This window comes from Myripristis murdjan, chromosome 11, assembly GCF_902150065.1.
Source record: "Myripristis murdjan chromosome 11, fMyrMur1.1, whole genome shotgun sequence".
Classification (NCBI taxonomy): Eukaryota; Metazoa; Chordata; class Actinopteri; order Holocentriformes; family Holocentridae; genus Myripristis; species Myripristis murdjan.
Window position 1 is genome coordinate 4,428,405 of NC_043990.1, and position 143,337 is coordinate 4,571,741.

General features: G+C 41.5%; 7 protein-coding genes across 12 annotated transcripts in view; 4 read left to right on the forward strand and 3 right to left on the reverse strand.

Moving 5' to 3' along the window:
- Positions 1-8,797: 8,797 nt before the first annotated feature.
- atf6b (activating transcription factor 6 beta) lies at positions 8,798-37,715 on the reverse strand. 2 transcript variants are annotated; one of them, XM_030063071.1, is made up of 17 exons: positions 37,384-37,715; positions 30,406-30,485; positions 29,182-29,263; positions 27,088-27,147; positions 26,876-26,955; positions 25,951-26,140; positions 23,740-23,904; positions 20,346-20,515; positions 19,825-20,004; positions 17,720-17,805; positions 16,742-16,942; positions 15,683-15,790; positions 14,858-14,957; positions 14,381-14,448; positions 14,167-14,266; positions 13,291-13,375; positions 8,798-12,388 (listed from the first exon to the last, which is right to left on the reverse strand). In XM_030063071.1, the coding sequence occupies exons 1-17, from the start codon at positions 37,454-37,456 to the stop codon at positions 12,021-12,023; spliced, it is 2,196 nt and encodes a 731-aa protein (XP_029918931.1). In that variant the 5' UTR covers positions 37,457-37,715; the 3' UTR covers positions 8,798-12,020. The 2 variants fall into 2 exon arrangements, with proteins under 2 accessions (XP_029918931.1, XP_029918930.1); XM_030063070.1 differs by having other exon boundaries at positions 14,381-14,451.
- A 2,651-nt stretch (positions 37,716-40,366) lies between these two features.
- Positions 40,367-45,487, reverse strand: LOC115367379 (zinc finger protein OZF-like). The gene is made up of 2 exons (XM_030063082.1): positions 44,995-45,487; positions 40,367-43,056 (listed from the first exon to the last, which is right to left on the reverse strand). The coding sequence occupies exons 1-2, from the start codon at positions 45,170-45,172 to the stop codon at positions 41,798-41,800; spliced, it is 1,437 nt and encodes a 478-aa protein (XP_029918942.1). The 5' UTR covers positions 45,173-45,487; the 3' UTR covers positions 40,367-41,797.
- Positions 45,488-48,009: 2,522 nt separating this feature from the next.
- On the forward strand, positions 48,010-84,078 carry LOC115367374 (zinc finger and SCAN domain-containing protein 2-like). 2 transcript variants are annotated; one of them, XM_030063068.1, is made up of 8 exons: positions 48,010-48,274; positions 52,064-52,581; positions 62,458-62,554; positions 68,040-68,383; positions 76,169-76,265; positions 78,401-78,838; positions 79,885-80,256; positions 82,415-84,078. In XM_030063068.1, exons 1-8 carry the CDS (start codon positions 48,082-48,084, stop codon positions 83,290-83,292), a joined length of 2,937 nt encoding a protein of 978 aa, XP_029918928.1. In that variant the 5' UTR covers positions 48,010-48,081; the 3' UTR covers positions 83,293-84,078. The 2 variants fall into 2 exon arrangements, with proteins under 2 accessions (XP_029918928.1, XP_029918929.1); XM_030063069.1 differs by lacking the exons at positions 62,458-62,554; positions 68,040-68,383; positions 76,169-76,265; ... (1 more) ...; positions 79,885-80,256; positions 82,415-84,078 and adding exons at positions 56,032-56,403; positions 57,474-59,604 and having other exon boundaries at positions 52,064-52,675.
- Positions 84,079-85,827: 1,749 nt separating this feature from the next.
- LOC115367380 (uncharacterized) lies at positions 85,828-97,584 on the forward strand. Of its 4 annotated transcripts, none has more exons than XM_030063083.1 (8): positions 85,828-86,188; positions 93,276-93,527; positions 94,268-94,543; positions 94,998-95,066; positions 95,572-95,613; positions 95,742-95,855; positions 96,340-96,441; positions 96,890-97,584. In XM_030063083.1, the coding sequence occupies exons 1-8, from the start codon at positions 85,912-85,914 to the stop codon at positions 97,048-97,050; spliced, it is 1,293 nt and encodes a 430-aa protein (XP_029918943.1). In that variant the 5' UTR covers positions 85,828-85,911; the 3' UTR covers positions 97,051-97,584. The 4 variants fall into 4 exon arrangements, with proteins under 4 accessions (XP_029918943.1, XP_029918944.1, XP_029918945.1 ...); XM_030063084.1 differs by having other exon boundaries at positions 96,340-96,429; XM_030063085.1 differs by having other exon boundaries at positions 96,340-96,417.
- A 2,068-nt stretch (positions 97,585-99,652) lies between these two features.
- Positions 99,653-103,419, forward strand: LOC115367385 (uncharacterized). Its single transcript, XM_030063092.1, has 2 exons — positions 99,653-100,264; positions 102,468-103,419. Exons 1-2 carry the CDS (start codon positions 99,935-99,937, stop codon positions 102,975-102,977), a joined length of 840 nt encoding a protein of 279 aa, XP_029918952.1. The 5' UTR covers positions 99,653-99,934; the 3' UTR covers positions 102,978-103,419.
- A 4,811-nt stretch (positions 103,420-108,230) lies between these two features.
- Positions 108,231-124,727, forward strand: igldcp (Ig-like domain-containing protein). The gene is made up of 7 exons (XM_030063095.1): positions 108,231-108,294; positions 116,034-116,077; positions 119,123-119,434; positions 120,382-120,472; positions 121,731-121,909; positions 123,363-123,416; positions 123,546-124,727. Exons 1-7 carry the CDS (start codon positions 108,272-108,274, stop codon positions 123,626-123,628), a joined length of 786 nt encoding a protein of 261 aa, XP_029918955.1. The 5' UTR covers positions 108,231-108,271; the 3' UTR covers positions 123,629-124,727.
- A 44-nt stretch (positions 124,728-124,771) lies between these two features.
- Positions 124,772-143,337, reverse strand: part of vps52 (VPS52 subunit of GARP complex) — a 20,625-nt gene continuing 2,059 nt past the window's right edge. The window contains exons 2-20 of the mRNA XM_030063072.1: positions 141,253-141,334; positions 140,867-140,919; positions 140,122-140,197; positions 139,307-139,374; positions 138,118-138,293; positions 137,140-137,290; positions 136,862-136,962; positions 136,302-136,434; positions 135,052-135,109; positions 134,526-134,659; positions 133,346-133,501; positions 132,424-132,542; positions 131,905-132,028; positions 131,622-131,717; positions 130,634-130,741; positions 129,663-129,728; positions 129,267-129,378; positions 127,305-127,423; positions 124,772-126,054 (exon numbers count right to left, since the gene is read on the reverse strand). Of these exons, the coding sequence (XP_029918932.1) occupies positions 125,908-126,054; positions 127,305-127,423; positions 129,267-129,378; positions 129,663-129,728; positions 130,634-130,741; positions 131,622-131,717; positions 131,905-132,028; positions 132,424-132,542; positions 133,346-133,501; positions 134,526-134,659; positions 135,052-135,109; positions 136,302-136,434; positions 136,862-136,962; positions 137,140-137,290; positions 138,118-138,293; positions 139,307-139,374; positions 140,122-140,197; positions 140,867-140,919; positions 141,253-141,334 (2,079 nt within the window). The 3' untranslated portion in view covers positions 124,772-125,907. The remainder of the gene's footprint in view (positions 126,055-127,304; positions 127,424-129,266; positions 129,379-129,662; positions 129,729-130,633; positions 130,742-131,621; positions 131,718-131,904; positions 132,029-132,423; positions 132,543-133,345; positions 133,502-134,525; positions 134,660-135,051; positions 135,110-136,301; positions 136,435-136,861; positions 136,963-137,139; positions 137,291-138,117; positions 138,294-139,306; positions 139,375-140,121; positions 140,198-140,866; positions 140,920-141,252; positions 141,335-143,337) is intronic.

The window sequence follows — 143,337 nt, forward strand, 5'->3', positions numbered from 1 at the left end:
ATGGGGCTTAGTAATCAACTGATTGATGAGTTTCCCTGGCAGAGTTTCCCTGTGTGTGTGTGTGTGTGTGTATGTGTGTGTGTGTGTGTGTTTCTTTCCTCCCTGTTTCTCTCTTTGTCTCTCCGTCTGTAGTTTTCAATATTAATTAGCACAAATGAATTATTGTGTCAGCTTTAAAGACGCCTCAGTGTTACAGTGATGCTTTATGGGTCCCTGGTCGGGAACTCTGGGGTCAAAGGTCGGCGGCTCAGCAGTTTTTTTTTTTTGGCTCCGTGAACGAACCCAGGAGGCCTCGAGTCTCCACTGCGCTCGCTGGCGGCACCAAGTGGCTGCAGGAGGAACTGCTGGACTCAGACTGAAGCGTCCACTGAATCAATCAATCAATCAATTTCAGTGCATAAATACACTTTATAATTAAAAAGAATACATAGGACAAAATATACAGCAAACACACAATGATAAAAGTGAAAACTGAAAATAAATAAGATTTAAAAAATAAAATAAAATAAAATAAAAAGCCCAGACATGCAGCCTTCTTTCAGTTTTCTTTCTGCAGGACACAGTTGGTGGTTATTATGTTTTTCTCCTTTTCCCCAAATAATTTCTGCTCAGTTCATTTCAGGAGTTTTGGCAAACTGCAGCGGTGACAAATGTTGAAAGTGAAAGTGAAGACGACACACGCAAATGTTAAGTGCAAGTTGCTGTTTATAGCATGACCCGGATTAACGTCGAATAAATGCAATGCAAGACAAAGTGTTGCAAAAATCTATAACATTTTTCCTTGATTCTGAATTTAATTTCCCAGAGTTTGCACCTTTGCATCCATCCTCCTCATAGACTTCAGCTCAGCCTTCAATACAATCCAACGCCACCAGATGATCAGGAAGCTCCGTCACCTTAACATCCCCCCACTCCTCATCCGTTGGATTCACAACTTCCTCACCGACAGACCACAGGCTGTAAGGATAGGCACAGTGACATCACCAACCATCATCACCAACACCGGAGCCCCGCAGGGTTGTGTCCTCAGCCCTTTTCTCTACACCCTCTACACAAATGACTGCATCAGCCCCTCACCAATCACCACATACTACAAATATTCAGATGACACCGCCATCCTAGGTCTGCTCAGCGACAATAACTCTATTACAGCCTACCAACTATCCATCTCTCACTTCACTCAGTGGTGCACAGATAACTTCCTAGAACTGAACGTGGCAAAAACAAAAGAAATGGTCATCTACACTTCACGCACACCCCCCTCTGGACTGGCCCCCACCTCCATCCACAACCAAACAGTTGAACAGGTCAGCCATTTCAAATACCTTGGACTCACTATAGACAATAAACTGACATTTGATCAACACATCACCAACATACACAAAAAGACCCAACAGAGACTACACGTCATCCGGAAACTCCGTGCCCTCTCTGTTGCCCCCCACCTCCTGTCACTACTGTACACCAGCATCATTCAACCCATCCTCCTGTACTGTTCACCCTGCTTCTATAACATGCTGTCCACCACTAACAGGAACAAACTGGTTAAAATCACACACACCGTCTCCAAGATCATCAGCCATCCCACACCCAACCTCACTGAGCTCAACCACAGAGCAGTCACACGCCTCGCACGAACAATAACCACCGCCCCCGATCACCCTCTCCACCCAAGAGCTTAGCAAGAGCTTTGTCCCGTCTGCCATCTCAGTACTTAACAATTAAGCGGTATTGGCCCAGCCCCTCTTGAGCGTTGTGACTGTTCAATGTCGGGTGGTGTTTGTGCTTTATTCATATGTTGTTTGGGTGCCTGGTGATGTTGCTTATTTGTGCATTGTGTGTTGTTAATGTTGGTTTCTGTGACAGGTTGTGAAAAAGAATTTCCCTTTGGGACAATAAAGGCTATCTATCTATCTATCTAGTTTACTCCAGTAATTTCAAAATGGCATTGACGATTAAAAGCTTTGAAATTTCAGTTACATCCGTCTTGTGAACATCAACATATATTGTTGTGGAGTGACATTAAACAGCTGTTTCCGTTCCACTTTCCTAGCAAGACGGTTTCCCTCTGAGGAACCCCACATTTGTGGACCGTGTGTTTAAAAAGGATGCAGCCCCTGAACCGGAACGCAGCAAATCCCTTTATTCCTGACAGCCTGCGCCACCCTGAAATGCATTTTGGCCAAGCTGAGCAGAAGATGCCACGCTATTTGTCTTATGGATCATTATTCTGAAACCCCAATAGTCTGGAAAATGTCCCATTGGACCTAAGGCCTATTTGTCTGATGGCCCGTTGTACCAAAAACAAACGCTCATTGCTCCCAAAACACACACTCTGCAGTTGTTGGAGTTCAGCGGCTGCCGGTGTTATGCCGAGTTTTGCATCCCTGCTGAGAAATACATTTATCTCTGTTTATCCTCTAACTCTAACACGAGGAAACCCCTGCCCCAACTGAGCCAAATTTACAGCATGGACATTTTTCAGACTGTTGGGGTTTTGGAATAATGGCTATTTGTTTTTTGGGATGACAGGATGTTGGACTAACGGGCTGGACCAGTGGGACATTTGATGGACGGTTGGGGTTTTTGGACTAATGCGCTTTCGAATCAACAGGCAATCCTGGGGCAAAGCACAGATTCTGTGACGCACTTGCAAAATACAACCTCCCTGAACATTTGTGCAGGATTGAGTGACAACATCTCTCCAATAGAGGTGAGAAGGTTCAACTGCTGAGAAACTGAGGGAATAATTGATTCAAGCATTCATGTTGCCTAGAGCAGAGGTTCTCAACCAGGGGTCCTTGAGTGGGGCCCAGGGCGTCCCCAGAAGTATGGGGAATATTTCGATATCACTATTATTTCATTGACTATTAGTTAGCCCAGTGAGAGAATGCATAAGAATGACTGCTATGTTCATAGGTTTCACACTCAGGTTCACAGGATCAGGCCTGGTTCTCTGCTGGAAAAACCTCTGAGCTTGACCTCTGAGCTGGGAATGAATTACTGCCGGGGGTCGGGGCAGTGGCAGCAGTTGTGTGGTTGCTGTATCGGACCGTCGTGGTGAAGAAGTAGCTGAGCCAGAAGGCAAAGCTCTTGATTTACCGGTCGATCTTTGTTTGAACCCTCACCTGTGGTCACAAGCTCTGGGTGGTGACTGAAAGAATGAGATCATCATGGCTAGATATGGTTGGATAATAGGGACGGTGTCAGGAGCTCGGAGTAGAGCCGCTGCTCCTCCACATTGAAAGGAGCCGGCTGAGGTGGTTCAGGCATCAGGTCAGGACACAGTTCTGGGCAAAACCACCTGGAAGGAGACTGGGGACAGACCCAGGACATGCTGGGGGCGGGAGGGTTATGTACCCTGGCTGACCTGGGAATGCCTTGGGATCCCCCAGGAGGAGCTGGTGGATGTGGCCCTGGAAAAAGCCGTCTGGGCCGAGCTCCTCAGCCTGTTGCCACCACGACCCGATCTCAGATACGCACCCAGAAGTGAAGATAGAGATGCAGGTTTCACACTCCTCACTGTTAATCTGCCTATCTACAGTACAGACTGAGACTACATCGTATTAAATACAGGTCTGCGGCCTGATTCTTGTGGGTCCCCGACACCAAAAAGGCTGAGAACCACCGGACTGGAGGATGAAATCTGGCAGATTTGTTGAACATATTATGACCTTCCCACTAACACCATCAGACCCTGCAGGGCATCTGCACTGGAACTTCATACAGGCTGTATTTTATTATTATTTTTTACTGTTTATATACTTCCGTGCCGATCTGTAAAGCACCTTGAACTACATGTGTATGAAATGTGCTTTATTCATGAACTTGACTTGGCTTGACCCGGGTTCATATCATCATCCCCTAATTTAAGCTGATAAGACAGCATTGTTTCATTAAATTCTCGACTAGTGCAGGTACTATCTGTTTATCACGATGAGATGATGCTTGGAGCAGCAACTTAATTTTGTCTCACAGTGACTATTAGATATTTATTTCACCTCTGTCCCTCCCTCTCTTTCCCCCAGATGAGTCACTCACTCTTTCCCTCCATCACTCAGCAGACGCCTCCATGAGAAAAGACTCACAGTAATCTTAAAATACATTTTGGGAAGATATTACCGCAGAACTATAAGTCACTGCAGGAAGTATACAGTGATTTTATATGAGATTATTCAGTGGAAATGTATTTTACTCTCTCTAAACTGGGTTTTCACCACTAGAGGGCATTAGTGCATGGTGAGAGAATGATCATGCTGTGTTTGTGTGTGTGTGTGTGTGTGTGTGTGTGTGGTGTCATTACTGGCTCCACACCTCGTCCTGAGGGGGGAAAGCTGACATTCCCCCCTCACATTAACAGAGTTACAGCCGGGCGTTCTCCTCCCTCTGCCCCTGAGGGGAAAACTCCACATTTTGACCCGGGAAACAAACCAGAAGTTTCACGTGTTGCGTCTCAAACTGGACATGAGCGCACAGCAGGGACTCACACTCTGTCTGTGAGGAGCTGAAGTGATAATCATGATTATTTTGGCTGCGGTCATTTCACTTCTGGCGTCTTCTCAGCTTCACTGCTCCTACAGGAGTTGTGTTAAAATAGGCGTTTTTGGTTGTGAATGCTGTGTCAGTGTGTAAAAACTGCAATAAATGATCATTTGAAATTAAATGTGCAGCCCTATGTCGGCAAATAAAGTCAAATCTTTAATTTCAAAGGACATTTTTCTGTGACTTCCACTCCTCTCTTCCCTGTTAATTTAACTGAGAATGCAAAAAGAGCATGTTAAGTGTTTCTATCACTCCTATCAGAGTGAATTTAACACTTTTAGCAGTTTTAGGAAGTTTTGAACAACCACATCAGAGTCAAATCAGCTCTTCAGTTGTTCAAAACTTTGCATTAATACAGGAAAGAGAAATATGACCAAACAACGGCCTCACCTGTCAAAATACTTGTTTATCTGCCTCTACTGCTGAGCTGCATCACTTTGTTTGGTTTATTCCTCCTCCTCCTCCTCCTCCTCCTCCTCCTCCTCCTCCTCCTTCTCCTCATCATCAGCAGAGACAGTCAGATCTGGTCTCTCTACATGAGGCTCTGCTGCCACCTAGCTGCCGACAGCCTCAACACAGCATGAGAGAAACATGGAGACTTTAAAGGAGAAATCCACTTAAAACACTTCAAACACTAGCCTGATGTTTCATTCTCTTTGTGCAGTTTATTTGTGGCACTTTTTCCAATGTATTTAAAGTGTGTAATGTTTCCTGAGTTTCTCCTCCAGTGAACAGGTGAGGTGGGTCTCTGCTGACACTAAAGCAGTTTCCTCCGTCTGATTTCAGAGGACAGTTTCGTGTCCAATTTAACGTCTAAACTCTGCGCTGGAAGAGGAGGCTGCACTTCAACATGGCTCTCAATGGAGACCTAAACCCTGAGTCCAAAAGGCATGTTCAAAATAATGGAGAATGTATAGCACATCCCAAAGTCAAGGAGGACAAGAGTTTCACATCCCAGCTGTTTATTTGGCTCGCGGCGCTCTAGAAAAACACTTGTAAGGCCTTCATCAGAGCGTTTGAAGTCAATCAACTAATAAATGAATCCACTATTTGCTTTTGTCCACAGCATTTAAAACACTCTAAAATGAATTTGTCCCTTTACTTGAAAATTTGGGATGTGCTATACCTTTTCACATTTTCTGAATATGGTCTAAATTCTGCTTCAGAGACAAAAATGGAAATATTTTAGGAGATGGGCTTCAGTTGTTGGCAGTTTTACAAGCAGCAGGTCGAACACCACTGCACAGTGAGGAGTTTACGTTTTCCAGTCATTTATTTTCAAAAACCTCTTTCCCCTACAATGTTGACTTTCGAGGAACAAAGAAAAACAGCAGTGCGCTTCTCTGTTCATATAAATAAGTTTCATGAATCCAAGAGTTGTTGAATTTTTTCACGAGGAGCATGTTAGCGCTGAATTTAAGTACAAAGATTAAAAAAAAAAAAAAAGCAGACTGTGATGATGACATGCTGAAGGGATGAAACCTCGAACCGCAGCATTATCAGCTTCTCTTATCAGTTTCCTGCAGCAACATGTGACGTTTACGACACGGCGGCTCTTATCTCGCCGTGGCTTTACGGCGGGACGGTCCCACAGAGAGGAGAGGGACTCACGTGTCTGACCGCTGAACTGCTGACCGTGTTTTTTCCCCACAATTCATAAGAAAATGTAGTCTGACATTACGTGTGCATGCTTATTTACCGGGTGTAGCTGAAATGTTTGGCTTTAAGTCCTGAACTGAGTCACTGACATAAAGGAATAGTCCAGCGTTTTGGACAGAATCCCCCAAGATGTGTATTTTAAATCCACGATACGTCTGTGTAAAGACAGCTTCTGTGCTGCTGTGAGGTTTATTATTTCACCTTGACTCAGCCAGGCTAATGACTCCTATAGATTTCAAGTCTTTATGCTAAGCTAACAGGAAATGCTACCCATAGGAACTGAACCGCTGGACGCACAGAGGAGAAGATGGTGTCATTAATCATTAAAATGGTGTCATTGTCATTATGGTGTTTTTCCCAAAATGTTGTAGTATTCCTTTAAACTGTGGTTTACAAGCTCCTGACAAATTATTGACAGGAGCTTAATTATTATGTGAGTCGTGAATGGATGTGAATCTATAGTCACAGTTTTTGGTTTCAGTGCAAAATCATAACTTGATTTTCTTTAAAATCTGCACATAAAATCCACCCTCATCTCTGAGTTCCTGTTTGTTTTTCCTCGAGGTGAACCAACATGGAGCGCTGCAGCTCTTTGTGATTCTCCATCAAACTCGACTCCGTGTCGGGTTTGCATGAGTTTTGCCTTCATGCAAATCTCTGCTCACCAGGCCGGAGCGCCGCAGCCGAGACGCTTCATCTGCCGCCGGCCGCTGGTGGAGCCTCTCTGATGAGAGAGTTTATTTAAAAAAAAAAAAGTTATCATCAGCTCTATGAGAATTTTTTTTTTTTTTGTATTTTTTTTTTCTGAACTGTGACTCTTGCTCATGTGATTTAAAATACAACCACCCTTGAAAAAGTTTTTAACAATTTATCAACAATTTTAATTTCTGCATGATGGTTGGCTGAGCATTTCTTTTGATTATTGAATAAATACAAAATAAATTAATTAATTTTTAAAACTGTGGTGATTCGATATTAAAGATGTGGCTATTCTTTGTAGACTCTGATATTTTTCTCTGATAAATGTGGCAGCAAATCTCCTGATGCCTGCAGTCCAAAATGCTTCAAAAAAAAAAAAAAAAAAAAAAAAAAAATTAAAGAAGCAAGAAATAATAAATGTCTTCTGTACTGTAACATTCACTCAATCTCTTATCTTTCATTTTTAATTTACCAAGACATTTTGAAGACACTTGATAACACACCTAAACTTGCCTTGTGTTAATTGTAAGCGACCTATTTTTCTTTTAACTTAATTTTATCGTTTTACTGTTTTTGCATTGTAATTTTATATTCTACTTTTTATTTTTTTGTTCTGTAAAGCACCTTGAACTGCACATCCTGTATGAGCGGGTCTTCATATAAAATAAATTTGGAGTTCATTATTATTGTTGATTATTTTCCTGTTTGCCTCTTGGAAGCCCCTGTCCTCTCTGACTACTGATAGATTATAAATTCCAAAATAAAAGCTTCTTCACTCCGAGATGTGACGCTCTTTGTTTTTTTCCTGATGGGACTTGAACGCAGCATCAGGCTCTAACACCCCATCATATCTACAGTTTCCAGTTGATGTGAAAATTCCCAGCAGAGGTCTGACGTTGTTTTAAAGACTTCACACCGAGCACGAGTTGGTTTACGTCTTTATTTAACAAAAGGTTCATTTTCTACAAACATAAAAGGCAGCAGTTTAAACGTCTGGTTTCATTGGGGAGGGATGGAATTAGAAAGATGTACATACATATTTATGTTTTTTTTTTTTTCCATTTAAATAAGAAAACATAAAAAAAAGGACAAGGCATATTTACATCGCTACCGTCGTCACCACAGGCTGCATGCGTCAACATGTTAAAGTTAGAGAGGTTAGGCTTGCTGTTTGTTTTATGCTGCCTGGAGCACCAGATGGGTGGGGCTTACACACCGACGAGTTACCTGGCTCCACCCATCTGGGACTCTAGGTAGAGTGAAACAAACACAAGAAAACACAGGTATAACTGAGTGTGTGTGTGTGTGTGTGTGTGCTTGCATTCACGAGCTGGAAGTCTGACTGAGGGAGTATGTACAGGTGAGAGAAAGTGTGTGAAGTGTGTGTGTGTGTGTGTGAGAGAGACAGTGAATGGCTGTGTTAAAGGGAATGTCTCAGCTAAGGTCGGTGGTTCTCAGCTGGTTTGGAAAAATATAGAAAACATGACACTTTCTTCTTCCCTGGGGTCACTTCCTGTCCAACCTGAAAAAACAAATATGTAAAAAAATAAATAAAACAATTTTTAAAAAAAAAGAAAAAAAAAAGAAAAGAAAAACTAAAAAATGAAAATAAAAAAGATATAAAAAGAAAAAAGAAAAATAAATAAAAGTAAAAATAAAATTGAAACATAAAAATAAAAAACCTTTCCCTTTAAAATAAAATAAAATAAAATAAAATGAAATCCCCCATCATTTATTTTTTTGATTTTTAAAGTGAAAAACCCGTCAGAAAAGTCCCACCAGCTGAGAAGCACCGTGTCATTGATCATCCTCAGTGGGACAGCGGCGTCCATTCCCAACTTTTGACAGCTCGTGCTGTAGCTTCATATCCACTGTTCTCTCCTCATCTTTTCACTTCTTTACACAAGACACATCTGTTCATATGAGATTAAAACAAACAAACAAAAAAAACAAAAAAACAAAGAAAGAAAAAGAAAAAAGGGGGTGATGTGTCCCCAACTCAGATGCATCGGCTGGGAGGAAAAACACAACAGTGACAAAAAAGAAAGAGCAGAAAGGAAAAGGAAAGAGAGAGAAAGCTTGACTGGTGCAGTTTTCACCGGCAGCCACGTTCACAGTCCTGATCCAGGAGATTTTTTTTTTTTTTTTTTTTTTTGGCCTCTCTGCATATGGATGCTCATGTTTTAGTCATTACTTTATGTCATTTCTTTGTAGAACGGCGGCACAAACAAGGCGCCCATAAGACAAGCCGGCCAGATGCTGTGAGTGGCACTGGGACAGAAAAAAAAAAAGAAAGAAAAAACACAACTTTCAGTCTCTGGATTAATAAACCAAATTCAGAAACCAGTTTTGGTGAGAAGAAAAAGGACCTGGGCCTGAGAGGAAGAAACGCTTCACAACGTTGATTTCCAAGATGAGAAAAATCAGTGAAAAATCCCTTCAACGGCTGAGCTGACCTTCTCCTTCTGGGGCTGTTTTGCTGTTATTGCTGAAAACACACTTGCTTTTATTCTGAAAATATGGTGACAAGGGGTTAATAGCTTTCTGTGAGTTGTCAATGTAAATTCTACATAAGTGTGTGTGTGTGTGTGTGTGTGTGTGTGTCTGCGGTCTGCTCAGACAACGTGGAGACAAACGTAGAAATTAAAATCTGTCCATCTGTCCACAATGAATTTTTTTTTCCTTTTTTTTTTTTGTTACTTTGTACTTTTTGTCGTCCAAAGACTTGGGGAGAGGAGGGAGAGAAAAAGATTTAAAAAAGAGAGAAGAAGAATAAAAAAGGGTCACATGTGGTAATAAACAAACAAAAATATCTACAGAGTGAACACTGATTATTTACAGCTATTAAATAATTCCTATTCAAAACGTGAATGTGGATTTCTATCAAAAAAAAAAAAAAAAAAAAAAAAAAAAAAAGAATTTGATGGATGCAGCATGAAGTAAGATTTGTGTCAGCCCGTTTGGAGGCAGTTTTTTACTTTTCTTTTGTCACGCTGACTCCACGGGAAACTGGTCATGTGTTGGTTTATGATGATTAATAATGATGCAGATTCTTGTTTGCATTTTTAAAAGCATTTGCACCTGGCCTGTCCTTTTAAACTAAAGACCCTGATAGTTTTCTGTTCTTAATGATTTGAGCTGTTCTAAGTGGGAAAAGGGTCACAAAACTGCCAGTTTTGTAATCGGCCACATATCGACAGTAAAGGTAAAACAACATGTTGCTTTGTAAAGCTGGTATCAGTCGATACTGTTGGTGCATCCCTGAAAATGAGGGGAAGACGTTCCTGGTGAGGAGCTTTCCTGCCTCAGATCTCTGCTTCTGCTGACTGTTAAAGCTGGAAAAGCAGAAATAAATCGAACATGTTAAAGACCTGCAGCTCCTCCAAGAGGTTTGAATCAAAAAGAACTGAAGGAATGGAAAAATTCAGCTGCAGAGCGCCTCTGCTTTAACATTAAAAACAAACTTATTTCAAATGTAACGGAGTTTCCCAGCTGATACACTTTAATTTCCAGGATTAAAGCTTCATCAGTTAATCCCGCTGATTTTCTTCCACTGTGCCAACATCATAATCTTACTTCATGGAGCAGCCGCTCTGGCCCCTCTGAGTGTCCCACCACAACACAAATATACAAACACAAACTGCACAAAAACCACGTTTCCCAGTGGGAGGATCAGTAGTGTAGTCGAGGGTTTTTTACGATGGATAAATGATGAGACTGTTTTCTGTTCAACAGGCAAACCCCTGCACAGTCAGCCGGGTTTAACTGTAATTGTAAATCGCAATATCAGTGCTCGACAATTTTTTAAAAATCGCATGACGCCGGCATCTCACAGTTTTCAAGACTTTCACTCGCGCTTGCTGTGGCTGAAATGGGTGAAAATGTTGATCTAAAATGCAGAAAGTGCAGTAAAATGATTTTTATTCCTCAAAATAAGATTAGCAAAATTGTGATCCTGACGTGAGATTTTCATTTTTGCTGGAGCTGTGCGACCTTACAGACAAGTTAGCACCGACACCCAGTCAGTGCAGAGGAAACTGGGACAGCGAGCTGCAGTTTGGGGTCGTTTCTGCTGGCATCCGTTTCCATACAAAGAACACATAAAAAAAAAAAAAAAATGCAAAATGGACCAAAAACCAGCTGGGGATAAATTCCTTGAACACAAAACTAAGAAACCATCGATTTTCTGTGCAAATTCATTTGTTTGCATTAAATTTTCCCATCTTTTGTACCAAGTGGTCGGCCAGGATGTACACAAACTACATCTTCACTCTGTCGCCAGTCCAATTCCCCCCTCCTGCACGTCTTTTCACGAGCAGTAACGTCATAAAGACACCAAAGCACCGTACAGTACCACGTTTGGCTCCGATGGTCCCGCTGGGAATCCATGATCAATCACAAACGGGACCACAAACCCACGTTACGCCGAGGAAGACTTCAGCTCTCTGTCCCGGGACGTCCTGCCGACAGTCCTCGCCCGCCCCTGCTAAGAACGCGTGGACTCTACACTTCATATAAACAGTACATTTCACAATTAAATATTAAAACGCAGCACGATTTGTAAGTGCGATGTGCTGCTGTGTCTGCAACTCACTAGACTCTTTTCATTTTATTTATTTATTTTTTTTTAGAAATATATATTTATGTATATATTAGCACATTATCTACTAAGGAGACATTGATTTAAATTTTCCACCCTGAACCTGACAGATCACACCGAGTCCCAGCTGTACTGCGGCTGTGACGGCGGTGCTGACGAGGGTTTCAACTATTATTATGGGTAAAAAAAGGTCTTCTAATTCAAATTAGTTAACAATTTTCCCACAAAGGAGAGAGGTGTATTTGCCGTAGAGGAGCTGGGATGATATTTTGGTGCTGTGTCACTGACCCGGCATTAGGATAATCTGGTTTTTTATGCCTCTTCGCATGAGATTAAGAGATACGAGTCTCAAGGTTTCCAGGTTTTTCCCTGACTTTCACCTCCTGCTGTCCTCTTTAAACCTTTAAACTTTCCTCTCCTCCTAAAACCTTCCAGCTAATCTGTTTCCATCACCGCCTCCGTCCCTCCTCCCTCTCTCCTTTTTTAAATCCCGTCTCCTAGCGATCACCATGGCGACGCCTCAGACGCCTTCCGACTGGCTGATGAAATACTCCGCTGTCTGTCGGTGGGCCGGTAAGGGTTGCCGTGGAGACGAGGAGGGAGAGGACGAGGACGAGGAGGAGGGGGAGGAGGCAGAGGAGGAGGCGGAGGAGGAGGAGGAGGAGGGGGAGGAGGGGTGGTGGTGATGCTGGTGGCGGCCTCGGAGCGACGTGTGGTTGCCGTGGTGATGGTGGCCGTGGTGGTGGTGGGCAGAGGGAGGAGGGGGCGGGGGGTCGCGCAGGGACGGCGGCACGGCGGAGGACTTGATGGGGACGATGCGCGTGTCCATGACCTCGCAGTCCACCTGCATCATCATCTCATAACCCTGAGAGGAGTTATACAGACTCTCTGCAGGGAGAGGAGGAGGAGGAGGAGGAGGAGGAGGAGGAGGAGGAGGAGGAGGAGGAGGGAGGGAGGAAGAAAAAAAAGTTAACAGTGGATCGAAACTTCAAGGGCAATGCAGCTGAGTTTGCATTTCTTTCTATTTATTATTAAACCTGACACGCTTCTAGAAAGCTCCAAAACCCCCAGGATCATTCATGAAGAAAAAAAAAAAATCATTTTAACAGCCAAAGCATTTAAAGAGATTTAATCTGATTATGAATTTAGTTTTGTTTTATTGATGCTTTCCATGCTCATTTTCATTTTGTTTTGCTGCAGTAACTCCAGGCCAACCCTCAGTGTGTTTACATGCAGCTTCTACTGGCTAACAACTGAAACTGTAAGGCTGTGACTAATGATTATTTTCAATGTAATATATCGACTGATGTTTTGACTAATCATTTAGTTAAAATAATAATAAAAAAAAAAAAAAAGCAGAAAAATAAAGCCAAATTCTGATGGGGAGTGATCAGAGCAGCCAAATAAAACCCAAAGTATTAATTTTATAAAGATTTAACAAAGAAAATGAAGATGATCACAGCATGTTAGTGATGTTAGTGAAGCTGGAATCAGACAATGTTTGGCTTTTTTGCTTGATAAATGAATAAAGCCCATTAAAGACTAATCAATGATCAAAATCACTTGATTTTCTGTGGATTGATTAAATTAGTTAGCTCACTAATTTTTTCAGCACTAACAAGAATACTGCAATGGTGATCATGAAAATCAAGAGTTTAAGTGCTAGACAAATCTCAGCATTACTAGATTTTATTTCTACATTACAATATAGAATGATGTCAAATTAGGAGTGTTTTTTCCAGATGGCACCTTTTCTGACAACGGCAAAGAGAAAAACTAATCGGACTCACCATTGACGGACATGGCCGGCATGACCAGCGACATCTTGGGCCGGCTCGTCTTGTTGTGGCTGATGGCCGGCAGCAGCAGGTGATCCTGTGGGGAGACACGGAGCACAGACCGGTCATGTTTCTGTTACGGGGTTACAGTCGGAGGATTACCACACGCTCTAGCTTTTCAGAATAAAATCTGTTCCAGTGTCAAACTTTGCTGTGGTTTTCCAACAGCGGCTGACAGGATGTGCTCTCGTGTCTGATTCACAGCTCATTTGCAGGGAGTTCAATTTCATGTTCTTTAAGACATATTCATTAACATTTAACCAAGTTTGAGACATATTTTGGGAAGATTCTTCATTTTGTTACTGCAATGAGCACTGCAGCAAAGTGTAAAGGTAAACACTGTACAATCAGTCTTGTGTTGAGGTCAATTACCAACTACACTAACAGACCCTTTTAGCTTAGATAGTGAGCTGCAGCTGGAGAAAATCTAACCAGGATTTTTCTTCCTTGCACAGAATTTGGGACAGTTTTGGGACAGATTTTTGTGGATTTTCTTTGCAGGTGCTTCAGGAAATAGTGTGGTTTCTTGTGTGCATGTAAATGTAGACCAAGAGTACTTTAGTGAGTTTGGTTAATCATTTTCCTGAAAGGTGAAGTGAAGCACGTCAGTGTAAAGAACGTACTGAGCTCAGCCATAGGTTTAGAGTGAATCAGTACAGCTTGACCAGTTTTGACAAGGAGAAATTAAAAGATGGATAAATGAAACTTGATAAAATGTCTGGAGATGAAGACCTCATAAATTCAAATTTAAGAGCATTTAATGACTTTTGATATTTATAAAATCAAACGTAAGAGCCGCAGACACCCTTGGTTTGTGCTGCTGCCTACCCGTCTGAAGGAGACAACGTAGAAAGTGTCTTCCCGGCGGTCGATGGCGTCGAGGAAGTCGCTGTAGGTGACCTCTGGACCAGGAAGCACCTGCAGCTGACTGCAGCCACAAGCAGGAAGCAGAGACAGAAACCAGGAAGACACAGAAGAAGAACAGTCAGAGGCCGGGCAGCAGAAAGCAGACAGTGCAGGCATGTGGCAGAGTTTTCTGTACCTTTCTAAGGAGCGGTGAGCCTGGATGGGCAGATATCTGGAGAAATTGGTCTTCCTCAGCTGTGCTTTCTGCAGAGGAAGGAAGTGAGTGGGACAATCACTTTAAACTCTACCCAGCATGCATCCTGTTTCATTTAGATGGCACTTTAATGACCCCAAGGAGGAAAACTGGTCATGTTTGCACACACATTTGATGCATTTGATCAGCTTCTTGCACAAAACTTGATATCCAAAAATATAATCTTTTCATCAGATGCACAGAGAAGCTGATTTCATTTTTCATATCCATACATTTTTGATTTTTTACACTCCAGTAACCACTGGCTTCGCTTTTTCCTTCATGTCACAAAATGAAACGGACAAAACTTGAGATTTAAAGTGTCTGTGCAGCCCCAACATGACTTCCTACGCTGTACTAAAACACGCAGACGACTGAAACTGAACAGAAACAGAGAAGCAGCAGCAGCAGGTACACCACCTGGGCGATCTTGGCCTTCTTGGCGATCTTTGGTTTTCCTCCAGACTTCTTCCTGTCAATCTGGTGGCGGTGGACCCAGCCTCTCAGCTCATCTGCCAGCCTGAAGATCACAAACACACACAGACAGCTCCTCTTAGAGAGATCAGACTAGGAGAAGAAAAACCCGTGCACCCGACACCCGAGATACACGTCCTTTTGTTTGCTTATTTCAGTGCAACAAAATTAAATCAAGAGGGAGCAGAGGTCACATTTGTGCCCTCATCGTTTGACTAAGTCACACATAATGTCAAACAACAAGGCTGGTTAATAACAAGAAAATAAAGATAGTATGATAAAAGTAATATCTATATGTACAGATAAAGATATAGATATATAAAAAATAGATCGTAAATTTCAGCGAATTTAAGAAAAGCCTCGGTTGCAAAATGTAGATCTATAAATACATATTACTTCACTGCCTTTTTATTGGGCGACAACATGAAGTTACTGTGTTCACCCTGAGCTCTAAAACCTGCCACAGCCGCACAGCGCTCAGTGTTTACAGAAAATATTTCTTATGAATGTAGGAAGGACTGTGAAGGATCAGCAGAGGAAACAACACTCACAGCTCATTAACACATTAAATCTGAGACATTATTTTAACCAAAAGGAGACCGTCAGTGACCAGCCTGCCGGTCTCTCTCAGCCTCTCCTCCTCGCAGCTGCCATTCTCTTCTGCAAAACAGGAAGAGGGCGCTGTTCTTCCAGAGCAAATGGAGCTAACGCTTCAGGGATGATGGGAAATGTAGTCCTGCACCCCTGCTGCAGGGAGAGAGAGGGGCTGACCTGAGCGACTCGGAGCGGTTGAACTGCCTGCAGTCAGACGAGGTGAAGTAACGGTCGATGTCCTGAAGAACCAGGTCCTTCATGTCACTGAACACATCGCTCAGGTTCCTGGAGAACACACACACACACACACACACACACATGAATACACACATACTGTTAACATGATGACAAGTAATAAGACTGTAGGGGGAACTAGGTTCTTTAAATCACTGCAGACAGCATGCAGGCAGATTCACACACACACACAGAAAAACACAATGTGCACACACACACTCACACAAAAAGTTATTCCACTTTCACTTCAATGTCTTCCTCCTCCTCCTCAGGTCCCGGTCGCCCGCCCGCTCCTCTAACTGAGTCATCTAATTACACAATGCCTTCACACCGTCCCCAACTCAGCAGCCCGGCTTTCTAACTGGCATTTCCCTGCAGCAGCCTGAAGCTCATACAGATTATTAGACTGCACACGTTCCAGAGGAGCAACAGGATTCACTCCTTCACCGACTCTGACCTGAGACCTGACACCGGAAACATCAGACTGTCTCCTGAAAAAGATTTGCTACCAGGACACAAAGGCCGCTAAAACACAACTACACATTTTCCACCTAGGTGGATAAACCCAGCATTTGCCTGCTGAAATGTTGTAGTGATATAAAATACCATATTTTGACTGCTACTGTTACTAGTCTTGATTTGAGGAAGAAAATGTGCAACACTTTCAGTATCTTACATCATCTTCCCTATTTTTATGATATCGTTTATCACAGACATTCAAAATGAACTGAAACATTTCAACAGTCACATTGTTTCGACATCATGTGCAGGTGTTTGCCCAAACTAATAATCATATTTTAAAAGTAAATTTTCATTTGAGGTTTAAAAGCAGTGACTCTTTCTATTCTCAGACAGCCTATTCCATTAACTGGGGTCCTGCTCCATAATTGTGCAGCTATGACAGTTTTTTTTTTTTATTCAATAAGTATGTTTTCGATTTATTTAAAGTTTGTTTCCCATCAGTCATGATTTTGCTGCAGGAGGTTGACATGTCTCCCCCACCTGAAGTGGTAAGCCTCTGTGGCGTCTCTCTCCACGTCTCTCTTCCACCTGTCCTCTCCGGCGTCCTCCTCCGTCTCCGTCTTGTCCTCCTCCCGGCTGGGAGGCGGCGGAGGCCGATGCTGCTGCTGCTGCTGTTCGATCTCCAGCAGCCGCCTTCCTGTGTACGACACCACGCCGTCGTGCAGCTTCCTGTCCGTGATGCTGCACAAACGACGACCGATGGGACTTTCGGTTAGAGAGCAAGCTACTGACGATGCGATTCCCAAAATGAAGTCTTTTCTTAATTCTTTGGGGCTTAAAAAAGCCAGAATCACAGCTTTTTAAGACCCTATAGAAGCTGAACTCTGATGATGTGATGGCTGCTGCAGTTTCTACCAAACAAACATGTTCTTTTGTTACGTCTGTAATAGAGTAAAACTGTAAAACTGAACTGTAAAAAAATTAACCGTACACTACACAAACACATCCACTATACAACCACACACTGAGCTGATGATTTAATGAATAAACTGCAAGTGTGTTTATGTCTGTTTTAATTGGTCTTACTAGACTTTTGCCTTTGAGACAATATTTGTTGATTTCATGTTGTTATACCAATTTTTGCAAATACAACAAAATACAGAGAACACTGAAAATAGTAGGTTTTTTTTTCTCTCTAATGTACAAAAATAACCAAACTGAAACTGAAAACCACAGTGCAAACCAAACTGTGGGTTTATTGAACCGTTACACCCCCAGTCTGTAATACAATTTGTAGGCCAAACTGCACATGCCGTGTTTTTAGTTCTGTCCAGTTTCCAAATATTTTGTGATTAGCATTTCTCCACTCGATTTTAACTCCTAAACTGACCCCTGATCTGCATGTTGATTATTTTTGTCACTATGAGCTGGCTGAGTGTTGACGCTGCAGTATTCAGGGGGCTGACAGCATCTGTGTGTGTTCCTCAGTGTAGAAAGAGTGTGTGGCGTGCAGATTACCTGACGGGCCCGAAGCTGAAGGTCATGAAGAGCAGCACGGCCATGACACACACCGCTCTCTTGTTGTTGGCTGCCGAGTCGCCGCCCTGCAGCCGAGAGGAGGAACAGGATTTTATTTCAAGTAAAAACTAAAAAAAAAAGGCCAACCTACACTCTCTCTGGTGCTATGATTACATTCTACTTCGATAAAAAGAAGATTCACACATTTTGATTATTTGTCTTGATTCGCCCTTTATTGCCATTCGACCTCTGCACCAATTAACAAACTGTTTACTAATCTGTGAGCATAAACATCGATGTGTCTCTTCCGTCTTCCTGAACAGGTTTTACAGGCTTCTCTCCTCTGAGGTATTTTATTTTTCTGTGCCTCTGTCTCTGGTTTCCTGCTTCTCTCTAACAAACTTCATCTGATTCATTCCGCTCTTGCTGCTTGAAAGCTCAAATCGGTGGCAGCTGCATTATGAAGTCCTCTGTGTATTAAATGAGCTGACTGAGTCTCCAGGGCTGCAGTCAGTCTGCAGCAAAACCAGCTGAGTGTTGCTGTAATTAGACTTCAGGGAAAACTGTGTGGCTTGTTTGGTCTTCATTCAGTCGTCTGCCCCCTGTCTTCAGTGTTCCCACTCTGCATTTTTAACTGCTATTTCAACATCAATTAGTTTATTAGTGTATTGGTTTTGAGATGTTAGTATAATTACGGTAAATAAACAAGAACATTCCCAAAAAAAAGACTGTCTGACGGTCTATCTCAGCCTCCCCTCTGCATCCTCCACTTCGTCAGCAGGTGGGATTAGGGAGGAAATCGACACAAAACAGGAATTAGGGGGGGCGCTGTTCTTCCAGAGCAAACAGAGCTAAAGCTTTTTAAAGTGTGTCTGGCAGCTTCTGACAGATGGTGAACGGAGTGAAAGTCTGATGGAAATAAAATCACTTTGGACGTGTTGATCCTCTTCAGGAAAGAGGTTGGCTAACTGATTAACTGACTGATTGTTTCAGCATCTGCAGGGTGAAAGCACGATGTCTCCGGGTGTCTTTTTAAGGCATTTAAGGCTGTTTTTGGACAAGTAATTGTTTCCTCATTTAACCCTCTGAACCCCAAGCAGTTTTGGGCGTTTTCTGCTCACCTCACATTTTGGCTCACTGTGGGCTTGTTTTTCTGCTGCACCTCTATGGAAACAGCACAGCTGTGGCTATCACCTGAAGCCATTCAAAAATGTCTCTCACACAGTATGAAAGAGTTATAGTGCCATAAATAATAAAAAAATAAAAAGGGCAAACTGATTTTTTTGGATAATTTATTTTACAAAAATCGAGAAAAACTGGAATAAATGTACAGAACACAAGTGTCACTGATCCAGAAAAAAAAAAGAGTAGGGCTTCACATGATTTATTTCCTGAAATATAAACATTTTTCCAACCTGTATAAACTTAGGCGTTTTTACTGCCTTGTGCCCTTCCATGTTACTACCGTTGCCAACACACTGAAATTCAGTGAATTTTTGTCACACGACTGTTGGGCTCACCTGAATCAATCAAGATGTCTCAGATCCGCTGAAGACCACAGAATTTTCTGTTTTTTGAATGATCTGGATTGAGTAAATGACTATTTTTTGGCGAATTGTTGAATGAAGCATGTATAATAAAACGATTTGAATGAAAATCGCATTTTTAGCCTTAGTTTCGTCCTTTTTTCTACCGCTAAACCGAGGTCGGACATGTTGCATTCAGGGACCGTCGGAAAATTCAAATTCCAACGAAAAAATAGGTTTTTAAAGCTTCCAGCTATGATGAACAGTTGAATTTTGGCGATTTTTTAAAAAATACATGTCTTTCTATCCCGCCCGTGGGTTTGGGGTTCAGGGGGTTAAATAAACATTTCAGGTAAGTAAAGATGAGTACTTTTTTTTGGTCAAGGGCAGAGGTACAATCTAGGTAGAATTTCTTAGTAATGTTAGAAATGTTGAACTTGACTAAAAGAAAGTGATAGATTAATGAAATCAGGAAAAAATGTTGAAATTAAATTTGACTTTTAAGGTATAATATCTATAAAAATTGAATTTAAGACATTGTAAAACTTAATAATGACACTGTGTTAAAGACGTCCTCACCTCCTTCCCTGCCAGTCTCTCCCGCAGCGCCTGGTTCTCCCTGCGGAGCCGCTCGTTCTCCTGCTGCGCCTCCCTCAGCTGGGCCTCCAGGTTCTGCAGGTACTCCTTCTTCTTCTTCCTCGACTGGCAGGCCGACTCCCGGTTCTTTATCATCCGCTGCTGGCGCTTCAGCACCTTCATCTGAGGAGGAAGGAGGAGGAGGAGTGAGCAGAGGATTTTGCTCATGCACTACATTCATCTGACGGTTGCGGTTACTCGTTACTTTGCATAAGAAGCTTTTCCATGCAAAACATCAGATCTGCTGCTGTTAGAGAGTAAACCAGCCAACAGGATATGCAGTTTCAACATTAAAATACTTCTTACATATTAATAAATCAATAATTTAACTCTCTGAACTCCATTTTAAAGAGCATATCTCTAGACTTTTAAAGGACTAAAGATTTGGCTACTTTTAAAGGACTTTTTCCACCACATGTTTATTCCAGCTGAACCATGCCTGAAAAACTCCAGGGCCCACTCACATCGATGTCATTGCAGTTGTTGCCAGGCAACGTGGTGGTTGCCGGGACGATGGGTTTGCTGGCGGGTGGGACCGCGGGGCTGGAGCAGTGCTGGGCGATGCTGGGAGAGACGGGCTCCATCTTGACGATGGCCGGAGCCGAGCCCAGACAAACCGACGGAGACAGGACGACTGCAGGAGAGACAGCAGAGCGTCAGCGCCGGCACAGTCACACGCTTAGTTACCTGTGCAGGTGTGTGTGTGGCCGCAGCAAGGCACTGGTGCTGCACTATTATAGCATTATGATAATCCAGATTATTTTAACAAATAATGTGATCATGCATATTAGCTGAAGCTAGACGTCTTATATACATCACGTTTTCCCTTTTTTGTGGCAATGCTGTATGTATCGCCCCTGTCAAATAAATATTAAAATAAATAAAAAATAAATATAGTGCATAACAACTTGTCTTGAGTTGAAGAAGGAAAATGATCGTGTTGCACTTTTGTACCTTTTCAATGACTTTTAGGGACCAGGGTTGGGGCATTGTCTTCTCTAATATGAGGCCGCTTTTCTTTTTCCAAAGTTTTCTCTTGTTCTTTCCAACTGGAGCTGCCTGCTTCTTAATTTTATATTTGGCTAGGATTGTTCATGCTTAACAGAATTGCCTGATACACCACACAGGGACTCTTGAGCATAATTAACACTTCACTTTCACAAAATTAGACAATTATTATAGCTGGCAACAAAACCGCCATGAACAGTTTATCTATGATTCACTGTGCAGAACCTGCTAGCGAGGTAACAGCTTCCCACGGGGGTCTCCGAGCTAAGAGTTAAACTAAAATTAAAAACGGTACTATGAGGCACTCTGCATCCACAAAATGGCAAACAGTAGGAAAACAACAGAAAAACAACTCAGGTCCCGATGGGTGAGAGTAAATTAAATAGAGGAGGTGGAAACCTCGTAATGATCAAAACAGAAATGTTTAATTTGCTGAGATCAGTGCCTGAAACTAAACAGCACCTCAAAGCAAAAAAAAAGACACAGAAAACAGGCTTGATGATGCAGCTAGGATGACAGTAGCTGTGGTTACCAGTGCTAATCAGTTTTGATATTATATTTGTCTATCTGTATTATTATTGAATTAATACTTTGGGTTTCTTAGGCTGCTGGTCACACTTTAGGAAGACACTTAAAGACATCTGTTTGGACCCTGAAAACCTCCCACTGGCATTTTTTTTTTCACACTATATAAATGAAATGATTAATCAAAACCATGATTGGTGGATGATGAAAATTTGGTGAGTCTCTCTGTATTTGTCCACTGCCTCCCTGCACAGTTAAGTGCACTGTGTCTCCTGAGAGCAGCCGTATAAACTCACACAGCCGCTAAGTGGGCGAGAGCCGCGGAAAGGGAATGGGAGGAATGTGGCGATGTTTTTCTGCAGGAGGTGAGGGTTATTATCGGCTAAATGGCAGCAGGGCAGCGCTGATAGACACAACTCACTGTCTGCAACGCGACAAAGAGCCAGGCTGCTGTGTTTTCTGCCGTCAGACAAAAACACTGACATGATTTACACTGAGGCTTGAAGCTCTGCCTTTGTAATGTCTGATATGGGATTATCCTTGAGAAACTTTTCAGATACGGTGACAAAGGACTGGGACTAAACAATTAACCTCGCACAGCTGTACATCACAGTTTGATTATTATTGAACTTGGCAGCATTTTCATTTCGTCTCCTTTCGAGAACGCCCACTGGAGTTCGAGGAAGAAGTGTGAAAGAGCTTTATGTAACATGCAACAAGTTCGATAATGCCTTTTTGTTCTCCAAAACCTCAGAAGCAAGTGCTATAATTGTGATATCTGGTGAAATAATGGTTAGCTATGACTGTGCATCCCTAACAAGAGCACAGAGGATAAAGTCAGTCATTTGCATTGGATACGCCTGGCAGTTGTGCAATATGTTCAAAAAAGACAAAACAAGCTGGAAACCTGATTCGCCTACGACATAACCTCATGTCACACAGTGTAGGTTTGAATTTTGCCTGCAGTGTTTTGAATCACCATCATGAACCCCCCTCATTCCTACCATTCAAAAGACATAAAAAAAAAAAATCTGCCTGCCCACTTCCCCTTGTGCAAAAAAAGAGAAAAAGAGAAAGAAATATGACTGTGGCGTTGCATAACTCGCAGTTATATAATATGGCCTTCTTCTTGCCAGACATGCAGAAACTCCAAAATACAGGAGAGGAGGATCCTCCATGTAAACATGTGGTCTGAACTTTGTGAGCACTTGGCAAACAAAGACGAACGGCTTCTCTGCTGCTGCACGTTTGGCTTCAGTCTCAAAGTTTTTACCGTATTCGACTCTTCCCCAGAATGTTAGACTTGTCAGGGCAGAAAAGCCTCAGAGTCATTTCAGTATTAAGATCATCACAAGACGCCAAAACTCTTCACTGACCAAACTGATGAAAACATTTTACTGTTTACTTTAAGGCAGAGTGACCCACCTCACCTTGATTTAATGAGCGCTTAACTGCCTCAGCGTATTTTTAACCTCCTCTCTCTTTTGTATTTTATTATTTGAGTGTTTTTCATCATCTAAACTGTTATTTTGAACTTTTTGTTGCTTCTGATCTCTTGTATTGATAGAGCACTGTGTCCACGACAAATTTCTCTATGGGACAATAAAGTATATGCCATTGTATCGTATCAAAGAACATTTCACACTGCAAAAACGCAAAATCTTACCAAGATTATTTGTCTTATTTCAAGTCAAAAATGCCTTATTTCTAGTCAAAATATCTCATTACACTTAAAATAAGACATGATCACCTCAGAAGTAAATTGTTTTTAGACAATTTAAAATTCGCTTGTTTCATTGGCAAAATTTGCCAGTGGAAAAAGTGAAAATTCACTTGAAGTAAGTGAAAATTAGCTAGAAACAAGAAACGAATTTTGCCAATGAAGCAAGCAAATTTTCACTTGTTTCAAGCAAATTTTCACTTGAAACAAGAGACAATTGTCTAAAAACAAGTTACTTCTGAGGTGATCATGTCTTATTTTAAGTGTAATGAGATATTTTGACTACGAATAAGACATTTTTGACTTGAAATAAGACAAATAATCTTGGTAAGATTTTGAGTTTTTGCAGTGCATGTCCGGGTTTAAGACTGTTTTTCTCTTTCTGTGGTCAGAAGGAAGCTCCATCCTATCAGAGGTGGACGGCACTGATCAGCTGATATCTGGTATTAAATAAAACACTCAATATCAGCACCATACGCCAGGAAACCAACATCAGTTCAGCCCCACTGCACACACATATTAACAAAAGCAGTGTAAAATAAAAGAAAATAAAAATAACATGAGCACGTGGAAAACGCAGCCCTCCCTCCCCCCCGTCCGCTCACCTGGTCGGGTCTGGTCCATGGTGGGGAGGCCCTGCAGGATGAGGGTCTTGGCCGGGGCGGGGCTCTGCGGGACGGGGAGAGAGGCGACACACACCGGCCGCGGCTGGATGGGCGGCTTGGCGCTCAGGATGGTGCTGGCCTTCAGGGAGGTGGAGCTCGGCAGCACTGGAGGAAGACGCGTTTTAGCCGTCAGGTTCACGTTCTTATCACATTCAGATCGGCAAATTGGTTGAGAAACCGAGCTCTTCACACAAAATCGATGTTCCTTTATACAGGGTGACCCAAAAAAACGGGAATTTTTGAAGTGCGTATTGGCAGACATGAGCAAGTGGCAGCACAATTTTTAAAAAATGAAAATTCCATCATTGTTTCTTAAATGGCATGTTTTAAGGTTTCAATTACTATGAATAAAATATTTTTCTTCCATCACTCTTGGTTTTATTGGATTGTTAAAAAGTTCCCGTTTTTTTGGGTCACCCTGTATATTAATTTATAGGCAAAGAGCTGACAAGACATATAATTAAGGTATCATCATCTGGCCATTTGTTTAAATTAGAAAACTGAGATTTTGGTCCAACAGACAAGAGATTACTTTTTCAGATTTTTTACTGTGTACAAACAGATCTACAAGATTTCCACACCAGATGGAGAAAAAAAAACAGATGCACCATGTGTGTGTCAGGCGGAGGCGGCGCTCAAGTCAAGTCAGTGTGTTTAGACAGCACATTTAAAAACAAACAGTGTGATGAAAATAATTAAGACAAAAAAACATACATACACCACTAAAAACACATACACTCGGCTGACTCTCTTCTACACTCAGTGCCTCGTATCGATGCAGCTCTACAGCATCTTCAAATACCCACATCACTGACATTACAGATAATCAATACTCATGGATCAATCCAGGGTCAAGGTCAGTGCTCACAAGACACCGAGCCTGCAGGTTGTCATTATCCTGCTCTGAGCTGCTAGAAACTGTGAGAACTGAGACGCAGAGACAAACTGGCTGGAACTGGAAACCACTGAGTGGATCAGAGCCAGAGCTGTGGCTTGGGAGGAGCAGAGAGAGAGAGAGAGAGAGAGAGAGAGAGAGACATCGAGGAATCTAAACTTGTTTAAAGCTGCTGCTGTTAAAACTGTCAGCTCATTGACCCAAAAAAAACCATGTAAACGACAAAGAGAGGCATTTTTAGTGAGAGTATATCGGGTATTTAAGTAACAATCCTCTTTCCTTTGTCTGTTCAGCCGTGGTGGCTGTCACTGCTCAGGCTACCCACCCACTTCTTCTGTTTTATTCCTAACAAACCATGAATGTAAAACACATCACTTCCTGTGCAGCAGGAAAGAGCCACCAGACACCAAGTGTGGAGAAGAGACGATGGAAGAGATTCATGGACTGGATACTGAACTACTGTATCATTCAGTGATGGAAAGTAGCCAATCGGACATTTATTAATAGGGCAATATCACGGATTATGACTTTAATACCCCCAGTCTGGAGCTTTAAACTCCTTCTGTTTTCTCAAATGTATACATGGGGAAATCTATCTGACAGCACATAGGTATTTATGTTTTTAATATAATGTTATTGCTTATACTTTGACCTGCCAGTACCTATTCTTGAAATCCACTGATACAGCAGTCCTTATGTACACACTCATCTTATCAAAGTGTACTCAAACTACAACCATGTGCATACACAAACAGAACCTCTATACTGTATGTGTGTGTGTGTGTGTGTGTGTGTGTGTGTGTGTGTTGCCTGAACTTGGATGTGTCAGCTGCTTTGCTGCTGTGAACACACACCCAGTTAGCAAACCTCGCAGGAATGACATCTGTGTTAGTGTTCGATCAGCACAGATGTCTGAGGGCCAGCAGACACACTCATATTTTTAGACTCATATTCAGCAGCTCTCAATCTGATCGACTTCATGCCAAGAAATAATGAGGATTTAGTGTTTCACTCGTGGAAAAAAAAATCACAATCAGCTAAAAACTGGCAGCAAATATACAATGGGACTGAGACTGGTGTTGTTTTTTAAAGCAGATACCAGCCGACGCTCAATGTCTTCTGTCATGTTGATGCATCCATCATTAGATTCAATGGACAGCCGCTGTATAACTGGCCAATATGTAATCAGATCCATGTAATCAGAAGTGGCCGATCATGTAATAATGATGTAATAATTATAATGTTAAACTCGGTACCTGCAGTCTGCGTCTCTATCCCGCTGATGACGGCTGGGATCTGCGTCTGGCTCACCGCGGGTATCTGCGTCTGCGGCTGGGGCGCCGTTGTCGTCGTTGCCACGGTGACCTCCATGGAGCCCAGCGGAGGCGACAGCACGTCTCCGTACATGTAGGGAGGCGTCGGAGGGTTTTCCCCCTTCACTGTGATCTGGGCCGATGAAGCAGAGACAGAGCAGATGTGAACATGCTGCGTGTGTTCTGCTGCTGCTGTTTCTATCATCTTCACCTGGTTGAGCGCTGCTGTCATGAACACTGTTATTCAATCATGCACCATTTTTGCTTGTCATCTCAACTGTGTGTGTATGTGTGTGTGTGTGTGTGTTTTTTTTTTTAACAGGCTTCCCTTTCTTTGTTTTGAAGCGACCATTTATACTTTATTCCAATCTCACCTGCATTAACATTTCATTTTCTTCTCTTTTATGGTTTTTCCAACATGGTGGTGGCAATTTTTTTTTTTTACATATTACACAAAATCAAAATGAGGTTTTTTTTTCTGTGATGCACCTTAATAATAGGCAGGTTCTGTGTACTCATGTGTTGCTTCATTCATAATGCTTTTTGTCACGAGCACTTCACAGGTATCATGGTGTGTGTGTGTGTGTGTGTGTGTGTGCACTGTTTACGCTGCAGAGTCAGTCACTTTGGTGCAGACAAGAGGGGATTTTAAAGTCGACTGAAGCCAGTAAAGTGAGGCAGCGTTCTTCAGCAGGATGTCATGTGACTTTTTTTCTGACCATCTGAACCTGGAAATCTACTCCATAAACAGCTTTTTCTTCTTTTTTCTTCTATTTTTCTTTGTTTGTGACACTTAACTGGCTTATTATTCTCAATTCTCCTTTTTCCCACGTCTCTCTCTCTCACACACACACACACACACACACACCTGTGGGTCTGGTGATGATGCGGAGCAGTCTGACTCGAGGGATGACGCAGGGGAGGGAGGTTCTGCTTTCACCTGAAACACTTCAGAGACACAGACACACACACACACACACACAGGACACAGTAAAAACACTAGAAACTGAAGAGCACATTCTCCTTCTTTGTCCAACAGTTTAGTTACATGTGACACACAAAAATAACAGAAGAACGTACACATTTCGACAGGCAGGGGCTGAGTTATCGTCATTTCGTCTTTCAGCACAGGACTGTCGCCTGGAGAGAGAGAGAAAGAGAGAGAGAGAGAGGGGTTACTTGAGGGCAGCTTGGCAGGCTGCTGGCTAAATGTACCCCTCACTGATAAGCTCAAAGCTTGTCAAAAACACGTTTCCCATTTCAAAACACACTGAACGAAGCTCTCTGACAGAATTTCATTGCTTCTGTCACCTCAGCAGCCAAAGATCAGAACGAGCCGGAGCTTTGTGAGAACATGAAGCTTCACGTGTTTTCAACCGAGCAAACGACAGCCGGTGCTTCCCCCTGTAACAGGCGGAGCGGAGGAGGGGGGTTTTCTTTTGTTTTGCTTTGTTTTGCTTCCACATCTGTCTCAGATTTGGTTCTGCACAGGCAGCGTCGCTGAAACTACACCTGAAACTACACCTTTACTGTATTTTGATCCCATGTCTGTTTGTGCTGAGCCAAATTATCACGTAGGGTTAATATTGTGCTCATTTGTCTAAGCACTGAAATTAAAAGCAGCATTTTCAGTATTATCTGTTACTAGGGTAACGGAAATGAGCTTTTGAAAGACAATACTGAAACCTACAGTTTTAGATGAAAACTCCTGCCAGCTGATATCTTTAAATTTGAATATTTTACGGGAAAAAGGCCAAAATATTTCAAGCATTCAGCATCACCCCAAATTTTATTCTTGCCCTCAATTATCATGGGACACTCTCCTACAAACACTGATACTGATGCTACAGAATGAATGAACAAATTTCTTAGTTTCACGTATTTCTGTCATTATGGCTCTTTTAATGACAACATAAACAATCAATAGTGTTGATGTAATTAAAACTGCACACACTTTCAAACAAGAATTAACTTAAATTACTTGCATAATCTTACAAAATCAAACCTTCAAATGATTATCATCATACACTGTCATGCATAATCTGATCCAAAAAAAAAAAATCACACTGCGGTTAATTTGAGTGCACGGCTTCACATCAGTGTAGTGCTGATAAATCATTTAATAAATAAGCAACCAGACAAACTGCATCACATTTATCTGAACGGAGGTGGTCAGCAATAACAGGCGGATTATTTTTTATTAAAAAAGGAATCGAGGACAGTGTCATCACGGCTGTAACACATTAAAAAGTAGGCTGCTGGGTAACCGGGTCATGTTATCACTGTTTTTACTGTTATCACTGATATCACTGTTATCTGAGCCATTCAGAGGCCAGGGCAGCGGGTATTTAACAACACTGGAAAGAGCTGCTACATTCATCAGTATGTATAATAAAATATATCTGAATAATAATAATAATAATAAACTACATTTTCAGTAAATTAATAATAAAAAAAAAAAAATCTTAAGTGACAATGAAAATAATCGTTAGTTGCAGCCCTGCCATAATCAGTTCCCTGAAACACACTAAAGGCCTCAGGCTGAAGGGAGATTTGTCGTCTAAATGTTCTCATCAAGGCAAACACAGTTTACCGCAACAGGCTGCAAAACTTCACGACTGCCTGCTCTGGCAAACAGACGGTGCAGGGAAACTGAGGGGAAAGCTCTGACTGCTCATCGATTTTTCTGCACTCAGCTCCGTCATGAAAAGGAGGATTCTTACACCTCGAGACAACGGAGACGCTGACTGAGCTAAAAGGGGAAGCCACTCAATATTTGAGAGGCACTCAGGGATATTTTCAATTCTGTTTTTTTTTTTTTTTTTTTTAAACTGAGGCAGGAGCACATTAAGGTTCAAAAAGGTTTCTCTCTCCTGCCTCTTTACCAAGATTTTCTAAATCAAACACGATTAATCCCAGGGCAAACAAGCATTTACAGCATGTTTTGTTTTGTTGAGGCACTTGTTGGTACAGGAACTGAAGCGTATTCTACTGTAAACTCACTGTGGACATGAGCATCACCTGCAGGCCTAAAAAAAACACTTAGGAGTAAATCTTTCCACAGGCCAGGACAGGAAGTATTTCATGTTTCAGCAGTGCGAGGCAAAACGCTGACTGAGCCGGTTTTTTAACGTTCCCAGAGTCTCACTGTTGTCACGGTCGGCGGCCCTGTACCTGTGAGGAGGTTGTCGTCAAGGTGTCGCCATGGTGATGTGGGGTTGTCGGGATCGAGGGTCAGCACGAGGTCATTGTCGAACTGCAAGGGGTTGGCAGAGACGGGGGGAGGGGAGAAGAGAGGCGAGGAAGGAAAAGTTAAGAAGGAAATCAGGTCAAACTACTTCTGGATTAGTCAGTGGGTCAACTGGCAAGAAGCCTGTGTGTGTGTGTGTGTGTGTGTGTGTGTGTGTGTGTGCCAGCTCAACTGAGATAACCCACGGACAGATAATTACCCCAATTACCACATGAGTCATCTACTCTCTCTAGCTTCGAATCAGGATTGCTCTGCTGCCTGTAAATTATCTGTAAGTATCTGGGTCAGATTAGAGTTTTTAATTTTATTTATGGTAATGCATTTCACAAACAAACATGCTAACATGCTTAGCAAGTATCCCAAATACCGATTCAACATGTTTAGTTTTCCAAATCACGTCTTTCGTCTACATGTCTCATGTTTGGAGTGACTGGACTCATGAGGATTTGGCATGAAAACATCTATCCAGCAGCATCTGTTTGGATCGTTATATTAATGTTATTAGCACTGAAAACCTCCCGTCTCACTGCTAAAGGTGAAGAGAAACGCTACAATGAGGAGGCATGATGAGGTTTGATGTAATGTTCAAACGATTAGTCGATCAATCAACCAATTAATTGTTTCTGTCACGCAGAAAAAAGGGAGACTGGTTGATCAATATGACCAAAATGAAGATCATAAATGTGTCGGGTGCCCTTGGAAACAGGCAAAACAGAGTGCCAGTGATTGTTTTTATCATTTATGAAGTAAACGTGACAAGCATTTGCTGATTCAAACTTCACTAAGATGCTACGATCGTCCTCCTTTCCTCCATTCATAACTTTATAAAATGATCACTTTGTTTTTTTGGCTGCTGGTCAGACTGAGGAAGACATCTGACAGCATCCCTTTGGGCTCTGATCACTTCCCCATCAGGCTTTGGCTTTATTTTTCCAAACTTAACAGATGATGAATCGATTAAATTATTTATCGTAAATCAAAACAACAACAGACAATGAGAATAATCATTAGTTGCATGTCAAGATAAAGAGTTTTGTACACTAAAGCAGCCACCGTTACACAGGCAACTTTGTGCCATGATTGGACAACACACATCTGCACATCTTGGCACCATGTTGGAAATAAGTGTTTTTGCTTTGCCTCCGTACCGCTGTGTTGTATTTCAGCCCTCTGCTGAAGTCGCCGTCCTCGCCCTCCTCCATACTCTCACACTGGAACAGGCAGGCATCTGAGGGCAGACACAGACACATGAGCTGAGAGCAGATGCACATTTGACATATGCTGTGACAAGAGGAAAAACAAAAATAATAAGAGGAGAGCCGGCGAGGGGATGACGGCTCCTGGAAAGATGAAAAGATTCATGCTCCTCTCATGAACAGACTCTGCAACATGAGACTAGAAACTGCTGTAATAAAAACACTCGGCCAAACTTCTACGAGTCTAATGTGTTTTTATTTTTATTTGAAAATCAAATCACCCAAATTACCTGCTTGAAAATGATCTCTTTCTACCTTTTATTGAACAAGGAAGTGTAAATAATAATTCAAACTAATAAAACACCAAAGCCTCTTGAACAAACCCATCCCTTCCATCAAATAAAACTTCCTTTCCCATTGATCCTCCATTGTTTTTTCAATGCTCCCTCCTGATAATTATAGCAACCAGACATATTGATCAGTATGGAAATTCAAATCATTTTGTGTATTATTAATATATCATTGATTCAGGCATTCAGGCGTTCAGGCAGCAGATGATATAAACTGTTTCAACGACGACGAGCACCTTGACACCTCGACCCTGTCCACCATTATTTCTCCCATCATGCCCTATTTGTTCTGCTGAAGTGACTGTGGACTTTGAGCTAAAACAACCAGGGAAAACTTCAGCAGTTTATCCGGGTCATTTCCTGTCACAGAACGCTATGAATCATAAACATGTTCCACTGGAGAGCACGGCTTCACACCAGCTGATGATTTTTCATGTCAACATAACGAGCAGATCAGGAAAACTGACTTCATTCCCACTTTGTCACCCGTTTTAAAACGTATGTACTGCACCAAATAACATGACATAGCCTAATCCCCAAAGAGCATCAAAAGCAAATCCTCTTTTGTCAACTCCTTCGGGATCTTTTTAACCCCTAGAACCAAAAGCCGTTGAGACAGAAGAAATATAAGAAGCGAGGCGGAAGCTTCTGAGATGAAACAGGGTGGATTTAAATCCCCGAGGACAAACAGCGTCAACAGCAGAGATCGTATATCTGCCCTATTCTTATATATCCTATTGTATGGAACCAGCCGACGGCGGCGTCTCTGTGGGCTTCAAGACAAAAAAGATCCAGATAGAGCTAACCAGGATGGGAAACAAACCAACAACATGCTGGTAAATTTTGGCTAAATCAGTCGGTAAAATAGCAAAATAAAATAAATTTTAGAATGTTTTAATTGCTTAATCGATTACTCGATCAACACAAAATTAACGGATTATCATTGTTTCAGTCGCTTATCAAGTAAAAATAAACAGTATCTGGTTGCAGCTTCACAAATGCAAAGATATATTTGCTTTTCTCAGTTTCATATCACTACACAGTGCAAATGAACAACTTGTGCACACCTGAGTCATCTTTAAGCAGATGGAGCCAAAATAGACCAAACGTGAGCTTCCCGCACATTGCCTCCTGATTTTATTCACAAAAGAAACGCAAAGTTTCGGTCAGAGCCTCCGGCAGGCATTCATGAAACAAGGTTGACACGCTGATATACGAAACCTGGAATAATCGATCAAATGATCAGAAAGTGACACGTGACAGCAGGACTTTTACCACGTCATTTGCGTGGTGACACGTTTCTTTAGTGGTTTTGCATTTCCAGCAGTGTGCGGGATCACCTCTTTTCTACACATCAACACAACAAAAACCAGCAACTGTTCAGACTAAAGACGAAATTTGAGGACATCGCTTTGGGCTCTGGGAACTTATGATTGACACGATTGAAACTATTTCTCTCATATCGTCATGATATTTTTAATTACCTGTGTTATTATGCAGATAAAACATATTTAAATCTATTGTGAGAGCTTCCTCTGGGAGAAAACTCAAAACAAGTGGATGTGAAAAACACTGTGAGGTTTCATTTTGTTGTTAAAAATACACTTTTAACTGAAACTGAAAACTACATTTAGTACTCACTCGACAACACATCCACGTGGCTTTCCCACGGCAGAGTGATGAAACAGATCACATAATCCTCACACCCGGGGCCAGAACTTTGGATCATACAAGGTGATTTACTGGATTTGTTTGATCCGAGCACTGCTGAGTGTCTGTTGGTTTTGTGTGTGATGAAAAAGGAAACCGTGGCCTCGAGTGCTGTCATCAACCGGCTGCCTCTTCCAACACGGCAGATTTTCTATGAGTAACTTCTCCTCAAGATGCAGATAAATTTATCTTGAGGCTGTTCAGGGAGGATGATCGCCTTATCTGCCAGTTTATGTCATTCTGAACGTAACTGCATTATCCGCACTGCTGGTAAACATGAATAAGGCTCGTTGATAAAGGCAGACAAACAGCAGGGATGAGTCTTGTTATGCGGTGCCTGCTTGACTCAAGTCACTTGTTATAGTAAGTGAATTATGCGACGTCACTGTACAATGATAAACGTCATGCACAAATACTTTTAGTGTTACGAGAAAGTGGACAAATGTGTCATCCTGAAGGGGCAGTCAGTAAGATTTTTACTGGTTCATAGCACAAAATGATATTTCTGATTTCATATCTTATTAGGGTTGTTGATTAGTACCAGTGACTGAGAGCAGAATTGACCTTTGGGGTGTGTGTGTGTGTGTGTGTGTGTGTGTGTGTGTGTGTGTTGTCTAGTTCCCTTGGTGTGAGTGTGAGTCCACATGGTGGTGAAATGTCCTCATTCGCTGCTAATCCTCAACAGTATTTGCATCTCTTCCATTCATTTCAATAGCAAAGCAGCTTCCGAAATAACACCTCTGTTTGTTGTTGCTCAACAAAAATTTAGGGTGAACCATCCCTTTAAGCAACAGGGAAAGCACATAAGGCAACATTTTTTTGAGGGATTATTTCCTGGAAGAGACATTCATTTCTTTCTGTGGCTGTCAGCTGACACACACAAAAACACTGGGCTCAAAATTCATGATGAAATGCAAAAGCAACACAGTTGGTTCAGCTTCAGCGTGATGGACCGCCTCGCTCGGTGGAAGTTTCCGAAGCCGCTTGTTTCCAGTCATTCTTGTGCAGTGAGAAAAGGAAAACTACAGTGACTCCTGTGTGCAGAAAACAAAGAGGAACCTGCACCATTTGCATCTTTGTGGCCCTTTGACGGCTCCTGAGCCACTAAGCCAGCAGCGGGAATATGTTTTGATCCCGGGTTTATGTGACATTTCTTGTTTGGAGCGCAGGCTGAATGGTTTTAAAAGGAGGCATCAAGTGACTCTCACCAACGTACCCTCAGGCGGTGCTTTAGGCCGCTCTGTGTGACTCACGCTCCACACCCAAACAAAGAGCACTGTCACTCGATTTAATCATTTTCTAAATTATCTTTCTGCTGTTGCGTTCTGTCAGTAGCTCCGGATTTGTCCTATGGCTGCAACTAAGGATTATTTTCATTGTCGAGTTAGCTCCTGGTTATTTTTTGATTAACTGATTGATCATCAAGTGTCAAAAATGATAAAAAAAAAAAAAAAAAAAAAAAAAAAAAAAACTCTCATAGGAAGCCGGCAGAGCCCAAACTGATGTCTTGAAATTGCTTCCTTAGTCCAACCAGCACCCAAAATCCCACAGTAGTAATTTTCTAATGATATAAACAGAAAGCTGGAATCAGACAATGTTTGGTATTTTTCCCTGATAAACAACTAAAACCCACTGATTTATTATAGAAATGATCATCACTTAGGCTTAATGGGCCTCTTGATTAATCGACTGACTGTTTCCACAGTTTGTTCTCTTCAATACTTTATTCACGGCTGCTGCAGTGACCTTATTTTCTCAAAGGGATTATTAAAGTTTCATTAAATCTAATCTAACAAGGTTTACTGCCAGACTGCAAAAGCCTAATGACAGGACAGTAATTTAATCTTTTTTGTACCAGCCAAAAATGGAAGTGAATCCAAAATATTCACCGCCTACTCTCACCGGTTTGCCTGCCAGTTTTACTTTCAGAGCACAATACGAGCGCTAAATGATGGCTGGTTACCTGCCAAGGTGACTGATAGTGGAGCAACACATTTAGCAGCATTTGGCTGGTAGCTGAGGTTAATTTCACACTTCTGCCTGTCTGCTCGGTTCCCACATGACAAGAATAGTAATGTTTTCGTTTATCACGGCCCCAAGGTGATGCTGAATGTTTTCACTTCAGACCCAGACTGAATAAGTGACACCGCCTCTGGACTGACTCGCCTGCTGTAGAGGACATGGCTTGGAGCTATGTTTCACACTTAACTGCCTATCCAACCAGGGCAGGACACTTTTATGGGCCCTCCAGCTAAACTGGCTGTTACAGCCAAAAAAAAAAAAAAAAAAAAAAAGCATCACCATTCACCTTGTTCCCTAGTTTATCAACAATAAAAATTATGATGAAAATGATTACCTTTACTTGTAGAGCACCTTGCATATAACAGATGTATCTCAAAGTGCTTTAAAATTAAATGAAATCATGAAATAAACTGCTTTATGAGGAAACAAATAGGCCTGACAAATTGTGTGCAGACAAACTAAAACAAGCAGAAATAGAAAAGACAGTACAACTAGAAATAAATGGGTAAGAGATAGTAAGAAGTAAAACAATATTAATTAAAAATAAAGTTAAATTCATTGAGCCTGCATCTTTTACAGCCCTAGGTAGGCTGTTAGGTAATTTTGGGGCATACTTTAAAAAATGCTGCACTGCCTATTTCCCGATGTGGAGGATTGTTTGTAAAATCAGCAACAGGAGGTCTAAGAACTTGTGAAGGATTATAAACTGACAGAGAGTCTACAACTCTATCCAGTCCCAAACCATGAAGAGCTTTGTAAAAAAGTAAAAGGGCCTTAAAATCTATTCCAAGAGAAACAGGGAGCCGATAGAGGGAAGCTAAAACAAGGGTGATACGCTCTCTGCTCCTTGTTTTGGTTAAAAGTCAGGTGGCACAGTCCGAAATAAAGTTGTAATTTCTCAATAGGCTGTTTTGGAAAGCCAGTAAAAAAGTTGCAGAATTTTATCTATTTGGAATAAAAGCATGAATACGTTTTCCAGCGTCTTCTAGGATAGGAATGACAGTACTTTGGCTGTATTTGTTATTTACTTTCCATTTAGGTCCTTTAAAAGATGAGAATAGGACCTCCCAATCTTTGCAAAATGTTTGGGAAACTTGATGATTAACGGCCATAAAACTGTCTGATATTTGGCTCAAGGCTGCTGTTCATCTCCTGCACGCCCAGTATTGATAATCAGTTCTTGGTTAATGCTGCTCAGGGCCGAAGAAAAGCTGACTGTGTTTCTGTCCGTGTGGTGCAGACTTGAGAGGTTACAGCGCCCATTGAATCAAGAACCACAGATGACCCGACAGATGGTCCAATCAATTGCACCCCAAGGAGAAACGCTGTGTTGTGAGGCTGCACAGCTACATCATCGCAACCAAAGTCAGAAAATGAACTGCTTCAGTTTCCAAATCGCAAGGGGCTGCAACTCTTTTATCAGAGTAATGAGCACCATTTCTGGCCTATAATTGAAATTGGCACATTTGAAAAAAAAAAATCACTGAATCCACACAGTGTTAAGTCACAGCATCTCTCCAACTATTCACCTCGACAGACCCTGAGTTTTTAATCAACCGTGTGTTTGAGCTTTGAGTCTTCTTATTGCTGCCCCTATGAGACTTTAACACTCCACTACCCAGCACCTTAAAGTGTTTGTTTATTTATTATCCACTACTCAGCACCTTACTTACTTGTTTAGTTTATTTTATTTTATTATCCATCACTCAGCACCTTAACTGTTATTTATTAGAAGTGGTGATTCCATGGGACCAAATCAAGTCGGATAGTCGCCGAATCCCAGTACCGGGCGTCGGGTTCTGCCACTTGGTTTCCTGGTACCATGGTGTCAAACTTACCCTGTGCCATACCATCTACTATCTGTATTTTTCACTTTTCATATTTATTATTTTCATCAGTATATCTTACATTTCTTACATTTCAACAATTCTCAGGCCACTTTATTGTATATACTTAGCCCTTATTGTATTTAGTGTATATATTTCACATTTTTAGTCTCTATTGTATATACTTTTAATTTTAATTTTTAATTTAATTTTTTGTTTTTATTGATGATGCTGCTGTAACGTGTGAATTTCCCAGTCTGGGATCAATAAAGTATACCTATCTATCTATCTATCTATCTATCTATCTATCTATCTATGTCTGCACAGTGTTTTCGTCTGCACTGCATACTCCTACTGTAAACAGGTTAATAATAATAAAACTGCATGCATCAGTCAAACTGAAGCACAATGTATGCTGTATTCAGGTATTCAACAAAATTAATCGAATCGGCACCCAGGTATCGTGGTGGTACCGAATCGGGATATCGTCCCAGCCCTGGAGAATTTATAATCGTTTACATCCTTGGCTTTAACATCAAATTAGAGATAATATTCCAGTATGTGATCATGACAGAGTTTACATGGTCAAAAAATAGAAAAATAGTCAAAAATAGAGAATAAAGGGGGGGAAATACAAGTCGCAATGATGTAGATCACGCTTCCACCCATGGTGCAAGATAACACTGACACATGAGGGTCTGCTAACCACGGAAACACACACACACACACACACACACACACACACACACACACACACACACACACACAGCTAGCTATATCCGCATGTCAATGTGGCCCAACGGTCATCTCCAACCACAATTTAGCTTCCTCTCTTTTCAAATTAAAGACATTTAAAGCTCATATAATGAACTTTAATGGTGGAAAGAAATCATCCGTTGACGCCTCGACACGGCAGATAGTTTTGATTTTTCGGTGATTTCTTTGCTGTTATCGTCACCGGGATGAGCTGCTCTTTTGAATATTTCCGTTACAGACTTTTTTTTTTTAAATAGTTGACTTACCCCAATCTTCGCTCGTTAGGAGATTATCAGCGAAGAAGCGGCTGTCCAGGTCCGACAGGAGATCCGCAGTCATCGCCACAGAGGCGTGTTTGGAGGAAAAGGGGGTCGCAATTAGCAGAAGATAGCGAGGTAATGATAACAGCTAGCTAAACAAACACAACGTGAACGGGCCCCTGCGACTCGTATTAAAGTACGTGGTGGCTTTTATCCGCAAATGCCATTGATAGATGAAGCTACTGAGGTGTTTCCCAGTCGGATAAACAATATTTTTTATCCGGTTGCTCTCATAACAATCTGCCGATGTCCGCTTCAGTCTCGCATATGACAGACAAGGAAACGTATTTTCCGGAAAGATACCGCCCAGTGGCGGCGGAGCAGCCAATGAGAGCGGAGGAAACTCGATTGACATCGCAATCGACCAATCACTTGTCTCAAATAGTATGATTGGGCACGAGCCAACCTATTGTTAAGGGCGTTAAAGAGAAGGGGGTTTAAAGGTGATCTGGCCCAATTGGACGTGCTGTATTTTGATTGACGGGACAATGAACCAATAAGCGCTATTATTTTCCGGGTCTACTTAAATTGACAAGCGCGCTGCCCAATTATGTTTTACCCGACCAAAAAAAAACTTTTTTTTTTTGGTTCCACAGTGCAGGTCACGCCTGATTCAGCAGTGATCTCTGTGAAAATATCGTTGAGATTGAGTTATGCATGACAAATAATAAATTTCAGTTCATGCAGTCAGTCCGGATGATGGTTCTATGCATTAATGGGTCATAATGTACCTGCTAGAATAATATACACTATTATTATTTAATTTGGGCGTCACTACATAACATTCTAAGGGTCAAGCAGGAAGGCTATAAGCACTCAGTTTCAGTAGTAGCATTGTAGTCGCTAAATAATAATTTAATAATGACTAAATGAAGGATGTGTGGGAGTGGAGCAGGTGTTTCTAACTACAGAGACCACAGACATGGAAGTAGAGGAGGACACACCTCGGGCTTCAGGCCTCCTGTGGATGTGGAGGCTGAGTGATAGCAGGGCGCCCTCTAGTGACACATTTAGTCACCTGTGTTACTAAATAAGTGTGTCTGGAAATGACATCTGTAGTTCTCCATGAGTTACTACAGTAAAACTTATTTATAAACTTAAGAAAAAACTTTAAAAGGTTCCCCTTTCCATCTCACACCGATCTATCCAAATCGTCACCCCCGTGTATGTTTACCCATCACAAAACTTTGAAAGCAAATTAATTTTTATGCAACATGACACCTAAGGTCTCCTAGAGAGTGCTATATGTCAGTTTAGGAAAACAAGCTACCTCACATTCAATGCCTAGTATTTAAACATACATAAGTCTATACAAAAAACAATTCTGAAATTTGGCGAATGAATGACCTGAGATATATTACTGTAAAACTTGAAGAATATTCCACATTCGGATATTCTTGAAGAGTATCCCATTCCTTTCTCTCTCTTTAAAAGACATTTAATTACGAGCTTATTCCACAGACGATGTCAGTCGAGTCCAAACGGAGAGAGAAACGGTGGAACTCAAACGTTGTGTTAGGAATGTAGAACTACACAGATGAATAACATGGACGACACGATGCTGAACATAGGGTATGGTTAATTTTGTGACTGCGGCATGTTTCCTTTTTCTGCAAACTACATCCTGCAGTGGACAGAGCTTGGTGTTGACCACGTCTTTATGGAGCTGCTCTGTGCACTGGACTCTTTTACGCACTATGAGCCTCGGCGCTCGGTGACCCCGCTCTGTAACGTTACGTGGTGCCGCCCCCTGGTGGCCGAGTCGCTGTGGTTCCTAAAGGCTTCCACTCTGCAATAATCCCACTTCCAGCTGATGGTGGAATATCTAGGAGGGAAGAAAGTTGAGCAGCTGACTTGTTGCAGCGGTGGCTTCCTGTTCCATCACTATTCCAGCAGCACCTGGAGCTCAGTGAGCTCTTTAGAACCAGACGCTCTGTCACTGATGTTGGTGAAGGCAGACTGCATGGCTGCTGCTGGAGGTTACACACCTGTGGGGACGGGACTGAATCAAACACCTGAACTCACTGATTAAGAGCTGTGGCCCAGTACTATTATCCATACAGTGTATATGTAGCTGCACCTTTACCTGTCTTTTAGCTCTCTTACCTTTCTAATGTCTCATCTTGGGTCCAGCTACATATCTGACTTACACAAAATGATCCTGAGATTTCTTCACTCATCAGGGACCAGTTTAACCAACAGTCCCTGAGGTCTGAACAAAACATTCAGTCATCTTTCAGTTACAAAACAGATCTGGAACAACCTCCTCGATGACCAGAACCGCTCCAACCTTGTTTTTAAAAATCAGCTAAAGATTTTAGTTTAAATCTTCCTATTGCATTTTCACCATTGTGTGTTATGAAACTTTGTATACACCTCAATGTCTCTGGCCTTTTTATCTGCATGTTATGGCACTTTGTATTCTTGCAATGTGCTATATAATCTTGCCTTGAGCAATGTTGCCAACACGTCTGTTTTAGACCTATATGAAGAGCATGGGACAATACACGGCTGTCACGTGGGCTAAAGGTAAAACGAGATTATTTGCAACAACCCATTTTGCCAGTCATGCAGGGGTAGCTAAGATTTCACAACATATGATCAAAATCTCTCCATTTTCAAATTGTAATTTATGGTTGAAGCAGCTGCGTTATAATGTTCTGCTTCTGCGGCTAACAAAGGCCTCAACACTCAGAAACCACAGAACCGATAATCGGCTGAGGAAAGCAAAACGTTTCCCCCCGGGACTATTTTCCCAGGCGGAGGGACTGTTTCACTCTGTCCCAAATTTCAAGTCACAACAGTAGCAGTAGCAGAAACATCAAAAATATACATTTTGTGGATATTAGGCTAAATATGAACAATAACTCGTATGGTCCTTCATTTCTGCATTTCCATGGTGATCTCAATTAAATCATCCACTTTAGTGTTTGGTATTGTCACACTTTTTATTGCAAAAATTGCAACAAGATTATGAAACATGAAAACTCGGCACTGACACCCAAACTAATGAGATTGTTTCAGGACAACAGATCTTAAGGAAAGGGAGACGCCAACCTCTCGAATCAAAGCAGAATTACACTTTGGCAGATTTGTTGTGTCTCCTGGGTGTGATTCGAGTCCACGTGGCGGTGAAATCTCCTCGTTAGCTGCCTGTCCACAACACTGGACTTGTATCTTTATATCAGTCACTTCCATGGCAAACCAGCTCCTAAAATAACACTTTCAGCACAAAAGTTATAGCTGAAGAAGTGAAACTTGGCAATATAAAAAAACTACCTACTAGAGCTACTTTCCAATTCAAATAGGAAAATAACAAGAACTGTTTAATAATTATAATTTAAAAAAGTTTTAAAAAAAATTCTAAGTTACCGGGTTTTGTTGTTTTATACTGGTATAATTGGCTTTGTACATGAAGGTTTAGGTAGTAAAAATGTTATTCTGGGAACTGTTTTGCTTTGGAAATGAATGGCGAGATACTAATACCATATAGTGGACCGGGTGACTAATGCTGTTATTTCACCATCATGTGGACTCGTGTAACACACCCAGGGAACAAGACAACACACACACACACTCTACCAAAGTTTGATTTTGCTTTCACAATCATTACATTTCAAATATAATTCAAATTAAAGTAAACAATGTTTTACATGAGTCCACAGAATATGCTGAACCAAGGAAGACAGATATTTCCATATGGCAAAGATAAATGAAACAAAGACAGTTTGTGTCTGACAATTTAGAAGAGTGATATTGTGAAACACTTTCAAATACGCTTCTCCCATCTGAGTGACCTCTGCACAGGGGTTTTAAGTACAGTGCAACTTGCTTAAATAGTGTATGAAAGAAAAACAACCTGCCTGTAGTGATTATGAATCCTTGTTGGCAGTTAAAGGGCTTCAACTTTTCAAGTCAATTCACTTTGTAGCATTTAATGAACAAAGAGAGCCCAAAGGGACCCAAGACAACAGCAAACTGCCTGAGCACATGCAGCACCGACTGACCGACTGACTTAGAACAACTTATTTATAACTGTCACTGACAAAATTAACAGTTTCTCCATGTAATGAAATACATTTATGAGCAGTAATCAGATGTGGCTGCACACATCAGAGTTGAGGTGTTTGGGTTTCCTCCTGAATGATGGACGTGTCTCTGGTTTGTTTGGTTCCTGCTGAGCTCCTCGGCTCAACCAGCAGCTCTGCAGCTTCACCTGCTGCTGCTCTCGCCGACACACTTGTGTTTTTTCACATGTGAACGCTTGCTGAAAGTTTCCTCACACACACTGCAGCTGAGCGGTTTCTCTCTTGTGAAGGTGGTCAAGTGTACTTTCAAATATTTGTCTTAACTAACAGTTTTACCACATGTTGGTAACTGGTTTCTCTGTTGCGTGGACTCTCATGTGTTTAACCATTTGTCCACTCTGCATAAATTTTTTGTTACAGAACGAGCAACTAAAAGGTTTTTCTCCTGTATGGGTTCTCATGTGTGTTTTTAGGGATCCTTTCTGTGTAAAAGCCCTACCACAGACTGAGCAGCTGAAGGGTTTCTCCCCTGTGTGGATCATCATGTGTTTTTTCAAGTCTCCTTTCTGAGTTGAACTTTTGCCGCACACTGAGCAGCTGTATGGTTTCTCTCCCGTGTGAATCCTCGTGTGTCTGATGAAGGTTCCTTTATGTGTGAAGGTTTTGCCGCAGACGGAGCAGCTGCACAGTTTCTCACCCGTGTGGAGTCTCGTGTGCAGCTGCATAGTTTTTTTGCTGCCAAAGCTTCGCCCGCAGACCGAGCAGCTGAATGGTTTTTCTCCCGTGTGCGACCTCATGTGTGCGGTCACTGCTTTACCGTGCTTGAATCGTTGGCCACAAACTTTGCAGCTGAATTGTTTTTCATACTTGTGACTTCGAATGTGTCTCTTTACATGTTTATGTAGACTAAATCTCTTGTTGCAGATCGTACAACTAAACGGTTTCTCACCTGTGTGGGATCTGATGTGGTTGTCAACATGTTCTCGACACATGTTTTTCCCACATACTGAGCAATTAAGTGGTTTCTTCTCTGCATGGCTCTTCATGTGTCTGCTGAAAACCCCTTTATGGAAAAAGCTTTTATCACAGACTGAGCAACTAAATGGTTTCTCTCTTGTGTGCATCATCATGTGTCTCTTGATGTTTCCTTGATGTTTAAAGCTTTTACCACAGACGGAGCATCTCCAAAGTTTGACTCCTATGGGGGCTGTTACACAGCAGGGGGAAAGTTTCTCCTCGATATCAAATTTGTCACGACTGAAAAGGAGCTCGCTCAGTGGGTTTGAACCTGACGGAGGTCCTCTGGTCTCCTTCCAGTCATCGTCACTGTCTTCCGTCTTACATGCGGGCTCTGCCTCTCTGCTCTCCTCAGTTTGGCCCTGATGAAGCTGCGAGGTCTGAGCTCTCTCTTCATCATCCTCACTCTTCACAGGGAACTCGGTGATATCAGCCTCCTGCAGGCCTTGGAGCTGCTCTGCCTCCTGATTGGTCCACAGCTCCTCCTGCTCCTCTTTAATGTGCGGGGGCTCTGGCTCCTCCTGCTGCTCAGGGGGAACCTCGTCTTCACTGCCCAACAGCTGCTCAGGCAACACTGAAACACACACACACACACACACACACATTAAGGAATACTGTGCTTGCACATGCACTGAGCTTGCCATGTCTTCTGTTGATGAGACTGTCCCCATAGTGTGAAATTAGTACCAGGTGTACTTTTTCTGGTAATACCTATACTGTACTTGCTCAATTATTGTTATATAGAAGGTATCAACTGTTATATAGATCTGGTCCAATGTTAATCTACATGTAATTCTGGTGTACTGTATGTTCATCAATAGTAATTCGCACAGTTCATGAATGGTTCCTGCATGCAGCCAACACTATGGTGGTCTGACATTTAATCGATGTAAACAGCCTGCAAAATTAATACAAAGCTCCCAAAACACAACCATATAGCGCATTATCAAACAAGAGGTCACATGCTGTTTTTGTTGGTTGGGCCATACGCATTCACATTAGTTGTCTTCCAAAAAATGTATACTATTATTACAGTAAGTCTCTCTTATCATATGAAACCAGACGACCTGAGGACCCTTGACCTCTGACCTCCAGATGTGTGAATGAAAATGGGTTCTCTGGGCAGCCACGGCTCTCCCCTTTGCAGACACGCCCACCTTCTGCTAATCCCATGCAGTTTGGGCCCCAAAGCCTGCAGTCCACATGTGTTCTTGTGGCCTGTTGTAAAATGGTGTGTGTGTGCAGACTGGGGCCTAAACAGTCTTGGAGCTGCATCAGTTGGCTTTGACTGGAAAGCTGAGACTCTTGTGGATTCAATGAGCCACATTTGATTCCTGTGTGATGATGTTGGCCCCCATAGCAGCCATTTCACTGCGGGCAGAGCATTTTGTCAAAGTGGACGTCGCTGGAGAAAATGACCTCTTGTGACCTTAAGGAGAATCACAGCCTCAGACACAAACTAGAGAAGGATTCAAAAGGTAAAAATTGCAATAAGTTGAAATATCAACCCGGCACCAGGGTAATATCATAGCATCGAATCGGGAGATAAACATATCATCTCAGCCCTGATATACTGTATTTTAGACTGCGCTTTATTGGTAACAGGAACATGAATAGGAATTTATTTATCTGAAACAAGGACAATGCACAAATAAACATTAATCTTGTAGGACAAGAAAAGATGTCTTGGGCCAGGTTATAGCAACAGTTGCAAATTTCCACCTGGAGTCCCTGGGCAGGTACGACAATATAAAATTCAGGTGCATTTCTGACATTAAAATATACACTAACTCACAAAAAGTTAGGGATATTCGGCGTTCGGGTGAAATTTCAGGATAAACCTAAAATGCATTATAACCTTTACAGGTGAACTTAATGTGACCTTCTGTAAACTTTTGAATGCACATGTCCAACTGTTCAATGTTTCAGTACTTTTTGCACAAGTTGCTGTTCTCTAACAAGGAGTTTAACGGCAAAATTCACATCAGGTGTTTGATGCTCCAGCTCATCGAGGTCGTATCATTAGGGAACGGCTGCTGGAGACTGGGGTACCTCAGATGGAGTGGCCTGCACTTTCTCCAGACCTGAATCCCATAGAAAACCTATGGGATCAGCTGAGTCGCCGTGTAGAGGCTCGGAGCTCTGTACCCCAGAACCTCAATGTCCTGAGGGCCGCCCTTCAAGAAGAGTGGGATGCCATGCCTCAGCAGACAATAAGTCGACTTGTGAACAGCATGAGACGTCGTTGTCAAGCTGTAATTGATGCTCAAGGGCACATGACAAGTTATTGACACTGACATTTTTTGTTGTGGTATATCCACCACTGTTGTTGGCTTTTGTTTCAAGACATTGTTTGAGATGAGGAAATCACCAGTGTATGCTTCTACTTAAATGCCCTACTTTCATGATATAATATCACTGTAGCGTGAACTTTTTACATTTTCCATAGATTTCACCCAAAAGCCAAATATCCCTAACTTTGTGTGAGTAGTGTAATGTGGATGTGACTGACCTGCTGTGGGTTTTAAAGCGGCCTCCAGCAGCCTCCGGTGCCGCTCGGTCTCCAGTTTGGATCGAGAAACTTCATCCTGATACTCGGCGATGGTTTTCTCAAACAGCCCGAAGATCTCCTCCGCAGCCGCGCTCAGCCGCTGCTGCACGAAACAGCGCAGCTCCTGCACTTTAGACATCCTCACCCGGATACTAACTTTTCCTCTTCATCTTGTTTTTGTTTTGTTTTTTTTTTGGCCACTTTAGCAAGCTAGCGTTGTTTTTACTAGTTAGCCGGCTGATGCTAACCGCAGCAAGGCTTTGTGGAGGAAAACAGCGACGAAGCGCCTAAAGCCTCCTCATGTCCGCTTGGCGCTGATTGGAGAGTCTTCCGCAAGTTGATCCATTACAGCTGGAATCGATATTTTTCAGAATAAAACGTTAAACTTGGCTAAAAACGACGCCACGATTCCACGTCGCAGAGATTCCACCGAGTGTTTCTTCTTCTTCTACTACTTTTTTCTTGTTTTTCTTCTTCTTCTTCTTCTTCTTTGGGTTTTATTGGCGGATTGCAATCTTACCTTGAAGGTGCATACCGCCACCTACTGAACCGGAGTATGTAGAATGTATGCTCATTTATATTACTTCATGTCTATTTTTTAATTAAAAAAAACAAAACAAAACAAAATAAAACACTATATTCTACAAAATAAACCTGTGTTATATAAATAAGCTATTACCTCTCTTTGTACCTCCCGCACCTTATCTCCCTGTGTTCCCAATATCCCTAACATAGTCCATTCCCTTCCTGCCTCTCTAACTCTTTTTTTTAATCTAACCCTTTCTTCGTAATATCTATTGCAGTGCATTAAAATATGTTCTACATTTTCAGTTGTATTACAAACTGAGCAATTTTGTGATTCCACTTTTCCCAATTTCTTGTTTTTGTTTGTTCTTCTTCTTCTTCTTTTGTTTTACCGGCGGGTGGCACCTAGCGCTAAGGTGCATTATCGCCCCCTACTATAATGGAGTGTGGACCAGAGTCATCTACCCATTTACCATAAAATAAATAAATGGAAATAAATAAATAAATACAGCTTATGCCATATCCTAAATTCTACTGATCAGCCCTGTGTCTGCTAAAAACTGGAAAAAACATCTTGATCCCTCAATTGCATTTTTAAGATTAAGCTGCTCCATACCAAGTCTCCTCATCTTCCTTTTTAATATCTCTCGTTCATGATTGTATTTTTGACAGTGGATAAAAACATGTTTAACTGACTCTTCTTCTTGGCAGTAGTCACATAATCCTGCAGGATGCTTCTTTATCAGCTTCATTGTTTTGTTCAGTCTGGTATGTCCTACCCTCAGTCTTGTTAAGATGTTTTCTTCTTTGGTGCTCCTTTTGGTTATTCTCCCTGTTCCCACCTGCTGCTGAACTGCACAGAGATGTCTTCCTGTTTTTCCTGTGTCCCATATGTTTTGCCATTCTTTGAAGATGTTTCTTTTAATTATTGCCTTTGCCTCAGATTTACTTAAAGGAATGTTCATAACTTCTTCTTGTTTGTTTTTGTTTGGGGGCTCGTAAACCAACTTAAGGGTGCATACCTCCACCTACTGTGTCGGAGTGCACAGCTTCATGGTGTTATTTACAATATACATGGCCCCCAAGACGATCTAGCTGCAGTGACAGTTCCTAGTCATAATGTAGGTATAAGTAAGAGGACATCAAGCTCCCTTAGTGTATGTACAGTTGGGGGGCTGGTTGCAGGGCACTCGTGAGGTCGGTGCTGGATTATTGCTGCCTGGTGTATGGGTCGGCGGCCCAGACTCAACTCCGGAAGCTGGATGTACTTCAGGCCCAAGCTCTAAAAATTTGCAGTGGGGCATTTCGGTCATCGCCAGTGCCTGCTTTACAGGTGGCGATGAGTGAGATGCCTCTGGACTTAAGGAGGGATCAGCTGATGACTAATTACTGGGTTAGCTTGCAGGGACATGGAGACTCTCACCCTACGATTGGGGTGCTTAGGTATTGCTGAGATAATGGAAAAGGTAAAAAGAAGAACTTTGGCCGTATAAGAAATGAAATAGCAGAAGATTTTGGAGTGGGGAGTCTTAGTTTTTGCCCCTCAGTTGTGTATCCAACTGTGGGTCCTTGGATGTTAATGTGGCCAGCTGTGGATTGGCAGCTGCTGGAGGAGAGAAGGGCTGGAAGAGGAGTGAAAGCGGTGATGGCCTTTAAGGGTCTTACTCAGACTTTCTATAAGGATTTTACTCCATTATTCATGGATGGATCAAAGGACATGGAGACTGGGGTGAAGAGGCCGACGCACTGGCAAAGAGGGCTTTAAAGAAGGAGAGGGTAGATATGCATGCTAAGATTAGTAAGGCAGAGGCCAAGGGGATAATATGGGAAAAGGCCAATCAGTTGTGGCAGGCGAGATGGGATGGGGAGGAGAAGGGTCGGCACTTGTACCAGATACAGCGCAATGTCAGAGGGAGTAGGGTCAGCAGAGGCAGGAGGAGAGAGGAGGTAGTTTTGATGAGACTGAGGATGGGACATTGTGCACTGAATAAATCACTGAAGCTGGTAGGGAGACATCAATCGGGGTTATGCGAGGGATGTGGGGAGGAGGAGGAGTCAGTGGGACATGTATTGCCGGGGTGCAGGATGTGTGAAGATCAAAGAAGAGATGAGGGACAAGTTGAGGCGTCTGGGGGTCCAAGGATTTGAGCTGAAGGATATATAATTACTGAGGATGGTGCGGCTAAATCGAGGGTGGTGGTGGAATTTATAGAGTATAGAAGTATATAAAAGAATATGAGGGAAGAATATGAGGGAAGGGATAAACAACTTTTATTTCATTTATCTTATTCTATTTACTTCGGATCAACAAGGGTAGTTGGACTATAGGATGGGATATAGGAGCCTGATCCACACCCCGGATCAGTAGGTGGCGGTAATGCCCCTTCGCAAATGTGGCCAGCCGCCGTTAAACACCATAAAGAAGAGAAGAAGAAGCGGAGGAGGAAGAAGAAGACTGCGAAGGTTTAGCGGTGAAACTCCGGAGCTGTGACCGACACAGCATCACTTTCTCCCGGCGGGACAATGCCTAACGTCCGGGAGCTGAGGTCGTCGGTCATGCGGAGACTAACAGCGGCTCTGGAGAAGATATTTGGTCAGTTTGAGAGAAGGATGGCAGAGTACGAGGAGGAAGTTTCTCGGTCCAAACTGGAGATTGAGCGGCAGAGAAAACTGCTGGAGGCTGTTTCCAAACCCGAGGAGCAAACACTCACAGCAGGTCAGGCAGCCTCACATGCCTTCACTGTTTAAACTCTATAAATACACAGTTAACATCATTTTTGCGTCATATCCCAGCAGTTTTCCTAATTTTATGGGCACAAGTGAGTAAACATGAAATGAACATGGTGGTGTTTTCAGTACACCAGTAATATTAGTACATTTAAAAGTAATAGGAGGCTTAACCCTTACGAAACAAAAATATATTGCAGTATACTGGAAAATATCATGTGATATATTAGATAATACATTTCCATATATGGGAACTAGTCTTTATATTTTACAATATATTGAAATATATGCATAGACCATACATGTCTATATATTGATACATATAAAAAAAAATATATTGCAATCAAGACCAAAAACGGCACTATATTTTTACATGCAATAGTTTGTCTTTATATGTTCAAATATACTGCAATATATGCATATACCATATATGTATATATATCGCAACATAATATATAAAAGAATATATTGGGATTTTTCTTAACATTGCATATTTTCCAATAAACAACCATAACATATGCATGGACCACGCATGGCATATATTTAGGGTCCGGGCAGCTAGGACACCGGACACTATTGTATTTCCAGGTCTTCTTTCTTTCTTTCTTTCTTTCTTCTTCTTTCTTCCAAGGAAATCATACTTCCCATGGGTGAAAACTGACCAAACTTTGCACAAAGGTCCAGTCCCATGCCAGATTACCTCAGCTGCAAACTCAAGCCAGTAGTCTTGATGGTGGCGCTATAGCAAGCCTCTAAAGTTCAAAACTTTGAAAATTCATAACAAATCAACCATATGTGCTACAGCTTCACAACTTTCATCAAACTGTAGCCTCAATATAGAAGAAACTTTTGTACATTTAAACCTATTGAAAATTATGAAGCCATCACTCTGTTTTTTTTTTCAAAAACTGTAAAACTTCTTAAACCTATCTCCTCCCACAATTTTTGCTCAAATGTCACCAAACCTGCTACAGAGCATCTTCAGACTGTTCTACACAAACGATGTTCACAGATTTTTGATTTATCAAAAATTAAGCCTACAGTGCATCAAAATGTTTTACTGTAAATGCTACTGTAAACATATACCTGCAAAGTCTTGCTAAATAAATCTTCAATGTTCATGAAAAAAATGACAAAATTCTGGAGTCATGGTCGATGATGTGTGGCAAATTTCAGAATTGTATCTCAAAAACTGAATTTTTGACAGCATTTTGAATTTTGCTCTCATGTGAACAATTGGAGTCAATGTAAAATTTCATTTTTAAACATCAATTTTTCACTTATGGAGCCAATCAATCATTGTTAAAAACAAATTAACATCATCTCCCTGTTGTCTAGATCAGTGTGTCTCAAATGGGGGTACGCGTACGCCTGGGGTAGGCTACTTAGAGGAACTCCAGGGGGTACTTGAGATTTTTTAAAATTATAACACGAGACTACGGTGCGTAGATCTGACCGAACAATCTGTCAAATGTCTATAAGACTACCTGACAAACACCAGGCAAACAGCTGATTTCTCAACTTAAGTAAACAAGAGCTAAACAAGATCCTCCGTGAATTTTAATTTCTATAATTAAGTGCCTCAGTGGAGTCAGCACCACGGACAGTAGGCTACCTGTAAGATTTTCCACGGAGATGTGCGGCTATATATTGTTATCAGTTATTAATTAGCCTAATCATATTCATTATTCATTTGTTTAGTCTTTATGAGTTTCCTGGGCCATTTATTTAATTAATTTGTCAGTTTGTTTGCGTCTGTACATTGAAATGAACTTTTAATAAATCAACACATCTGTGAAAACTGTTGTCTTTATTTCAGAGGTAAATTGATAACAGCCTGAAAAGGTGATTCTATAACTCTGTTCAGCCTTAATGTGGCTGCTTACTGTCCTTACTTTTGCTACATAGCCACATTAATCGGAGCTGATGTTAAATTGGAATGACACACCCCCAGCTGAAATGAAACATCTGCCAGTTAAAAATGACTGAGAAGTCGGTAGAAGTATAATTATCAGTCCATGAAAAAAAAAAATTTTTTTTTCCCAGCAGATATTCTAGTTACAACATGATTGAGCAAGCAGAGCAATTTTATTTTGCTATGTTTGGTATCTATTCAGTTTCAGGAAAACACGATGTAACCACTGGCTTAGTCAAATTATCAAGCTGCTATTGAGCTGCTACTTGCCAATTAGCTCAGAGAGGTAAGTGACTGTCTTTGGCTCCAGAGGTTGCAGGTTCAAACCTCGACTGGTGCAGAATCCACATTGTAATGTGAACATCTTAATCATGTGCTCGAAACTGCGTGAGTATGACTGATCACTGAGCAGCATCTTCCTAAAAATGCCTGGACCCCATCACTGCGCAGCAGCTGAAATTTTACGTATATTTCCAATACATGTTCCCATATAATTGGAATGTCATAGATCATGTATTTATAAATATATTAACCCAGTGTTCATCACATAAATGTAAATACATTATGGAGGACTTTTATACATATAAAAGTCAATATATGAACACATATATTATATATTTATTGCAATATATGGCAAATATATGAAATGCGCAATTGTTGCTGTATTTTTCCATATATTAACATATATTGCAATATATTGATGCAATATATAAATATATGCCACATATATGATTCACCTATATATTACACCATTTATTTCTGAGACATTTTCAAATATATAATATATTTCTATATATTGTTGTTCATATATTAAATGTAATATATTCTAATACATTACAATACATTGCATTTCATATATTGGTAAATATATTTTCTTTCCGTAAGGGAAGCCAGCGGTCATCAGCTACATTTGTCCATGGGCCAGAGTTTTTGTAAGCAGACACTGTGGGAGCCAGACATGAACAAAATTAATTGCTTTTGCCATTATTATGCAGTTTTACATGTTAAAGTGTTGGTATTTCAGTATCTTAAGAAAACAGCAACTGTCATCCCTACAGTATCGTCTCAACATCGATATTGAGTTATTTGGTCATAAAGGCATATTGTCATATTTGACTTTGTCGTTATTGCCCAGCAGCAGGCAGATAACAGCAGGCAGCCGCGGCCAGAAGCCAAGAAAAAGACAATAAGTGTATATCTCATCCGCTCTCAGGAATAATTCAGCAGTATGGAAATATTTTGGATTTCAGAGAAAAGATGAGTCAACTGACAGATAACGTGTCGTATGCAAACAATGCCGGGAGGAAACAAAATTCCCAGGAGACATGAGGAGCCTGGCAGAGCAGCTACAACAGAAACATGTTGTGATGAAACTGAGTGTGTTAAACAGACACAATGATGTCGTCTCATTTCACTCAATGGCTCCTGAACCAAATCAAAATCATATTGTGTTGTGACTTTGTGATATCGGCAAATATCATATCATTATCTAAAGAACGGATTTAATATATCATGTAGAAACTTGTGATGTACTCCCCTATCACCCAGCCCAGTATGGACTAATTTCATGGGAAACATGTTGTGGACCAGAAATACTTAACAGCTGCTACCTTATGTAACACAGTAATTGTCCTAGTAAATGGCAGGTATTATTATAGAAAAGTACATGGGGTACTAATTTAAAGCTGTAAGGACAGACGGTGTCGCTTTTAAAGTGCAAATGAAGAGCCAGATGCTATTGCAGTTTGTCTTTACAGAAGAATTTACTTTGTAAAACCTGAGAGTCTCATCACACAGAAGACATGGCACGCTGAATCAAACATACTCACAGATTTCCTTAATGTGTGTGTGTGTGTGTTTCAGTGTTACCTGTGGTGCTGCTGGTGAGTGAAGATGAGGTTCTGTCTGAGCAGCAGGAGCCAGAGCCTCCACACATAAAAGAGGAGCAGGAGGAGCTGTGGACCAGTCAGGAGGGAGAGCAGCTTCAAGGCGTCACCAAGTTCACTTCTGTCCCTGTGAAGGATGAGGATGACGAAGAGAAAGCTCCTTCCTTGCAGCTTCATCAGAGCCAGACTGAGCCGATGGAAACTAAAGCTGACGGAGAGGACTGTGGAGGAGCAGAACCAGGCAGGAACTGGGATCCCGCTGCTGCTTTTTTACAACCAGCTGGTGACGGCCAGCTCCTCTGCTCACACTCTGCTGTATGTAAGACTGAAGACGGAGAAGACGACTACAAGGAGACCAGAGAGCCTCAGTCAGGTCTCGACTCTTTTTCTGTCAGCAGCCAGCGTAAGACAAGTTTTCTGTCTGAGTCGGTCAACCGGAAACTGAGTGCATATGTTGAGGAGATACTGGGGCTGTTTGAAAGAACGATAGCAGAGTTTGAGGAGGAAATTTCTCGATCGAGAAAGAACGACCTTCAACACAAGCTGCTCGACGCTGCTTTTCAACCTGAAGTACGGCTACACAAAGCAGGTTTGTTGCGCTCTCAGATTTTGTACCATTTAGGTTTATTTAAAGTATTGGAACAGTGAGGCCAATTCCTTTATTTTTGTTATAAACTAAAAACATTTGGGTTTGACATCAAAAGATGAATATGAGACAAGAGACCAACATTTCAGCTTTTATTTCCAGGTATTTACATCTGGATCTGATACACAACTTAGAAGATAGCACCTTTTGTTTGAGGCCACGTATTTTTCATGTGAGCAAAAGTATTGGAACATGTGACAGACAGGTGTGTTTTGTTGCCCAGGGGTGTCCCATTACATTAACTATTCAAACAATAAATAGCACTGAATGTCTATGCTCAGTCTCAGATCTGGGTTTTGCCTGTACAGACTGCATTTATAGTTAGAGGTGTAACCAACATGAAAACCAGAGAGCCGTCTATGGGTGAAAAACAAGCAATTGTGAAGCTGAGAGAAGATGGAAAATCAATCAAAGCCATTGCACAAACATTGGCCATAGCCAGTACAACTATTTGGAATGTCCTGAAGAAGGAAGAAACCACTGGTGTAAGTAAGTAACACCAGATGTAACAGATGTCAAAGTAACAGATGTCGAACAGGTAGACCAAGGAAAACAGCAGCAGTTGATGACAGAAACATTGTGAGAGATGTAAAGAAAGACCCTAAAACAACTCTTAGTGAAATCAGCAACAACCTCCAGATGGCAGGAGTGAGGGTATCACAATCTGCTGTTCGCAGAAGACTTCATGAACAAAAGTACAGAGAGTACACCAGAAGATGCAAGCCACTCGTTAGCAAGAAGAATAGGAAGGCCAGGCTGCAATTTGCCAAAAAGTACAGAGATGAGCCTCAAAAATTCTGGGATGAAGTTTTATGGACTGATGAGACAAAGATGAATCTTTACCAAAGTGATGGAAAGGCTAAAGTTTGGAGAAAGAAAGGATCTGCTCATGATCCCAAACATATAAGCTCATCCGTGAAACACAGTGGAGGTAATGTCATGGCTTTGGCTTGCATGGCTTCTTCTTCATGTAACACATGGTGGCAGCAGCAAAATGACCTCAGAAGTCTACAGAAACATTTTGTCTGCCAATTTAAAGAAAGATGCAGCCAAACTGATTGGGAGATCCTTCATCATGCAGCAAGATAATGACTCAAAACACAGTGCCAAAACAACAAAGGAGTTCATCAAGGACAAGAATTAGACAGTTTTAGACTGGCCAAGTCAATCTCCAGACTTAAACCTAATGGAGTGTTTTACCTGCTAAAGAAGAGACTGAAGGGAGTAACCCCCCAAAACAAACAACATCTGAAAGAGGCTGTGGTGAAAGCCTGGAAAAGCATCACAAAAGAAGGATGCAAAAGTTTGGTGATGTCAATGGGTCACAGGCTTCATGCAGTTATTGCAAGCAAAGGATTTGCAACTAAATATTAAGTCTTATTCACTTTAATCCATTTTAAGCCTATCTGTTCCAATACTTTTGCTCACCTAAAAATGTGGTGTTCTGTTACAAATAATGCTATCTTCTAATCTTCTTGATAGAGGAGGAGAACATTGTCATAGACATACACTACTCACAAAAAGTTAGGGATATTGGGCTTTCGGGTGAAATTTCAAGATGAACCTAAAATGCATTATAACCTTTACAGGTGAACTTAATGTGACCTTCTGTAAACTTTTGAATGCACATGTCCAACTGTTCAATGTTTCAGTACTTTTTGCACAAGTTGCTGTTCTCTAACAAGGAGTTTAACGGCAAAATTCACATCAGGTGTTTGATGCTCCAGCTCATCGAGGTCGTATCATTAGGGAACGGCTGCTGGAGACTGGGGTACCTCAAATGGAGTGGCCTGCACTTTCTCAGACCTGAATCCCATAGAAAACCTATGGGATCAGCTGAGTCGCCGTGTAGAGGCTCGGAGCTCTGTACCCCAGAACCTCAATGTCCTGAGGGCCGCCCTTCAAGAAGAGTGGGATGCCATGCCTCAGCAGACAATAAGTCGACTTGTGAACAACATGAGACGTCGTTGTCAAGCTGTAATTGATGCTCAAGGGCACATGACAAGTTATTGACACTGACATTTTTTGTTGTGGTATATCCAGCACTGTTGTTGGCTTTTGTTTCAAGAAATTGTTTGAGATGAGGAAATCACCAGTGTATGCTTCTACTTAAATGCCCTACTTTCATGATATAATATCACTGTAGTGTGAACTTTTTATATTTTCCATAAATTTCACCCAAAAGCCAAATATCCCTAACTTTTTGTGAGTAGTGTATAATCTTTCAACAAGCAGGAGATAAGATAAGTTAGTTAAGTAGCCTGATGCTTCATAATGCTGTCGATGTAATTGACTCTTTTAATTGACTTTTTTACGGTATATTGTTGGATCTTAACTCAGAAACAGTGATGTATACAAAAAGTTATAGGTCAGTGGTTAGAAATGAAGGGAAAAAAACAAGTAGAGCTACAACAGTTAGTCAAATAATTGATTAGTTGCCAACCATTAAATGAATTTCCAAATTTTCTGATTTCAGCTTCTCACATGTGAATATTTTCTTGTTTCTTTAGACGTCTCTGACCATAAACTAAATAGCTTTGGCTTGGGTTCTGTTGGTTGGGACAAAACAAGACATCTCAGGACGTCACCATGGGCTGGGCAGTTTAACTGAGAAAATAATCAACAGGTTAATTGATAATTGGGAGGGCATTTGGAAGAGCATGGTATCCAACACACAGCCAGTGGGGGAATAATAAAAGAAGCCTGAAGCACCTTCTGTTCTTCACGGTTGGTTCTTCCTGCCGTGGAAAGGAAACTAAAGGCAGAACCTAAACTTCCCAGGTTCAGGAAAGTTCCAGGTTCAAACTTTATATTTTAAAAGGACCATAAGACCATTTTCCAAGATGGAAGATACCGATGTCTATATATCAGGGCCAAAAAACCCATCAGATTTTCTTATACAAAAATTATTCGTGGAATAAGAGTCACCAGAAATGAATCAGATAACAAAATTCAGTGGCTTGAAGCTGTGCTAAGTGATTTCTGACCACTAGATGGTGGTGGTAGCAGCTCAAAACTCCATTTGTTTGAATGGATGGTTGTTGATTGAGACCAGTGTCTTCCAGGTCCTGAAAATCCTTAGATAGACCTGAGAGTATGAGTCACTAGTAAGATCAGGGGAGAGGAGGAGGAGGAGGGGGTGGTAAACCTCATTTTCCATCTCGACACCTGCACATTTTGGTGAGAATGTAAAGGAAAAAGGAATGATCTGAGCTGGTGGTGATTTTATCTCTACATTTATCTGAAGTTGGGATTCATTTTGACTCACAGGTTTGGTCGTCTGTGTGTCTGTATTCCAGTTTTACCTCTGCAGTTCCCACTCACTCCTGTCATTGTGAAGGCTGAAGATGAAGAGAAAGCTCCATCCTCACAGCTTCATCAGAGCCACACTGAGCAGAGCGGAGAGGCAGAGTCTCCAACCAGCAGCTCCACTGAGCCGATGGAAACCGAAACTGATGGAGAGGACGGCGGAGGACCAGAACCAGGCAGGAACTTGGATCCAGCTGCTGCTTTACATCCAACTAGAGACGGCCAGCTCCTCTCCTCACACCTTTCTGAACCTGAGACTGAAGACGGAGAAGAAGACTGCAAGGAGACCAGAGAACCACCTAGAAAGAAACACTTTCAACCCAAGATGCTCAGTTTTTTTAAAGTACAGTTACACAGAGCAGGTTTGTACACTCAAAGTGTCGCTCTCACACACACATTGTGGCATTTATGCCCATATCTGTTATTAATGAACACCTCAGTTAGCATCATTTTAGCCAATGATGTGGCTTGCTTAATGTACACTAAGAGAGCTTTTCCATTACGTGGTAGTACCTGGTAGCAGGTCCCAATTTAGGTACTACTCAGCCAGGGTTCCAAGCGAGCTGAGTCGAGCCGAAAATGTGATGTAAACGCCGTTCAGGCAACTGATTGGACAGGGAGTGACAAGAGCAACTCCTGCACGAAAACAAAACCCGGCATTTAAAAAAAAACGGCAACAGCGACCGTGCGCATTGATCATCACTGAAGTTGGCAAAGACAGAAAATGGCAAGTAAACCGGTACCGTGGTCAAATGAAGAGGTGGAGACATTTCTGAGCTTGGTGGTGGCCCAAAGAATCCAGAGGGAGCTGGACGGTGCGCCGCCTTGCAATGACGACTCCACCCACGGCGAGGTGGGACTCAATTGTAATGGAAAACCACCCAAACCGTGTCGAGGCGTGTAGGCTCTAGTGGAAAATTGCCATAACTGAACTATAACTTTAAACCAGAAACACCGCCCAGCGTCACACAGGCAGGAGTCAATGCCAGTAATGCCTTGATGTGAGGTCACTCTTACAGTATCAAAATGGATTAATTATGGGTTGTCATGGCTCAGAAGGTAAGGCTGGAGTTCCTGGTTTGATCCCAGGCCGCTCCAGAAAGATGTCAAGCTGTTGTTGAGCAAGACACTGAGCCCTTACCTGCTCCTGATGGGCAGCTCGGCACCTTACATGGCACCTTCTGTCACCAGCGTGTGAATGGGTGAATTAGAGGCTGACATTGTAAAGTGCTGCTGAAAAGAACTGAATTTACCAAAAATGCCATGGCCCTCAGTTCTTCATTTCCCAACTTGATGCTCACACATTTTGGTGACCATAACACATTTTTCTACGAAAGGAATTAGTTGTTGTTGGTTTTTATCAGTCTATTCATAGCTCAAGGTTGGGGTAATTTTGACTGCCAGTTTTGATGTGTCTGTGTCTTCATTTCAGTCATGCCTCAGCCGTTCCTGTTGACTTCTGTTCCTGTGAGGAGTGAAGATGACGAAGAGAGAGCTCAGTCCTCACAGCCCGATCAGAGCCAAACTGAGGAGAACGCAGAGCCTCGAGCCAGCAGCTCCACTGAACACATGGAAACTGAAGCTGATGGAGCGCCAGCTAGCCCTGGCCAGGTCCTCTCTTCACACTCCTCAGACCCTGAGACTGAAGACAGTGAAGACGACGGGAAGGAGACTGGACAACCTCAGTCAGGGTTATGCTCAACAAATGAAGTCCTTTTCAGTCAGGGGAAATTTGACGTCGAGGAGAAACTTTCTTCATGCTCTTTCAAAACCGCCACAGGAAAGAAACAGTGGAGATGCTCAGTGTGCGGTCGAGTCTTTAAATTTAAAGGAAGCCTCAGAGCTCACATAATGATGCACAAGGGAGACAGAGAATTTAGTTGCTCAGTGTGTGGTAAATCATTTATCCTCAAAGGAAATTTGAAGCAACACATGCTAATCCACACAGGAGAGAAATCACATAGTTGCTCAGTTTGCGGTAAAGGATTTGCACATGGCGGGGACCTTAACAGACACATGATGACGCATACAGAGAAGAAACCATTTAATTGTTCAGATTGCCATAAGGGCTTCGTGCGTAGAAGCGATTACGACAACCACATGAGATCCCACACAGGTGAGAAACCGTTTAGTTGTGCAATCTGCAACAAAAGATTTAGGCTACCTGGAAATATGAAGAGGCATCTTCTCAGTCATATGGATGAAAAACCATTTAGCTGCAAAGTTTGTGGTCGAGGATTCAAGCTCAGCAAAGCATTAACGACACACATGCGGTTCCACACAGGAGAGAAACCATTTAGTTGCTCAGTCTGCAATAGAAAGTTTGGTAACAAAGGCACTATGAAGCAACACATGAAACTCCACACAAGTGATAAATTACCTAGCTGCTCTATCTGTGGTAAAACTTTTCCACACAAAGCAAATGTGGATATACACATGAGAATCCACACAGGAGAGAGACCATACAGCTGTCAAGTGTGTGGGAAAGGTTGTAAACAGACAGGAGACTTGGATAAACACATGCTGACTCACACAGGAGCGAGACCATTCAGCTGTGAAGTCTGCGGGAAGGGTTTAACAACCAAAGGATCATACAACATACACATGAGAACCCACACGGGAGAGAAACCATTTAGCTGCTCTGTTTGCAGCAAAACATTTAGCCAGAGCGGACATTTACAAGCGCACATGATAAGTCATTCAGACGAGAAACCATTCAGCTGCGAAGTCTGCGGTCTAAAATTCAAGCAAAAACATGGAATGGTCAAACACGTGAGAGCCCACGCAGCACAGAAACCGGTTAGCTGCTCCATCTGCGGTAAAACTTTTAATAAAGAAAGATATTTGAAAGTCCATCTGACAGCCCACGCCAGAGAGAAGACGCTCAGTTGCAGTGTGTGCGGGGAAACGTTCAGCAAGCGTTCACATGTGAAAAAACACAAGTGTGTTGGCGAGGGCAGCAGCAGGTGAAGCTGCAGAGCTGCTGGTTGAGCCGAGGAGCTCAGCAGGAACCAAACAAACCAGAGACACGTCCATCATTCAGGAGGAAACCCGAACACCTCAACTCTGATGTGTGCAGCCACATCTGATTACTGCTCTTAAATGTATTTCACTAGGTGGAGAAATTATTTGTAAAAAAGCGTCTTCATTTGACAAATTTTTAAGGAAACTATTAGCCTTAGGTTGAATTTAGAACATTGTTTTCTTTTATCTGAATGATGATTTAAATGTAATGATTTTGACGTTAAAATACTGATAGTTTAAACAAAATTGAACTCTGGTAAAGTGTTGGGTTGTCTGGGTCACTGTCTGTGATATGAGGCCATGTGGGGCTTAAATAACCTCCACGCTTTCCTGGGCTGCTAATTCACAATTCTGTATTTACATCTCTCTTTTCATTTCCACATAACATCTTGGAAAATATTAAGAAAAGAGCAGAGCAAATTGTACCATTATAAGAAAAAAAAAAACAATCCACCTTGTATGTGTTTAAATCTTGAGGATGTTATTTTTGAGGCCTGTTGTGCTGCACTATGGGAGCAAATAAAGTGAATAGTCCATCATTCAGGAGGAAACCCAAACTCTTCTAGCAAAGGTTGTGGTTGGAGATGCAGCCACATCTGAGTATTGCTTGTACACTGATCCAATCGCCAAAAAAAAATGTGCCATTTCTGTAAAGATTCTTACAGAAATCTCCAAATGTCAATCAAAGCATGATTTTTTTTTTTTTTTTTTTTTTTTTTAAATGTTTTAAATCCTCAAAGTCTTGGCATCCTAATGTGGTGTCTTGGAAGGAATAATGACTATGTTTATCTATTGATTTATTCATGATTGATCAAAAATGGCCAAAACTTGCACCAACTTGGCTGAGGAGAACAAAGAATTTGCCCCACAAGTGTGAACTGTGTGGTGCCTTCTGACTCTAAGGGTTTTTGTACTGTGTTGATCTGCCTGGCCTTGTCTCGATGCGTCTGGTGTGCCTTAGCTTTTGGCCTCAGCATCTTATCAGTGCAGCTGCTCACAGTGTCGGCACAGACAACAGAAACCAGAGGCCAGAAGGCGTCCTAACGGTGACGTCCAGCACCTGACCCTGACCACTTAAAGACTCTTTACAGACGAAATCTGTCAGGGAAAATTCCTCCACACATGGATCTGGGTTGAAGGGTTTTAAATATCCCCTGTTGATAAGAAACCTTCAGAATTAGGTGGCATTACATTGTGGCTGCTCTTGTAAAACTTGGTTCTTCTTTCTCGAGCTTTTAAATAAAAGTTTCAGGTCTCCTGAGCCCATTTCAGCTCTGAGTTAAACCAGTTCTCCATACTTTCCCTCCCCCCTGCAACTAAAGTGCTGTTACATAAGTTTAAATTTGACATTGATGTGAAAAGTGGTTATAGGAAGGTGAGGGGGACGTTTGACCCGATAGTATGGTTAGAGGATGAAATTAGGAAGGCCCAAGATAATAAAGAAACAGTAGCAGCTGTATTTTTTGATGTTGAGAAAGCATATGATATGCTATGGAGGGAAGGGCTACTAATAAAGTTACACAAAATGGGTGTGGGGGGCAATACATTTAATTGGGTGATGGATTTCTTGAACAAAAGTATTCAAGTAAAGATAGGAGGTGAAATGTCCAGTAAATATGAGGTGGAAAATGTTACACCACAGGGGAGCGTTGTGAGTTCTTTGCTTTTCTCATTAATGATTAATGACGTATTTGCAAATGTGCCTTCAGACTTGGGGAGGTCGCTGTTTGCAGATGATGGGGCATTATGGAAGAGAGGGAGAAACTGGAACCATGTTGTTCAAAAGGTACAAGAGGGAATAAATCAAGTTGAGATGTGGGGGAGGAAGTGGGCATTTAAGTTTTCAGTTGACAAGACAAAAGCAATGTTTTTTTTTTTTTTTACAAGAAAGATAAATGGAGGCAATTCAGATCTTAAAATGTATGGAAATAAGTTAGAAATCATTCATTCAGGTTCCTTGGTGTGCAATTTGATACTAGACTTACATGGAAAGAACACATAACAGTATAGTTGAGAAATGGAAAAAAGTTATTAATGTAATGAGATGTGTAGTCGGACGGGAATGGGGGGCAGATGTGTCAGCGTTAAAGTATATATATGTAGCTCTCATCAGATCTAGGCTGGATTATGGGAGTGTAGTGTATGGTTCTGCTGCAAAATCCACATTACAGGCATTACATGTGATTCAGAATAGGTCCCTCAGGATCTGCATAGGTGCAACAAAAACATCAGTGTGTGCTGTACAAGTTGAGGCAGCAGAAATGCCACTTTGTATGCGCAGGAAACTCCTTAGTGTAAACTATTGGATGAATTTGGCAGGACATGGTGATAACCATCCGACTAAAAGAGTATTGCAAACATGCTGGGATAGGGAGAGTGATAAGAAATCAAGTTTTGGCTGGACAGGAGAATTAATGGCAAGAGACTTAGGGGTATATGAGCAAGAGTTCTGCCCAGCAGTGGTGTGGCCTACAACCCCAGTGTGGGCATTAGAGCCATTAGAAGTAGATCTGCAATTATTGCAAGTTAAGGCAAAGAAGAAAAATGTAGATTTGGGACAGGAATTCTTTGTATATATTGAAAGGAAATATATAGATTATGTACAAGTTTACACTGATGGATACAAAGAGCCTGTATTGAATAGGACTGGTTCTGCAGTGGCAGCTCCTTGTCATAACGTAGGTATAAGTAAGAGGACATCAAGCTTCCTCAGTGTATGTAAAGAAATGAATGAAATGTATGCAATTAAGATGGCAATAGAATGGGTGGAGCGAGACAAAGTTGAGAGAACAATCATATGTAGTGCTTCATCAGCTGTACTGCACAGCTTGAAAGATGGTATAGTTCAAAATCATCAAGAAATAGTTGATGAAATATTGGAATTGTGCACGAGGGTGAAGTGAGGGGGCACTGAGGTGAACAGTGTAAGGAAAAAAGAAAATGTAGAGCATGTAATGATTAGATGCAGGAAACATGAACTGCAAAGAAGGGCCATGATGGAGGTAATGAAGAGAAATGGAGGAGCAGGAACAGGCTTAAAGAATATAACTGAGGGTGGTGAGAGTGGAAGTGGGAGAAAGTTACTAGTTAACTTTCTAATAAGGACTGGACTGATAAAAAGGAAATAGAGGACGGAACATTGTAGGGGTTGAATAAGCCCGATAGGTGGCGGTAATGCAACGTTAAGGATGCAAGCTGTCTTTAAACACCAAAGAAGAAGGAGAAGGAGAAGAAAACAGCAACCCCGGAGGACCGGAGCTGTGACCGACACAGCATCACTTTCTGCCGGCGGGACAATGCCTAACGTCCGGGAGCTGAGGTCGTCGGTCATGCGGAGACTAACAGCGGCTCTGGAGAAGATATTTGGTCAGTTTGAGAGAAGGATGGCAGAGTACGAGGAGGAAGTTTCTCGGTCCAAACTGGAGATTGAGCGGCAGAGAAAACTGCTGGAGGCTGTTTCCAAACCCGAGGAGCAAACACTCACAGCAGGTTCTCTTTGAGCTTTATTTATTTATTTATTTGTTTGTTTTTATCACTATGTTATTATGTTATAAGAGAAATGTATATCTTGTGGATACGAAGCGGCGTGTCAATTTTCAAACCGATGGGACTTTGCATTTTTTTTTTTCCATAATTTATCAACATGAATGGACAATGAGCCCAAACTAATTCAGCATTATAGTAAGGGAAACATATAAAAATCTGCCAACTAAATCGTTACCAAGAAATTTCTTTATCAGTGTGTTCATAAAGGTGTGTAATAACATGTATTAAAAGGTTGAAATTCAACTCCTGGGGGAAACCCCGAAAAAACCTGATCAAAGTCGGGGTACCGATAACCGATTTTTCAAAAATTCTAAAGTGCTTAAACTGGACTTAAGTAACTTTTGAGGGGACAAAATAGGGGTTTTTCATGATTCTGAGTTGATTGCTAGCATTTATTTTTCACTACAACCACTTTTTAGTGGAAAAACTGCCACGCCCACTTTTGCATTTAGCCTACATATAAAGTTGCATTTATTTCAATTAGTTGCATAATACTCAGAGCAAATACTGATCCACCATGTCAAATGCTTCAGGAGTCAATGAGTACGTTTACATGCACACCTTATTCCTGTATTAACCGGAATATTCGCAATATTCCGGTTGCGCACGTGTCATGTAAACACGCACCGAACCCGACTAAGGTCATATTCCGGTTGGAGAGAATTCCGAATAAGCCCCCTGAAATATTCCTGTTCCAACCGGAATATTGGGGCTTGTAACAACCTTAGTCGGAAAACTCCCCGAACCGGAATATTCAGTCACGACTGTGCATGCTCGACTCACAAGGAATTATGTGGCGTCTTTGTTGCTATGGTTACCTGAAAACGGCAGGGCGAACAGCAGCAAGAGCCAGGAGACTGTAAATGCGCCAGAGTTAGCCAAGAGGCTATTTTTCATCTGTAGTCCCTAGACAGATGTTACAGAGTCACCCTAAAAACAGAATAAAATGAGATTGACATTACGTGCAGCTGCATCACCGGTTGCTGCAATCTCCATTACAATTGCAGCTTGTGAACTGGAGTAGCTCCTCAGGAGCCATGGGGTCTAGTATTGGAACTGGCTCATAACCGTGAACACCTAGGGCTCTAGTTTCGCAGACTGGGCGAGGCGGGGGCACAGCGCACCTGCGCTTCGCCAACTGGGTGTGGCCAGGTGGATTTTGCAAGTTTGGCATGCCGTGCGCCGTGGCGCAAGTACTCTGCCGTCCCTCCTACCAGCGGAAGGGAGGAGAGAAGGCGTGGAGTGGGGTTGACACAGCCGATTCACTTTAAACCAATCAAATGAGCCCCTGTCCTCGCCTTTAAAATGCGCTGCGCGAAGACATAATGAACGTTTACACAATTGACATGGAGGAAGAGAGCAGCCGCAACACACACTCAGGACAGTGAGGCCAGTCTTGGCTGCTGGAATGTTGCTGGAGCTGCCATCCATCTATCCATCCATCCATCCATCCATCCATCCATCTATCTTTACATTTGTCTTCCTCATTCTCGTCTTTCCATTACCTAGCTGCCTCGCATCACTCTTTTTCCAGCTGTCACCGTCTGTTAAAGTTATTGATTTTTACGAGCAAATATAAATTTAACTGTGAAGCCCCCATTTTTAATGAATGTTTTTACCTCAAAGGATAATCCTCGCCACCTTCATTTAAATACATGTTTGTTTTGCAACTTTCGTCTCCATCACATACTGATGCAACAACACACTAGAGATTAAAACAAAATCCGGTTCATGAAAACTTTTACATTTGCTGTTCTAAACGCCCAGCATCTGGCAAGGAACTGATGCCTTTTACATTTTCGATTTGTGTGGAATATTTATATACAGTACAGCCAAAAGTTTGGACACACCTTCTCATTCAATGTGTTTTCTTTATTTTCATGACTATTTACATTGTAGATTCTCACTGAAGGCATCAAAACTATGAATGAACACATGGGGAGTTCTGTACTTAACAAAAAAAGGTGAAATAACTGAAAACATGTTTTATATTCTAGTTTCTTCAAAATAGCCACCCTTTGCTCTGATTACTGCTTTGCACACTCTTGGCATTCTCTCGATGAGCTTCAAGAGGTAGTCACCTGAAATGGTTTTCCAACAGTCTTGAAGGAGATCCCAGAGGTGTTTAGCACTTGTTGGCCCCTTTGCCTTCACTCTGCGGTCCAGCTCACCCCAAACCATCTGGATTGGGTTCAGGTCCGGTGACTGTGGAGGCCAGGTCATCTGCCGCAGCACTCCATCACTCTCCTTCTTGGTCAAATATTCCCGAGTGGGAAAAGTGGGTGCGGCCGTTTTTCCACCAGGGAGTGGTCTTGGTGAAAAATAAATGCTAGCAATCAGCATCATCATGAAAAACCCCTAGTTTGACCCCTGAAAAGTTACTTATGTCCAATTTAAGCACTTTAGAATTTTTGAAAAATCGGTTATCGGTACCCCAACTTTAAGCAGTTTTTTATGGGGTTTCCCCCAGGAGTTGAATTTCAACCTTTTAGTACATGTTATTACACACCTTTAGAAACACATTGGTGAAGAAATTTCTTGGTAACGATTTAGTTGGCAGATTGGTCAAATATCTGATAAAATACCCTTACTATTATGGGCATTTCGCTCTCAAAATATAAACGTTTTTTTGCTAATGTCTCCGTTTCAGCGGAAAACATGAGATTTGACGTTAACTAGTCCTTGTCAGCAAGACAACATGGGCTTATCATGCTTTCTAGACATGGTGATTCCCCAAAACTGAATAAATACCACAGATAGCAACACAAAACTGCTTTGCAGGCTACTGCTTTCCAGTGTCTGCGCCAGAATAAACATCTGTCTTTTCATAAACTCGCCCAGATGTTTTATTTCAGCTGGGGGTGTGTCACTCCAATTAAAGCAGCAAAAGTAATGACAGTATGCAGTCACATTAAGGCTGAACAGAGTTATATCATTTCAACCCCACCTTTCGGGGGCTTCTGCTAATCACCTTTTCAGGCTGTTATCAATTTACCTCTGAAATAAAGACGACAGTTTTCACAGATTCACTTCAATGTACAGATGCAAACAAATTGACAAATTAATTAAATCAATGGCCCAGGGAACTCATAAAGAATAAACAAATTTATAACAATTAATAGGCTGATTAATAACTGATAACATTAAGACATTAATAACAAGAACAAAGTTACAGCCGCGGCTATAACTTTATCTCCGTGGAAAATCTTACAGGTACTGTCCGTGCTGCTGACTCTGCTTGTTATAGAAATTAAAGCTCCACAAAATTCACGGAGGGTCTTGTTTAGCTCTTCTTTACTTACAGGTGAGAAATCAGCTGTTTGCCCGGTGTTTGTCAGGTAGTCTTGTAGACATTTGACGGCCCGTACGGCTTCATTTCCTGACCTCTCCAGCTGATCCAGCTCTTCACTCGCGTATCTCTTCTTTTTTGTTCTGTCTTGTCCTTCTCATTCAGACTTTAATCCAAACTTAGGTCGCCAAATAAATCAAAATTGACGACAAAACGGTCCGTTATGCAGACTAACAAAGCTGACAGCGGCTTTTGATGCAGGTTCGGTGGGACGTTTCGTGTTGCCATGGAAACCACACAGACTCGGGCATAGGCGGAGTAGCCTAATATTTTCAGTGATGAGGTTTTTTTTTTTTTTTTTTTTAATTGCTCATTTGAGCACATTCTAAAAGTGTGATTGACCAATCAGATTGCTCGGTCGGATCTACGTGTTGTATAATATGCCATTTATTATCTTGAAAAAACTTCCCTCTGCTTTAGGCCCCTCATCTGAAAGAACCACACCTGCAGCAGTGTGAGAACCACAAAGTTAATGTGACTTTTGCAAAGTCAAAATGATGAATTTTGATGTTTGAAAGTTGGTGAGTGGGGGAAGTTATGTTTTATTTAAACGGCTATGTAGATAGTTTACAAGACACATAACGTACCTGACAGATAAACTTGCGTAACAGTTTTTATTAAAAATTTTTTATGGTGGTTTAAATTGCTGGGGTGAAATTGACCCCAGTTGATTTAAAAAATATTAGTACATTTAAAAGTAATAGGAGGCTTAAGCCAGCGGTCATCAGCTACATTTGTCCAAGGGCCAGAGTTTTTGTAAGCAGACACTGTGGGAGCCAGACATGAACAAAATTAATTGCTTTTGCCATTATTATGCAGTTTTACATGTTAAAATGTTGGTATTTCAGTATCAGTCATCCCTACAGTATCGTCTCAACATATTGAGGTATTTGGTCATAAAGGCATATTGTCATATTTGACTTGTCGTTATTGCCCAGCAGCAGGCAGATAACAGCAGGCAGCCGCGGCCAGAAGCCAAGAAAAAGACAATAAGTGTATATCTCATCCGCTCTCAGGAATAATTCAGCAGTATGGAAATATTTTGGATTTCAGAGAAAAGACGAGTCAACTGACAGATAACGTGTCGTATGCAAACGATGCCGGGAGGAAACAAAATTCCCAGGAGACATGAGGAGCCTGGCAGAGCAGCTACAACAGAAACATGGTGTGATGAAACTGAGTGTGTTAAACAGACACAATGATGTCGTCTCATTTCACTCGATGGCTCTTGAACCAAATCAAAATCATATTGTGTTGTGACTTTGTGATATTGGCAAATATCATATCATTATCTAAAGAACAGATTTAATATCATATCATGTAGAAACTTGTGATGTACTCCCCTATCACCCAGCCCAGTATGGACTAATTTCATGGGAAACATGTTGTGGACCAGAAATACTTAACTGCTGCTACCTTATATAAGTCGAAAGAAAATTGGGGATGCCGCCTTTATTACTTACGCCCCTAAGCTTTGGGACACACTACCTTTAGACATCAGGGAAGCCAGCTCACTAGACATCTTTAAAAGAAGATTAAAGACCTACCTTTTCACTTTAGCCTTTAACTAGCTCCTATTTTATTCCACACTGTTGTCTTTTATTGTTTTCTTTGCATCTTTTGTTTTCTTTCAAATTTTATTTCAATTTTTAGCCTTTTCTTTTTAATTCCACCCTGTGCTGTGTTTTATTCTTTTTAATGTTTTATTTAATGTGTTTTCAAATGTTCTTCTTTTTATTGTGAAGCACTTTGAGCTGCAATTCTTGTATGAAAATACAAATAATATATATATATACAAATAAAGTTTTATTATTATTATTATTATAACACAGTAATTATCCTAGTAAATGGCAGGTATTATTATAGAAAGTACACGGGGTACTAATTTAAAGCTGTAAGGACAGACGGTGTCGCTTTAAAAGTGCAAATGAAGAGCCAGATGCTATTGCAGTTTGTCTTTACAGAAGAATTTACTTTGTAAACCTGAGAGTCTCATCACACAGAAGACATGGCACGCTGAATCAAACATACTCACAGATTTCCTTAATGTGTGTGTGTGTGTGTGTGTGTGTGTTTCAGTGTTGCCTGTGGTGCTGCTGGTGAGTGAAGACGAGGTTCTCTCTGAGCAGCAGCAGGAGGAGCCAGAGGACTGTGGAGGAGCAGAACCAGGCAGGAACTGGGATCCAGCTGCTGCTTTTTTACAACCAGCTGGTGACAGCCAGCTCCTCTGCTCACACTCTGCTGTATGTAAGACTGAAGACGGAGAAGACGACTGCAAGGAGACCAGAGAGCCTCAGTCAGGTCTCGACTCTTTTTCTGTCAGCAGCCAGCGTAAGACAAGTTTTCTGTCTGAGTCGGTCAACCGGAAACTGAGTGCATATGTTGAGGAGATACTGGGGCTGTTTGAAAGAACGATAGCAGAGTTTGAGGATGAAATTTCTCGATCGAGAAAGAACGACCTTCAACACAAGCTGCTCGACGCTGCTTTTCAACCTGAAGTACGGCTACACAAAGCAGGTTTGTTGCGCTCTCAGATTTTGTGCCGTTTATGTCATGTCTGTCATTTTCAGGCTTGATAGAGGAGAACATTGTCATAGACATATAATCTTTCAACAAGCAGGAGATAAGATAGGTTAGTTAAATAGCCCGATGCTTCATAATGCTGCTGATGTAATTGACTCCTCTGCCTTTTTACGGTATACGGTTGGATCTTAACTCAGAAACACTGATGTATACAAAAAGTTATGGATCAGTGGTTAGAAATGAAGGAAAAAAACAAGTAGAGCTACAACAGTTAGTCAAATAATTGATTAGTTGCCAACTATTAAATGAATTGCCAACTCTTTCGATATTCAATAACCGCTTTGAGTCATTTTTAAGAAGAAAATTTCCAAATTCTCTGATTTCAGCTTCTCACATGTGAATATTTTCTGGTTTCTTTAGTCGTCTCTGACCATAAATTAAATAGCTAAATAGAAAAAAATAGAACGGTTGGTTCTCCCTGCAGTGGAAAGGAAACTAAAGGCAGAAACTAAACTTCCCAGGTTCAGGAAAGTTCCAGGTTCAACCTTTATATCTCAAAAGGACCATAAGACCATTTTCCAAGATGGAAGATACCGATGTCTATTACATATCAGGGCCAAAAAAACATCAGATTTTCTTATACAAAAATTATTTGTGGAATAAGAGTCACCAGAAATGAATCAGATAACAAAATTCAGTGGCTTGAAGCTGTGCTAAGTGATTTCTGACCACTAGATGGTGGTGGTAGCTCAAAACTCCATTTGTTTGAATGGATGGTTGTTGATTGAGACCAGTGTCTTCCAGGTCCTGAAAATCCTCAGGTAGACCTCAGTTATGAGTCACTAGTAAGATCAGGGGAGAGGAGGAGGAGGAGGGGGTGGTAAACCTCATTTTCCATCTCGACACCTGCACATTTTGGTGACAATGTAAAGGAAAAAGGAATGATCTGAGCTGGTGGTGATTTTATCTCTACATTTATCTGAAGTTGGGATTCATTTTGACTCACAGGTTTGGTCGTCTGTGTGTCTGTATTCCAGTTTTACCTCTGCAGTTCCCACTCACTCCTGTCATTGTGAAGGCTGAAGATGAAGAGAAAGCTCCATCCTCACAGCTTCATCAGAGCCACACTGAGCAGAGCGGAGAGGCAGAGTCTCCAACCAGCAGCTCCACTGAGCCGATGGAAACCGAAACTGATGGAGAGGACGGCGGAGGACCAGAACCAGGCAGGAACTTGGATCCAGCTGCTGCTTTACATCCAACTAGAGACGGCCAGCTCCTCTCCTCACACCTTTCTGAACCTGAGACTGAAGACGGAGAAGAAGACTGCAAGGAGACCAGAGAACCACCTAGAAAGAAACACTTTCAACCCAAGATGCTCAGTTTTTTAAAAGTACAGTTACACAGAGCAGGTTTGTACACTCAAAGTGTCGCTCTCACACACACTTTGTGGCATTTATGCCCATATCTGTTATTAATGAACACCTCAGTTAGCATCATTTTAGCCAATGATGTGGCTTGCTTAATGTACACTAACTGAACTATAGCCAGAAACCAGAAACACCGCCCAGCGTCACACAGGCAGGAGTCAATGCCAGTAATGCCTTGATGTGAGGTCACTCTTACAGTATCAAAATGGATTAATTATGGGTTGTCATGGCTGCCCATCAGGCTCCTGATGGGCAGCTCAGTACCTTACATGGCACCTTCTGTCATCAGTGTGTGAATGGGTGAATTAGAGGCTGACATTGTAAAGTGTTGCTGAAACAGGGTGTCCGCGGGGTCTCAAAAAGTCTAAAAAAGTCTCGAATTAGAAAATCAAATTTTAAGGCCTTAAAAAGACTTAAATTCACTGAATTTACGTCTTAAATAATTTTAAACAGGTCTTAATTTTCATAAGTCCGTAACGCTATCTCAAATGCTAAATGAAAAGCTCCCGAAACAATTCATTATTATATTATGACTACAACGATAGTAACACGATAGCTCACTGAATGCAAATTTAGCGAGGCCTGGCTTGACAGGCCTGAAATTGGAGGGAAACAAATCTGGGTGGCGCAAAAGTACGAGTCCAAAAGGCAAAGACACTTTCCAGGCTACAGCAGCGCACTGACATAGATTGTGTAACAAAGTAATTTTTTAAACAAATAATAATTGAACATATTGTTAAATTAGTGGAATCAAGTTTACTGGTAAACATCTACTCCTCAGGTGAAATAATTATTGATGCATCCTCTTGCCATTTTTGTTCAATCATTTATAACATCATTTTCACCTTTTATTGACATAACAACGTAATTGTTAAGTGTTGTTTATACCTCAGTTAATTTAAAGTAATTTCTATTTCATTTGTGTGCATTTTACTCATTAACATTTTAATCATTAACATTAAAAACACACTCTTTTTTGGTAGTAAAATGAGAGTAAAAGGTTAAAAACGGAATTCAGAAAATTAAAACGGAAAAGACAGAATTTCCAAAAATTAAAATGGAAAAAACGGAATTTGGGAAAAAATAAAATGGATTTTATAGGGCCCTAATTGTACATTCATTTTTATAAAATAATTTTGTTTTCAAGTAATTTTGTGACTCTGCATTTATTTTTTATGTTTTTTACGTCATGACATAGGTATTAAATTTCATTCATAATGGTCTTAAAAAGGTCTTAAAAAGTATTAAATTTTATTACGTGAAACCTGCAGATACCCTGTGAAAAGAACTTAACTTAATTTACCAAAAAATGCCATGGCCCTCAGTTCTTCATTTCCCAACTTGATGCTCACACATTTTGGTGACCATAACACATTTTTCTACGAAAGGAATTAGTTGTTGTTGGTTTTTATCAGTCTATTCATAGCTCAAGGTTGGGGTAATTTTGACTGCCAGTTTTGATGTGTCTGTGTCTTCATTTCAGTCATGCCTCAGCCGTTCCTGTCGACTTCTGTTCCTGTGAGGAGTGAAGATGACGAAGAGAGAGCTCAGTCCTCACAGCCCGATCAGAGCCAAACTGAGGAGAACGCAGAGCCTCGAGCCAGCAGCTCCACTGAACACATGGAAACTGAAGCTGATGGAGCGCCAGCTAGCCCTGGCCAGGTCCTCTCTTCACACTCCTCAGACCCTGAGACTGAAGACAGTGAAGACGACGGGAAGGAGACTGGACAACCTCAGTCAGGGTTATGCTCAACAAATGAAGTCCTTTTCAGTCAGGGGAAATTTGACGTCGAGGAGGAACTTTCTTCATGCTCTTTCAAAACCGCCACAGGAAAGAAACAGTGGAGATGCTCAGTGTGCGGTCGAGTCTTTGACCTTAAAGGAAGCCTCAGAGCTCACATAATGATGCACAAGGGAGACAGAGCCTTTAGTTGCTCAGTGTGTGGTAAATCATTTCTCCTCAAAGGACATTTGAAGCGACACATGCTAATCCACACAGGAGAGAAATCACATAGTTGCTCAGTTTGCGGTAAAGGATTTGCACATGGCGGGGACCTTAACAGACACATGATGACGCATACAGGGGAGAAACCATTTAATTGTTCAGATTGCCATAAGGGCTTCGTGCGTAGAAGCGATTACGACATACACATGAGATCCCACACGGGTGAGAAACCGTTTAGTTGTGCAATCTGCAACAAAAGATTTAGGAGATCTGAACATATGAAGAGGCATCTTCTCAGTCATACGGATGAGAAACCATTCAGCTGCGAAGTCTGCGGTCTAAAATTCAAGCAAAAACATGGAATGGTCAGACATGTGAGAGCCCACGCAGCACAGAAACCGGTTAGCTGCTCGATCTGTGGTAAAACTTTTAATAAAGAAAGATATTTGAAAGTCCATCTGACAGCCCACGCCAAAGAGAAGATGCTCAGTTGCAGTGTGTGCGGGGAAACGTTCAGCAAGCGTTCACATGTGAAAAAACACAAGTGTGTCGGCAGGGGCAGCAGCAGGTGAAGCTGCAGAGCTGCTGGTTGAGCCGAGGAGCTCAGCAGGAACCAAACAAACCAGAGACACGTCCATCATTCAGGAGGAGACCCGAACACCTCAACTCTGATGTGTGCAGCCACATCTGATTACTGCTCTTAAATGTATTTCACTAGGTGGAGAAATTATTTGTAAATTTTGTCAGTGATGTTTTCAATAATTTGTCATGAGGTGCAGCAGTGCTTCATGTGTTCAGGCTCTTTGGAGTTTGTGTAAATTTAACATTACAGAGTGATGCAGCTTTTATGATATTTTCATGTGTTAACAGGGTTACGTTCAACACTATTTCAACATGTTGCACTGCATTTTCAATCTCAAAGTTCATGTGCAGAGGTCACTGGGAGGGGAGACGTGTATTTGAGTGTTTCATCAATGACAACTTTTAACATTTTAAGATATAAATCAGAACTTTCTGTGGTTAATTTATGTTTGCCTTTCAGCGTCTTCATTTGACAGATTTTTAAGGAAACTATTAGCCTTAGGTTGAATTTAGAACATTGTTTTCTTTTATCTGAATGATGATTTAAATGTAATGATTTTGATGTTAAAATACTGATAGTTTAAACAAAATTGAACTCTGGTAAAGTGTTGGGTTGTCTGGGTCACTGTCTGTGATATGAGGCCATGTGGGGCTTAAATAACCTCCACGCTTTCCTGGGCTGCTAATTCACAATTCTGTATTTTCATCTCTCTTTTCATTTCCACATAACGTCTTGGAAAATATTTAGAAAAGAGCAGAGCAAATTGTTTTTTTTTTTTCTTATAATGGTACAATCCACCTTGTATGTGTTTAAATCTTGAGGATGTTATTTTTGAGGCCTGTTGTGCTGCACTATGGGAGCAAATAAAGTGAATAGTCCATCATTCAGGAGGAAACCCAAACTCTTCTAGCAAAGGTTGTGGTTGGAGATGCAGCCACATCTGAATATTGCTTGTACACTGATCCAATCGCCAAAAAAAAAAATTGCCATTTCTGTAAAGATTCTTACAGAAATCTCCAAATGTCAATCAAAGCATGATTTTTTTTTTTTTTTTTTTAAATGGTGGTTCCTCAAAGTCTTGGTGGTGTGGTGCCTGGAAAGAATAATGACTATGTTTATCTATTGATTTATTCATGATTGATCAAAAATGGCCAAAACTTGAACCAACTTGGCTGAGGAGAACAAAGAATTTGCCCCACAAGTGTGAACTGTGTGGTGCCTTCTGACTCTAAGGGTTTTTGTACGGTGTTGATCTGCCTGGCCTTGTCTCGATGCGTCTGGTGTGCCTTAGCTTTTGGCCTCGGCATCTTATCAGTGCAGCTGCTCACAGTGTCGGCACAGACAACAGAAACCAGAGGCCAGAAGGCGTCCTAACGGTGACGTCCAGCACCTGACCCTGACCACTTAAAGACTCTTTACAGACGAAATCTGTCAGGGAAAATTCCTCCACACATGGATCTGGGTTGAAGGGTTTTAAATATCCCCTGTTGATAAGAAACCTTCAGAATTAGGTGGCATTACATTGTGGCTGCTCTTGTAAAACTTGGTTCTTCTTTCTCGAGCTTTTAAATAAAAGTTTCAGGTCTCCTGAGCCCATTTCAGCTCTGAGTTAAACCAGTTCTCCATACTTTCCCTCCCCCCTGCAACTAAAGTGCTGTTACATAAGTTTAAATTTGACATTGATGTGAAAAGTGGTTATAGGAAGGTGAGGGGGACGTTTGACCCGATAGTATGGTTAGAGGATGAAATTAGGAAGGCCCAAGATAATAAAGAAACAGTAGCAGCTGTATTTTTTGATGTTGAGAAAGCATATGATATGCTATGGAGGGAAGGGCTACTAATAAAGTTACACAAAATGGGTGTGGGGGGCAATACATTTAATTGGGTGATGGATTTCTTGAACAAAAGTATTCAAGTAAAGATAGGAGGTGAAATGTCCAGTAAATATGAGGTGGAAAATGTTACACCACAGGGGAGCGTTGTGAGTTCTTTGCTTTTCTCATTAATGATTAATGACGTATTTGCAAATGTGCCTTCAGACTTGGGGAGGTCGCTGTTTGCAGATGATGGGGCATTATGGAAGAGAGGGAGAAACTGGAACCATGTTGTTCAAAAGGTACAAGGGAATAAATCAAGTTGAGACGTGGGGGAGGAAGTGGGCATTTAAGTTTTCAGTTGACAAGACAAAAGCAATGTTTTTTTTTTTTTTTTTTTTTTTACAAGAAAGATAAATGGAGGCAATTCAGATCTTAAAATGTATGGAAATAAGTTAGAAATAGTTCATTCAGGTTCCTTGGTGTGCAATTTGATACTAGACTTACATGGAAAGAACACATAACAGTATAGTTGAGAAATGGAAAAAAGTTATTAATGTAATGAGATGTGTAGTCGGACGGGAATGGGGGGCAGATGTATCAGCGTTAAAGTATATATATGTAGCTCTCATCAGATCTAGGCTGGATTATGGGAGTGTAGTGTATGGTTCTGCTGCAAAATCCACATTACAGGCATTACATGTGATTCAGAATAGGTCCCTCAGGATCTGCATAGGTGCCACAAAAACATCAGTGTGTGCTGTACAAGTTGAGGCAGCAGAAATGCCACTTTGTATGCGCAGGGAACTCCTTAGTGTAAACTATTGGATGAATTTGGCAGGACATGGTGATAACCATCCGACTAAAAGAGTATTGCAAACATGCTGGGAAAGAGAGGGTGATAAGAAATCAAGTTTTGGCTGGACAGGAGAATTAATGGCAAGAGACTTAGGGGTATATGAGCAAGAGTTCTGCCCAGCAGTGGTGTGGCCTACAACCCCAGTGTGGGCATTAGAGCCATTAGAAGTAGATCTGCAATTATTGCAAGTTAAGGCAAAGAAGAAAAATGTAGATTTGGGACAGGAATTCTTTGTATATATTGAAAGGAAATATATAGATTATGTACAAGTTTACACTGATGGATACAAAGAGCCTGTATTGAATAGGACTGGTTCTGCAGTGGCAGCTCCTAGTCATAATGTAGGTATAAGCAAGAGGACATCAAGCTTCCTCAGTGTATGTAAAGAAATGAATGAAATGTATGCAATTAAGATGGCAATAGAATGGGTGGAGCGAGACAAAGTTGAGAGAACAGTCATATGTAGTGATTCATCAGCTGCACTGCACAGCTTGAAAGATGGTATAGTTCAAAATCATCAAGAAACAGTTGATGAAATATTGGAATTGTGCACAAGGGTGAAGTGAGGGGGCACTGAGGTGAACAGTGTAAGGAAAAAAGAAAATGTAGAGCATGTAATGATTAGATGCAGGAAACATGAACTGCAAAGAAGGGCCATGATGGAGGTAATGAAGAGAAATGGAGGAGCAGGAACAGGCTTAAAGAATATAATTGAGGGTGGTGAGAGTGGAAGTGGGAGAAAGTTGCTAGTTAATTTTCTAATAAGGACTGGACTGATAAAAAGAAAATAGAGGACGGAACATTGTAGGGGTTGAATAAGCCCGATAGGTGGCGGTAATGCAACGTTAAGGATGCAAGCTGTCTTTAAACACCAAAGAAGAAGGAGAAGGAGAAGAAGAAAAAGAAAAACAGCAACTCCGGAGCTGTGACCGACACAACATCACCTTCTGCCGGCGGGACAATGCCTAAGGTCCGGGAGCTGAGGTCGTCGGTCATGCGGAGACTAACAGCGGCTCTGGAGAAGATATTTGGTCAGTTTGAGAGAAGGATGGCAGAGTACGAGGAGGAAGTTTCTCGGTCCAAACTGGAGATTGAGCGGCAGAGAAAACTGCTGGAGGCTGTTTCCAAACCCGAGGAGCAAACACTCACAGCAGGTTCTTTTTGAGCTTTATTTATTTATTTATTTATTTATTTATTTGTTTGTTTGTTTTATCACTATGTTATTTTGTTATAAGAGAAATGTATATCTTGTGGATAAGAAGCGGCGTGTCAATTTTCAAACCGATGGGACTTTGCATTTTTTTTCATAATTTATCAACATGAATGGACAATGAGCCCAAACTAATTCAGCATTATGGGCATTTCGCTCTCAAAATATAAACGTTTTTTGCTAATGTCTCCGTTTCAGCGGAAAACATGAGATCTGACGTTAACTAGTCCTTGTCAGCAAGCCAACATGGGCTTATCATGTTTTCTAGACATGGTGATTCCCCAAAACTGAATAAATACCACAGATAGCAACACAAAACTGCTTTGCAGGCTACTGCTTTCTAGTGTCTGCGCCAGAATAAATATGTCTTTTCATAAACTCGCTGGCAGATGTTTTATTTCAGCTGGGGGGGGGGGGGGGGGGGGGGGGGGGGGGGGGGGGGGGTCACTCCAATTAACATCAGCTCCGATTAATGAGGCTAAGCAGCAAAAGTAATGACAGCAGTCACATTAAGGCTGAACAGAGTTATATCATTTCAACCCCACCTTTCGGGGGCTTCTGCTAATCACCTTTTCAGGCTGTTATCAATTTACCTCTGAAATAAAGACGACAGTTTTCACAGATGTGTTGATTTATTAAATGTTCACTTCAATGTACAGATGCAAACAAATTGACAAATTAATTAAATCAATGGCCCAGGGAACTCATAAAGAATAAACAAATTAATAACAATTAATAGGCTGATTAATAACTGATAACATTAAGACATTAATAACAAGAACAAAGTTATAGCTGCGGCTATAACTTTATCTCCGTGGAAAATCTTACAGGGACTGTCCTGCTGCTGACTTGTTATAGAAAAGAAAGCTCCACAAAAGTCACGGAGGATCTTGTTTAGCTCTTTTTTACTTACAGTTGAGAAATCAGCTGTTTGCCCGGTGTTTGTCAGGTAGTCTTGTAGACATTTGACGGCCCAAGACGCTGACCGGGCCGTACGGCTTCATTTCTTCACCTCACCAGCTGATCCACCTCTTCACTCCTCACTCTTGCTTAGGCTATCTCTTCTTTTTTGTTCTGTCTTGTCCTTCTCATTCAGACTTTAATCCAAACTTAGGTCGCCAAATAAATCAAAATTGACGACAAAACGGTCCGTTATGCAGACTAACAAAGCTGACAGCGGCTTTTGATGCGGGTTTCGGTGGGACGTTTTCAGTGATGAGGTTTTTTTTTTTTTTTTTTCTTTTTTTCTCAGTTGCTCATTTGAGCACATTCTAAAAGTGTGATTGACCAATCAGATTGCTCGGTCGGATCTACGTGTTGTATAATATACCATTTATTATCTTGAAAAAACTTCCCCCTGCTTTAGGCCCCTCACCTGAAAGAACCACACCTGCAGCAGTGTGAGAACCACAAAGTTAATGTGACTTTTGCAAAGTCAAAACGATGAATTTTGATGTTTGAAAGTTGGTGAGTGGGGGAAGTTATGTTTTATTTAAACGGCTATGTAGATAGTTTACAAGACACAAAGTACCTGACAGATAAACTTGCGTAACAGTTTTTGTTAAAATCATTTTCTGGTGGTTTAAATTGCTGGGGTGAAATTGACCCCCACTCGATGGCTCCTGAACCAAATCAGAATCATATTGTGTTGTGACTTTGTGATATCGGCAAATATCATATCATTATCTAAAGAATGGATTTAATATCATATCATGTAGAAACTTGTGATGTACTCCCCTATCACCCAGCCCAGTATGGACTAATTTCATGGGAAACATGTTGTGGACCAGAAATACTTAACTGCTGCTACCTTATGTAACACAGTAATTATCCTAGTAAATGGCAGGTATTGTTATAGAAAAGTACATGGGGTACTAATTTAAAGCTGTAAGGACAGACGGTGTCGCTTTTAAAGTGCAAATGAAGAGCCAGATGCTATTGCAGTTTGTCTTTACAGAAGAATTTACTTTGTAAAACCTGAGAGTCTCATCACACAGAAGACATGGCACGCTGAATCAAACATACTCACAGATTTCCTTAATGTGTGTGTGTGTGTGTGTGTGTGTGTGTGTGTTTCAGTGTTGCCTGTGGTGCTGCTGGTGAGTGAAGATGAGGTTCTCTCTGAGCAGCAGCAGGAGGAGCCAGAGGACTGTGGAGGAGCAGAACCAGGCAGGAACTGGGATCCAGCTGCTGCTTTTTTACAACCAGCTGGTGACGGCCAGCTCCTCTGCTCACACTCTGCTGTATGTAAGACTGAAGACGGAGAAGACGACTACAAGGAGACCAGAGAGCCTCAGTCAGGACTCGACTCTTTTTCTGTCAGCAGCCAGCTTAAGACAAGTTTTCTGTCTGAGTCGGTCAACCGGAAACTGAGTGCAGCTGTTGAGGAGATACTGGGGCTGTTTGAAAGAACGATAGCAGAGTTTGAGGAGGAAATTTCTCGATCGAGAAAGAACGACCTTCAACACAAGCTGCTCGACGCTGCTTTTCAACCTGAAGTACGGCTACACAAAGCAGGTTTGTTGCGCTCTCAGATTTTGTGCCGTTTATGTCATGTCTGTCATTTTCAGGCTTGATAGAGGAGAACATTGTCATAGACATATAATCTTTCAACAAGCAGGAGGTAAGATAGGTTAGTTAAATAGCCCGATGCTTCATAATGCTGCCGATGTAATTGACTCCTCTGCCTTTTTACGGTATACGGTTGGATCTTAACTCAGAAACATCGATGTATACAAAAAGTTATGGATCAGTGGTTAGAAATGAAGGAAAAAAACAAGTAGAGCTACAACAGTTAGTCAAATAATTGATTAGTTGCCAACTATTAAATGAATTGCCAACTCTTTCGATATTCAATAACCGCTTTGAGTCATTTTTAAGAAGAAAATTTCCAAATTCTCTGATTTCAGCTTCTCACATGTGAATATTTTCTGGTTTCTTTAGTCGTCTCTGACCATAAATTAAATAGCTAAATAGAAAAAAATAGAACGGTTGGTTCTCCCTGCAGTGGAAAGGAAACTAAAGGCAGAACCTAAACTTCCCAGGTTCAGGAAAGTTCCAGGTTCAACCTTTATATTTTAAAAGGACCATAAGACCATTTTCCAAGATGGAAGATACCGATGTCTATTACATATCAGGGCCAAAAAAACATCAGATTTTCTTATACAAAAATTATTTGTGGAATAAGAGTCACCAGAAATGAATCAGATAACAAAATTCAGTGGCTTGATGCTGTGCCAAGTGATTTCTGACCACTAGATGGTGGTGTTAGCTCAAAACTCCATTTGTTTGAATGGATGGTTGTTGATTGAGACCAGTGTCTTCCAGGTCCTGAAAATCCTCAGGTAGACCTCAGTTATGAGTCACTAGTAAGATCAGGGGAGAGGAGGAGGAGGAGGAGGGGGTGGTAAACCTCATTTTCCATCTCAACACCTGCATATTTTGGTGACAATGTAAAGGAAAAAGGAATGATCTGAGCTGGTGGTGATTTTATCTCTACATTTATCTGAAGTTGGGATTCATTTTGACTCACAGGTTTGGTCGTCTGTGTGTCTGTATTCCAGTTTTACCTCTGCAGTTCCCACTCACTCCTGTCATTGCGAAGGCTGAAGATGAAGAGAAAGCTCCATCCTCACAGCTTCATCAGAGCCACACTGAGCAGAGCGGAGAGGCAGAGTCTCCAACCAGCAGCTCCACTGAGCCGATGGAAACCGAAACTGATGGAGAGGACGGCGGAGGACCAGAACCAGACAGGAACTTGGATCCAGCTGCTGCTTTACATCCAACTAGAGACGGCCAGCTCCTCTCCTCACACCTTTCTGAACCTGAGACTGAAGACGGAGAAGAAGACTGCAAGGAGACCAGAGAACCACCTAGAAAGAAACACTTTCAACCCAAGATGCTCAGTTTTTTAAAAGTACAGTTACACAGAGCAGGTTTGTACACTCAAAGTGTCGCTCTCACACACACTTTGTGGCATTTATGCCCATATCTGTTATTAATGAACACCTCAGTTAGCATCATTTTAGCCAATGATGTGGCTTGCTTAATGTACACTAACTGAACTATAGCCAGAAACCATAAACACCGCCCAGCGTCACACAGGCAGGAGTCAATGCCAGTAATGCCTTGATGTGAGGTCACTCTTACAGTATCAAAATGGATTAATTATGGGTTGTCATGGCTGCCCATCAGGCTCCTGATGGGCAGCTCAGTACCTTACATGGCACCTTCTGTCATCAGTGTGTGAATGGGTGAATTAGAGTGTGACATTGTAAAGTGTTGCTGAAACAGGGTGTCCGCAGGGTCTCAAAAAGTCTAAAAAAGTCTTGAATTAGAAAATCAAATTTTAAGGCCTTAAAAAGACTTAAATATACTGAATTTACGTCTTAAATAATTTTAAACAGGTCTTAATTTTCATAAGTCCGTAACGCTATCTCAAATGCTAAATGAAAAGCTCCCGAAACAATTCATTATTATATTATGACTACAACGATAGTAACACGATAGCTCACTGAATGCAAATTTAGCGAGGCCTGGCTTGACAGGCCTGAAATTGGAGGGAAACAAATCTGGGTGGCGCAAAAGTAGGAGTCCAAAAGGCAAAGACACTTTCCAGGCTACAGCAGCGCACTGATGTGGTGGGAATTCTGGGAACAGAGGACACGCAGCAAGAGTCTAGTACACTCTGGATTTTATTGGGGACACTTGCAAGTGGGCGCCTTAGCCAACGACAAGCAATGTCTGAGGACCAAGAGCGCCCTGCTTGGTTGGTGCAGCCTGCTTTTATACAGAGTCATGGAATGTGTTTGGACACCTATAGTATACATCACATTGTCTGGTGTTTTTCCATCCTGCTGACCTTCCCGTCCAGTTAATGTACACCCCATGTTAGTAAATTTTTGGTTGTTTGTAGACATCTCGCAACGACACCGATGGTTGTAAATGACCACGCCGGCACCTCTGTGTCCTCACGCTGGACCTCCAGCCTGTTTGCACACTCAGTTTGCCCTCTGGTATCTTCTGTGTCCTCAGGTTAACCCCAGCTTTATGATCCTCACAGGTGGTACACGAATGTGCTGTATTTTTCCACAACAACTGACATAGATTGTGTAACAAAGCGAAGAGTTGTCACTCCGCTCTGTTTTCACTGGCTAACAGCAGCACACTGGCTTAGCTTGTCTATACAGAGAAGTGGTATCACTTCGGCTTATTTTTCAATCTATGTTATCATATGCATGCTACTGCTCATTCATTGGTTGTTGAATTGTTAGGTCTGTTTGATAAGTAATTTACAAAACAAAACAAAAAAGTAATTTTTTAAACAAATAATAATTGAACATATTGTTAAATTAGTGGAATCAAGTTTACTGGTAAACATCTACTCCTCAGGTGAAATAATTATTGATGCATCCTCTTGCCATTTTTGTTCAATCATTTATAACATCATTTTCACCTTTTATTGACATAACAACATAATTGTTAGATAAATAAATAAATAAAGTGTTGTTTATACCTCAGTTAATTTAAAGTAATTTCTATTTCATTTGTGTGCATTTTAATCATTAACATTAAAAACACACTCTTTTTTGGTAGTAAAATGAGAGTAAAAGGTTAAAAACGGAATTCAAAAAATTAAAACGGAAAAGACGGAATTTCCAAAAATTAAAATGGAAAAAACGGAATTTGGGAAAAAATAAAATGGATTTTACAGGGCCCTAATTGTACATTCATTTTTTAAAATAATTTTGTTTTCAAGTAATTTTGTGACTCTGCATTTATTTTTTATGTTTTTTACGTCGTGACATAGGTATTAAATTTCATTCATAATGGTCTTAAAAAGGTCTTAAAAAGTATTAAATTTTATTACGTGAAACCTGCAGATACCCTGTGAAAAGAACTTAACTGAATTTACCAAAAATGTCATGGCCCTCAGTTCTTTATTTCCCAACTTGATGATCACACATTTTGGTGACCATAACACATTTTTCTACGAAAGGAATTAGTTGTTGTTGGTTTTTATCAGTCTGTTCACAGCTCAAGGTTGGGGTAATTTTGACTGCCAGTTTTGATGTGTCTGTGTCTTCATTTCAGTCATGCCTCAGCCGTTCCTGTTGACTTCTGTTCCTGTGAGGAGTGAAGATGACGAAGAGAGAGCTCAGTCCTCACAGCCCGATCAGAGCCAAACTGAGGAGAACGCAGAGCCTCGAGCCAGCAGCTCCACTGAACACATGGAAACTGAAGCTGATGGAGCGCCAGCTAGCCCTGGCCAGGTCCTCTCTTCACACTCCTCAGACCCTGAGACTGAAGACAGTGAAGACGACGAGAAGGAGACTGGACAACCTCAGTCAGGGTTATGCTCAACAAATGAAGTCCTTTTCAGTCAGGGGAAATTTGACGTCGAGGAGGCACTTTCTTCATGCTCTTTCAAAACCGCCACAGGAAAGAAACAGTGGAGATGCTCAGTGTGCGGTCGAGTCTTTGACCTTAAAGGAAGCCTCAGAGCTCACATAATGATGCACAAGGGAGACAGAGAATTTAGTTGCTCAGTGTGTGGTAAATCATTTCTCCTCAAAGGACATTTGAAGCGACACATGCTAATCCACACAGGAGAGAAATCACATAGTTGCTCAGTTTGCGGTAAAGGATTTGCACATGGCGGGTGCCTTAACAGACACATGATGACGCATACAGGGGAGAAACCATTTAATTGTTCAGATTGCCATAAGGGCTTCGTGCGTAGAGGCGATTACGACAACCACATGAGATCCCACACAGGTGAGAAACCGTTTAGTTGTGCAATCTGCAACAAAAGATTTAGGAGACCTGAACATATGAAGAGGCATCTTCTCAGTCATACGGATGAGAAACCATTCAGCTGCGAAGTCTGCGGTCTAAAATTCAAGCAAAAATATGGAATGGTCAGACATGTGAGAGCCCACGCAGCACAGAAACCGGTTAAAGATATTTGAAAGTCCATCTGACAGCCCACACCAAATAGAAGACGCTCAGTTGCAGTGTGTGCGGGGAAACGTTCAGCAAGCATTCACATGTGAAAAAACACAAGTGTGTCGGCAGGGGCAGCAGCAGATGAAGCTGCAGAGCTGCTGGTTGAGCTGAGGAGCTCAGCAGGAACCAAACAAACCAGAGACACGTCCATCATTCAGGAGGAAACCCCCATTTATGATATTTTCATGTGTTAACAGGGTTACGTTCAACACTATTTCAACATGTTGCACTGCATTTTCAATCTCAAAGTTCATGTGCAGAGGTCACTGGGAGGGGAGACGTGTATTTGAGTGTTTCATCAATGACAACTTTTAACATTTTAAGATAGAAATAAGAACTTTCTGTGGTTAATTTATGTTTGCCTTTCAGCGTCTTCATTTGACAGATTTTTAAGGAAACTGTTAGCCTTAGGTTGAATTTAGAACGTTGTTTTCTTTTATCTGAATGATGATTTAAATGTAATGATTTTGATGTTAAAATACTGATAGTTTAAACAAAATTGAACTCTGGTGAAGTGTTGGGTTGTCTGGGTCACTGTCTGTGATATGAGGCCATGTGGGGCTTAAATAACCTCCACGCTTTCCTGGGCTGCTAATTCACAATTCTGTATTTTCATCTCTCTTTTCATTTCCACATAACGTCTTGGAAAATATTTAGAAAAGAGCAGAGCAAATTGTTTTTTTTTTTTCTTATAATGGTACAATCCACCTTGTATGTGTTTAAATCTTGATGTTATTTTTGAGGCCTGTTGTGCTGCACTATGGGAGCAAATAGTCCATCATTCAGGAGGAAACCCAAACTCTTCTAGCAAAGGTTGCGGTTGGAGATGCAGCCACATCTGAATATTGCTTGTACACTGTTTTTTTTTCTAAAGATTGATAAATTGCTTATTTTGTCAGTGGTAGTTGGAAATAATGTGCGTCTCGTGCTGGGGCTGCTTGCATACAACTCCATCTAGTGTCCATTTGAGGTTTCTTAAAATGACTTTGGATGCTCTCCCCCAGAATGTTTCCTCCAAAACCCCCAAATCTCTTAGGTTTAACTGTCTTCGCCTTATGTCTGTCAGAGGCTGTGGGAAGCTCAGTGTTCAAACTGGAAAATTTGGTGAGGGAAAGTCACAACAGAAAGCTCGCCATCCATTCGCCAAAAAAAAAATGTGCCATTTCTGTAAAGATTCTTACAGAAATCTCTAAATGTCAATCAAAGCATGATTTTTTTTTTTTTTTTTTTTAATGGTGGTTCCTCAAGGTCTTAGCATCCTAATGTGGTGTCTTGGAAGGAATAATGACTATGTTTATCTATTCTTGATTTATTCATGATTGATCAAAACTTGCACCAACTTGGCTGAGGAGAACAAAGAATTTGCCCCACAAGTGTGAACTGTGTGGTGCCTCCTGACTTAAGGGTTTATGTACGGCGTTGATCTGCCTGGCCTTGTCTCAATGCGTCTGGTGTGCCTTAGCTTTTGGCCTCGGCATCTTATCAGTGCAGCTGCTCACAGTGTCGGCACAGACAACAGAAACCAGAGGCCAGAAGGCGTCCTAACGGTGACGTCCAGCACCTGACCCTGACCATTTAAAGACTGTTTACAGACCAAATCTGTGAGGGAAAATTCCTCCACACATGGATCTGGGTTGAAGGGTTTTAAATATTCCCTGTTGATGAGAAACCTTCAGAATTAGGTGGCATTACATTGTGGCTGCACTTGTAAAACTTTTTTTTTTTTGCCTCACTAAAGTGCTGTTACATAAGTTTAAATTTGACAATGATGTGAAATGTTGTTTCTGTGATCTGCACCCTGAAACTATCTCTCATTTATTTTGGTCTTTTGAATTTACATACAAACTCTGGAACGACATGACCCCATTTTTTTTTTTTTTTTTTTTTTTTTTTTTTTTTTTTTTTTTTATCAGCCATATTTTTTTTTTTTTTTTTTTTTTTTTTACAGATTTTACACTATACTACAAGGATGTCATATTTGGCTTTCATGATTACAAAAAGGACAATGATTCATATTTTCTTTTGCATTTAATTTTACTTCTTGCTAAATTCCACATGCATAAATGTAAAATTTCAAGTAAAAAAAAACAAAAACAGATTTCTTGGTGTTTAAATCAGAGTTTGAACAGTACAAACCCTGTCCTGTTTACAAAACAAAAAAGTTGTTAAAACTGTCAACACATTACGTCTTTATTTGAAATCGAATCTTGAGTTTATTTATTTATTTGTTTTTTAAATTATTTTTGTTTTTATTTATTTATATTATTTTTATTTATTATTATTATTATTATTATTATTATTAATAATAATATATTATTTATTTATTTTTGTTGTTGTTGTTTAGCTTTTTATTTAACAATAAAAGTTAAGTTGTGGGAATTGTGTGTGTTCCAGCAACGTAAATAAAGTTTGAGAAAGAAAAAATGTCACAGGCCAATCAGATACTGCTATACAATGACATGACGTCATCAGGTGACTTCTGCAGGAGGTCACGCTTTTCGTGATTTGACGCGCTCTCTCTGCCGTTTCTCGCTCTTTTTGTTTTTTGGTCGGAGCGCAGGAAAGGGAGGAAGCTGTGCGCCATGCAGCGGCTCAGAGCCCGGGTCCATGAGCGGATCACCGCCGCTGCTGAGGAGCTCCTGCCGCGGATCGCAGAGGGACGAGGAGCGGCTGGAGCTCCGGAGCTGAGAGCGCTGCTCACCGAGCGGCTGGCGGCGGCAGCGCAGGACATCTCCGGGCTGCTGGAGGGAGCCGCGGCGGAGTACGAGGAGAAAGCTGACCGGTCCGAGCAAGAGATGTCCCGGCAGAGGAAGCTGCTTCGCACCGTCCTCAACCCCGAAGTCAAGCTGCACAGAGCAGGTTAGTACCAGGACCACGGTGAGGAGGAAAAAATATTACGGGACTCCTCATAACTCTTTAATAAAATATCCGAGATGAAAGTTGTGAATTTATGAGAAAATACTTATCTTTACTCTTATAAAGGAAGCACATGCTTTTACTTTGTGAAGTTGGATCAGCCTCACTTACAACTTGGATCTCAGGATTTTTGAGTTTTTTTCCTCATAAATTTAATTAACTTAACCCTTGCACCCTGTTTAAAATTACATCCACTTATCCTGTTAAGGACTCATTGAGTCCTCGTGATGGCTGAAGGTAAAACTTCTAAATTAATTTATCTTTACAGTTTATTTATTTATTTATTTATTGGTATGCTAAGTTCAGTCACACCATTACTGTTATAATTCAATCAATAAAACTGAATAATTAACCCTTTAGAGACCAGTTTCTATGATGTACCACTCATTTTTATATATATATATAAAAAAAAACACCCAAAATTTGAAATATTTTCAATTTACATGAGGCTGGAGGGTTTTTTTTTTTTTTAATGATCATGTCTGTCTATGGTCAGTCAATGTTTATGGAGAATACCAATTTATAGGCATTTTTAGTTTTTGTATAGTGTGAGATTGAAGTGAAGGAGTCATTGAATCCCCCATGGACTTCCATTCATTTTGAAGAAAAACACATCACACTGAACAAGAACATTTTATTCTTGAAAACAAGAATAATCTGTGGCTGAAACAGCTAAATAATTACTGAAGCAATTATTGAATTATTAATAATTATTGAAGCAAACAGTATCTACTTTTGCCCTCTTTTGGCCCGTGCAGAGGACACACAAGCGCCGACCAGGCTGCCTCCTCTTCAGCTTCCCCAGCTCTGTAATTGTTTTTCCCTTCAGTGGCTTTGGACGCTGTGAGTGAAAGTAAAATGTCTTTGTGACCTCTGTCTCTGTTCAACAGCCCAGGCTTCTCTGGATTTTCCTTCCTTATGGATTACTTGTTTGTTTGTTTGTTTTTTATTTTAATTTCTGTATTGCAGTGCTGCCTCTAAACGACCAGCAGCTGTCTGTGAAGAAGGAAGAAAGCAATTTGGAGCAGGAGGAGCCAGAGCCCCCGCACATTAAAGAGGAGAAGGAAGAGCTGTGGACCAGTCAGGAGGCCGAGCAGCTCCAAGGCCTGCAGGAGGCTGATATCACCGAGTTCCCTGTGAAGAGTGAGGATGATGAAGGGAGAGCTCAGACCTCACAGCTTCATCAGGGCCAAACTGAGGAGAGCAGAGAGGCAGAACAGATGGAAACAGAAAGTGATGGAGAGGAATCGGCCAGGAACTTGGATCCAGCTGCTGATTTACAGCCAGCTCGTGATGACCAGCTCCTCTCCTCACACTCTCCTGAGCCTGAGACTGAAGACAGTGAAGAGGACTGGAAGGAGACCGGAGACCCTCAGTCTGATTCAACCCCACTGAGCGAACTCCTTTTCAGTCAAGAAAAATTTGACATTGACGAGGCATTATCCTCCTGCTGTGTAACCACCCCCGCAGGAGAGAAACTATGGAGATGCTCCGTCTGTGGTAAAAGCTTTAAACACAAAGGAAACTTCAAGAGACACATGAGGCTGCACACAGGAGAGAAACCATTCAGCTGCTCCGTCTGCGCCAAGTCATTTATCTGCAAAGGGAATCTGAAGCAGCACATGACAAACCACACGGGAGAGAAACCACTCAGTTGCTCCGTTTGCAGCAAAAGCTTCATGCATAGAGGAAAATTCAACAGACACATGATGATCCACAGCGGCGAGAAACCATTCAGTTGTTCAGTCTGCAACAGAGGATTCAGTGAAGTTGGACACATGAGGAGACACATGCGGATTCATTCAAAGGAAAAACCATTTGGCTGCAAAGTCTGTGGCCAAAGATTCAAGCACTGTCAACCAGTGTTTAAGCACATGAAGCTCCACGCCGGGGAGGAACCGCGTAACGGCGACGTTTGCAACATCTGAGAGTCCACAAAAGCCAGAAACCAACGTTTGTAGTCAAAGACTGAAGCACAGTGAAGACGCGGCTGAACACCAGACTGCACACGGACGACAAAACCAGTCAGCCGCTCAGTTTTAGAGATGAAAGAAATTCGAAAAGCCACATGGACGTCCACACAGGAGACACCGTTAGTTGCAGAGTGTGTGGCAGAAGTTTCAGCAACAGTTTTTCTTCTTCTGTTTATTCCAAACAAACTGGAAACATAAAATGCCTCATTTCCTGAGCAGCAGGAGGGAGCGGGTGTTTAGAGCAGACAGTGGAGAAGATTTCATCAACTATAAAGATGATTCAGGTTTTGATTTAGATTCAGCTTTTTATTGCCCCATATGGCCAAACTATCTTGCAGCATGGCTTCATAATACAGATACACAAAGAACGGGGCTGCTGGAATGAAATTACTGGAAATTAAATCTCTTGTATCTGGCAGATTGTGCTCTCAGCCCTTTGCCCAGCTCATCTCTTAAAAACATCTAAGAGTGAAAGCTGCTGCTCACCTGTGATTTTACTTGCACTATTGAAGTGACTTCTGCTGATTTTTAGGTTCCCACACTGGACTGCGAGAGCCAAAGGTTAAAACAGACTCTGAGGGTCAAAAAAAACCCAAAAAACTTTAAACTGAAATAATCAGTTTCCTGTTGATATTAAAAACATGTAACCGCCTCAGAAAATCACATCATTAAGACAATATTGTGGTTGAGATGTAGTGCCAGCAGCAATACTGACATGTACCCTGCTTTAGCCAGTAGGGGGCAGACTTCCCTATGGTCATTTTAGTTCCCATGGCACAGAAGTAGCAGTACTTGAAAGACACACTCCCTCACAAATATGCCATTCCCATCCAACACACACCACAAGCTCAAAGTACTATACACCTTTGTAAACACCTGTCATTCATTTTACTCATTTATACGTGTTTGTCAGTTGTGATCAAAGTCAAAGATCGGTCATGAAGTCAAAACATGCATTTTTAATATGACAATGCTGTGGATTTAGTGCTTCAAATACATGTCATCTATTAAAAGCATCATTTTAGTCTTAATGTCCTGAATCAGAATCGGAAATACTTTATTGATCCCTGAGGGGAAACTGGGTCGGTTGCCCAAATTCTCAACAGAATTAAATTATATGAAAAAGAAAAAAGCAATAATAATAATAATAATAATAGAATAGAAAATATATAGTACAATATATAATAGAATAAGAGAGTGAGCACATGAAAAAAGAACAGTATACCTATGTACACCATACATATCAACAGGGATATCCTTTATCACTGACAGCTGGACACACACTGTTGGGATGTGAGGGTCTAGTGCCTTGCTCAAGGGCAGCTCAGTGTGTGTGTGTGTGTGTGTCAAGATGGGTTTTTCTTGATATTCTGATATCTGACTGCAGTAGAAGTAGAAGTACTGTTCCTCTGCTGGTATGTGACTGCAGTACAAGTAGAAGTACTGTTCCTCTGCTGGTATGTGACTGCAGTAGAAGTAGAAGTACTGTTCCTCTGCTGGTATGTGACTGCAGTAGAAGTAGAAGTACTGTTCCTCTGCTGGTATGTGACTGCAGTAGAAGTAGAAGTACTGTTCCTCTGCTGGTATGTGACTGCAGTAGAAGTAGAAGTAGTGCAATAAAAATCTACTAAATCTACTAAAATCTACATTTCAAATGTCCTGGCAGTAAAAGTGACTGAGCTCCTTTTTCCAAACAGTAACTGTGTTAGCTGGGATCTTTTCCATGCAGTTAGAAAAGGAGGAGAGAACACACTGCACACTTCATGCTTTTAAAGGGACATTACACTCAACTGAAGTGAGGACCCTGTAGACTCAATAAGCTCATAATATGATAGTTGACTCCACATGGGCCAACTTTGGAAAATGACAAAAAGTAGAACCAAGAAAGCAGAAGCAGGTTCCTCTTCTCATCTCTGCTGACTGAGCTTTTATTGTGAAAGGTTCCACAGTCTGTCACTGATCATTTGTTCTCTGTAATGGATCTGGTTTAAAATGGAGTGAAGGACAAAACTCAAGCAGAAATGGACTGAAGGAAAAGTAAATCTACACAAAAGTATACAAAAGCTAAGCACAGGCATTTAACACTGAACCCAAACCAGAAATAATGAAAGGATCCCTGCAGGACAAAATCACTTTTCTGCAGCTTGGTGAGAGTCAACGTGAGGGTCCAGCGCATGAAAACGTATGAGAGGAAAGTTAAAACGTGCAGCTTCACTGTTGGAGGAGCGATGCAGACACTGAGAGTGGCACAGAGTCTAGATGGAAGGAAGAGGAAGAGGAAGAAGACAAAGAGAGGAGGGGTGGCGTCTGTTCTCACCAGCCGGCTGGTAAACGCTCCGCTGTCAGTCTGCTGCCTCCGCCTGCCTACCTCCGGCTCTGTCTTCATCCTGCTGCCATGTTGAGCTTCATCATCCTCACCTGTAAGGTCTGCTGCCTCCTGATGGCCGTCGGCTCCAGTCACACCTGCTCAGGTACGGCGAGATGATGTTAACTCTCATTACGCTGCTTTTAAACTCAGTGTCACATAACAAATATGTCAAAATACAATCTGTGGAAAGGAAATCTTGGTTTTAAAAAAGGGGTTATAGATCGTGTACACTCAGAAAAATACAGGTTCTTAAATGGTTCTTCAATATGCTCTCTGGTTCTACAGAGAACCATCAGCAGCTGAAGAACCTCTTTATTTAGGGGCTGGTTCTCCACACACTCTCTGTGGTTCTTTAAAGTGCTAAAGGTTCTTCATGTTTATTGGAGTTATTTGGTGGCGGCAGCAGCTAACAATTCTTTTCCTTGTGGATTAATGTGCAGATTATTTCCTCAGTGAATGGATTAATGTGAAGATTATTTCCTCAGTGAATGGATTAATGTCTCGCTCTATAAACCATCAGGAAACATTTTTAATAGCTTGTCTGGAACCCAGTGAAGGAACAAGGAACGTGGAGAACCGGACAACAACATGTTCATGTTGGTTTTCAACCTGCACACAGTCAGCTGATTTGAAACGCTCAGAGAAGCTTTTATTCTGAAAAATTACTAAAGAGCTAACTCAAAAAAAAAAAAGGTTCTTTACTGACCCAGTTGGGTCCACCAAGAACTTTCTTCAAAATGGTTCTTTGATGGCATCACTTTGAAGAGCCATTTTTGGATCCAGTTAGCACCTTTTATTTTTCTGTCTGTAAGATAAATCCTCAAATTTTAATAGCAGTGAAGTTGCGGTGCATTTTAGAGGTTTTATATATATATATATTTTTTTGCACTCATGTCTGAAAAAGCGAGTTGTGTTCATGTTTGTCAGCTGGACCACAGAGGATCAGTGAGTCTTTTATTGATATCAAAAATTCAAATTTAAAAAACAGTTTGTCTTAGTAAAACCACCGTGCCTTTTGGAGCGACTGGTTGAAAATGAAGTAAAGAGAAAGAGAAAATAAAAGATAATAACACATGGGTGCCATGTTTCAATGGGAAACATCAGACTTGTGCAGCTCTGGATGTGTTTGATCAAAACCAAGAGACAGTTTGTGTATTTAAGACATTTTTAACTGCTCTGTGCGTTTTGGTTAAATATTATTTCTGTACATCTGGAGGCAAATAATAAAAAAGTCCCTCTTGGTTCTGTAAAGACCCCTTCAGTGAGCTGATGTCTGACTTTGCTCTTGCTGCGTGTTTCCATGAGATAAAAGAGGAAAGGCAGATAAAACAGGAAACGGCGGCTAAAAGAGGCCGTCAGCAGGATATGAGTGATCCAGACGGGTCCGATATAGAAAACTCAACGTCACACTCCCAAGCCTCTCGCGTCCTTCAAGCAAGTTTCCTTTCAAAATCACTTCTCCTATATCCCAATAAGACAGATATATAAAGTTTAAGAGGGTTAAAATTGTAATTAAATGTCCATTCACTCTCCTAACTGATAGCATCCATTCAGTGGTGTCATTAAAAAAAATCCTTCTTTCATTTTAGAGATAAGGCCAAAGTCAGACCACTTTTTTTTTTTCTTTTTTTTTCCCCCTTTTTCAATCTGGCTTTTATTTTGAAGTAATGTTATATCCTTAGTCTTTCAGTTTAATCATTGGTTTTATTTTTTTTATCCTTGTTTATTTTATTTGTTTTTAACATTTTATAGTTTTTATAGTTGAAAAGGTGACTTCGCACATCTGTTTCTCAGGACAGGTGCGTTGGAGGGCAGGATATCCAGCGAACATTACAAAGGCAAGCGCCCGCACACCGTCACACTTACAAGGATAAGGATCATGTATTTGCAACGTTTCCGTACTAGACCGTTTGCCTGATGAAGGTCTAGTACCGAAATGTTGCAAATACATGATCCTTTTCCTTAAGTGGGACAGTGTGCGGGTGCTTGCTTTTGTAATGGTTTTTATAGTTGCAATCTATTGATGTTGATTGTTTTTATTTTATTTTATTTTATTTTATTTTAGTCTGTGCTCCATTAATCTTAGCTCAGTTTTTTTCATGTATTTTTATTATTATATTATTATTTTTTTTATTCTGAACAGCTCTGCCCTGTTTCTGTTCATTTTGTTTCTCTCTCTGTCCTGTCTGTCTCTCTCCTGTCTGTCTCTCTCTCTCTCTCTCTCCTCTCACTCTCTCCCCCTTCACTCTCTCCTGTCTTTCTCCTGTCTGTCTCTCTCTCTCTCTTGTCTCCCCCCTGCCTGCCTGCCTCTCTCTCTCTCCTCTCACTCTCTCCCCCTTCACTCTCTCCTGTCTTTCTCCTGTCTGTCTCTCTCTCTCTCTTGTCTCCCCCCTGCCTGTCTGTCTCTCTCTCGTCTCTCTCTCCTGCCTGCCTGCCTGCCTGCCTGCCTGCCTGCCTGTCTCCCTCTCTCTCTCTCTCTCTCTCTCTCTCCTGTCTCCCCCCTGCCTGCCTGTCTGTCTCTCTCTCTCTCTCCTGTCTCCCCCCTGCCTGCCTGTCTGTCTCTCTCTCTCTCTCCTGTCTCTCTCCTGCCTGCCTGCCTGCCTGCCTGTCTCTCTCTCTCTCTCTCTCTCTCTCTCTCTCTCTCGTCTCTCTCTCCTGCGTCTCTCTCCTGCCTGTCTGTCTCTCTCAGCCGTGCTGAGGCTGTCTGTGGCGGAGCGGCAGCTGCAGCTCTGCCTGCCGTGCGGGGCCTCTGACGTCATCTGGACGCTGCAGGACAGGAGGGTCTTGGCCACGCGGGACGGCAGCTACGAGACCAACCAGGACACCAGCAAGTACCGGCTGCAGGACGGCGGCGCGCTCTGCGTCCTGCGGCTGCAGAGCGCCGACAGCGGCCGCTACAGCTGCAACCAGAGGCCGGTGGCCGAGCTGGAGGTGCTGACAGGTGAGCGGGGGGGCGGGGCCATGGGGGGCACGCCCACCCAGACCAGAGTCTTACTAGAATTAACACCAAGTAAATTATCTCAGGACGGCTGGGCTGATATTGTGCACTTTAATACAGATTTCACAGTCTCTCTCATTTCTGATCACCTTCTCAGCACAGGTGTGGACTCCAGTCACATGACTTGGACCCACATTATCAGTAACAGAGGAACTCACTGCTCTGTTTGCTCTGCCACCAGCAGCATCTGCCCCCTTATACCTGCAAAATGCTGTGTGTTTATTTAGCCTCATTTCCAACTGATTTAGTGTTGAACTGCAGGATTGCCTGTGTTTAGATATTTCTTTCATTTGTCCTGAGTCGCTGAGATCTTTTGTTTGTCAGGTAAGAATAATTAAACTCATTTCTTTGTTATCAGACCACCAGGGGAAGTTTTGTGAAAATAAACACCTTCATAGTGGAACCTGCTGCCTCACTCTGCCTCATTTGGTTACCTCAGTTCCAGTATGGGACATCGCTAAGCTCCAGCCCTCACCAGTTAGGTTGTGCCTAATGAAAGACTTGCAACTCGACTTTGACTTGAACCTCAGTGACTTGTGACTTAGCTTAGACTAAAAAAAAAAAAAAAATTAAAACAATGCAGTTAACTCATGCTTGCAGGTAGGGATGCACGATAATATTGGCTCGTCATCAGTATCGGTCCAAAATGGCTTTAAAGTGACTCTCTTGATGCGTCTCTCCAGGCCCAAACCTCATGGTGTCCGCAGGCCGGACGCTGCTGCTGCCCTGCAGAGGCTCCGGTCAGGCCAAACAGAGGTGGTTTCACCGGAGGAAGGGCAAGAAGCGAGAGGCCATCCTCACCCGCTTCAGAAACGGCACGGTGAGGGAGGAGAGGGAGGACGCAGACGGCAGGTTCCGGCTGGACCAGGACGCCCTGCAGATCCTGGACCTGCAGCCAGAGGACGCTGGAGAGTACCTGTGCAACAGAGAGCTGGAGGCCAGAGTCATCGTGCTGGAAGGTCTGTTTTGTTCGTTTTACAAAGAATGTGGATGAGAAAGGAAGACCGATGAGCCCATGCATATTTATTTGTTTTAAAAAAATCCATTAATATTTCACAATAACAAGGATCCACATTGTAAAAGTGTGTGTAAGAGGGTTATTTTCTCCAAATGGCAAATTTCCATGGAGCTTTTTAAACCTGCGACTTTGCATTGAGATGATATAAGAAATAGATTTAATTTCCAGGTGTCACTGCAGTCATTTGTGAGCAGGAAACTGAGAAAAATAACCTCTTAAAGGTATGGTCAGCACATACATGGACAGTGTGGAGTTCACTCAGTGATTTATAGGTCTCATTTTGGCTGATATGGAATCTAAAGCAGTGTTGACCAGGTGATTTATTTTTTCAAACACTAGCTCATGTCATGTAGCAATATTTTTAATATTTGTAATATTTTTTTTGTAATCAACAGCACAGCCTGAGGAAACCAGCGTCCAACCTGCTACTTTCACAACTGCAACTCCTGCTGTCATGACAACAGGTATTCTTTAAATCATCACAGCAACACACACACACACACACACACACAGCTATACCTAAAGTGCAGTTTTAATTTACCATAAAGTCTGATGATCCAGCTGCAAAACCGTCTGCTAAACTTTAATATGCTGAAAAAGAGAAAATGGTTTTTCCAGTGCATCATTTTGTCACAAAATCCTGTTCATGCTGGAGGAATGTCATCTTCACATCCTTTGCATCCACAACATTTAATCTCATTTCTAAAGATTTTGTGTTGCCAAAGGAGCAAGACACACAGATATGCATCAAACAGCGATGACCAACGTGTATTTAATCCTGTTCATTTTATTTATCTCTCAAGTTTGATCTAATTTGCACGTCAGATTGGTGCGGCTCGCTAAAGTCAATCGAGTTCGCTTTTCCATTAATTACCAAAATGAAACAAACGCTGAAAATTGCGAGCAGTAACGCTGTTTGACCCCAGTTTGGACGCACGTGTGTTTTCTTCTCCCTCTTGCGTTTTCCAGATGTTGTTGAAACCACCAACAAGGAGAAGAGACCAGAGAACTGTGAGTTTTATCTGTTTCAGAGCTTCAACATGCATTTCAGTTCCTCAGACATTCACTGTAAGTCGTAGTTTGCACACAGTCGGTCATTTTCTCTGCGAATGTCTTTACTGAATCTGTCCGTCTCTCAGCTCTGGTGCTGCTGGCCGTCGTCGGGTTGTGTGTCATGATCCTGCTCACAGCTCTGCTCTGTGTTTTGCTGACCAGCATCAAATGCAGAAGGATGAGGAAATACAGAAAAGCAGGTGAACTGTCCACTGGTCCCCATGCTGGTAAAACCTCTGAACTAATGCTTTAACATGCTTTAACCCCTTTATTATTAATAGTTTAACACGAGAAGACATTATGGAAGCACAAATCCCCACTGACACTGAGCAAAGGTCCAACTCACAGTTACAGCAGAACACATCAATCCTGTCAGTAAAATCTGAATTTAAAATCATTTTCTGACCCAGGATGAATACGTTAGCTTCAGAATTAGTAAAACACAATCATTATCCAGGGGCAGAAATCCCAGATCCAGATCATGACCGAAACTTGACTGATCATTCCTCAGCTCGACCCTGATCTGTCCTCCAAATTTCATGTAAATCCACCCAGAAGTCTTTGAGATATTCCTCTCATAAAATAAAACAAAACTCTTACCCCATGCTGAGTATCTTCAGAGTTGCCAGTTGCCTCACAAGGAAGATGATTTTATTTCCAAACATTTCCTCTCCTCTCCGGCAGCGGCAGCAGCGGCGGCGGCGGCGGAGCGACCGGATGACACCGAGCTGCAGCCGTGGAGTTTGTCCAGCCGACTGACAGGTGCTGAGGGAGGTTTGTCTCTCTGTAGGTGGCGCTCTTCTCTTTGTACGGAACCAGAAACACATGAATCCAGGAAAAAAATAAACACACAACTTCAAATGCTTTCTCGCTGGGGACTTTATTTTCTTTTGCATTAGCGTGTGGGACCTTTTAAAATTTGGAAAATTATGGAAAGTAGCTCATAAGAAATCTTTAGTTTCGCCAAGGAGAAAGTTACAAAAGAAAGGAGAAATTAAGTGCTGTTTCAGTACAGATAACACGTCATGGAAATGGAGATAAATTTTCACAAATGTGCATAAATACGGCAGGGGCACCTCAATTTGGTTGTTGCTTATTGATTGTTGAGGGCAGAAAATGGAAAAGATTCATGAACCGGGCCAAGGCTGAGGAGCTTGAATGTGTTTTAGGTCTTTGTGTGAAACTTTTTAAAGTTTATTCACCGAGAGGTAAGTGAGCTGATCTTGTTCCCCAGACTCCGAGGTGTTTGAGAGTCCGTGCTCGGCGGTGGAGAGCATCCACTACGCCTCGCTGGGCCGACACAACTGGAGGGAGCGACCCAGCAGGACGCCGCCGGAGCCGAGCCGCCACAACGTCATCTACTCGTCCGTGATCACCAGGCCTGCCGCCAAGTAGCCTGCGCTCGCCGCTCCGAGGCCGAACTCTGTTTTCCCGTCTTTTTCTGTTGCACCACTGAACTGAAAGCCATGATTTTGCACTTTGAACCGTAGGCCTACATGTGGAGACTGTCCTTGTGTTAAAAAAAAAAAACGACCCCGTGGGTGGTTTGTACAGCAGCTTCTTACGACCCATACTTACGTTTTAAAGTTAAGCGCCCTCTAGTGGTGCTGTAAATAATGACAGTGGTGCAGGATAAAGGGAGCGACAAAGTCCGTTTCATGAGGTTGGTGGGTTGGCAGATGAGCCAAACAAAACTTTCGCCAGTGGTAACCTTAACCTTGACCTTAAACAAGTATTTTTAGTGGCTAGCGAGCTATCTCACTAGCGAGCATTAGCAAAGCTTCACTAATAATCACATGCAAACAATAGGAATACACTCAGTGTCACTTTATCAGCTCCACCTGTCCAGTCTAATGCAGTTCAATGCAACATAAATTCTACCTTTTAACAAAGTTTATAATGTTCAGTTTAATTCTGTGTTTATTACTGAGGTTGTAGTTTGCAGAGGTCTGCTACTGGACTGCATTATACTGAGAGGTGTTTCCAGTTTTTTGTCCTCCCTATTTATATACAATGAGGGGGGACAGAATAGTGGAAACATCTGTTAGTAAAATGCAGTCCAGTCCAACAGCAGCACTAACTATGAGCTCAATGCCAAACATAGAAGTGAATGAACACCTCTGTTACCGTGACAACAAGAAAACCTGAGCATTATAGGCAGCAGGAGAGGAAACTTTATGGCACAACAGTTGGATTGGATTGGATTAGATTATACAGGTGGAGCTGATAAAGCGGCCACAGAGTGTATCATATTATTAGCAAGGCATTTTGATCGGCCTTTCTACGAAGCTGAACCACTTTATTCACCAAAAAACAACAAAAATAGAAGAATTTGTGCAAACTGACACACGTGGGGACGGCAGACTCGACATGTCACTCCACACATTTACAGATAAGCTCTTCATCACGCTGTGCATTCAGGCAGCAATGTTACAATAATGTAAGAAAATGTTCATGTTGAATGTACTTACTGATTCTTATTATACTGTATTTATCTATTTGCTTAATAAAACTGAAGGCTTGTGCTGATATGCAAACATTCATAACTGTTAAGGCAATGCAATGAGAAACAAAAGCACCACACAGTTTCTGAATGAACAATTAAAGAAGCCTGTATTTTTAACACCAGTAGTAAAAGTCTAAAAGTCTAAAAGTCAAAAGAAAAAAAAGAGGGAGAAAAGTATATTTGTGTTCTCCAGATTGTGAAACGTTTCATTCTCTCCTCTCTACTGGTGGGGCTTTTATTTTGGAAAGGAACTAAATCTACAGACATATGGGTGTTGCCCAACATAAACTCAAAGCAACAGTTGCAAAATCGTTTTCACAAAACCTGTCAAGAGTTATTTACATTCACTGTCATCAAGCCTCTGGGTTGTCGCTATTGGTCACTGTTGAATAAGGGACGTCTTCCACGGCCAATCCTCTCCCTCCATGGGGGGGAAGGGGCGGGGCTTGTCTGCATACCTCAGACTGGCACAGTGCAGAGCCACTTCCTGCAGAGAGATGAGACAAAAGCTTTTGTTGAAAACTGGTTATAGCAGATATCAGCCTGCATCAATGCAATACGAATAGGCAAATAAATAAATACAGGAATAAATTAAAGTCTAACTACATTCCTTTAATATCCAGAGCAACTTAAAATCAATGTGATGGTCAAGCAGGCTGAAATTCTTACCAACATGACAAGCAGCAAAGTAAAGAGGTCAAAGGTCAGAGCTACATCTACTCGGGAAGTAAAAAGCTAAACTAGCAATGGAGACAGACACAATGTTTTTTTCTTTCTTTCTCTCTTTTCCTTTAAAATCGAGGGCATGTAGAGGAGAAATGTGACTGACCTCGCTCATCTTTAGACTCAGACTGTGTCCAGCAGCAGACTTTAACCTGGAGAGAAAGGAGAACAGAGCAAAGCCACGCTCTCTGTGCAAACACAGCGCCATTTGTTCAGATTCAACAAGCCTCTGAGTGGGAGAACTGACCACTTTCTGACTGAACTTTGTATTTTAAATCATTGACAATAGCAGGAAACTCTTGTCTCATAAAACAGTTAAAAAAGGAGAAATTGCCTGCCCACTTTGTCCTGTATAGGTGATTAAAAAAAAATTGGTTTCCTGTGCGAGCGAGATGCGTGCAGAGTCGGGTGTGTTCTCCAAAATGTTGGCTTTTCAGGAACTGAACTAACCCATCTTGCATTTAGTTTGCTGACAAAGTTTTTTCACACGATCCACTGGCTTCTGAAAAGGTTTTTTTTTTTTAGGTCCAAGTGGTCAGAGAATTTCATTAAACCCAGATAGAAGCAGAGAGTTTCAATGTAAGGGGAGATAAACAAATGAGCAAATGTGAATTCATTTAATTGTGTAAAGGTTAATAATATACAGATACACACCACAGAGTTTTTTTTTTTTTTTTTAACTTCACTTTCAGCCCCTGAAACTGGGTGGAGTTTCCCTTCACATGCGAGCTGCTTCACTGAACGGAGATCAGTTAAGCCAGCCTGTTCTTCTGACCTTGGCCACCACTGGGCAAGCTGCCAACCTGACTTCAAATCAGATCCTGCCTGCTGTGCATCACTGCATGACTCAGAGGGGGGGAGGCAAGTGAAACCGAAAGCAAAGGCAAGGCGCACAGACGGCAAGTGGACCCCTCACGCAATCTGTCCTCAACAAAAGAACTACTTTTTCCCTTTTGGCACATTCAGATCTCAGAAAAGAGAGGAGTGTTCGTCAGGAGGCATTTGAAGAGGAACTTCCAAGATCCTGCTCTTAACTCTGCTTTCTTCAACATGCCAGACACTCAGCTGTGTTTGGAGGCGCTGTCGGCTCTCTGCGGCTGCAGGGTCGAGCCGACCAGCGTTGACTCCCAGCTGACGCCTCAGGACTTGGTCAACATCGTCGCCCTCAAGGAGTTTTACAGGCAGGAGGGCTTCCAGACCCTCGAGTATCCCAGCATAGGGTCTCTGTCCCTGCAGGAGGCGGACGATGTGGACCTGTACGGGCCCCCTCCTGCGCTGACCGCGGGCCCGGCTGAGAGCGCCGGAGCCGCAGCCACGGTGAAAATCAACCCGGCGGACTTCTTCCACCCTCAGTACGACTACGACTTCACCAACATCAAGGTAAGAGACTGAAACTCTTTTTTTTTTTTTAGTCATCTGATGAAACCAAACGCACCACAAGGCAGGCCAAGCACGCCTACACGTTTTTTTTTTTCTAACCACAACTTTTTCTCTTAATAAATTCAAGTTCAAATTCAAATGGATGGCATGGCAGGACGCAGACCTATGCTGCCAGAGCAATAAGGGAAATTAATAGATTATAGTTGTGATATAAATATTAACAAGGATTAAACACAGACATCCAACACAGGGAGAAAATCCGGGATGATTTTACTTATTTGTTTAATACAGGTGTGGTCCAAAGTGAATGCGCAAGAAAGTCAAACACAAGCAAGCACCAAAGTATTTTCTCCATTTGTGAGTCAAAGAGTCTGATGTGGTTATGAACGGTGGTTCACGTCTTCAAAGGAGTTATTATGCATCCACAAGAATCACATAAAACAACTGACAAAAAAAAAATCTGGCAACAAAGGACGTTATTTTATGTTTCACTCTTTCACATAAGTTTATTTTTTTATCAGTTACTGGCTGTGTATGGAGAAAATCTGTATGTTAATTAATAACCAGGACCAAAATGTCACAACTGGCTCACTTTAACCAGGTCAAGCTCAGAGCCTCATTATGAGAAAACCAGATGACTGGCTTACTTCCACAAACTGGCTGTTGTGGTTTGCTGAGTGAACACCTCAACGCTTTCACTTTTGATTTTCACCAAACCCACTTTCCAGAACTGTGGCTATACCCTATTTACAATAAAAAAAAAAAAAAAAAAAAAAAAAAAAAAACATGTTGGTGAGCCGCCCTGCCTATTTCCTCCTGTTGTAGAGTTTTGTTTTAGAAGAAACGGCGTGTTGGAAAGTCAACACAGGTTAACAGGCGGCTGCAGTTTTTACATACTTCAGCAGGCACATCGCAGCTCTTACTGGAATTGGGCCGGAGGGCGGTGACTCTGGGCATGAAAATGTAGAGCTGCATTCACCGATGCCTTTCACCTTGTGCTGCATGTAAGTCACAGTTGCCAGCTCGCCAACTCTGACAGCAGATTCAGCAGCTGCTCAGACCCACTGACAACTTTATGTGTCAAAAGCAGCAAGCAACAAATCAACATGTTGCTGAACCACAGGGAGCACATGTTCAGATGCTGATTCCCAAATCATTTAACAGCAAATGTCAAGATCAAAATCAAAATCAAGATTCTTTTTTTGTCTCCCTTGGGAGAAATTTGGTTTGGATGCAGGGTACTGCTGCATGGACAATAAAAACAGCCACAAGGCAATAAATACACATGAGACGGTGAATACACATGAGAAAAAAAACAGTGCAATAGAAAAATTGTACAAGGGCAATATACACAATAAAAAAACATACAGGAACAATGTGCAAAAACGTTGGCTCATCCTGTGTGTGCAGCTCATGCCCATTTGCACTATTTGCTCGTCTGATCCAACGAGATCTGATGGCGGCACTTCCCATTTGGGACGTCACAAGAACCAATATTTAAAGTCAATTACCAACTAGTGTTCTTAGTATCTAGTATCAGTGCAACTTGATCCCTCCCTCTGTTACTCAGTGTTGATGAAATACTGAAACAATGTGAGTAAAGTTCAGGTTTTATTTAGAAATGTGGAAAACAAAATGACATCCCCTGACCTGAACTCTCATAGTGAGCAAAAAAAGGGAAAAAAAAGGGAACATAAAGGGGAAAATGGATGACAGTGAGTGCAGTGGGTGCAGAGTGGGCAATTATTACAATGAAATAATATCCGATAATTAAATAAAACAGCTGAATCAAATAAAAACAAGATCAGAATCAAAAATCAGAATAAGACCACTGCATTTGCTGTCACATTTGGACATTTTGGGCAGTTTCTCTTATGTGAAGTCAGTATTTTGTTAAGCTGCTTTGTTTTCTACTTGTAAAATGGTGTTATTCTAATGCCGCCTCCTGTGTGTTTAAATACTTGAATCAAAAAGCTTCTGTTTGATTGTTAATATTTAGCCAACTGCTACTTGCCAACAATTTTCTACAATGTCTGATGACTTTCTGAGCGGCCAATATACAGGTGTCAGCACAGGAAAGTTCAAGAAGCTGTCCATGTTTCTTCAACAATGTCACTGACGCAAAATGATTCACATTTATTGCATCTGCTGATTCAACTGATTGTGTCTCTGATTCTGCTGATCCCTCTGTCCATCATCCCAGGACGGCAACAAGAAGTTCTTGCGGGGTAACGAGCAGTACCTCCGTCCCTGCGGCTGGAACCGGGTCGCCCTGCGGGTTCTGAACAAATACGACGGCGGGGACGGCTGGCTTGGGACAGGCAGCGACGCCTGGCCCGTCTCCTACCACGGACACGGAATGGACGGCTCGCTCGGCATCATCGTGACCCACAAGGCGGACTGCGTGGACGAGCCCGGGTTTCTAGACGCCGCCGCAGCTTCTATCACCATCCCCCAGACGAAGGGCAGAGGGGTGTACTCGACCCGGGATGTCTGCATCGCAGAGAAGTTCTGCAAGAAGTTCAAGTCCAAGGTGGACGGGAAGACCTACAAGGTGGTTCTTCAGAGCCGGATCAACCCGAACAAGAGGAAGGAGTGCCAGAGAGAAAATTACTGGCTGATCTACGTGCCAGAGGGATCCAATGACATTCAGACGAGGGCCATCGTGCAGGAGTCCCTCCGTCCTTACGGGCTGCTGCTGAAGCAGGTGTGAGCCGGGCCGTCGCACAACATATATATGAAAATGTGAGATGTGAAAATATGAACTACATTAACTACTACATTAAGAGTCTCCACACACTGCCTACCTTGACCTGTAGCTGCCTCTTTTGTATAAACAACAGTCTGACAAACGCAGAGATAAGATTGTCTGACTGTTTTAGTTTTAAAACGGGAATATTCATCTTCATCTTTAGAGAAACGGGTGGAAGAAAAGTTTTTTTCTCTCTTTGACAAAGCATTAGTTTCTTTATCTTGACCCTGTTGTTACTTTATCTTGCAATGTGAATTACAGATTGGGCAGTTGGGTTGTTTCAAAGCACTTTGTGACAAACCTGCTAGAGGCGCTTCATAATTTAATCTCCCTGTTGATTTGAAATTGTGCTCTGATTAATATGCACTACTTGTGAATGAAGCAGTAAATAAAAGGACTACGGTAAACGTGCAGTTATGGTTTCATTCCTGCGAACTTTTGTCGACTAGTTAAGCAGTTCAGCTCAAAATGAGTCTCAATGTGGTGTTTGGACATAGAGAGGATTTATAGGTAAATAAGCTGCAGTCACTTTAAATTCTCAGAAAACTCCAAATAAAGCTCTTCTTCAGCTGAGAGGTTGGTTCTGTGCTGCCATCTAGTGGTGTTTTCTCTCTCTCTCTCTCTCTCTCTCTCTCTCTCTCTCTCTCTCTCTCTCTCTCTCTCTCTCTCTCTCTCTCTCTCTCTCTCTCTCTCTCTCTCTCTCTCTCTCTCTCTCTCTCTCTCTCTCTCTCTCTCTCTCTCTCTGGTAGGTAACAAACTGGCCCTGCACAGAACTGCTGCTAAAGTAGTAGGACTGAATCTATTGAGCGATCATTTCAAGCACTTTTTGCTGATTGCACACCCACTTCTTCAAGGGGCAAGAGATACGAGTCTTACTGCCCTGCAGCACAAAATCAGTGTGAAATGAGCAGGGTTGTCGATTAAAGACTCCATGGTTCCTTTAAAAGCTGGTGACATTTCTGGGTTTGGAAAAAAAAAAAAAAAAATCCTTTTCAGTCCTGTTCTCTGTTTGGCTTTGAATTACAGAGCTGTAGCACAAAAAATGGGAAAAACACATAGAGGATTTCCATTTATGGCATATGTGGCTATTTTAAATAACCATATATGAAATGTATTCAAACATAACACATTTTCATATATGGACGCCTTAAATACCATATATTACAAATTCATGACCATATCAGGAAAATATGTTGTTTTCATATTCGCACATATTTATCGTACACATGCATCTTCAACATATATGGACTACAGCAGACCTGCAGTACTCGAGTCCGACTTGGACCACTTTTTTCATGACTCGTGACTCGACTCGGACTCATCTTTTTTTTCTCATTTTTTTTCTCTCTTTTTTGTCACACAGAGGCATAGAAACCTATTTTCTGTACTAAATGAGGTTAGTGGAAACTAGTGCGAGTGTCGTGAACTTCCTCCCACCTATCTCCCAGCTATCAGAGGTTACTTTCAGCGTATATCAGCTCTGTGACTGATGTTTTGTTCAAATATGAATACACGGGCAACATACTACATGGGGCAACATTTCTCTGGTGAACGGTACGGATGGAAGTCAATACAATATCATCATGATATGACAGCACTGCAAGTTTAAAGATCCTGCAATATGCTGAGTATTGCGATAACATGTATGCAATATAGTGCAATGTATTACCTATTTTCACCTGCTAGTTTTGTACTTAAAGGGAAACTTGGTTTTCATTCTGTTCGTCTCACTTCACTCATTTTTATTGCAGCAAAATGGGACAGACTGACCAACTCTGTCAGAAAAACCTGTCCGAAATGTTGGATCGATGCTTGGTGACACAGTATTGATGCTTGGCGTCGGTGTATCCATACAATACTGCCACACAGCTATGCTCTGCTGTGCTGTATTGATCATACATGTTCATATATTACATTTGTGTGACGCTTACGTACCTGAACAGAAGCTGAATCCCAGGAAACACAGGAAGCAGAGTGGAAGTGAAACCGGACACCGCCTCGGTTTGTTCTGGGTTGACTCCTCCTCGCCGGCCGGAAACACAAACGTAAGAAACACTTTGTTGATTAAAAAAAAAAAAAAAAAAAAATTCTTTCTCGTGTGTCTCTTCTCGTGTGTTCCTTCTATCTGCCACCTCTCCACACCGGACACAGAGTGAACCAAGAGCTTTAGGAGGGCAGCTGCTTGGTTCACCGTCATGTGGTCCTGCTGGCCTCAGTCCACAATAAAAAGCCTCACGCAGCTTTTCCTAACCACAAGCAGCAGGTGGTGACATTTAGATGCTTTGTGCAACAGGTAACATGTCATTAAAAACACCCCTTGAATTTATCCAAGGAGGATTTGATGACTGTAACAGCAGCCTTTACAAGTATGTGTGGTGAACGCTGGGGGCTAAGTCTCTAATTATGGTTTTGTTCCTGGCGCCGTGGAGCCTCAGTGTTTTAGTCTTTTTGAGTTTACCAGCTCTGTCCACAAAGCTCCAGTGGGAAACTGCCAGCTCTGTCTGAACAGGGAACAATACTTAGATTATTCTTGGGGGAACAGCTCATGGCTTTAGAATTTAACTTCATACTTTTGCATGAAGCTACAGGTAGTGTTATACCTGCTTCCAGACCTGTCAATCACACGTTCACTCGAAAACATTTTGAGCGATTCTGCAGAATTTTGAAGATGGAAGCGAATATCAGGCAAACACTGCACAGTGGTAGGCTGAAAGCCAAAATCTGTTTTTACTTTGATGGCCTAAAAAACAACAGAGGCTCAATAGAAAATCTGTATCTTTCTATCTATCTGTTGCTTATTATAAAATGCTCTAGCTGCTGTCTTTCATTAAATATGCCATCTGGACCAGGTCTGCCTTGGAAACCAGCTCCTTGCTCTGAGGACAAACTGAACCAAGCTCAGATTTGGTGCTGAAACAATCGGTCGATTAAATGATTCAACAGGAAATCGATCACACTTTTGATAAACAATAGTCATCTCTCAAGTAAAAAGGCCAAACATTGTGTGATTCCAGCTTCACTAAGATCACTAAGTCTTCCTTTTCTCCGTTCAGATCATTATAAAAGTAAAACTTTGGGTATGTTTTGGCTGCAGGTGAGACTAAGAGAGCAATCTGAAGACATCACCTTTATTTTTGACACTAGTACTGACTAAATCATAAATTGATTAATTGAAGAAAAAAATCTGTAGATTAACCAGCACTGAAAAAAAAACACCTTTTGAAGCTCTACTCAAAACAACAAGACGAAAGGCATAAAAAGAACTCCCGTGTAACAGCAAGATGAACGCCTCTGCCAAAACACAGAGCGCCCTCACACCAACCGGCACAGAAAGACCTGCTGGCCAGGTGACAGCTGGCTGTGGTTTCACTGAATTTGCATTTTTTCTTGGTGAGCAGAGGAGTGAGCTGGTCTGAGCGCAGGTGGCACCAGGTGATCACACAGCTGGCGGTGAGGCTGCAGAGGTCTGCAGGTGAGAGGGGAGAGCAACAACTGCATGGAGGGAGAAGCAGAACCAGGATTATTAGATTATTTTCATTTTCTTTATCCATTATTTGTTTTTCCAAAAGGTCAGTTAATCATGCATCTATGAAGCGGGTTAGCAGCTCAAAATGATATCTTCAGTGCTTCTTTTTGTCTGACCAGCAGCCAAACACCCCCTGAATGCAGCCTTGAAAATCCTGGAGAAACCTTGAAAGTTCATCAGAACGACCCTGAGCTCTGTGGCCTGTCGCTCTGTCCTCACACCTGCACCTCTGAGCTGATACAGCAGCTTGAAAACGGCATTAAAAAAAAAACAAAAAAAAAAACACTTTTTTAAGTATCTGTGCCGTCCAGTCAGAACCAGAGACACACTGCAGATTAATTTCCCTTCAAGTGCAGAAAAGCAACACCTGGAAAGCCAGCGAGCAGCCCCCTGAATGTGAAAGGTGAGTGTGGAGACCCTGACGCTCACCTGTCATTCATCCTGTCACCTGCCCCCACCCATCAATATAATATATATGAACTGGCAAAGTAGAGCAGGCATGCATGGTAGATCTGACATAATAAACCCCCAGTGTGCAGTAGCAAACTGCTGTGTGTGTGTGTGTGTGTGTGTGTGTGTGTGTGTGTTTCATTAAATGTCCTGTGCACGGTGAAGACACGGTGGGAGGATGCAGACCCTGCACATGCATGAAAACTTATCATTTCCCCGTAAACACAAATATCGGGAAAAGTTTCTTCTCGCGCCGAGCTGCAGGGCTGGTGTCGATTTCCTCCGTTAAGTTTCGTTTCTGACTCTCAGCCGCGAGGATTCATCAAGTCCAACCAAAGCGGCAAGCGCAATATCCCGGTTTCCTTCAAAATTAAAGCACAAAAGTTCAGCGTTGTCTCTCGATCTCCTGTTTTCTCCTCGCTGTGCAGCCGAGCGTCGTTCAGAAACACAGAAATACAAATCTATTTCTAATTCTAGTGGAGATCTCACGGTTTCCAAAGACAACAAATATGGCCTGCACAATTACAGGGGAAATGTGCGTAAAATGATGCATCAGAATCAGAATCAGAAATGCTTTATTGATCCCCGAGGGTAAACTGGATCAGCTACATCTGCTCAAATTCTCAAGAGAATAATTAAATTATAAGAAAAAGAAATGAGAAATATAAAAACAAGTGCCTTGGAAATTTGTAAAAGAGCAGTGTGTATAAAGTGTGTGTTATGTGTACGGAAAAAACATGTATATTATGTCTAAATATGTGCATGACATCTTTTTTATTATTAGAAATAATGTGATATATAATAACAGCAATCAACTTTGAAGCTTCTTTAGGAGAATTTTTAAGGGAAAATCAGAATTTAAGGGGTTAAATAAATTAATTTAAGTCTGCTAATGATCAACCAGTTAAAGAATGAGCTAAAGTAGGCTACTTGTACGGAAAAAATAGAGTAGGCCATATCATTTTCTGAGTGGGCTATGTTATATGAAGTTATACTAATTTTGCACATCTTTAAAAATGAGGGACTGGGAAGAAGCAGTACTATAAGTATTTATATTTATGCATGAATCTTACTTAACCAAATTTGTTAGTTAGGTAGTATTGAATGTCTTACAGTGCCTGTCTAAATCAGAGCATCTTATTTTGAAATGTGCAGACCGGATGTGTGTGTGTGAGTGTGTGCAGGATCAGGTTTTGATCCCAGCCTGCAGCAACAGGCTCTCAGTGTGTCGTGTCTTTACCTGCACGGCTGCAGCGAGGAGAGGCTCCCATCAGCAGAGATGGCATCGCAGAGAGCACACTGGTAAGAATTATTTTTTTAATTTAACATCACAGAGATTCAGGCTGCCTTCCTCTCTTCTTAATGATTAGTGATTATTTTTTAAATTTTATTTTATTTTTAACACTGTTTACCGCATGCTTATTTTTTATTCATTCAATTATTGATTTTTATTTTATTTTATTTCTTTCAGTTATTTCCAATATGTCAGATAGAATAAGTATTTGAGCAGCCAGCTTGTCAGTCTGTATATTTTCGCTGTCGCTGTTATAATAAAGATCATTCTGGGCAGGCAGTTTGGGTTCCTGCCCCGTGGAGTCGCGCTCGGCTGCAGCGCATCAGACCACAGCCTGCAGCCGCAGTTTCGTTTCCGAGAAAACTCACGACTCCGCACGTCGAAACGAAACCGACCTGCGCTCCCTGTCAGCTCAGCCAGGGGCGAAAATCCCATTTCATTATCGGGGGAGAAAATAAACAGCAAAATTCAGAGAGTAATTCTTGAAGGGGACATGAAAAAAAAAAAAAAAAAAAACTGTATCTCCCTCTTTCTCTCTGACGCTCCTTTGAAACTTGCCGTGCAGCGTTGAGCCCTCAGCATGTTCATGTTTTAAATAATGGTATTCAAAGCGATAATTCTCTAACCAAATTTCTTTGCTCACTGTTCTATTTCCACTACAGTCCATCAAAGTAGCTTTACAAGAACTAGAAACTCCAAATAAGCTGTAAAACAGGAGGAAATACCTTGAATAATCCAACTACATGAAAGCGTTCCTCAAAAAACATATTTATTGTAGTGTCAACAAAAAACAAAGCAAGATATGGCATCAAATAGTGACATACAGTATATGTTTGAGCTGTACACTGCCCCTTTTAGATAAAATAAGAAAATGAAATCAAACTATGCCACAAAATAATGCAAGGCCTACACAGCATCAGACTCAAAGTACAAATAGCCTACTTTAAATGGAAAAAAAAAAAAAGATATATATCTAGATATAAATTTTATGTATGGAGGGGTCTTGTCCCCCTCTGAGCTCAGCCCACTGGTGTTAAACACACATCTGCATGCAGCTGAACCCTCTTATTACTATAATTAAACTAAATCTGCCTGGATTTATTTGGTGTTTATGGTTGTAGAATTGTCAGTAATGTGTGATGAGTGAGTGATTTGCTCATTTTTCCAATAAAATTTCAACTTTCAGTACCTGGCAGTTATTCAATATTTTCTGTGTGTTCTGACTGTGTAATAACAGATTAAAGGGGAAAAAAAGAGAGAAAATGGATTAGGAATTTTCAGTTTTATAACAACACAGGAACTCTGCAATGACATGAGCAAACAGTTTTAAGTGAACAATTTGAACTTTGAACTTCCTTACATGTGTATAAAAAAGTGTCAGTCCTGGGCTTTCAGAGGTCCTTTTTTCAGCCGCCTATCACAGTCACTGTCCAGGCGTGTTTAGTACAGTGTGAAATTCCATGAAACAGTTCCTGTCCAGCTGCAAACAGAGGCCAACGTTGCAGACCTGACACTGCCAGGGTGTGCTCCTCTTGCACAGAGTGCACTGCCTGCGCCCCATGCTGGCTCTCTGGGTCTTCTCGTGCCCTGTGCTGGTTGGAACGGGGAAGTGGTCAGAACTGGGGCGTTTCTGTGGCCCGCCCTCCAGTGGGACACCGAGCAGGTACGCAGCAAGCTCCTCCTGGAACTGCTGCCGTGTTTTGGGCCTCTGCTGCTGGTTGGCACACAGCTCCTTGTGGAGGATGTAGCTGTTAGTTACAGCAATGTCCACAAAATGCTGGAAGACTGTGATGTGCCACCTCCTGGTTCGCCTGTGGACCGAGTTGGTTCCCAGCATCTGGTCCGATGTGTCCACCCCTCCCATGTACTTGTTGTACTCGCTGATGGCTGTTGGTCTTGCGACAGGGATCCTTTGGAGTTGCCCGTCCTCTGTCCTCAGCCAGCGGAGCACTGTCTCCCCGCTGTACACAGGGTGCACAGTGGTACAGATGGAGACCTCCCTGGTGTCCATCCACTTCACGTATAAAAGGTCATCATCCCTAATCCAGCGAATGGAACCTCTTGGTGACTTTTTATTCAGGTCATTTTCAGTGCTGGATGGAGCACCAGTTATCCCCTGCCTATAGGTCCCACAGGCCCCAAATCCCTGCTGCTGCAGATGTCGAAAGAGTTGGGGGCTTGTGTAGAAATTGTCGCAGTACACAATGTAACCAGACCCCAGGTAGTTCTTATTTACAAGGGATGCCACCACATCGAATGGAAGCCCCTTCCCTGATGCGGTTTTTGACTTCCCTGTGTAGAGTCTGAAGTCAACAGTGTAGCCATTGACATCAGCCAGCACAAAAAACTTCAGCCCCCACTTGGTGGGTTTGGCCTTCATGTACTGCTTCATGCTAATTCTGGCCTTTGTGGCAACCATCCTCTCATCCACCGAGATGTGCTGCTTTGGATGGTACACGGTCATGCAGCGGTTCCTGATCATATCCAGAAGAGGTCTGACCCGGTGGAGACTGTCATATTCCTCTGTGCCCTTCTTCTGGTCGTTCAGCGCATCCTTTTCTGGATCGCTCATGTGCAGGCTGGCAGAAATTGCCATAAACCTGTCCCTGGACATCTTGGTGGAGGGGAAGGGCACTTGAAATATGGTCTTCGTCCTCCAAAGGTCAAGCAGTTTTGGCAGGTGCAGCACTGCCATGTATAAGAGTAAGCCCAGGTATTTTTTCATCTCCTCTGGTGTAATCTCTGTCCAGCTGTATTTTCTCCCTCTTTGCAGATTTCTGGCTGCATTTTTGTTGGTGTTAATACACAAAATTTTCAAAACCTCTGCATCAAAAAAGTGGGAGAAAATTTCACCTGGAGAGGGATTGCCAGAGTTGAGAGGTGGCTGAACCCCTGGGGTTCTCTTTGGTGTGAACCTGGGTAGGCGGGGGTTGATGTCAGGATCCGCCTCGGTTCTCCACTCGATCTCAGCACAATGTGGTGACCGACTTCGGTCAGCATCTCCTCCATGGCTGCGAACATCTCCTCTACAACTGCGGCTGCGGCGGCGGCCACGTCCGTCACCATTGCTGGTGTACTCTGGTTCACTGGATGACCTAAAAGTAAAAGAAATATGAGATAAGACAGAAATTCATTCACCCCAAATGGAAATGTATTTTCCCATTTGCAATTAGCCAGATAAAAGAAATATAATAGCATGAGAATAAGAAGTGAAAATAATAATATAAAACATATGCACATTACACATAAAAATGAACAATAATGTTGCACTGAAGTTGAATCTAACTTTGAGCTAAATAAATATCTACTGTGCACTGATAAAAACAGCCAAGGCACACTAGATGGCCCTAAAAAGTCAAAGTATGAGAGGTATTAGATAAGATAGAGATCTATTCATCCCAATGTAAATGTAAATCAGATGAAATGCAAAAATGAATAAGCAAGATAAAAAAAAATTAACCGCATAAAAATAAATTGTGAAAGTAATAATTAATACAAAACATCTGCAGATTACACATTACGGACATACGAGCTGTGGTCCAGTGAAGCTGTGGAGAAGTTACAGGCGTGCCACAATGACTTTTTCTGTCGCTTTGAAAAACAATGGGACAATCCTGTTACCATCCCCCGTGACACCTCTTCCTCCACCACACCCACCCTCACAGTAGGAGAGGAGGCTTCCTCTCCACAGCTCTGCAATCCAGAGTCACCTCCTCCCCCACCTCACCTTTCACCAGTGTGAGCAGATTAAGAGGCAGAACCCCTGCAAAGCTGCCAGACCGGACTCTGTCTCACCCTCCACCCTGAAACTGATCAGCCGTCTCCAGCGTTCACACACACATATTCAACACCTCACTGGAGATCGGGCTGGGCGATTTGGCCTTTTATTAGTATCTCGATATTTTTAGGCCATATCACGATACACGATATATATCTCGATATTTTGCCTTAGCCTCGAGATGATGCTTTGATGCATACAATCGAACCAGAATGGCAATACTTGATATGTATATATACTGATATTTGGGGGAGGGGTGGTTGTCAGGTCACAGAGAGAGAGGCTGTGTGTGATGGACACAGGGAGAGGGAGAGGAGAAATAGGTGCGAACTTGCGGCCCATGGGAAGAAACGTATTGCTTTTTTAATGCAAAATGAGCTATATCGATAGAAACGATACTGTCCCGTGTTATATCGCGTTTAGCAGGGAAAGTGACTGGCTGCAATCTTTAATCTCTGCAAGAACTGTGCGTGTCCAGGACCTGGAAACCTGGAAAAGTTTGATCCCCTCTGCAGTGGCTTCATCAACACAGCCAGGGACCACAATAGACACGGACACTGAATCCCCCACCCACCCACACACACACACATACACACACACATACACACACACACTCTCTACAATGCAATATTTGAATTGTAAATTTATATATGAAGAGTTCATTTGCAAAAACAGATATCTCCATTTGAATTTATTAAACCTTTTCAAACTTTTTTGAATGTTATTAAAATTTACTTTATATTTATTTCTATTTTTTTATATGTTTATTTAGCCTGGCATAATGTTTATTATCCTAAATCATGCTTTCTGTGTGTGTGTACTCCAAGCAGTATCAGTGAAAAAAGTGTATTCTTTTAAGGATGGCTTTTATCTGTTTTTGCAAATGAACTCTTCATATTTTATTTTTCCAGATCGTTTTCCCTGTGTGTTATTTATTTATGCGAAGCACCTTAACTCCGAGTCAAATTCCTTGTTTGTGAAAACTTGGCAATAAAGATCTTTCCGATTCTGATTCTGATCATGAAAAGTAACGTTGTACTGAAGTTGAATCTAACTTTAAGGTAAATAAATATCCAACACTGATGGAAAGCTGGCCTGAACACAAGTCTTCTACATACTCAGCCTCAGAAGGGGTCTCTCCCTCCTCGTCGCTCATCGGTGCCGCTTCATCAAACCACTTGGGACGCTTTCTCAGCCTGGTTGGCGTCCTTCGCGTGTTTTCGAGCTCCATATTTCGGCAAAACTCAATAAAACTCTCCAAAATGTGGTGCACGGTGACCTCCTGCTCTCACTCGTCGGTGCTTCCTGCAGCAGCTCGCCTTCCCGCGGTCAATCAATCTTTGTTTTACCGTAACGACTAGTGTATCATGCACACACCAGCGGAAGGTCCGGTGCTCTGCTTTTCAGAAACAGTTTGTTCACAGGAGTTACGGTACTGAGAGGCTCCTGTTACAAAAGCATGACACGCTGGGGGTTCTTGTCTGTGATTGGACGGTCGTGCCGCAGTAGTCTAGATTGGCCACTCCCCCTTTTTTTTACGGCAGATTTGGCGGCCATCTTGAAGCGGTCGACTGCCCAAACGCACAGAGTGGGACTTGGTCACAATAATAAAGCTTGTCGATGGAAAATGCCTCGACATTGTGCAGCCTACGATTATAAAAACCGACGTACTGCACAATACAGACAACAGGGAATCACCTTCCACATGTAAGACACATGTTTAGTTTTATTTGGTCATTATAACTTACCCATTATTACTGCAGGGACCACCTGAGCCCCCCCCAAAAGCTAGGGAAACCCTGTACTCAGTGTGCATTTTAAACAAATTCCCTCAAGCCATTCTCACAGCATAGACTGTTTAATGTATATTTTGGGTCTAATGTTAATGCTTGACTTTCTACTGAGCCATTGCACTCATTATTATTTAGCTCTTGTTTTTTTTTTTTTTTTTTTTTTTTTACGGACTAGTTATATACATTATATTTTAATTATTTAAACTGCCCCACAATTCCATCTCATTTGTAATCCGGAAGCCAAGCAACTACATTTTCGTTTTTTTTTTTTTTTTTTTTTTTTGTGCAATGACAAAGAAAGTCTAAGTCTATTTGAATACTAATGTGTGTGTGATCCTTGGTGGTCTGGCAGAGTGTTCACAGGTACAATAACTACATGAGAACCTCAGATGAAGAACCATATTTTTTCACATTTTAGATCACATTTCACATTAATGTGTATATATTTACCTTGAATTTGATTATATCAGAAAGAAAATGATCAAATGAGGCCCTCTGACAAAGAACCATATATGCATGCTGTCACATTTTAGATAATCATCAATATTTCCACATTTTAGATAACCATCAACATTACACTATTTAGACTAATATGCCTATCACATTAATGTGCATATATTTAACTTGAAAACTGATAATGTGTCCTTATTCTGACAAAATATATTTCTTCCATAGGCCTAATCTTTTGATATATGGCCATGAGAAACCGAAATTGATAACAAATGGACTGACAGACATCTTAAAATTCGCTATGTCTAAAGTATGCTTTCTGATTGGCATCTGAGGGGAAAAAAACATGCTTCTAGCGAGAATTCAGCCCGGGTCTATAAATATTACGTCTTGTGTGATAACAACTATACCACTACAACTTCAAAATATTCAAGGGGAATAGATATTTATTTCCGAAAGCTTGTATTGGTAATGCACAGTGAATCGCGGGTTGACCGCAGCAAGATGGCGCCGCCGTCGGACGTCAGTCTACCGGGATTCCAGCGTAATAAGGCGTCCAGTCTACCCTCTATGAGTCTACCCCTGCGTTCCAAATCGCATACTTATACTTTTTACTTTTAGTATGTACTGCAGCTGCCCTTAAAAAGTATGTAGTTTAGTATTGGGACATACTAATTCTTTTTTACCCTACTAAATAGTATGGTAGTATGGGTATTGGAACACAGGGAATCTATATATGTCTGTGGCGGTAGTCCTGGGAGCTACCGTAATGACACGTATGTAGGCGCAAAGCTCCGTTTCTCTGCTTTACGGCAGTTTTTAAAGTTTCTGGATATGAATAAAAAAAATTTCCCGAGAATGATGAATGTGTTGATAGCCAGATCGTGGGACGGATCTTTTATCAATATACCATACATGATATTTTCTTTTTTTCTTTTATTTATTTATTTTTATTCATAAAAGGATTCATGAAAAAAAGACCGAACTTTTTCATTTTTCATAAGGAACTTTGTCATTACCTGAAATGTATGGAGAAGAAAAATGCAGTGAAGCTCTGCAACTGAAAAGCCCTAGCTCTCACCCCTTTTTTTTTTTTTTTTTAATTTAATTAATTTATTTTTTGCTTTCATTTATATTTATTTGTTGTCTCTCCTCTTAAATTTTATTTCTGTGGTTTATTTTATTTAACGTGCAATAACCTGAGACTTGCCTTTTTTCATTCTATGTAACACAGGATGGACCATGCCATTATGTATTGTACATTTGAATGTAAATTAAGTATTACAAACAAACAAACAAACAAACAAACAAACAAACAAATAAATAAAGTTTCTGGAAATCATAAAAACAGTCTAGGAGTTATGGATATGAGAAGTAGGCATGGGGCTGACATAATAGGAAAAAAAGGGTTTTAATTTAACACTCTCTTGCACTTTCTCACTCTTAGTCAGTAATTATTTCAGTTCTATAAGATGCTTAATATATATTGCCGTGCATATTAGATGAACTGATTTGCCAATTAAGCATCAACATGAAACAGAAACTCTTATAAATAGCCACACATGTAAACAGTAAAAATAATAATAATACTTAAAATATCTATATGATGAAAAAGCCTTTCTTCCTTTTTTCTTTCATTGATAAAAAGAATTATTATGATGGGATTCCCTTGTTATTACAAATTGTTAAAATGCTCACTTTTCCTCATGAACTCTGATTCTTTCAGGTATCTCCCGTGTCTCCAAAGTCTCCTGATCAGCACTTTAGTCGGTTAGTATCACTTTCATACCATTTTATACCATGTCAGTCGATAAAAGGCACAAGGCTGACTTTGACAAACCTGATTGTTCAGTATAGAAATCATGTGTAATTATTTGTCGGGTTATGTAATCGTTTGAACTTGGGCCTGCTTTTTCTGAGTAACTTTAGTTGACAAAACTGCATTTTTCTTGAGGGAAGCATTGCTGTAGATCAGATTTTGTACAATGTGAAGTTACGGCTTGTAAAACTACATACCATGGAGTTGCGGCCGTGCTGGAGGTCAGGCCTTGGGCTTCAGTGGTTGAATATTAAAATTAACATTGGTTGCTTTGCTGAATTAGTTACAGCTGAGTGATTTGGAGTTGAAACCAGGCCACACTAATCCAGAGAAATATGAAATGCATCGTCCTCCATTGTGCCTTTCCGTCCACGTTAAAACAACATTTTCATCCACCACAAACAGAAATTTTCGCAAAACACCGATATTTTGTTGTACTCGGTGTTGCCACCTTGGAAACTTTGTCAGTAGATTTAGCGAGTTTTCAAACCCGCTCGGCAACTTTATCAATCAAAAGTGACTGATGATAAATTGAGCAACGTTCTCTGATATGAAATATTTAGCTTTAGCTGCTTTTATCAGCTTTCGTTAGTTTGGCTTTCATCAGCTACTTGGTTAAGGTTAGGAAAGGGCCAGTTCAGGGAAAAGTAAAGGTTAAGGTTAGGAAACTTAACACAACATTCGCTGAGATGACCTCAGTTAGTGACCTCTAGTGACTTTTTGGGACAGCCAGTAGAGCGACTCTTCTAACACAAAAGCTGACAACATTGTGTACTATAGGCAGTGAAAATGGTTGGCTGAAGTTCTGCATGCACTTATAGCTTATAGTATTTGGACAGTGACACAATATTCATAATTTTGCCCTTGCACAGCACCACAGTGTATTTGAAATGGAGTAATCGAGATGTGACTGAAGTGCAGACTTTCAGGTTTAATTTAAGGGGTTGAACAAAAATATGATATGAACCGTTTAGGAATGACAGTCAGTTTTATACACAGTCACCCCGTTTTCAGAGGCTCAGAGGTAATTGAACAAACTATACATAACACACATAACTATAATTATAAGGAATGTGTTCAGTATTTGGAGGAAAATCCATTGCAGTGTATGCCTGTCTGAAGTCTGGAAGCCATGGACAACATCACCAAACTCTGAGTTTCCTCCCTTGAGCCACTCTGCCAAGCCTCTCCTGCAGCTCCTCCTGCAGCTCCTCCTGCAGCTCCTCCTGCAGCTCCTCCTGCAGCTCCCTGCTCTGCGGGTCTGACTGAATTCCTCTCTCATCCACTCCAGATGTCCTCTGTGGTCTTCCAGGCCTTTTGGTGTTGCTGAGCTCACCAGTGCATTCCTTCTTTTTCAGGATTTGCCAAACCGTTGATTTGGCTCTGTCTGTCGGATAGATTTTTTGTGTTTTTTTTCTCTTTGGATCGCATGTTGAGGGATCTGATAAACAGCTACCAAATGCAAATGCAAAAACTTGGAATGAACTCTAGGCCTTTTATTTTCTTAATTTGTCATTGAATAACAAAGGAAAAGGCCAAACCTGGTCATGAAACTGCCTTTTAGTCAAGTGTCCAAAAACCTTTGAGCCTCTGAAAATACGGTGACTGTGCATAAAACTGGCTGTAATTCCTAAAGTTAATTCCATATTTCTGTTCAACCCCTTAAACTAAATCTGAAATTTCTGCACTTCAGTCACATCTTGATTACTCCGTTTCAAATCCACTGTGGTGATGTGCAAGGGCAAAATTATGAATATTGTGTCACTGTCCAAATACTTCTGGACAGTAACTGTAATTAGCTGGGATTATACACGAGCCATGGGTGATATTTCATCCCATTTTCCTCTCCCAAGGCTTTGTACCTAGTCACAAGACGGCGCCAAACCAATACCACAGCCCCCATATGTACATAACTGCCTCAGAAAAAAGATAATAAAGCGTAAACAATAAGTGAAATTACACTGAAATCCAACAAATGTCCCATAATGTGAGGAAAAGTCTGCATTTTCAGATTTCTCCGGCCTCGGTGTGTAGGGCTGAACTCAAGACCTGACCACAAATAATGAAATATAAAAAACCAAGTCTCCCTAATCAGCATTACTCTTACTTATAATGTTATTAAATTAATGTACATTAACGGTTTACATCAATTTCTCAGGGATCTCCCTCTTCCTCGTTAAATCTTTAGTCGTTATTTGCACACACACAGTTCTGCAGTGTTGAAGAAAATTCACTGTAGTCCAATCTAGGAGTTTGCTGTAATGGTGTGAGTTTATTAAAGTATACCGGCACACTGGTGAACTGACCGACACAGAGGATATCTGGCACGGTGAGCTGACCAAGAGCAATGTCAGGGGGAGACCTTTATACAGTGAGTACAGACAGTATGTAAATAGGCAGAGAACAAAAGGTGAGGGAAGGTATTGTACGACAGTGATCAAGGTATTGTAAGGCAGTGATCAAGGTATTGTAAGACAGTGATCAAGGTATTGTAAGACAGTGATCAAGGTATTGTAAGGCAGTGATCAAGGTATTGTAAGACAGTGATCAAGGTATTGTAAGGCAGTGATCAAGGTATTGTAAGACAGTGATCAAGGTATTGTAAGGCAGTGATCAAGGTATTGTAAGGCAGTGATCAAGGTATTGTAAGGCAGTGATCAAGGTATTGTAAGACAGTGATCAAGGTATTGTAAGGCAGTGATCAAGGTGCTGTAAGACAGTGATCAAGGTATTGTAAGGCAGTGATCAGGCAGGGTGCGGTTCCAAATGGGAACAAAGACATGGTAAGTGTTCATGTGCATGCCTAAAGGATTGAATGCCGAGCCCAGACGACAGGATGGGCCCGTCAATTAGCTGAATCAATCAGACGTCCTGAATCAATCAGGAAGTCTGAGCCACCCGAAATGTGTATTTTGCTTCCACTGCAGTGAGCCTCCATGATGGCGCCGGGGGGGTTTGCAGTAAAATCTGTCACTCACCTGCGTCTCTCCCCCCAGAGGCCTCCGCCCTGCCGCCCCACTCCTCCACCCCCGTGCCCGTCTCCTCCCTGGTGGGCGGCCAGGCGGTGCTTCCCTGCAGCTGGACGTCCCGTCTGAGCCGGCCGGCGGCCTCGGCCTGCCGCGTGCAGTGGCAGACCCCCGTGGGGCGGGCGGAGGTTCCCGAGGAGCGGCTGGAGGCCGGGGACTGCTCTCTGGTTGTGAACGACGTCCAGTTCGGGGACGTGGGGCTGTACGAGAGCGTCCTGCTGCTGCAGGGGGAGCGGCCGCAGAGGACCGTGATCATTCAGAGCGTCAGGCTGGCTGTGTTCGGTCAGTCTCTTTCCTCTTTCTCCTTTCTTCTTTCCTCTCCTTTTTTAATCTCACCTGCTATCTCAATATCTCATTTTTTGCCTTTCTAATTTTCATCTGTCACATCATTTGCTTCCTTTTTTTTCATATCTAATCTAATCTAATCATCTAATGTCCTTGGTGCTTTTCTCATATTTTCTGATTGTTCTCCTCTAGTTTTCTCATCTAATGCCTTCTTATCTTGTGTAATTTAATCCCATTTCTCCTCACATTCTTATTCTTAATCTATTTTCTGACGTCTGTTAATGTCATCTATTTCCATCTCATCTGTTCCTGACGCATCTTTGTCATCTCCTTTTTCCTTTTCTGATCCATTTTCTTGTTTTATTCTTCTGTCACCCTCTGTTCTTTCTTTCGTCTCATGTTAATCTCGTTTTATCTCATTTTCATTTCCTTTTCTCATCTAATCTCTTCTGCTGTTGTCCTCTCATCTCTTTTCTTTTATCTCATGCCGTTTCATCACATCTCTTGTATTTCTCATCTCATTTGCTCTTGTCTTTTGTCATTTTCATCCATTGTCCTTGTCATTCTTCTCATTTAATCTCATCTCTCCCTTTACATCTTGTCTCCTTTTCTCATCTAATCTCTTCTCATTTTATGCTGTTGTCTTTTCATCTTTTCTTTTAATCTCACTTAATCCCATCTTTCATCATTTATTTCCCTGTCCTGTTTTCTGCTGATCTTTTAACTTCATCTCATTTTATCTTTTCTCATCTCTTCATTCTATCATGTCATCCTTTTTTATCTTTAATCTCATGTATTCTCTTCTCACCTCATGTCTCTTCCTTTCAGCTCTCTTTCATCTCACCCACTTAATCTCATTTTCGCTCTTAATCTGTGGACTCAGCTGCCAGTGGCCTCCGTCTGGTCTTTGAAGTTGATGAATCTGTTCTTGTTCTCTCCATCAGACCATAAGTCGGTGCAGTCCCGCGCTCCGGGGGAGGACATGGTTCTGCAGCTGCACACGCCTCGCGCCCTCCGAGTCGTCTTCCAGGACAGGTGAACTGCTGACCTGTAATCCAGGAGTTTCATTCCAAAATAATTTATCCACCATTTGGGGAAAAAAAACACCAACTTAAGATCATCTGAAGAACTTTAGATAAACTTTAGATCCGGATATAACTGATGTGGCTCCAAAAATGACCTGAATTTCATGTATTTTCATGACTTTTGCATGAATTTTTGGAATGAAACCCATCATTTTACTCACCTTATTCACCGTATGGCTTTAATGGACTGGGTGTACAAAGATGGCAGCCACCAAAGTGCCGTCAGCTGTAAGGCAGCGCAAAAACATCCAAAAGTTGACATGGCCTTTTGGCATTTCAGAAACGCTGTGTGGGTGCTGCTGAGTCAAAACCTTCATTTGAGTTGAGCTTTCTGACGCACCTCTTATACAAAACCAGCATTTCCAACATTAAAAATAAAAAACGACAGAAACTGCATGCTCTGGTTAGATGTACAAGAAAGGTATTGCACAAAGCTGCATCTACACCTTCGCATTCACACGTTTATCCTGCAGCTTGTCCAGGTCGCATGCCTCAGTTAACAAACTGCTCACACTGACACTTCGCATCTCTACTTTCTTAACGCAAAGTACGGAAAGGGAATTTGCACAGAGGATGAGGGAAAAAGAGAGGGAAGAGAGGCTCTTGGGCAACAATGGGCTTTAATCCGGCTTCAAATCTGCAAGTACATGGTTTGAACTTTTTCCCTGTAGAGTCGACGGGACACCGGCTCGGCTGCTGTCCCCACCTGCAGTCCCGGTTTTATGCATCTTTGCATTGCAACACATTTTTTAGCTTTTTGTGAACAGCAAAGACGTGAATGTCTCCGTGTTGTGAGTTATGGGCCCAAAAACAGGCCTTTCAGGGTCATTTTGTTGTTGGGCAGCGCATGTTCCTTCTTGCTGCAGATAAATGGCCGATGGTAGACACATCTTGGAAATATTTCAGGATCTAAAACATCAGTGATAAATGTTAGGTTGTAGTGTCACAACTCGTAAAAGACGACAGAGAGGAGGAGCACATGGACCAGAATGCAATGCAGCAACAAGACAAGCTGCTTTTTTTTCGGCCTGGAAACTGAAACTCTCAAACTGAAACAACACTGACAACGGTAGACCTTATGGTTGCCACTGTGGTTGTGGACGTTCATGAACACTTGATTTTATTTTTCATTTCCGTTCTGGCCACTGTTGAGTTTCTGCATCACTCTATTGATCCAGCAGCAAACTGAGCTGTGCTGATGTCCACAGGAACGGCTCCGAGTGGTCGGATCTGTGGACGAGGGGGGAAGCAAAGAATCCACGCATGCAGAAAGACCCAGACAGAGAGCAGCTGACCTTGAGGAGCGTGCAGAGGTCAGATGAGGGGATGTACAAGGTTCTGGACGAGCAGGGCCTGGCGGTCAGCACCGTGCAGCTCACTGTGGAAGGTAAGACGCAGCCAGGAAACTCAAACCTATATAAAAGCTGAATTACTGGTCCAAAAAGGTGTCCAGTTTAAACACTGCAAAAACTCAAAATCTTACCAAGATTATTTGTCTTATTTCAAGTCAAAATGTCTTATTACTAGTCAAAATATCTCATTACACTTAAAATAAGACATGATCAGCACAGAAGTAACTTGTTTTTAGTCAACTGTCTCTTGTTTCAAGTGAAAATTTGCTTGAAACAAGTGAAAATTTGCTTGTTTCATTGGCAAAATTTGTTTCTTGTTTCTAGCTAATTTTCACTGATTTCAAGTGAATTTTCACTTTTTCCAACTGGCAAATTTTGCCAATGAAACAAGCAAATTTTCACTTGTTTCAAGCAAATTTTCACTTGAAACAAGAGACAGTTGACTAAAAACAAGTTACTTCTGAGGTGATCATGTCTTATTTTAAGTGTAATGAGATATTTTGACTAGTAATACGACATTTTTGACTTGAAATAAGACAAATAATTTTGGTAAGATTTTGAGTTTTTGCAGTGAAATGCAGCCAGAGTAAAAGTTAGTTACTTTCCATGTAATTTTAAAAGCAAGAGCGATTTAAATAGAAATGACAAAAATTAGCCCAATGACTCTTCTGTTGTCTGCGCTGACTGGCAGTTCACTTTGGATGAAAAATGCAAAGCCACTCTATGATTTTCTGCTTTCCCGTGCGTACAGAGGCACAAAATATGTTTTTGTGGCCGAGCTCACATCTGTATTGTGCACGGTCTGCAGAAAACCCGGACGAACAGAGAGAGAGGAGAGAGGAAGTAACGCAGCCGCAGACATAAATAAATACAGCCGCTGTGGATTTTTGATTTTGATGTAAAACGACCGGATCTCACAGAATTGAACCTTCATGATCATTTTTTTTGGTAGCACATAAATGATAAGACAAGCCTTTTTGTCATGACAATTTGCCATTCAAGAGCTGCTGATGTGACACATTTAAAATGAATTATATTTAACATACAACACATACCATCAGATAAGATAATGCACATTCCCTGTATGATATTGCACTTCCCTGTGTTTCACTTGTATGAAATAAAATACATAAATTACAGACTAAAGATAATACAGATGATAAGACTGAGAAGCTGAGATAGATACTACTACAAAGCATATTTGTACGGTTTAGGAAGTGACTGATCTTTTTTCATAGTGAGGTGAGGTGAGGTTCAACCACAAATGGTGAGATCAGCTTCCTGCATCGCTGCTTCTGTCTCTGTTAGTTTCTGTTCCTGTGAGCCGAGATGATTTCCCATCACCGGCCACGCCGCACGCCGCACAACCAGCAGCACAACTCCGTCCGCTGCAGCCACAATTTGTGATTCAGACTCAGTTTTAACATCAAAGTCGTGCATTGAGTGGCTTTTAATTTTCATTTTTATTCAAATGTGACTCTCCCACAGAGGGCGGCACGGCTCTGAAAATCCACCACAATCAGGAAAGTCAAGTACTACTCGGTAAGGAAATACCATTGAATTTCTGTAAAAAAAAAAAAAAAAAAAAAACAGACTCAATTCAACTAAAAACAGTCACATGTAAAGTGAAGAAAACAGCAAAATCATGGCTTTGATTTTGTCTCTCTCCAGGCGACGTCAGCAGGAGCGGCTGTTGGACACCACGAGCTGCGTTGGGTCTCGTCTCCGGCCTGCTGATCCTGCATCTCGTCTAGGAAAAGTCTCTACTGAGGAATATCTATAAACTCCACTTGAAGATTTTGTGAAATGAAGAATCGACTTTTTTTTTTTTAGACATTGAAAATATTGTCCTCCAGGTCACTTGTGTTTGCGGTTGTGAATGTAGTGAGCAGGTGGATGTTTTGAGTCGCTGTGTGGTTTGGTGAGCGAGTGACTCGGACTTTTGCACGACAGGCGAACAGATTCCTAACAGCTCCGACTGGATTCACACGGGAACAAGGAGTGATTTCCAAACGGTTTTCGTGTATTCCTGAAAAACAAATCATAGCCTACAAGCTGAGCAAAGTACGGTCAAAATTCAACGTGGGGCTGAGGAATTTGATTCTGTCGTTTTCAGTTTTTCCACACTTTGAGAAATCTGTCGCTTTTTTCAGATCGTCTCCAACAACAGCCACAACAAACACTCTACTCATTCACATTATTTATTTCCAAAGGTCATTAAGCACATGATTCTTACTCTAAAACGTAGCCTAGCTGAAAACTAATTCTCTAATTCTGATGGGTTTATATGTGCAGTAAAGGATTAATGGACGGGTGAATTAATTGCACTTAAAATAATTAACAAGGGGGATGTTCCATTGAAGAATCAACAAAATCTAACATGATAAATATTAAAATAGTCAGGTTATGAATAAAAATACTGTGTATTGTCTGCTGTAAATCCAGCTTGAGTTGTCCTCTTTGAGATGCACTTTAGTTTGGTTCTTGTGTTAAGAAGTTGGTTCATACAAGTGTTGAATTTCTGTGTTTGCAAAAGTACTGGAGCAGTCTTGTAACTCTAAAAATGTTTTATTTTTCCATTCTGCATTTCAATTTATATTATTCAATACATTTCTGAAATAAATGCAAACCAAATGATGACATTACATTTACATGTTTCATTGGAAAACTCTTGGTTCACACTGGAATGCCTTCATGTACAGAGCAGAAAAAAAAACAAAAAAAAAAACAACAGAGCGATGCGACGAAACCCGGACAGGCAACAACTCAGGAAAGGCACACGACAACGTAGCTGAGACTCCCACACACACACACACACACACACAAACACACAAACACACAAACACACACACAGATACAAGCTGACAGTTTCCAAAGAGCCTCTCCTTCAGTAGTGCTTTTTTTTTTTTTTTTTACAAATCAAATTTACACATTCAACGAAACAGAAAAATGTGTATCTACTGCATGATGAATCATCCACATTCCTATCTGAACTGTCCTTGTGGGTTTTTGCGGGTTTACTTAAAGTTTTCTGATAACAAAGCAAGCAGGTGAAGGGGAAATGCAACCATCAGTCTAACGATGATCCCAGAACTGATGTGGCTTTGAGGAGAACCACTTCACATTGTCTTTTGGTTAAAGGCAGAATGAGAAGGGTTTTGCTAAACTCATTTTATAGACTCCTACAAACATAATCCCGCTCCACAGCGAGAGTGAATCTGAGGTTGGCGAGGATGAAGAGTGATGCAGACAGGCAGGTGCTGGTGGGCCTTTTTTTTTTTTTTTTTTTTTTTTAAACCTAGGATGTCACCGAAATGAAAACTTTCTTCTGGTGGTTAGCTTAGCCAGGGAGGACGGGCCAACCACAAATCCTTCTCATTCTGCCTTTATTTCCATTCTAGCATTATGAACTCCTGGTTTTTGGTGAAACTGTAACTGGCACTGGGCATGCAAGTGAAATTTTGGTTTCTTTACATTTTGACACTCATGTGAGAGTGACATACAGTGGGCAGTTGAAGGGTTTAGTGCCCTGCTCAGTGACACTTTGACAGGACTGACGTCTGATGCAGAAATCAAATCTGTCGCCTATCGGCTGCAGGAGAGTCGGCTCTTTCTACCCGCCCACTCTGATCTACAATAGTGTGTTGTTTGACTTTATTAAATCTTTAATCGTTTTAATTTCCAGCGTGACTTTTGTTCTTCAGCTGTGAGGGAAGATGGAGAACTAGAAGCTGAAGCACAAGTCACTTCCTGTGTAACTCTCACACTTTCACATTTTGACTTCCCGCACTTCTGTGTTTTGTTGGGGGTTTTTTTCCAGTTAAAATGCGTCAAAAACACCCTACATGGTTTCACTGTTAACGAAGCGGAGCCCCTGGGTTTTTAAATGAATAAATTCTTCGTTGTGTTGGTTGTTGGTTACCAAGGCGACCATCGCTAGCACGACTGACGCTAACACACCGGTTGTGGTTGATGAACTGGGCTTCCCCTTCTCCTGCCTGTGGTGCTGCTGATGCGGCCGAGCCTCTTCCTGCTAGAAGTTGGGTTTGTGTTTCTTGACCTCGACCATCAGGTGGTGCAGGTTGATGAGCTCCGAGCGAACCGCCAGGCTGCGGAAGGTCGGCTGGTTGAGGACCTTGTGGAAGCCGTGGTAGTACTGGATCAGCTGGGTCAGAGCGCCCTGCACAGGATGAGACGGAGGTCAGGGTCACTTTAGTCACACACAAACACACAAACACACACACACACACACACACACACACACACACACACAGACTTACAGCTGTCATAGTCATGGAAGTTTGGCAGATGATTGTCACACAATTACGATTTTTTTTTTTTGCCCCACCATCGATGTATAACCTCAGTAATAATAAGCAAAAATAGTCATTTATTAGAATTATATATGGGAACATAGAAATAAAAATGAATGTTTTTTTGTCTTCTATGCTTTGTAAGCAAAAATTCCACTTCAGTAACTTCAAGTCCTACTCTACTACGTATAAAAAGTTACTCAAAGTGCCAAGAATCAGTTCAAAAAAACTTCCTCTCTCTCTGGTGTTAGATTAATTCTGAACAGCTTGATTGAAGACTATACTGTAGGTATAGGTTACATAATGAAAAAGGCTTTCAGCACAGTCTTGACAAGTGTGCAAGGAAGCTTTTGTTTTCAAAAGTTAATAGACAACGAGGAAACACAAGGCCTCCACAACTCACTGCTGAACTCAGTACACACACGTGATCGCACGGATGAGCTTTGGCCTTATTCTGAATGCCATTTTGGCAGAGGGAGAAAATATCTTCTAACATCTGATTTCTATTTGCTGTCACATTTCTAACTCTGGCTTAAAATCCCCCGACATCTGGATGGAAACATCACCATGGACCAGTCGGTTCGAATAATCACTGTCATGTGATTATAATAATAATAATAAAACTTTATTTGTACAGCACCTTTCATACAAGAATTGCAGCTCAAAGTGCTTCACAATAAAAAGAAGAACATTTGAAAACACATTAAATAAAACATTAAAAAGAATAAAGCACAGCACAGGGTGGAATTAAAAAGAAAAGGCTAAAAATTGAAATAAAATTTGAAATAAAACAAAAGATGCAAATAAAACAATAAAAGACAACAGTGTGGAATAAAATAGGAGCTAGTTAAAGGCTAGAGTGAAAAGGTGGGTTTTTAATCTTCTTTTAAAAGATATCTAGTGAGCTGGCTTCCCTGATGTCTAAAGGTCGTGTGTTCCAAAGCTTAGGGGTGTAAGTAATAAAGGTGGCATCCCCAATTTTCTTTCGACTGTTGTAGGGAACCAATAAGCAGCTGATGATCACAGTGTTTAGCAGTATTGCAGCAGTATTCTCTGTAATTCTGTTCTGTAAATCCTCACTGCATTACAGAGCTTACACACACTTCTCTCACGTTACCTGTATGATGCTGGTTCCGTTTTTGAAGTTGGTGAAGGACCTCATGACGTCCTGACTCATGGCCTCCACCGACTGTTTCCATGTACTGGAGAACCCGCGCACCAACTGGGTGATACGAGCTGGAGGACAGACACACACACACACACACAGTTAAAAATGAGGATTTTCTTTTTCAGTGTTATTACTGAGTTCTATCTTCATCATCATCCCCTGAGATGTTTCAGTTCCTGAATCTCACTAAATGTAATAAAATGGAGTTTTAACTCATCGCAGCAGGTCTGGGTGGTCTTTCCCTTGTAGGTTGACAATATTGTCTGAATCACGGTAACCAACTGTCCGGCAAATTGAAAATATCCTGCTTTTTGGAAATGAGAGTGACGGCTCGTATTCGTGCTGCAGCAGTTTAGGGGTGTAACGGTTCTGAAACCACAGCAGGGATACCAACGTCCTCGGTTTCATGTCACAGTTCTGCCTTCTATCTAGATTACAGAACTCTACACAGTGGATTTTAGAGCACAAAGGACGATAATTACTGTGACAAAAACATGTGATTTGACTGTGTGAGTTGCAAACTATGGTAGCGACGACGGTAGCAAGATGAAAGAAAGAAGGGAGAGAAAACACAAGCAAGGGGCAAAAAGCAGCAGGCTCCTCTAGAAGATGCCAGAAAGGGTGTAAACTTTGAGCTTCTCTTCTCTTGCTGTGACTGTTAGAAAACACCGGCTGCCTCCTTAGTGAACTGAGGCATGTGAGAAATGTAATGATGCTGAAATGTTCCCGAGGTACCGACCATTTCCCCGTTAAGGCGAGACAAACATGTTGTTCTGCTTAATGAGAGTGAAAAGAGGCGCTGGTGCAGACGAAACACAAGTCAGGACAGAGCCGGGATGAGGATCCACTCCGAGTCAGGCTCGGGTCTCACTGAGCTGCTGTCTGCTCCTCGATTTTGAGAAGCTGAATTATGATGTGTTCAAGCTCTATTCAGTAAAAATGAGCATTGAGCAACCACCATTCAGTTAACATGACGTTTTCACAGCAATATAAAACTAGAAATGGAGCTGAGAGACGTAATTCTGACCTGTTTAACATTGATTCGAACCAATACCTTATATTACATAAATTCAATATGGCACTTAATGTATTAAACAGGTTTCGTTTGGAAATATAACGTTTTTGTATCATTAACATACATGATACAAATGACAGTTTTCTTATTGGGTATAATCCTGGGTAAAATGGTGGACTTCTATCCAGGAACAGCAGAAAATCAGATGTGTGAAAATAGCTTTTAACCCCCCGCAGAACTACTGGTTTGACTCAGGAGGGAATCAGGTGCTTCCTCTCACAGTTTCATGATGTTTTCTACATCCAGTGAGCAGAATAAAAACATTTTAATAATGAAAAAAAAAAAGCACATCTTTTGGTTTACCATCTTTTTAACACAATACAACATCACCGAGCGTATCAGGGTGTGAAAATGTTTGTGTCACAGATTCCCACGCTTTCCCTGATTCACAACAAAAAGGGTACCTGTCGGGTAAATAAATGAATGTGTGGGTGTGGATGTATACACATTAAGGTGCAGCGATAAGAGGAAAACGCAGGAGGGATGTAGGAGGTTAGAGGTTGATGATGAAGGAGTGACGGAGCTGACAGACGAAAGTGAAAGGAGGCTGAAACTGAAAGCTGGGCGGTTTCTGTAAAACTGAACAATACACAGAATGAATCAGCCATCCTGACGATGAAAAATCATTATGTGCAGTTTAAATTTTTTAGTGAAAGCTTGATTCAAATTAAAAACAAAACAAAACAAAACTGGCAAACACTGTCTGTCTGCCCCCAGAGGGTGGATGCAGTTTTATGGCGTTCTTTGGCAGGAAATAGTTCCTCTTCTCCAACTTGCTGCTTCCTTTTTATTGGCTCAATATGAAACCAGACCGAGCAACACCTTTTTCTCCTCACCTTCGTCGTTCTTCAGTCGGTCCAGCTGTCCTTTCTCCATCAAGGCCTCAGCTTCCTTCACAAAGGCGATCATTCCTCCAAAGGGAGGAGATAGGATTTCCTCAATGAACTCCTGCAGGACGGAGAGGAAAACACCAGAATGCTTTGTTAAAATCTTACTGTGTGGGTGTCTAGTCTTTGTTTTTATTTTTACTTGTAATTTGGTCAGAAACAGGACAAAGTAAAGCTTTAAGGACACAGAATATGTAGAAAAGGAATTTAAGTTCATGACATTTTCCAGGCGTAGGAGGAGAAACACATCCCACATGTTTAGACAAAGCTGTTGTACTAGCCAAAACAACAAAACCCCCACAAGATGATGAGGGAAACTCCCACAGTTCCTCTGTGCTTGTTTACCTGAGTTCTGGCTAAGAGCAGCTGCTGGAAACCCTCCACCTCTTTACTGTCGTCTGCTGCCCTCTCCTGGACAAACAAAGACACACAGGATAGAGACAGATCAGGGAAACACTCCACTAAAACAGGATTAGAGAGGACAGCCTGGACGTTTGGATAACTGGATGTTTAAAAAATTTTTTGTACATCTAATAGGACATATTGACTGACATTGCTTTTACACATAAAACACACATTTGTATCAAGAATTCTCAAAATGTTGTAATCAGACTGTTAAAATGAAAAAGCTGGAAGCTCAGTATTTTACAGCTGAACAACAAACTGCTCAGCTGTGATTGGCTGCCCTGCCAACTCACTGCAAAGTAAGGAAAAGCAACACATCAAGCTCTTTACTAAAATCTGCAGGGTTTTTTTTTTTTACATGTCAGCCGACATCAACGCCAATAGCGATATTTCTGTGATGAACTGACCTGAACAGTCAGCCTCTATTACAAAGTTCTCCACAAAAAACTGAAAAAACTGATACAAGGTCCTTTATATCTGCATTTCGAAACTTGAATGTTATGTTTAGAAATATAATTTAGTTCTGCATGGTGATGATTGCTAATTAAAAATGTGACGTAATATCTTCTGAAACTTTAATATGTAGCTTACTTGGCCTTCTGGGAGAAACTACATGACTGGGAACAGGTTTAAGCACATTTATCACAATTATCTAGTTTCAAAATACAATAATTATGATAACTGGAATAAAAGAAATTAGATTACTCATTTTATAACATGTTTAGGTAATTGTAGACTTATTTACATTTTATTTAGAATTATTTGCTTGCATTGGTAACTGGCCTTTTCACAACTTGATTACCACACAGAACTAGCTCAGCAAAATCATATAAAAGAAAGAAAATTAATTCAAATGGCCGGGAGATGAGGCAGGACCTGAATGCCCGTCCATGTTTGTAGTTTTCTCTCACCATGAGCACGCTGAGCATCATGTCGTAGTTGTTGATGAGGAAGATGAGCTGATCTCTCCTGGATGGAAACTCCGCTGCCATCTTCAGCACAAAGTTCTCCACCTCAACCTGAAGAAGTGTCGACATGTTTAGCAAAACATACTGGACAGGTGTTACCGGACTATTTTCACCTCAGACTGGCAGCAACGTGTTACACCACCACTTCAAAGCACATGGTTTGTAACAGTAGTGTGTGCCATGGTTTGTAAATCAGTGCCCTGCAAGAAACTTTCATCAAGGTTCACAGTTGACAAGAGGAAATTGTGGTTTATTGAGCAAAAGCTGCAGGACGAAGGAAGCAAAAGTTGTGCTTCTTGTGAAAATGAAACCTTAACTAGTTATCTTCATACCTTACCTGCAAATCTGACATAATTCTCACAGTCCTCTTCTCATATTCAGAAATGCTTTGATGGTGTGACTTAAATTGTGTGCTATGATTGCACTGTCTAGATTGTTTTACTGTTTGTGTGCAATGATTTGGTGGCACATGAGTCTCCCCTTTAGGGATTAATATCTAATCTAATCCTGTGTATAAATGCCAGCATTGGACAAAAACTGACCTTTGTTCTCTTTTATGTAAAATTTCAGAAAAATATAAAGGATTATTTTTGCACAGGTGCTATAAAACCAATGTTACATGGCTACCTGTAGCTTGCAAAACCAAGACTGCTCCGTAGATTATATGGAAGAGCTGTTCCTCAAGAAGAATCAGTATTAGTGGTGAGTGAGTATCAGTGTCAGTACTACTGCTTTGCTTGCTTTATTGCCTGCTTATCTGCTTTTATTGTTTACTTATGTACTTATCTATTGATTTGAATGTGATTTATTTGAACTATTGTGTTGTTCTTTTTAGGGATTTACTCTCAAGTGTGTAAAAAGTGTTACTGTCCTAGCGTGCTTGTTACAGAGTCAGAAATACTTTATTGATCCCCAAGGGGAAACCAGGTACCTGCAGCTGTCCCAGCAGAGCGTTGGTTCTTTCGTTGGGGAACGTCTGGTTGATGCTGACGATAGCTGAGGAAAACTCTGCGTAGCGGCGTGTGATCTGAAATAATTACACACATTCAAAATGAGCAGACACACCAGAGTGCTGCCTGTGTTGACACATGCCTGTAGCCACACGGTAAACACAGTTTGTTTGTGTCTATGTGAGTATATCGTCTCCTCACTTCTGTGTACCACCGTTTGGTGTTTCTTTATGTATTCTGCCTGTTTTATGTGTGTAAACTTACATAGTGCGGTCTGGTGTCCAGTACTCCCAGTTTCTGAGGGTCTGTGTTTCTGATGCTGTGGATGTTCATCTCCAGGATGAGTTCAAACCTCGGCCACAGCAGCTCCAGCACCGCCTCCCAGTACCTGAGATTCAGACAGCAACAGTTAGGACAGACGGAAATATTCACATTATCGCAATCTTAAAGACTGTTAAATTAGAATTACAGACATAATCTTACAATAATATGATGGCTACACACTCGCCTCCAAATAAGGACCACAACAGAGATGAGTTTTATAACTTTACACATTATCGATTAAAAATGATCAATAATGCCAATTTTAATGAATAATGGGTGTGATGGTGGTCTCTAGTGAGGAGTTACATATTGCATTATCATTAAATAGTGCAATCAAAGAAAAAAAGCATTCATATCAATGAGAAAATGAGCATTTCTTATTTCTTCTTTAAACGTTAACACCAGCAATGCACTGATTTCCTTTGAATCACACTGAGCAGTGATGAGTGTGACACTGACTTGTCCAGAGCGGGGATGTTCCTCTTGGCGGTGATGGCTCTGAAGCGGAGGATGATGTGGATACACAGGAAGACGGCAATGCTGTCGTAGCAGTCGGACACGTAGGTGGACATGCTCTTCTGCAGGGAGGGAGCAGAAAGAAAATGACAGGAGATTGGACATGGGGGGGGGGGGGGGGGGGGGGGGGTATCTTGGAAGAAGTCTACAATCGTGTTCAGGATAACACAAAAAACAGAATTAGGCACGGTGAGGATATTCAACACTTCTTCAAATTCTTCAGCAGGCAAAGCCATCAGTCACCTCTACATGGAAATTAAGAGGTGCATTGATTCATTCATTGCACTGATGGATTAATAATAAATTCTGCATCTTCCACTGCTCAAATCTGCTCTTGACTTGCTCCAAAAAACAAAAATCATTTGTGAACTTAATCATAGAACACTGAACCACATTGAATCTCGAAGATTCACACTCCAACATGCTGCTGATGGCTTTTGCTGCTGTCATTAGTCTACTGAAAACCATTTTAAAGCATGACTTTCTTGTTAAATATCTCTAATATCTACTACAATCTCTTTTGCTAGATATTTAGCTGATGCTCTTACGTGAATCAGCTGGCAGTGAGTGAACAAAAAGAGTTTGGTGTCTTGCTCAAGGACACTTGGATGTTGATGGACACCTACTGGCTGTTGGGATTGAACCAGCAACTTCTCCATTATAGGACGGTCTCTTCACCCACTAGGCCACTCAGCTACATCCATACTAAACTCTAAAAGTGTGGTGTGATCTCTCAGTACTGCTGGGAAGCTGCAACGGCACATCTTCTCCTTTGAAAACAAATCTAGCTGCACTGTGCAGTGGACATGATGTATCTCCTCTCCTGTAGAAACTCAGCTTGTTAAAATGACAATATACATCGTACCAGGAACATGTTGAGAGTCTTTCCCATGATGCAGTTGAAGAGGTCGAGCGCGGAGTTTCCTGCCACCATGAAGAAGTCGGAGAGGAAGAGGAACTCTCTGCAGCCGTTGTCTAACAGGGCGTAGTGCTGGCTGCGGAACAGCGTCTCATAGGGATACTGGAGGGAGGGAGCGGACACTCAGGATCATTCAAATGTACTGATCTTCATTTCTTTGAGATTTTTTCTGGAACATTTACAATAGTTACTCTGCAGGTAACTTACTGACAATTCTCAATTACAGGCAACAGATGTGATTTTATTCTGAGCAGTGTGAAAAAAAAAATCGGATCTTATCAAATCAGACGCATCAACCCAGCCCTCTGTCGGCTTCTTGCCCTAATCCTCGACAGCTGATGATCAGCCTCAGATTCAACTAACTGTCATTGTACAGTTCAAGTACCAGTACAAAAAAAATATGACCTCTACAACAAATAATCCTAAGAAGCGAACACTTATAACGCCTTTGGTTAATTGTCATTATGACCAGAGTGCAAATATTTTTTGGTTGTTTTTGTAAATGAACACATACAGACATCTATCCATACTGAAGCGAGCTACGGAGAAATGGATCACATACAAACAAACATGAAGAGCAAAGGCAAAAAGATCAAATCTGAGGAGAAAAAAGTCAGAATAGAACATTAAAGGTGCACCATGTCAAACTGAGGGCTGACTGAACTGAGGACTGCTTAGACTCAGTTGCCAAAAAAAAAAAAAAAGTGGATTAAGAATATAATTTATTAGTGACTCAGGCCTCTATCATCAAATTTAGTGCATATCCATCATTTTTGGTCGATTGAGTCTAGAAAGTCCTCACTTCAATGGATTTTACATGAAGCAGCTTGGAGGCTTGTTATGTGAACACAGCAACACAGGTTTCAGTTCATTCATACGGCCACAAGATGTCACTGTTGCCCCGGAGTTCAACAGGTTGCTTTCACAGCCAACGACCAACAGAACCAGTTTTCCTGGTTTCGCTCGCATAGGAACTTCACTTTCATTCATTCTGGAGAAAATGAGCTAAGCCGTGTATCTGCCTGTACACCTGCTTCACGTTTTCTTTTTAAAAATGCTGTTATGCACATGAGCATTGCTGCACGGTGTAGCAGAAGATGTGCATGTGTGTTTGTTGTGTCCCCACCCTGCTGTCGCCTCTCTGTGCAGTGTGTGGGATGAGAATCGGCCCCTCCAGCTCGGCGGGGCTCAGCACTGCCCCCCTCTGACCCAGAGTGAAGATGGTGTTCCTGCTCTTCAGAGACGGCTTGGAGAAGAAACCTGCAGCTGGCCGTCAAGGAACGTCACACCAGAATAGTGCACATTTGGTTGGTGGGTCATCATTTTCAGGAGACACGTGTGACTGGATTTCTGATTCAACTTCAGTTAAATGAGCTGTATATGATCCCTGTCAAAAACACACATGCAAGACACAACAGCACACACACATGTACATCATGCAGACACGCCTGTACACTCCAGCACGTGTAGTCGTACTGAGGAGACAAACCTGCACACACGTGCCCATCAAAAGACACACCTAAACACTAATTTACCTGCATGAGACACACCTGCACATTAGAGTAATACATCTGCCAACACACGTGCATCGCAGGAACACGTGCCCACACACACACACACACACACACACACACACACTGTTCAAAGGATATCTTTCTTGGCTGTATCCTCGACTCCCATCAGGTCATCCTTGTCTGCCACCTCCTCATACTGTCAACACAGGAAGACACACACACACACACACACACACACACACACACATTACTGGATGAACTGGTATTCTCTTTAAGAGCTGCCGCACGTGAACATTTCATTTAAAAAAAAAAAAAAAAAAAAAAAAAAAAAACGTCTCTGGTTACCTCATAAATACTAAGGTTTGCTTACTTTTCTGTTTCATATCATCTTAAAATGAAACCGAATTAAATGAAAAGTTACTGGTCAGACTAAGGAAGCAAAATGAAGACATCACTTTAAGTTCAGAATGTGATCGGTGCTGGGGAAACTTGTGTTTAAAGGAAAGGTTGAACATGATCATCATAACATTTTCATGGGAAATAATTTTCATCAAAAATAATTAAGACAAAAAGAACACCTCAATAATCAGGACAAACTATTTAAGGTATAGCCGGGGTGAAATCGGTGAGGCGGGACCAGTCCAATGACTCCAAAGCTGGATGTTTTGTTTTTCTCGTCTTGTTTGAGCTGTTATTCTGCTCTTATGTGATGAAGGACGACTACAGTCACAGCTCTCACGGTTGTAGCTTCCTCCCACCTGCTGTTATTTAAAACCATAACCTCTTTAGTGCAGCCACACCACTGACACTGACCTCAAAGCAGCTACCCTACATTACCTGTTGATAAAATTATCCCTACAGACAAGTCTGCAAACCCCTTCAGTTGCACGTCAACGGCAAACTAACATGAGGTGACACATGCTCATGCGGCTTTAGGGCTGAATATGATGAATATTTTCATTGTTGATTAATCTCTCGGTCATTTTTGGATGCATAGAATAATCATTTAGCGTACAAAGTGTGAAAAATAAGGACAAAGTCTAACGTGAACAGATGAACACAGAAAAGGAAGATAATCTTAGCATCTTGGCGATCTTAGTGAAGCTGCGAAGCTTCTTTATGGATTGACACAATTCTATCATCTACAGATTTAGGAAATCTCTGGTGAATAGATTGGATGGATGGATGTGTAAATTTTATTTGGTATTACAAGTTTCAGTATTTTATTGTCTGTAATGCACTGTGTTGGTCTGCTTTATAAGGCTAGACAAAAAAAGTCTGTATAACTTGACTTTGTTGCGGTGACCTGTTTTTTTTTTCTTTTTCTCAGAAGTCAAATCCATATCATTTAGCTTTTCTCCTCCTTTGACCCGGGTTGACCCACTGACCTGCACTTTCAGCAGCCGGCCGCTGTAAGACTTGAAGTAGCTGTAGTAAATCTTGCTCATGGTGTCCACGTATTCGTCTCGGATCTCCTTTGCAACCGTCCTCTCATTGGCCAACAGGAACTGGTAGAAGAATCTGCAACATGCACAACACGTTTAATTAACTGTGAAAAAAAACTGAGGAAATGGTCTTGATTTATGAAAACTGGCACCTGCATCCAAACTGTCTTTAATGGAGCTGAAATCTAATTGGAAAATAATTACAAACACTTGAGTGCTAACATGCATGAAAGAGATTTAGAGTCTTGCAATTCTTGTTAAGATCAATTTGTACACCAACATAAACCGCGCACTTTCTTCCTTGTCTTTCTTTCTTTCGATTTTTGCATGTGCTCATTTTTTTTTCTTCAGAATTTGTTTAACATCTCAGACTGTAAGCTACATGTTTATCAGTACTTTGTTTCTCCACTCACACAGTCACAGCTCTTTGGCGCTGTTTGGAGGTGCAGTTTAATTTGTGCCCATGTGAACGCAGGAACTCAGAAACAGGTGTGTTTGCTCACCTGTACTTCAGCAGAGTGTTCTGTGGGATCTGGTAGTTGGTCATGGGCTTCCTGAAGGAGTAGATCTTCTGGAGAATAAACTCTCGGATCTTAGATACCGCCTGAGATGAAAATAAGAAAGTTAATACAGTCATACATAATCGAGGATTTAACTCGAAGAAAAAAAGAAAATGATGCTTCAGGCAATGAGAAGATCGAGCATGAAACTAATCAAATGAATGACTGACAGATCAATCAGTGGGGTGTTTCCTCTGTTTCCTGTCCTAACATCTACTCGCCTTGATTTTGAGGCGGTCCACGATGTCCTGTATGTCAGAGCAGGCCAGCGTCTCCCTGAAGCTCAGCTCCTTGGCGAAGTTGATCTTGTTGTTGAGCTCGTGCAGCTGCTCCAGGAAGTCCTGCTCGGTCACCGGGCTGTCCAGGATGGTGCTGCAGGAGACGGAGAGAAACACACCAACATGCACAGCTTCACTCTCTGAGCCCCAAACAGACACACAGGTCAGGATGTCAAATACAGTGCAGGGTCACATACACTTACAGAAACATGCTGAGGCACACCTGGATTATTAAAGTGTGTGATTTTTCTTCATTATTTTCATTTTATGTGGCTTTCAAAGTGTATTTCTCTTTCAGTTTAGTTTCAGTCAGTGTGGGTTTGGTAGTTTCAGATCTTACTTTTTGCAAAAGTTTCATTCGTATTTAGTTTCTGTCCTAATTTTTATATTTCCAACAAGGACATTTAATAAAAAGGTATATAAAAAAAGTCAGAATAGATGTTTTACATACATTTAAAATGGTTATTGTGTGATACAAAATATAAATTCAAAAATATTTTATCATTTAACCAATACCAAAATCAATGTTCTTATATTTTATTGTTTAATTTGACTTTTAATGGTATATATAGCACTAAGTAACATGAAAACACACTGATAAAACAGGAAAAGCCAGAGGACAGTATAGAAATCACCACAAATAAATAATAAAATCAAGTAAATTAAGGCTTTCCAAAATACACAAATTACTTACTTAATAAATTAATGACTGCATAAGTGAATGAATTAATCGATAAAAAGATAACAAATAAATGAGATATATGACTCTAGTAACAGAAAAGGGTCATTTACAATACCAGTGTGGTGGAAAAAAAAAGATTATACACAAGGACATGGTATCAGATTTGGCCACATTTTAAGTGACACTTCTAAAATCACACACACACACACACACACACACACACACACACACACACTTACGAGATCATGGCTCCAGGCACCACCAGCTCGTCCACCAGCTGGCTCAGGTGGCTGCGGACCGCCTGCCTGTTCTTCAGCCGGACGTTCATGCTGACCGACTGCTGCTGCAGCGTCTGGATCTCACTGCTGATGGAGGACAAGTCGCTCTGGAAACCACTCAGCATGCCCTCCATCCGCTGGCGGGACACACACACATACACACACACACACACACACACACACAACACGGGAGAGCAGAATCAGGAAATGATCAGCTTATGGGCCTGAAAAGTCGAGTAAATCTTTTGTGGGGGAAACAGCAAGAGGGAGACATTCTGAAAGCCCACAAAATAGCAAGACGTAGGAATAGTAAAATGAGAAATAAGACGGAGGGAAGGCAGATAGAAAGAGAAAAGACCATGAAACTGAAGAAAAAGAAGGAAAGAAAAAGTGGACTTAGAGAAAGGAGGACAGAGATAAAAAAAAAAAAAAAAAAAGAGGGCAGGAAGCTGAGGAAAAGGAGAGATGAAGTCAGTATCCTAACTGGAATTCGAAGTGTTGTGATTTCTAACATTTCAGCTTGTTCAGGGATGGTTAAGCTTAGGCATGAGTTTTCTAAGGTTAAGGTCAGGGTAAGGATCTGGGCAGGCTTCAAATCATTCGCCCGCCTCTGACTTTTCTGGGCCTGCAGCTCGATACAAAACCACAGAGAAGACTAGCCGAGGTTCAAGGCAAACATCACAGCAATTTCTGTCTCACTGCCAGTGTTCCTTTATCAATGACTCTAACAAGCTGCCCTCTAGGAGGCGCTGCAACTACAAGAACAGCCCACACACTCACACTCAACAGGCTGAACAGTGTAAAATAACACTTAAAAAAAAAGATGATCGGTGCTCTACAGCTGCAGAATGCCCACAAATATGAAGTGAATAATCAAGAGATGACTGAATCCATAGCCTGAATCCTCTCATGTTTACACATTTTTTTGTAAATATGAGTGGAAAACACATCGGAGGCTCCATCATGTCGTCCCCGTGTCTTGCTGTGTTTGATTATACATTTGTTGCGTCTAGTCTGCTTCTAATTCAGGCGAGGGAAAACACCCAGACAATTCAGTTTATCTTCTAAAGGTTTTCTACGAGGTCCACTGACATGAACTGGCATCATCGTGTGGTGAACAGAAACTGGACGCCTCACGTCAGAGTCTTACCTCCAGTATGGAGTCGCAGGCTGTGATCTGGTTGTGCAGCAGAGCGATGTTCTGACTCTCCTTGATGTCTGATAAAGGCCTGATCAGGAATTACAACACAATAGTGCAACCAAGAGATAGCTGATTAGCTGACCCTGAGAACATCAACTGATTATAAATTCAGCAATCAATCAATCATTTTAGTTTTTTATCAAAAATTTGTACAAATATTTGCTGATTCCAACTTCACTCAGAACACTAAGATGCTAAGACTGCCCCCTGTTCTCTGTTCATATTGTTATAAAATTAATACTTGAGGTTTTTTTTGGCTGCTGGTCAAACTGTGGAAAACATCTGAAGAATCACTTTGAGCTCATTTTATTTCATTATCAATTAATCTGTTGATTATATTTCGATTCATGGGTCAGTTGTTGGGTTCAATAAATGTCAGAAAATGGTGAAAAATGTTGATCACAATTTCCCACAGCCCAAGTTGCCATCTTCATGTGTTTTCAGTCCACAACCCAGATACTTATGTTACTGAACGTAGAAAATACTGACATTGGAGAAGCTGGAATTTGGATTTTTTCTGCTTAAAAATGACTCAAAACATTTACTGACTATCAAAACAGTTGGCAACTAATTGATTATATGACTGATTTTTGCAGCTCTACACTGAGGTTAAATATCAAATCACAGTCAAACAAAAGAGGGAGCACAAGATGCCTAAAATGTGCTGAGAAGGCAGCCGTTCTGCAGAAAACCAGCCGGGAACAGACCGAGCCTTTTTAAATAATTCAACCTGTTCTATGAAAAATGAAACGCAGGGAGGATACAGTCTTTGATGGAGGCCTGTTCGATCCTCTGGAGCTCGGCCTCCACTTGTTTGGAGTACTGCCTGAGGTCGACTCCCTGAAGCGAGACCAGAAGAAAGACAAAAGGTCAAAGCAGGATAACAAACGTTTACTGTCATCGCTGTTGTGACACACTGCTGCTGCTGGATGGAAATGCTGCATCTCCAAACTGTCACCACTTCAGGAACAGAGAAACATATTACAAACACATTTTTAGCCCGAAGACCTGATGAATGCATTTATGACGTCTTCTGGTGAGTTTTCAGTTGGTGTCATGAGCCCAAGTGTTGAAGGAGAGATGAATGTCACATGTACAGAAAGGCAATTACACACAGCAATGAAACAGCAAATCGACGTGAGCAGCTTCTGTGTATAAACAGCATTTCTTTCTAATGAGAAGAGAATCTAAATAAACGTCTCAGCTGCAGCTAATGTCCGAGGTTGGAGAATTTTCTCAGCATGTAATCCTATATCTGCATCCCTAATTTATAGATACATATTCTATACATGGAAAGCAGAAAAATTTTTAGTTATTCGTAGTACAAGTACACCACAGTATCCCTAATAAAGCCAAATGTTCATCAGAGGCAAACTACACACATTTGGTAAGTGATGATCCCATGTAAATTACTGGACATTTTTTTTTTACATGTACAAACATGAAGCTATGTTAGAGAAACCGTGTGAGAAAGACCTCCATCCCTCGGCTGCGTCATGACAGTCTTACCGTTTTGAGCGCCTCCTTCACCAGGTCATCTTCAAGGTTGGCCTGGATGTGAACTGGAGGAGACAAAGAGAGAGAAGGTGTTCATTACAAGTCAGATATTCAACAGAAATACTGAGCGATGACAGTCTGCTGCAGGCATGGACTGTTATCTCTTATATCTCAATTATTTTTCAACACTTGTAGTGCTCTTGGTTAGGGACGATTACCATTGCCAAACCCGCTGCTAAGAAATTATTAGTATATTATTGATTTGACAGGGTGAATCAACTGATGGGAAAACCCTGTAACAGCTGATAGCCACATTATACTAATTTCACTCTGTCCTGCGCTGTTATCTTGTATTCTACTGAGAACATGAGGGGTGTTTAGAGTAAGTGATGCCTTACTGTCCACTTCATCCAGGATAAACTCATCAGTAGTGAGGTCCAGGTCTCCCAGGTTGAGGTTGGGAATGTCTCCATCAGGCCTCTACAACAAGAGAACAACACACACACACTGGTCAAGTTAACCCTCCTGTTAGCTTGAGATTTACCAACTGCAGTATCTTAAACCTCCTGAAAAGCATTATAATAAAAGCTGTTACCCAAGATTGTGCGTCTTTTTGACTATCTAAATAGCCTCTTACATTTAAAAAAATAACCAGAATTCTAGTGGGAATCAGGTTTTTCTCCCCCAGGTGTCACATTAACTATCAGTGGTTATAGTGCTACAACAGGTGTGCTCATGTTAGGTGAATTCCCTAAAGAAAATCTGAGACAAGTCAATTTTTTTTTATGATTATAAATGGCATTTTATAGTTCCTCAGTGTCATCCAAACCAGCTAAAGCAAATGTGTGAAAAGCCTAGTAACACCTATAGCTACAAAATGTGTCCAGGACATTGAAAATATGTTAATTTTATTTTTACCCACTTGTCCCCACTAAATTAGGAAAAGCCAAGAAATATGAGGCCAAAAACAAACAAAAAAACAATGTTAATCGTGTATTTAGAGGTGATAAACGGTGAATTGGGTCAAATTAAGTTACTATAAGCCTGTTTGTTTACCTCCTCCAGGGGTCTGACTAAATGGACAGATGGATTCAACCTCTCCAAATAAAAAAAACAACATAAAATCACCAAACTGCACCAGCAAAATGATGCCTGAACATCTTTAAGGTTAAGCTCGAGTTAATGTTATATTATTAAATTATATTATACCACTGTGGGAAATTAATGAGGAAACTGAGGCTCGGCTATATTAAAAAGGTTCATTTGGCCTACAAATTAATGTTAACCACAGTTTTTCTTTTATAAAGGCCTGTAATGACCTCTGATGAAGGCTGCAGAAGCAAGGTAGCCGAAACTTGTCAGGTACAAACAATTCACCTTACAGGCCTTTATAAAAGAAAAACTGTGGTTAACATTAATTTGTAGGCCAAATGAACCTTTTTAATATATTACGCGGAAGTCATGGACAGACCAGCGTAAAAGAATTCCGTTATTTAGAACACCTGGAACACAAACTGGCCCGTTTCCGCAACCACCTGAGATTCACACTACGTTGCCGCGACGAAGGAGTTGTACCAACAAGCTTGGGAATTAAAAACCCAATTCCGACGAAAAACGCGGAGCGGATTGTAAGCAAAGCAAGATATGCCTTGGTGAGAGAAAGAATTCGTTGCACGGTAAACAAGATCAACAACATCAAAGAGCAGTTGTCCGAGAAAAGGAGTGGATTTAAACAACGTTTCCCCCTGGACGCGGAAACCGAGCGGATTTTGAATGAACACCTACAACGCGAGCACGAGAAGGAATTCAAGAAAACAAAAAGCCGCCATATCAGAAAACTTGAGAAGCTAACCTCAGTAAAAAAGGAGGAAGAACACAGCAACAAAAGAAAAACATGGGTATGTAACCTTTCACAACGCAAATTAACAGAAGTAGAGAGCAGTGTGTTGGCTCGCGGTCTTAATTTTGCCACAACGCCAATAAACATACCATACGAAGATTTCATTGTAGCAACAGAGTTAGCATGTCACAAAATAACAAACCAAGGCGACAAAGCCGGTTTGCGCAACGAGATAGCGGGGATACTGAAGACTGCCAAAATAACACACAAGAACACCAGTAGGGAAGAATGGGAAGCTATACAATCAATAGCTAAAGACAAAACGATCACAGTGTTGCCTGCTGATAAAGGGAGAACGACAGTTATTATGGACACAAAACAATACGAAAACCAAATGATAGCCATGATGGAGGATAAAGACACATATGAAGTACTGAAAAAGGACCCTACAGAGGAAAAAAAGAAGAAACTGAAGACTCTACTCAAACCATTAGTAGACGAGGGGAAAATAGACAAGGAAAACTACAATTTCTTAGTACCAACAGCCAGTATCACCCCCAGAATATATGGCACCCCAAAAATACACAAAAAAGACGTTCCACTCCGCCCTATTGTTGACAGCATAGGATCTGTAACATACAAC

Excerpts from the sequence above, each read along its gene's own strand:
- atf6b (XM_030063070.1), bottom strand. The coding sequence starts at position 37,456 with ATGACTGCGGATCTCCTGTCGGACCTGGACAGCCGCTTCTTCGCTGAT. Across the intron at positions 15,791-16,741 it reads ACAGAGGCTTACCACTTCAG|GAACCTGAGCGATGTGTTCA; the intron begins GTGGGGGAGACA and ends TGTGTTCTCCAG. Across the intron at positions 14,267-14,380 it reads GCTCACCGCTCCTTAGAAAG|TCAGCTGCAGGTGCTTCCTG; the intron begins GTACAGAAAACT and ends TTGTGGCTGCAG.
- LOC115367379 (XM_030063082.1), bottom strand. The coding sequence starts at position 45,172 with ATGTCTAAAGTGCAGGAGCTGCGCTGTTTCGTGCAGCAGCGGCTGAGC. Across the intron at positions 43,057-44,994 it reads CGCTTTAAAACCCACAGCAG|TGTTGCCTGAGCAGCTGTTG; the intron begins GTCAGTCACATC and ends TGTGTGTTTCAG.
- LOC115367374 (XM_030063068.1), top strand. The coding sequence starts at position 48,082 with ATGCCTAACGTCCGGGAGCTGAGGTCGTCGGTCATGCGGAGACTAACA. Across the intron at positions 48,275-52,063 it reads GGAGCAAACACTCACAGCAG|TGTTACCTGTGGTGCTGCTG; the intron begins GTCAGGCAGCCT and ends TGTGTGTTTCAG. Across the intron at positions 62,555-68,039 it reads GGAGCAAACACTCACAGCAG|TGTTGCCTGTGGTGCTGCTG; the intron begins GTTCTCTTTGAG and ends TGTGTGTTTCAG.
- LOC115367380 (XM_030063083.1), top strand. The coding sequence starts at position 85,912 with ATGCAGCGGCTCAGAGCCCGGGTCCATGAGCGGATCACCGCCGCTGCT. Across the intron at positions 93,528-94,267 it reads CGAGCTGGAGGTGCTGACAG|GCCCAAACCTCATGGTGTCC; the intron begins GTGAGCGGGGGG and ends GCGTCTCTCCAG. Across the intron at positions 95,067-95,571 it reads TCCTGCTGTCATGACAACAG|ATGTTGTTGAAACCACCAAC; the intron begins GTATTCTTTAAA and ends TGCGTTTTCCAG.
- LOC115367385 (XM_030063092.1), top strand. The coding sequence starts at position 99,935 with ATGCCAGACACTCAGCTGTGTTTGGAGGCGCTGTCGGCTCTCTGCGGC. Across the intron at positions 100,265-102,467 it reads ACGACTTCACCAACATCAAG|GACGGCAACAAGAAGTTCTT; the intron begins GTAAGAGACTGA and ends CCATCATCCCAG.
- igldcp (XM_030063095.1), top strand. The coding sequence starts at position 108,272 with ATGGCATCGCAGAGAGCACACTG. Across the intron at positions 108,295-116,033 it reads GCATCGCAGAGAGCACACTG|GTATCTCCCGTGTCTCCAAA; the intron begins GTAAGAATTATT and ends TGATTCTTTCAG. Across the intron at positions 116,078-119,122 it reads CCTGATCAGCACTTTAGTCG|AGGCCTCCGCCCTGCCGCCC; the intron begins GTTAGTATCACT and ends CTCTCCCCCCAG.